Genomic DNA, 144179 nt, shown 5'->3' with positions numbered 1-144179 from the left:
GGCCACCCACTGTTAAGCACCATATGCCCAAGATCCCATTAAATACTTCTTTCACCTTAAAGATGAGGAAACAGAGGCTCAGAAAAGTTACATAGGTTAGTTGAAAAGATATAGAAGGCTTTACTTAGGGCTGCGTTCTCCTGCATGAGTATATGAGTGTGTGTGTGTGTGTGTGTGTGTGTGAGAGAGAGAGAGAGAGAGAGAGAGACAAAACACAGAAGTGAACCACCAGAGAATAGGAGTTGGCTAAAGGATGACTTGTTCTGAAGTTAAATTGCCTAGAAAACTACTGTTTTTACCCAGTGTTTTTTTTTGTTTTGTTTTGTGTTTTTAATTGCTTTTGCATTGTTGGTAGAAGCTACTCAAGTTCAGAGTAGTAGTGGTCTTAAACCTTCATTTGTCTTTATTAATACTTACACGTGTGTTCCTTTGGGGGTAGGCTGTGTGAAGGACAGAGCTGCTGAGCCGCCACACCCGGAAGGCCGAAGTCCTTACAAATCACTCTCTTCTCTCTGGCTCCCCCACTGATTAAAATCTAGTCCAGAATCACACACATCTGCCAGACCCCAGAATACTTAACCACCAAGGTGACCTCCCAGTAGAATTTACAGGGGCAATAATAACTGCTTTTAAATCTTACATTATTTACAAATCGTGCAGTTTATAAAGAAATTTCTGACCTGTGATCTTATTTAAGTGTGACCCAACTTGTCAAGAAACAACACTCTTATTTTAATGGGATGGACTTAAAGATACCTTAACGCAACACAGATACCCCAGACCTCACCAACCTGAAATGTTACTTTTATTTTTCCTGACCAAAGCATGGAGCTTAAGCGTCCACCAGCCTGCTTGCTGGAAATGCAACCTCTATTTCAAGAATGTTCCCTCTGTATATCTTGGGGGTACTTTCCAAGGCCCCTCACAAGGCTTTCCGTTGCAGTCATCACATAGAGTCACGTAGAGTCTGCTCAATAATTCTCTGCTTTATCTCTCCCAGGTAGCTCCCTCCAAGCCAGTGGGAAAAGACCTCACCATTATCACCGCCCATCTTGCAAGGGCCAAGGTCTACACGAAGGCTACTATATGTAGGCACTTTTTCCAAATTCCCACTACTAGAGCACTGCTGTAAGAAAAACCTCCAAGAACTTCAGTTCAGGGTCTCAGCATGAGTTTTAAGGACTTGGGCTGGAATCTCACCCCTTGGCTTGCCTGGAAGCTTGTCGATTATCTCATAAAAATGCAATTCTATAGATTTCTGGTGCTCAAACTCTTTTAACCAGAGGAGCTCAAACCCATCCAAAGGGCCAGATGGCGGACTGTCTTTGAGTGGAAATGAAATTAACCCTCTGGAAACGGATTCTGAGATGGAGAGTTGTTTACTGGAGGCTGCGTGGTGAAAGTTCTTGAAAGTGCAGTGTTGAACTTCACCTGAGTCCTGGGTTCCCAGGAGGCAATGGCAGTAATGAACCTGACCACTACAGCCACCACTGTTTTTTGTTCTGACAATAGGTAATTGCCAAGGACCACCTCTGCCTGGCCGATTTGTACATACGCAGATAAAGCTACCTCTACACTTCCACTCAGCCTCTATATAAAGCAAGTGACTCCTTCGTCTCCTGCTTTTATAAAACTCCAGTCCTTTTCATTGTCATTAATGAATATTCTACCTATTGAAATAGCCAGAATAAAGGCATCTCCTTAACTGCCATGTATATTCTTTTCTTTTTGTGTGTTTGTGGGATTCCATTTATATGAAATACCCGCAACAAGCAAATCCACAGAGACCTAAAGAGGAGTGAGTAGTTACCTGGGGCTGGGGAGGGGGCTGGAAAATGACTATAATGGGGCCAGGGATTCTTTCTGGAGTGATGGAATGTTCTGGAATTAGATGGCGGGGATGGCTGCACAACGAATGTACTTCATGGCACGGAGTTGTAAACCTTAAAATAGTTAAAATGGTTAAGGTTTAGGCTACGTGCGTGTTGCCACAATAGAAAAAAAGAAATCTGACCACAAGAAGACAAAGAGAACGGCTGGCACTTACAGCTGCTGACCTCGGGCGCCGTGCGTCAGGCCGGGGGCCATGGTCCGAAGCTCGGGCGGTTCGGCAGGCCGGTGCCGTCCAAGCCGCCAACACCCGCCGTGGGACTCGCTCTAAGCTCCCGCTCCGCCATGCGGAAGTTCAACTTGTAGGTCCCGTCATGGGGCTCCTGCTCCCAAGCCTGCGGGTTGTAGGGGCTCGGCGGCGTGGGGCTTTGTGGTAGGCCAGGTCCATGCGGTCGCCCCGTCCCAGCCCTGCGCCGGCCCCGCGCCGCTGCTGGGGCTGCCGGAGGCCGCGGGCGTCGCACACACAGACGGCAGGGCTCAGCTTCAGCTCCACGGCTTTCCGGCAGAAGCGCCCCGCAGCCTCCACGCTTTCGACGTCTCCTTCGGTTCCAGGGGCACAGCTTCGCGCTCCGCGGAAAGCGGAGTTGGTTGCGGGGCTCTGCACGTCCTGCAGCATCTCCTTGCCCGCGGCGGCTGCTTCAGACACTTCCGGAAGAGTCTGCGGGAGCGCGAGGCTCCGGCCTCACGCCGTCAGCCCAGAGGGAGTGTCCAGGCGCGGGACCGCAGCTGCCCAACTCTCCAGGGCACCGCTGGGGGTCCCCGGGGGCAGAGCCGGCTGTGCAGGCACCTCCCGTAGAGACGGCTGGGCCAAGGGCTTCCTGTTACTCACTTTGAGACAGGAAGGGACGACGCCTGCGACTTTTCGAGATCTTTCTGGCGGTTGAAACGGATCCAGCCGCCGGGCTGCGCCTGCGCGCTGCGGTGTGGCTGCCCCGCCCTCCCCGCGCGCCACGACGACGCCTTCATAGAAGGAGCCTCAAGTCCTGTCTCCGATGGGTGGTCGGCCTGGGAGGAGATGGCGGAGGCAGAGCTGAGCAGCGGAGGATGCCGCCCCGCTGCGTGGCTGCAAATGGAGCCTCCGGTGGTTCTGTGAGGGCTCCCGAGTCGGGGTGGCCCTGCCCAGCTGTCCCGAATTCAGGCAAGGCCGCCGAGCCTTCGAGCCTTCGAGCCTTCGTAGCTTTGAATGATCTCTGCATTGATGGGAAGCTAGGAGTTGATCTTCCACTCCCAGACCTCAAGGAGAATGCCTCCCTCCTCAACTTAAAAATCAAAAGCTGCCACGAATATCAGTAAACGCAAAGGCTGCAAACAAATCAGGAGCTAAGACACCAACCGTAGTCATGAACGACCCGAGATAGCAGAGGATCACGCCCTCTGCATACATTTTCGAGCTCCTGAGGAGTGTTTCTCAAGCTGTGGTTCACAGATTTTCCTGGGCTAGTACCTTAATGCATTAAACTTGTGTTGAAAAACAAAACTCAGCTGAGTAATTTGAAGATCTAATTGGCTTTACTCCGCCACTGAAGAACGGGGCAGCATCTCATCTAGCGAGTATAAAGGAGTTCCAAGGAGCTGTACAAAATGGAAGGATTTTATAGACAGATAGGGGTGGGCGAAGGAGAAGGGATTATTAGCAAAAGAAAAAGAAGGAATTGTTTGGGGAAAGGTCACCTTCCCTGAAGGGGGAAGGGCATGGGGGGGGGTGTGTCTTACCTTGTCGATTACTTCACTAGTGCTGATCAGAAATTCCACTCTTGAGAGAGGCTAATATTGCAATTAGGTTAGGTAATAAGTCTTGGCAGGGCTTCCAAAGGCAGCTCGGGTTTTGGGACTTCTGCTCTTTTTAACACTTGATAAGACAGTTTATAGTTTTGTTTCTGAAATGAATTACCAATATACTCATGAATATTAAATGAAAATAAAACTGAAAAATCAAGTGACACCATTTGTTGCTACTTAGTCACTGTCCGGCCCAAGTTTCTCCATTCTTTCCAAGGAGAGGTTTTTCTTACTGAATTGTGTGTGCATTTGTACCAGCTTGGGCTCAAGAGAGAAACATTGTCAGTAACTCTTTTGTCATCGTGAGCCCAATTCTTTGTACCTCTTTTTTCCTTCTTCCCAGAAGCATTTACTGAGCTCTGTTCTGCGTCAGGTATTACTCTATCCCCTGTGGAAGAGACAGAATTTTTTGTCTCTTTCTACCCTTGATTACTGCCACCATAGGGCATGAATTTGCTAGGGCAATGTCAGGGGTGAAGAAGCAGCAAAACACAGTACACAGTTAACTGAGAATTTGGTCCTAGGGAAGACAACTTTGTGCAAACTGCTCTTTCTAAATTCCGCAAATCTGTAACCTAGAAGCATTGCTGTATTAGGTTGGTAGCTCAGTGGAGATACAGGGTGTTTTGTTCTCCTGTTTTGCATTTTGTTCTATAGTAGGAGAAAAGGAGCATGTTTAAATGCTGATGAGAAGGCATAAAGAATCCAGTAGACTAGATTGAAGATAGAGGAGATAGGATCATTTACCTAAAGAGGGGTAAGAAATTGGATTTGCCTCATACTCCAGGAAGAGTAGCTCTTCAACTGTGACTGGAGAAGGGTGAGGTTAAGAGCACGAGGCCAGCAAGTTAAAGACATCTGGACTGATGCAGGGTTATGGTTTTTCTAGATACACAGGACATTGAAGAATCAAAGGAGTTCAAGGATTCGGTCAGTGACTAATTGAGGAGATAGATCTAGCATGGAGGTTAAAAAATAGAAGAGGGGGTAAAAACCAAAGAAAGCTGGGAGAAAACAGAAGGGTCTGACATTGGGAGATATCAAATAGGTTTTACTGTTTAAGATTTTATTTATTTATTTGAGAGAAATAGAGAGAGAGAGAGAGAGAGAGAGAGCGCGCATGGGCCTAAGTGTGGGAGGTGGGGCAGAGGGAGAGGAAGAAGCAGAATCCCCACTGAACAGGGAGCCCAATGCCGACTTGATCCCAGAATCCTGGGATCATGACCTGAGCCAAAGGCGGACACTTAACCCACTGAGCCACCTAGACACCCTCAAATAGGTTTTGGAAAGCAAGTGTTGAAGGAAAAAGAGAGGAAAAAAACAACTGTAGCCAGAGCTAGAACTTGCTATATGCCCGCCATCATTCTAACCAATCAATTCAAAAATAACCCCAAGAGGCATATTCTATTACTTTCCATGTTTTGTATAAGAGGAAAGTGAGGCAGTAAGTGGTTAACTCACGTGTACAAGGTCCCATACCTCAGAAGCGGTACAGCTCTGGTCGTTCTGGTTTTTTGTTTTGGTCTGTGCTGTCTTCTGCTTCCCACCCAGAGATGAGAGTTTGACTTTGTGATTTCAAGTTGCCTTTTGGGTCATGATGAGCTCTAGAATGTGGTCTAGGGTGTGGCCTAGTAATGTGCTACGGAACTAGAACAGATATTGGACCTAGACTCTGGCGGCCCTTCTGCCCTTTCCTCCTGCTAAGCAGACGGGACTGCAGCATCTCCAGGACCTTCTGCTCATCAGGTCGTAATTGCAGCCTCACTGGCCTCTGTGACCAGCTGGGCTGTCACTGGGTATCCAACAGAGAGGGTGACTATGAAGCCAACCCAAGAGGAACAGCAATGAGGAAGTTCCAATGGAAAGATCCATCCATATTCAAAATCTCAGGGAGCATGCCAAAATACACAGATAAAGAAAGGACAGCTCTGACCTAAGCCACATTTGCAAAATCTTCACTGTGCGTTTTCTTTTGCTAGGTGTTCCCTGTGATTCCAGCGGAATGTTTGGCATTGCTCCAAGAATGTCAGTTTGGGGCACACAAGTAAAGCAGCCCTGCATTACAGCTGCATCATTAGTGGAAGCCTAGAAAGTCTTAGCCACCCCAGCAAATGTATAGTGCCCTGGGTTCAAAGCCCCAGACTTGCAATACAGCTTATTTGAGTTAGAAGGTTTCTTTACTATCTGTTTTATCTTCAGAGCCCTAGTGCTAAGAAAACTAAGTACACAGTATCTCCTCATCTGCAGAAGCTGTTAAAGGAATGCCTTAGAGCTTTCTAGCATTTCATTACGGTAGCATGGGGGTATGAAAAGAAATTGCAGTTTGCATCGCAGTTATGCCTCCTACTAACTGTAACCCTGCCCGTGTTCCTTAAGCCTCTGGAGCCTCACTTTTCTTATCTGTGAGATGGAGATAGTAACCATGTAAATGAGATCATCCCGGAGGAGTGCTTAATTGAACCTGGCTCATAGCAGCACCACATCCAAGGTGGTGATGGTCGGTGGTAGTTGTTAAGCATATATGCGAGGGATGGATGGATGAATTTTTGAAAAATCTCAGCAACAGCCTTAAGAGATAGATATTTTTATTCTATCGTTCTCTACATTTTCATGGAGGAACTGAGGCTCAGAGAGATTACTTACAAGGTCACCCTTAGCAAATGACAGAATCGTGATTTGAACCCAAGTCTATCTAATTCTAAAGCAACAGCTCTTTCAGGTTTAGCATTCATTCTGCAAATAAAATAAACTCTGGCCTCAGCTCTCTGAACATCAGGTTACCCAATCATCTACTTCCTTCGGAAGGGGTGAGGAATGGGTCCTCCTCACCCTCACTGCGGCCATAACTGGACCTACAACCCCCATATATCAACCGAGGCAGGAGGTAGGAACATGCAAGGGAATTTGGCAGTGATTACCCCTGTCATAAGTCATATCTACCATTTTATGATTCAGCATTTCTCTCTGCATGATTCTTCTAAAGAGTATAAATAATTCACACTAAATTATAGTTACTAGAAGGATATTTTAAGCCTAAAGTTGAAATTTATACAATTAGTGTCTAAAACCACCTTGAAGGGAGAAAAGCAAACATTTTGACTATCCAAATAACACTTTATAAGGCTTTTAGGTAGCTTATTTAACATTCCTTAAATTAATAGTGATTTCTACATGAAAGTGAAATATGTATAATTTTTACATTAAAATGAAATATTATAAAATATAATTAAGAGGCTTATCAGCATTCTCACATTTTTGGGGTGGAATGCAAAGGTATGAATTCAGAAGCTTATTAAACTGGATGACTGATTGCTCTATCTGTTTCTTAATTATGAAATATTTATACCCTTGATGTCATAGACCATGCAGTATTTATGCCAGATGTGCAATGAAATCTATATTCAATATTTGGGCAACTTGACAGGGGAAAGAACCCATCCCCTAAATTGATTCTAAAATTATCTTCAATTTAAGGCATTATCTCAGAATTGCACATAAAGCTCTAAATTCAAGAGAAAGTAAGATTATTTTTACTTGAATTACCATAGAATTTGCTTCAGGTCTTTAGTCACTTTGCCAATAGAGATAGCCCGAGTTTTATTAAGCACTTCTCCATCTGAATGATAATGTTGCTATAGACCCTTTCCCATCCCTACCCCCACATGCTTATTTTTAGAAAGAAATCCACGTGTCTTTAAACATTAAAATACAACTGACTCTTTCATCACCAAGGCCAGGTCTGGAGGTCTTCCAAGAGAGAACAGATTATAAAACATGTGAAAAGGCAGCTTTCTGTAAGGATCTTTGTTTCCTTTTAAGCATATAGGTGAAAATCAAGTGAAGTCCTAAGGCAGAGAGTTCTCAAAATATATCCTGCATAGAATTATCCGCAAATTCCTTGACTCAACCTCCAGGTGCTAAGTCAGGGAGTAGGTGCAGGTTGGGGCCAGGGAATCTGCATTTTAATGAGCACCTTCCAGTGTTTCTGATGTAAATCATCCCAGTATTTCACTTAGTACAATTTTCCCTAAGGATTCTTCCCCTGACACTCAGGGATTATATATTTATATGACCCACAGACCATGTATAAAAGAGTTCGGGTACTGGAGCAGATGGCCTGGGCTTGACTGTAGATTCTGCCATTTACTGGCTCTGTGGCTTTGGGCAAGTCACTTCATCTCTCAGAGCCTGTTGTCTCATCTCTAAACAGAGACTATTCATCGTCATGTATTTCCCAGAGTTCTTAGGAAAATCAAATTAGATAATGGCCATGTGTGACAAAGATGATATTACGGGTTCACTAAATGAGCTTGTCCTAGCCTCCTGGCTGCAGTTACTGGGGCCCTATAGCTGTTTTCTAGCCAGTGGAAGATGACGTAAGTTACTTTGCTCCAGAGGCCTCACCACTACCACCATCTTTTCCTTTTCCCATGTAGATGTCAATTCTCAGAATAATCTTGAGAGCCATGGGTGGAACATGGTTGGTCTTGGACTTGAAAGACTGCTTGGAGCTGAGCCTCCTGTCTACCTGCATTGTACTGAAAGGTGCACAAGAAATGTCCACTGGACATTTTTGAGTCATTTGTTACTGCGGCTCCTCTACTCTGTGAGACGTAGTCATATATAGATTGCAGACATTGAGTCAAAGGACAAGAACTGGAGCAGTGAGAAGGGGGAACTGAGAGGCCAGGCTGGCTTTTTGGAGTAGGCATTGGATCCGAGGAAGACCTTCTGCCTACAGAGGGCCTCTTCGCTACATGTTCACCTACTCCATTAGACCTTTTGCTGACAGTGGATCAGAGAGAGACAATAGGAAGCAGGACGGGTGCACAAAGACATCGGAAGCACTGAAAAGTAGAGACCAGGTATGGGGGCAGAGGTGCCTAGAGGGAGGGTGGCAGCACGGAAGCCTGAAGTCTTCAGAGAGCACATTGGATGTGGGAGTCAGGCGAACGTCCAGGTGTCAGGGAGCACCCAGGCAACGAGTGTCAGGAAGGGCAGCAAAGCAGAGATTAGGTACTTTGTCCTAAGCCAACACATGTGCAGAAGTGAGTGGTCTGTATAAGCTATGGGAATTGGAGAGAACAAGTTCAAAGACTAAGAAGACTGTTCTTCCACACCACTTGAAATTCTAGCCATTCTTCAGAACTCGCTTCAAATGCCACTTCTTTTATTTGACTTTTTATTTTTTTTACCACATTTTAAAATAAAGCCTCCAACTAAATCAGGAGTCCTTAATCTGGAGTCCATAGACCCAAGGAGTGAAAGAATGAACTTCCAAAGGGTTCTTCAATCTTCTGAACTTGAATGCAAATTTATGTGCTCCTATTTTGGGGGACAGATTGCTTACTATGAAAGCTTATGAAGCAAAAACTAAGAATCACTTCACTGGTTTTGTGAACACATGAAATACAGGCGTTTGTTTTAATCCATCTCTTTACCTTCGTGCTGAGCACAAAGTAGGTGCTCAGTAAATGATCACTGAAGGGATACATGTGTCTTCCTCTGGTTCTCCAAGCTGAAATTGCTCTTTTGGTTGTTGTGTTTCCTAAACCACTTCGGTATTATGGGTTCAAGCCCCCCCCCCCCACCGCACTGGGTCTAGAGATGATTTAAAAATCAAATCTTTCAAAAAGATATAGAAGAGGAGTGAGACACACACACTCCATGGTCCAGCCATGGGGTAGAAGGAGATTTGCGAGAAGGACAGTGAATGTTACACTTGTAGCATTCTCCACAGACTGTATTGCATCTAAGTTCGTTGTTTACTTGCTGTTTTTTCCCCACCTATAATCACTTTAAGGGTAAGCAGAGTAAGATTCATCTTTATGTTCTCAAACATTGTCTAAGACAACAAATAACATAATGAAAGATACCATTACATCATTTGATTTTTATAACAATCATGAAACATATGTAGTATCATAGCCCCCATTTTACAGATAGAAAACTAAAGCTTACAAAGGTGAGTGAGTTTATTTAAGGTCATACAAGATAGTGAATTGAGAGTCTAGAGTCAAATTCTTGTCTATCTGATACTAACGCCTTATACCATGTTCTACTTTACTATATTACAATATGCTGCTGTAGCTGTCCCTCAAGATGTTTGGATTGAACTGATTTGAACTGAAATAAATTTTATGGGCATAAAATAGGGACAAACTATGAGACAATCAGAAACTTTCAGTTTGGTCCAATCGTCTCATTTTATAGGTGAAAGAATGGAAATTTAGAGTAAGAGAGTGGCTTGCCCAAAGTCAGGCAGCAAATATGTGGTCAAGCTGAGTATCTTGCCTAGTGATTCGATGCTCTTTCTTCCATTCTGTTCTGTTCCTCCCTTGTTTCCTTTGTTCCTGCTCCTCTGCAGTGAGATCAAAGGGTCAAATCCAGGTAAATTTCTATAAAAAGGTATGGCATGTCTTTGTAGCTTAATTTAGCTCATTAAATATTTTAAGATACCCTTTGACAGCTGGTAATGATCATGGTTCTTGATTAGACAATGCATTCTCATGCATCTAATTTTCTCCATTTTTTCTTTCAGATATTCTTTTTAAAAGGGAAGCAGAAATGTGCCAGATCTTATGATAAATGCAGTCAACTTAATTCATAGTAATTGCAGTCCCTCATTAGTAATAAATTAAATATTGAAAAGACCAGATCATTTCAATGTGTCAAAAAGAGCCTTGTCACTTGGCATGATTTAAGAGGTCAAAGTGTGCATTTTATAATGATCATCTATATCCAGTATTTCTGATTCAACTCACTCAGCCTCTATGACTCATGGGACTTACCCAAGACACTTGTTGAGTTACAAACAGAGCCAAATATGAGGAGCAAAATAGAATCATAATTTGTGTCTAAGAATTGTTAGACAGATATTCAGAATTGATGGACATCATTGAAGTAGGAGCTTCACCAGGAGAAACTGCATTTAATTGTTTCTATATGACTTCAACATATCACTTCATATTAGACAATTTTTAAAAAATCAAATTATTTTGGTACTGATTTTACCAAAAACAATTCCATTAAAAAGCAAAGAAACATCTTCATATCTCAAAATGCCAATTCAAAGTATTAGCTTATTTTTCATTTATTTTTTACCTAAATTCTTGATAATAGTACCATTTTTCTCTCCCTTAACTAAGTTCAGCCAACTGCTAAGCTAGTTCAACCAGTAGTGAAATCAGTCATAAAAGATGAGTTTTGATAAAGAGAAACCAAAAAAACAGTGAATTAGGGATCAAACACATATTGCTTTAGTGTAAACCTCCCTCACATAATAAAAGACTCTGGCTCTCTGTGAGAAACTTACTAAATGCTTTTTTGATAATTTTGTTACCAAATTTAGAAAAGTAGGGAGTACTAAGCAGATTTTTAGCAGAAAAGCTGATAAGCTTAAATATTATAATAGCAACTTTAAATGATGAAGCCATATCATCAAAAGGAAAGGGTATGATAGAAATGCAATATATGTAAAAATGTCCATCCATAAAATTTATTCATTCCACAAGCATTGATTGAGTGCCTTGCCACTGAGTGCAAGCTAACAGGCCCAGTGTTGCATAGGTTGGAGAGTGGACTAAGACAAGAGTCCTGCACTCCAGGACTTCTCACTTAGTAGTGATGCGGTGGTAGTGACAGCAGTGTAGAACTAACTGTAATAAAAGGTGCCTAAGGCAAGAGATAGATGAAACATAGTAGGAGTTCAGGGAAGGACGAGAGCAGTTTTAGCAGGGGAGATATTTGAAATCAACTAGCAAGCATCTAGAGCTAACACTCCGGTGAAAAGCCAGCTTATCTCCTGGACAAACTATTCTTTCTAATGCAGTATGATCATGCTATGCTGGGGGTCTAAATGTAGTATTTACACAAAGAGATCTGGGAAAGATCTCAAAGAGTCACATGTGAGCTAGGCTTAAAGAACAACAGAATGGGGTGCCGGGATGGCTCAGTCAGTTAAGCATCCAGCTCTTGAATTTGGCTCAGGTCATGAGCTCAGAGTTATGAGATGGAGCCCCACGTTCAGCCCTGCGGTGTTCAGCTCTGCTTTGAGCCCTGTGTTGAGCCCCATGATGTGCTCTGTGCAGGTGCTAGGCATGGAGCCTGCTTAAAATTCTCTCAATCTCTTCCTCTGTATCCCACCCCACCCCCCAAGGGAAAAAAAAAAAGAATAGAATAGAAAAATCTCCATGTCAGTGAGGACTTGATCATTAAAGGTCTTAAAGACCATATTAAGGTATTTGAATTTTGTCCTGTGGCCAATGGAGAGCCATCAAAGGATTCTTTAAGAAAGATTTTATTTATTTGTTAGAGAGAGAGAACACGAACACAAGCAGGGGTTGCTGCTGGCAGAGGGAGAAGCAGGCTACCCGCTGAGCAAGAAGTTCCATGCAGGAGTTGATCCCAGGACTCTGGGATCATGACCTGAGCCAATGGGAGATGCTTAACGGACTGAGCCACCCAGGCATCCCCCATCAGAGATTTTAAGCATTGGAGGGATGTGGTCATATTTGCACTCTGGCTACAATGTAGAAACTAGATTGGAGGGGAAGTGAGCAGGTGAGAAGGCAGGAAAATCCATTGAATTGGTTTAAAGACGATGAAGACCTAAGAAGGTAGTGGTGAGGCTGAGGGAAGTAAAAATTATTGGACTATAAAAATGGAACAGAGGGGTGCCTGGGTGGTTCAGTGGGTTAAGTCTCTGTCTTCAGCTCAGGTCATGATCTCAGGGTCCTGGAATGGAGCCCCGCTTCGAGCTTTCTGCTCAGCAGGGAACCTGCTTCCCCCTCTCTCTCTGCCTGCCTCTCTGCCTACTTGTGATCTTTCTTTCTGTCAAACAAATAAATAAAATATTTCAAAAAGTAGAACAGAAATGGTAAATCTTAAAGATACATAGGTAGAATTGATTGAACATGGCAAAGTTACTGGGTTTGAGACTATAGGAAACAAAGAAGAATCAAAACTACCCTTCAGTTTTTACCTTGGCTGACTAGATAGTAAATAATAACATTTTATTAAGATACAGAACACAGAAATGACACATTTCAATGGGAGTGCTGGCAGAAGTGGAAAACTGGGAAAAAGAAAGTAAAAAACTGATCAAACTCCATGAGAGCATGAATCACTTTATTTTTCATCATTGTGGCCCCAGTATCTGCCTCAACAAATACTAGAATGAATGAATGAATAAATGGATGACTGACTGACTGACTGAATGAATGAATGAAGTGAATTATTGCATTTGAAGTACCACTGAAGGTATTTGAATTTGTAGAGTAAAAAGAAAGCTCATTTCACTCATACACCTAATAGTTACTGAGCACCTACTATATACCAGGTAGTTCTGTTTTTGTTTAGTTTTTGTTTCATTTTTGTCTATTTTTTTAAGGTAAAACTGGTAGGATTTACTAGAGTGAAAAAGGAGGCAAAGCAGATTCCAAAGCATTTAGTTGAGACAACTGAGCAACAACAATATCAGTAGTGTGGTATTGCGCGTGTTAAATTTGAAATGCCTATTAGTGCAGAGGTATGGTTGGCAGTTATGCATACAAATCTGTAGTTCAGGTAAGAATTCTGGGCAGGAGATTAAAAACCTGGGAGTCATCAGTATATAGGTGGTATTTATAGCTACAGGACAGGATTGAATTGGACCACCTAGGAAATGAGTATAAATAGAGAAAAACTTAAGTCCAAGACTAATCCTTGAGACATTTCAGTGTTTAGTTGGCAGCAGGATGGGAAAGCCCTAAGCAAAGAGCAAAAGAGATCAGTAAGGTAAGAAAAAAAAATGAGAAATAGTGGTGTCCTAGAATCAGATGAGTTAGTATTTTACAAAGGAGAGGGAAGTCAACTTGTAGACAGACCTGTGGACAGACCATAAAAGGGGAGTCCTGAACATTAATCTTTACATTTGGCTAGTAGGAAATCAGTTGTGACCTTGACAACAGCTGTTCAGTGGAGTAGTGTGGTTTGGGACATAAACATAATTATAGTGAGTTCAAGAGAAAATGGGAAGAGGAAAACTAGAGACAAGAAGTGGGAATTAATATTCCAAAGAATATTGATGTAAAGGGAGGACAGAAATGGGCCACCTGGTCAGAAGGGACGTGGGGGTGCAGATCATATAGGGTCTCATAGGCCAAAATTAGTACTTTGGGTTTACTCTTTGAAGGGGAACCATCATCCTAGAACAGAATGCTGAGGAATCCAAATATTTAGAGGTCTCGGAGAGAAAAAGGAAACCACATAGGAGACTGAGAAGCTGTTAATGAAGTAAGAAGGAAAACCAAGAAAATATTTATGGAGAAGCCAAGACAGGAGAAGGCAGAGTGGTCTACTATGTCAAATGCTGCTTTGCAGGCAAGTAGGATGAAGTCAGTCCATTGGGCTTGGAAAGATGAAAACTGTTGGTTTCCTTCCAGAAGTGTTTCTGTTGCTTTGGTAGAATAGGAGGGGATGATACGATTTTATAGTGGGCTGAGGAAAATCGAGAAGACCCAAGAATCACAGTAATCAGGCACATTGATCTAGGAAAGAGGAGATCTGCTCCAATGACATAGACAGAAGGGGTAAAAGTGTGTGTGTGTGTACCATAAAATGCGTAATAGTTCTTTAAAAAATTGCCACCAGGAATTGCATATTTAAAGAGTTAACACTGGAGGGTGCCTCACTGGTTCAGTGCATTAAGCATCAGACTCCTGTTTTAGCTCAGGTCTGATCTCAGGGTCATAAGATTGAGCCCCACCTCAGCCCAACTCTGTGCTCAGTGGAGAGAGTCTGCTTGGCATTCTCTCTCTCCTTCTCCCATTCCCTCTGCCCCCATCCCAATAAAAAAAAAAATAAATCTTTAAAGACTTAAGAACTGGGCTTTAGAGAACTAAGAATGTTAACCATTAAAGAAGATTTGAATGAATGGCCATATAATTCTAACTCTTGTAAAGGTGTGAATTTATTGGTGATTAAAACCAGGAATGAAGTGACTAAATTTGAAAAGTAAGTGGAATTCAGATTTTAATGACTTCAAAGCTAAAATTAGTGCCTAATTACAATAATTATATCTTCCCCTTTTCCTGGTACAATTATCTCCCCTATCTCTCTTTGGTTTTGAACTCTTCCTGATATTTATTTAAGTCACCCTTTGTCAATGTACTTTTACTATGAGTTTCTTTAGAGTAATCTCTTTTGGAAATACGTAACTACAAATAATACATACTTTAGGAACTAGTGCTGAGGTAGAAATCTTGAAGAGGAAGTAATTCTAACCTGTGTCTCTCCTACGTAAGAATGTTTCTCGGAAATCTTTCAGATAACTATTTGTAAATGTGGAGCTGGCCAGAAGGTAAATTAGTGCTGAAGAATTATAACAGTATACTTGAACTTTGACAGACTAATGTGTTAGGGACTGATCTGTTAAGGAGAGAGTCTTTGTGGACACTGATCAAAGCAACCATCTACAAGGTAGCCAGATAAATCTAGAACATCATGGCTTTCAGTTCTCCCCCTACTCCCCCCAACTCGCCCCACTAAATTTCCTACAGACTCTAGCCCTATTAACATGTTTACTTCTGATTAAAATGTAACTACTGCTTATTGAGCAATTACTCTGACTTAGGTATTGGCTAAGCTAAAATAATGGCTTATGTTTAGTGGAATGCTCACTGGAAGTACTTCAAGTCCATATGATGCTCACAGCAAACCTCTTGGTAAGTACTGTTATCCTTTCATTTTACAAATGAGAAAACAGAGAAGTATGTTGAAATAATTCGCTCAATGTCATACACATAGGTAGCAGAGGAGCCATGATTCAAACACAGGTGATGTGGTTCCAGCATCTGTGCCCTTAACCACCAAGCTCTTGTGCCTTCCTGGGGCTAGCATACCTTACTTCACTTAACATTTGAATCTCCATTTTTACAGAAGAGAAAATTGAGGCTCAGAGCAAAGAATCAATAAGGTGTTCAAAGTAATACAAGTAGAAAACAGAAAGAGTTTCCATGTAAATCCTGTTACTCTTTCCATACTCACACAACACTTGATATATTTAGAGTACTTTTTCTTTAACTCAGTAATTGCCAAAATGAGTTCCATGGTCTATTTCAATGGGCATTGTCAAAAAAAAAAAAAAAAAAACCCAAAACCAAAAAACAAAAGTTCCATTGACGAATACTTTGGAGAATGCTGGGTTAAGACAAGTAAAGAGGTATTTCTACAGGTCTTTTCAATACCTTTGATATGGTAATGTACCTTTTGAAGCTTTGGGGGGCTGGGTTGAGTTAGCAACTTAACCATGTGATTTTTTTTCTCAGAGCATCTTACTAGCAAGTGCACAGACCATAGTCTAACTGCATAACTACATTCCTGAGCACACATATCTCTGATGACCTTAATTAGATTGAAAGGCAATCTGGTTTCTGGTTTCTGTATTCAATTAAGAGACACTGATCTTCATGGCTGAGATGCAGGATGTAGCCTTTTCTCAACAATACCAAATTTACATGCCATTCATTACAGTAAGTTATTTTGAAGATGTCCAATCATGTCCAATCAATATTTGTTGTTTTAGAGAGTGATATTTTCAGATTTGGTCCCAAAGTTCTAGGGCCTACATACTGACAACCGTCTTTGAGGGCGCTGACAACAATTTGTGATAGAATTTTATGGTTTCTGTTTATGTAAAGCGAAGTGAATACAGTGAATACAATTCATTCACTTCTTTCATAAGTGTCTCTGCTGTTGTATGAGTTACTTGAGTATTAACCAAGACAAGAAATAAGAATATTTAAAACAAGAGAGGTAAGAATCTGATAAATCTACTTACTGATTTTCATTACATTACATTTTATCTCCAGTAAAGTGAGACCTAAAATGATGTCTTCTTCAGTGATGACACAGAAGTGATTATAGTGATGAGAAGGTCTCAAGCCAGAGATTATTCCACATCTCTATTATGACGTCAAGTTGTATCCTGGGATAGCACTGACCTTGGAGAATCTATAGGAAAGTACAACCCCCCAGATTATAAATAAATGTAAGAATGTATTCTGTGCCAGAATAGACAAAGCTAAAATGCAAATGCTTTTTTCCCTTAAGGCAGTCATTAGGAATAAAAGCCAATAGTCAGGTCATTGTGACATGTTGCCAAATTTCATAGCTATTTGGGAAGGAAGCAGAACCTCTGTTTCCTTAAAAAGACCAACTGAGGGCACCTGAGTGGCTCAGTAGCTTAAAGCCTCTGCCTTCGGCTCAGGTAATGATCTCAGTGTTCTGGGATCAAGCCCTACATCGGGTTCTCTGCTCTGCGGGGATCCTGCTTCGCCCTCTCTCTCCACCTGCCTCTCTGCCTACTTGTGATCTCTCTGTCAAATAAATAAAATCTTTAAAAAAAAAAGACCAGTTGAGATGGGGTTGAACAAGGTCCATATAAAGTAGATATGTCTTAGGCCTAGAAAGGAAAAGAAGAGAGAATACACACACACACACACACACACACACACACACACACACACACACACAGATGCATGCACGTGTACTAGTTTTAGACGGGTTCTTAAAGCTTGTCACAGAATCAGGTAATCATGGACTACCAGCACTGGAAGAGACTATTAAGCTATCTGACTTACCAATCCCGTCTATAATAGTTTCCACAAGGATTATTAAATATTTGCATGAATGAACTAATGAGATACCCTTTTTCGTTGCTATAGAACTTATACTGGCCATCTGGGAGGGCTTGTATTACAAAACAGAACAGATTTTAGAAATAGAATAGACCAGGTTTAGCTCTGACTCTTCTACTTATAGCTGTATCAGCTAGGATGGGCTAAGTTATGTTACAGTAATAAATAACTCCAAAGCCCCAGTGACAAAAAAGGAATTTATACAACAGAACACCTACAACTTAGACCATAGAATATCTCAACCCTCTCTTGGGTCTTCATGGACAGTGAGAAATATTTATTTCTTACTTATGTTATATATCCAAATCCATATTGGCAGTTTCTCACCAAGTTGAGATTATTAATAGGCCTCATCCTGGACATCATGTTTCTCTTCATGTAGTAGGGACATGTCACACTCATAAAATCAAAGGCTATTACATTACTGGTTAGAAGTCATTTAAAGCAGTGGTCCCTAAGGACAGCAATATTAGATTCATTTGTAAAGTATTTCACAAGGAGACATTCACAAGCACCACTTCTTGGGTTTCCAAGGTTTTGGGTAAAACTCTTGAAACTGGTACATGGACAAGCTTGATAACTTCTCTGTAGAATCCCCTTAGCCTCTCTTCACTCTATATCTTAGGCTCTTTCTAAATATTCACCATGGACCAAACATATAGTTCAGAACAACTGGAGCACTTGTTAAAAATGGTTTCTAGAGCCTTCCCCCAAAATATAGAATCAGAATTTCTGGGAATTAGGCCCAGAAATTTACATTTATAACAAATACCATAGTTGAGTCTGATGTGCAGTTAGATTTGGGAACCTGTGATCCAGTTCAAACTTCTACCTAATGTTTGAACTACCTATAAACCTGCCAAAAATTTTACAGAAAATTCCACCTTGAGCTCAGTGAAGAACTTATACAGTAGAACACTTAAAGATTAATTAAGCCAAAAACATAGGATAAGGATGCATATACATAGCAGCCTTCCCTTGGGTCTTCATGGCCACTAACAGAATCATGAAATCATACATATATTTAGAGTTAAGAAGGGACTTGAGATTCCAATTAGTCAAGATTCCCCAAAGTGTGTTCCAAGGCACATGAGATCTTTAAAAAGGAAATTCCAAGTTAAATTAGACTGGGAAACACAGAACATTCCATCACATGTCAGGAGTTTTAAAATGCACATTAGCACAATAAACACTCTGAGAGATACTGCAGCAAATAAACCTATTTAATAAAATCAACATTTTCCAAAATTATTTGAGCATAGAATCTATTTTTTTTAAATTACCCTTTAGCTTGAAGAATCAGTGTTCTGTGGAACAATTTTTGAAAAATAGTGATGTAGGGCATTATCTGATGCATGAATGTTCTATCCAACTCTCTAGCAGGAACTCACTAAAATCGGAGGCTAATAATTCCATTCTGACATCTCTTATTGTTCACACATGGATCAGCGATTGTCTTCTATCTGTCTTATAACCTTAACTTCAGGCCATATGGTTTATTTCTGGAGACAACATAATACGTAGAACACATGTGAAGTTTACTGTCAGAGGTCCTGGGCTTCAATCTTGGTTCTACCAATTACTAATTAATTGACTTCAGGCACTCTTTAGACTTCTTAAACATGATTTTTTTCATATACAGAATGATACTCATCTCACAAAGCATTGTGAGAATTAAATGAGATAATGCCTGTGAAAAGCTCAGCACAGTGCCTGGAACGTGATAAGCACTCCAATAATAGGATTCCTTTACAGATAAGATCATGCAAAGTGCTTAACTTCAATACTGAGGGAAGGAAATTCTGTCTTGTTCTCACCCCTACGCACCTTGTCCCATATACAAATCTCCTCCTTTCCTTAGTGTTTTCCCTCCAGATTTGCCTGATCTGTACAGATTCGGTCTGAAATTAACATCCCAATAAACATTGTTTTAATAAAAACCATTCCACTGACCTTATTATTCCCTAATGTGTTATTATCAGAACACCAAGAAATGAAATATAATGTGAGCATTTTAATCTCTCAAGAAGACACGATAGATGAAGAAACAATGACATAAAATAAACTTTGTGGGACTTGTGGGAAGGTGCTGGAGGTGCTATTCCAACAAGTGTGTTTTGTGAAAAGACTTCTTGGAAACATTTAGTGGTGATTGCAGTGGGATTACTTACTCATCGACACTGCACGTTTATAATAAAGCCAAGTCAATAGGACATTCCACATACTGAAGCATACGGTTGCCTTACAGTGAAGCAAAGAGTGTGGTAGGGAGACAATTATGGCTGTACCTATATATTAGCAAAGCAAAGATGAAAAATGGTATTATTTAAAAAGCAGTGCTCTAGTTAGAATGGCCAAAATTAACGAGACAGTAAACAATATGTGTTGTTAACAAGACAGTAAACAACATGTGTTGGAGAGGATGTGGAGAAAGGGGAACCTCTTCCATTGTTGGTGGGAATGCAAGCTGGTGCAGCCAATCTGGAAAACAGTGTGGAGATTCCTTAAAAAATTAAATATAGAGCTTCCCTACAACCCTGCAATTGCACTTACTGGGTATTTACACCAAAGATACTGATGTAGTGAAAAGAAGGGCCATCTGTACCCCAGTGTTCATAGCAGCAATGGCCACAATTGCCAAACTGTGGAAAGAACCAAGATGCCCTTCAATAGACGAATGGGTAAGGAAGATGTGGTCCATATATACAGTGGAGTATTATGCCTCCGTCAGAAAGGATGAATACCCAACTTTTATATCAACATGGACAGGACTGGAGGCGATTATGCTGAGTGAAATAAGTCAAGCAGAGAGAGTCAATTATCATATGGTTTCACTTATTTGTGGAGCATAACAAATAGCATGGAGGACATGGGGAGATGGAGAGGAAAAGTGTCTTGGGGGAAATTGGAGGGGGAGACAAACATGAGAGACTGGGGACTCTGAGAAACAAATGGAGGGGTTTGAAGGGGCGGGGGTGGGAGGGTTGGGTGAGCCTGGTGGTGGGTATTATGGAGGGCATGTATTACATGGAGCACTGGATATGATGCATAAACAATGAATTCTGGAACACTGAAAAGAAATAAACAAAAAAGAAGAAAAAAATAAAAATAAAAAGCAGTGCAGCTGCTCCCATTAGAAAAAGAAAAAGAAAGAAAAAAGGGAGGTGTTAAAATTCCAGCTCTGTGATTACCTAGCTCTAATACTATGTGAATAATTTAAATTCTTTGAGACTTGTTTTTCTCCTCTGTAAAATGGGTGAGACAGGAGGGTTTTGTTTTTTTTTTTTTTTAGTTTGACATAAAAATTCTAGAAACTTCCATACAGTAGGATTGATTTAAGGTAATTTTAAAAATGATAATCAGCTTTAAAAACCACTCAATTGTCAAGAATACAAACAGGCAATTAATATATGGAAAGTATAAATAGCTTATAAACATAGGAAAGGATGCTTAGCTTTAATAATAATCAAAGATACGCAAATTAAAACAGTAATAAGGTACTGTTTTTCACATATTGGTATGGTAAATATATGAGACAAAATTAGTAGTTCATAAAGTTTTTGTTGGTGTGGGGAAACACTCTCATATGATGTTGATCTGTAATGCCTAATAAATTTTAAGTGTATATCCACTTAAACCTAGCAATTCCTCTTCTCAAAAATTATCCCAAAGATACATTCACATGTGTGTGCAAATGTAGTATGTGCGAAGAATTTCCCTGCAGTAATGTTTTTAACAGCAAAAATCTGGAAACTACCTCAAAGTTCATCAACAGATGACTGGTTATATAAATTTTGGTTCCAATAATGTTAAGGGCATGAAAAAGAATGGTGGTAGATAAGGAAGCTGTTGATGGTGGAAGATGCTCTATACACATTAGGTGCAAAGAAATAAATAAGGGGTAGACTAACTCCCACTTAATGAATACTTACTGAGTGACTGGAACTGGCCCTTTATTTATTAATTCACTTAGTTTTTACATCAAACACTATGAGGTAGGATCTTGTATTATCCCAATAGTATAGATGAGGAACTGGAGATACACAGAAGGTTGAGTGGCATGGCCATGTTCAAACAGCTGGTATGTGATAGAACCCTGCTGTAAACTTATGCTTTTCTGCCTCTTGCTATGTGGACGCCTCTGTGTTCTTCCACTGGAAGAAAACATTAAAGAAAATATGTACATATGCCTGGATATGACTAAAAAAAGTCCAGGAAAGATATCCAAGAAACTGTTAGCAGCAGTTGACTGTGGGTGGGTGTGGGCGATGAATCTCTGAATAGAAGAGTTGCTCTGGGTCCTAGACATCTCTTTGATTTTGTTTGCTTTGTTTTGTTTTTTGTTTTGTTTTGTTTGGTCTTTTTCTGTTGCCTAAATTACTTTTCATTGATGGATAACTATAAAAGCAACTAGCTTTTTAGAGTAAAATTAAAGAAACTAATACCCTCATTCGATAGATTAGGAGGTTGAGAATGAAAAAGGGGACAGGACTCACTGAGTTCGGGGAGGTAATTAATAGAGGAGTAAGAGCCACAGTTGTCATCTGTTTCTTTCCACTTTCTTAGCCTTCTTATCCCTGACCCTCAGAGAGTCTGTGGGTCAGAGATAAGAGACCTCATTTTCATGGTTAATCTTTTAAAATTTTTATTTTTTTTGAAGATTATTTATTTATTTATTTATTTATTTATTTATTTGAGAGAGACAGAGAGGGAGAAAGAATGAAGGGTGAGAACATGAGCTGGGAAGAAAGGCAGAGGGAGAGGGAGAAACAGGCTCCCCACTGAGCAGGGAGCCTGATGCAGGCCTCAATCCCAGGACCCTGGGGTCATGATCCGAGCTAAAGGCAGACACTTAACCAACTGAGCCACCTAGACATCCCTACTCTCTCTTGATTTTTAAAGATTTATTTATTTGAGCGAGAGAGAATGCATGCGCATGCTCGAGTTGGGGAGGGACAGAGGGAGAGGGAGAGAGAGAACCTCCAGCAGATTTCCCACTGAGTGCTGAGCCCGATGACGTAGGGCTGGATCCCATGACACTGAGATCATGACCTAAGCTGAAACCAAGAGTCAGACACCCAACTGACTGAGCCACCCAGGCGCCCCTCATTGTTAATCTTTATAAATTTTTTAAAATATTGTATATTTTTAAAATTAAACACTTTGTTTAAAATTCCTTTGTAATACTATCAAACTGAGTTCAATAGCACGTTAAAAGGCATTATACACTATGACCAAGTGGGATTTATCCCAAGGATACAAAGATGGCTCAACACATGAAAATTAATTAATGTGATAAACCACATTAACAGGGATGAAAGATAAAAATCACATGATCATCTCAACAGATGTAGAAAAACACCTGATTAAATTTAACAAACTTCCATGACAAAAACTCTCAATGAAGTAGGAATAGAAGGAAATCACTTCAACACAATAAAACCATATATGACAGATCCACAGCTAATATCATATTCAATAGTGAAAAGCTAGAAGTTTTTTGACAAAGCTCAAGAACAAGGAAAGTATGCCCTCTCGTACTATGGCCACTTCCATTCAACATAGTACTGTAAGTCCTAGCCAGAACAACTAAAAAGAAATAAAAGGCATCCAAATAGGAAAGGAAGAAGGAATGGTGTCTCTGTTTGCAGGTCACATGATCTTATTTATAGAAAACCCTAAAGACTCCACCAAAAAACCCTGTTAGAACTAATCAACATATTCAGTAAAGTTGCAGGATACAAAATCAACATACAAAAATCCACATTTCTATATAGTAATGATGAACTATTTGAAAAGGAAATTAGGAAAACAATCCCATCCGTAATAGCATCAAAAGGAATAAAATACTCAGGACTAAATTTAGTCAAGAAGATAAAAAAACTTGTATGCTGGAAATGACAAAACACTGATGAAACAAATTTAAAAAGACACAAGAAGATGGAGAGGTATCTTGTGTTCAATCAGAAGAATTAATATTTTAAAATTGTCCATACTACTGAAAGCAATCTATGAATTTAATGCAATCCCTGTGAAAATCTCAGTGGTATTTTCTACAGAGATAGAAAAACCAATCCTAAAATTCATACAGCACAAAGGACCCCAAATGCCAAAACAATCTCGAGAAAGGAGAACAAAGCTGGAAGCATCACAATTCCTTACTTCAAAATAGATTTCAAAGCTACAACAATTAAAACAGTATCTATCTTTATCCAGTGCCATACTGTTTTAATTGTTGTAGTTTCTAGAATCCTTGGTGCCAGAGCTATATATGTTTTGTAGAGTATCCCAACAGATCAGACTTTTCTACATTTGATATTTTTTTCCATCTTGAACCGCCAGTGCTGATAAAATTGTTTATTTTGCTCAGGCATGGGAACTTGCCAAGAACTTATTAGCCTCTTTGATATGCTGGAATTCCCTTGAACTGGACAGTTTAGTGTACTTAATCACTTGTTTTTTCAGCAGCACTCCTATGGAGAGAGCAAGAAGAAAAAACCAAAAAAACGGATACATCACCAGATGGAGGAAATCATTAGCCACTCTTGACCTTTCAAGTGTTCTATCCTTGTCTTCTAGACCCACATTCAGGGAGATCTCTGTTGGGCAGATGACTGGGGCCAGACTGTATGTGTTCAATAGTGAAACCTTAAAGAAAACTGAAACAAACAAGCAATGTGTCTGAACATATTAGGTCACGAGAAAAGCCTGAAGCATTGTCTAGTGTATTTACATGGAAGTCGAGGTCAGAAGCGCGGAAGGTGAAAGGAATAAAAGTCCAGTTCCATTTTTTGAATGAAAACACAACTCAGGAAAGGTCCTCTTTTAAAATTTTTATTCAACTTTTCTAGGATGATGAGTCCTTTGACTCTGTTTAATTCAATTCATTTATAGTCAGTCTCTTTCCAAATTAATTTTGCTCCTCTTTTCGGACGTTTCCTCTGTGAGGAAAAACTAAATTCAGTGCCCTGTGAAATGTCTCAATTTTTGCTGTGCAAGTGGGTAATGATGTTCAAGGTTGAAAAATGCTATCGGATTTCATCTCTCTACCTGCTCCGAAAAGTCTGCGGCCCTACCCTGGGCTGTTACGTAGGAGATCATCATGACTATAAAATAATTTTGAGTGTTGCCATTAGTGGCAGGAAAGTGTACATCTACAAGGGAGTTAAGAAGGGAGGGAGGACAGGCATGGCTGACCAGAACATGACAAATGATGGGGCACTTTTTCACATTGAAGCAACTCTTTTCACATTGAAGCAAGTCTTTTCAAAGTCACACGATAAGGAATAGAGCAATTATTTCTCCTTCCTCCAACATAGAGAAAGAGAGAGAGAGAAAAAGAGAGGAAGAAAAAGAAAGAATAAATGAAAGAAAGAAAGAGGAAGGAAGGAAGGAAGACCTAGAGTAGGGAATCGTCTGTAGGGAATCGACTCCTCCTAAATCCACTTCCCATGGGACACAATCAACTCTAGGAACGAAGCACCATGGGAAGAATGGTGGGGTAGACAGTGATTTTCCTTAACAAGGATGGTTTGGGTCTTTTTTTTTTTTTTTTTGGCTAGGTTTATTTTGGTACCATAGAGACCAAAATGGAAACTCAGTTTCAAGTTCGAGTGAATAGGCTCCTTCTCTTCACTCCGTTAATATTTCATCCACAGGGTTCTAATTATTGAGACCGAAGTGCAACTGACTAGACCATCCAGCCTGTTGCTTTATTTCTAAGATGAACAGAGCCACACTCCAAGTACAAGCTCTGTTCACAGAAAGGTAGCAGCTCACCAAGACCCTCCTTCCTCAAATGCAGAACAGACACACCCACAAAAGAAAATGAAAACGGACTCTTTCTTACAGAGAAAGAGAAAAAACAGGAAAGGGAGGCAAAGAGAGAAAAGAAACGACACCCTCCCTATCACCTAAAAGCAGCTGCGAGGGCGAACCGGAAAACATAAAGACCTCATGTGGAAATTGCTAGGAGGGTGCAGAGACTTTGCCTGGACCGGCCTAGTTGAGAGCTGTTTTTCCACATCTGCAGTACTCAATTCTTTCATCCCTGAGATGCCTGAAAAGAATTAGAACAACACAAGCCCCAGCAACAAAAGCTCCATTTGAGCTCAGCAGCGTACACCCACCAATACAAGTAGGAGTAACACAACTGCCTGCCCAGCTTTCAAGGTCTCAAAAACAATAAGTCCAGACTCCCTCGAGGGCTTTGCTGAGCTAGAAGAAGCACACACTCTTGCACCTGATTGAGAAAACACCTTGGCTTCAGTCCTTTCTAATTCAGATTGGAGATAAACAGCCAGAAACACAGGCCAGTGCGTGGTGAACAATTCTGTAGTATCACTACAGAGTGAGAGCTTTGCCTAAACAATGCCAGACTTCTGTGTTAAGGGAGACGTTCCTGGAATGAACTGAGCACTGAGATCCTTAAAGGAAGGAGGGGGTCTTGTTCTCCCTCGTCTTTCCAAGCAGAGACCTCAGCACCTGGCCTGCGGGAATTGCTCATTCTTATGTTCGTTTATTGGAGAATTGGGGGGCAAATAATTATGGCATGTGGGGAGAAAAGAAGTAAGTGCAATAAAGACAGGGGAGCCTTTGCAAGAGAGAGAAGGCAAAGAGTAAACAACGCCAGAAGGAACTAGGTATGGGGAAGCGATAGGAGCAGTGATGGCCGCTAAGCAGATAGAGATGACACTCGGGAACCAGCCAGCCCCTTGAGAACACCAGGCTCTCCTGTCCCTCCCTGCCTTTACACAAACTGTGCTCTCAGCTGGGACTTCCCTCTCCATCTATCAAAATTCAATCCATCATCCAAAGGTAAGGCCAAAGGATACCGTCTTTGCTCCCCATGGCTGACACCTGTTCCTGCAGCCCACTGTCTTTGTGTTACAGCAGTGAGGGGGTGGGGTTCTCGTTGGTCGCGTTCACATCCGCCTCCTCTACTAGGCTGTGGTCTCTATGGGGCTGGGGCGTGGTCCAACTATTCTGTACCCCCCAGCACTCAACCCAGAGAAGACAGAGTAGGAACTCCGTGGAAGTGCATGAACTTGAATGTAAAGAAAGCCCTCTATAGAGGATATGCTGCCCTGATGTGGGGGTGGGGTGGGGCCGGAATTTTCTCATACGGGTTCGCTCTAGTTCAAAGCCCGCAGCAAACAGCTGGAAGGCTGAGATTCCCCTATTTGTTCCTCATCCCTGGTGGGCAGCGCCACTGGGCATAAAGCCCCTCGGAAATGCTGGGGGCCTGACATGACTTTCCATGACAGCCCCCCTCCGAGACCCTCCGGGGCTGAGTCCAGGTGCGCACTTTGACCTCCTGCCCTGGAGAGGACCTGGCTGCCGGCCTTGCAGTTTCCATACACCTTTCCTCGGGAATCCTCAAGTCTTCTCTGATCTTTTCTACCTCTTCACCCAGTCTTCTGGTCCCGATTCTCTCATTTCTCAGAGCATCTCCATCTGTGGGTCCCGTGTTCTGTTAGGGCATGGCGTCCCACAGCTGCTCTGACATCTGTCTTGGATGCAGTCCAAGCACTACGGGTACCAGATGATCCTGGGAAGATGGCACTGATGTCTCGCAGCAACACTGGACACGGTCGGTCACCCCCTCCTTCCCAGTCCCCCAGAACCTCCTGGTTTTCCTTCTAGCTGTCTGGTCCCGATTTCTCTCCCTTGCAGGTGCTTTCTCCTCTGACTTACTTCCACAGCAGAGATTCTCACAATTTAAAGTAAAAGAAGAATAGCCCGGAAAGCTTAAAACTGCCCACAGGTATTCTGGTTCAGAAGGGGTGTGAGGGCTTAAGCTTAACAAGCACCTCAGGTGCTTTCGGTACCGCTGATGCCCGGACCGCACTGAAAACGGAAGCTCGCACCAGCTGCAGTCGTCGCTGGGCCTTGTGCTTTCATTCTGTGACCTCCTTCTGTGACCTTCAGGGTCAGTTCTGTCTCTGGCCTAAGCTGCTCATCAGAGCTCCTGTTCTGGACAAGGGCACCCTTTTACCTGACAACTTGAAGGCTTCCAGACATTTCCAACTCCCCCAGAGGTCCTCATCTCGGAGAAACGCATTTTCTTCGACCCAGCTGCTCAGGATAGAGGACTCTGGAATCTTCCCTGGCTTTCCTGTCACCCTTGACTCACATAACCCAGTCCAGGGGTAAGGCCTGTAGAGTTTTCGTTCCCCAGAGTACAGCCTCAAGAAAGCAGCAAGCAGCCGGCTGTCCTAGGTAAACCTAATCATGGCACCTCAGCACTTTATAAACGCTCATTTACTTCCCCAAACACCTGGTAGTCAGAATCCTACCAGGCCTTTCGCAATTTAGCCTGGGGGTTGCCCCTTGGGCCAACCCCCCCCCCCCCCACCCATTTGTTTACTTACTGTCTACAGCTACTTGGGACTACAACCGCAGAGGGACTCCTTATAGCAAAGACCAGGTGGCCCACAAAGCCTCAAGTCTCTGCTCTCTGGCCCTCTGCCCAGTACCCCCCCCCCCCAGTCTCTGCCTGCCTCACCAGCGCCACGTGATGAGCTAATTCCCACATTGGGGTCTCGGCCCCTGTTGCTGCCTCAGTTTCAAATGCTCTGTCCCAACCCCGCTCTTGAACACCTAATTTGAACTCACCCTTTAGGTCTTTCATTTAAATGTCCTTTCCACAGGACAGGTGCCACTAACTCCCTCTGCCCCCAACCTTCTCCCCACTCCAGTACGAACAAGGTCAAATGAATGCAAGCCATTTAGGGGACAGACGTGGGTCTTTAGGAGAGCAGGTTTAAGTCAGTCTGCCAGTTTCAATCAATTCGAGCTACACGAGCTTTACAAGTGATATGACCACGTGATACAGCTGAAGGCTACAGAGAGAGACCTCAGCCCACTGTTTCTCACGGGCCTGAAATGCCACCATTTGTCCGACGAACGTGGTCTCCTCCTCTCCTTCTCAATAGCCTCTCTTAAAATACCCCTGAGAGTATGAACGTACTCATGTACTTGTGAATTAGCTGCAGCGTGAATTTGGTGTTTGAACACAATCAGGTAGAGAGAAAAACATCAAACAGAATTGCAGTTTTTAATGGGAGTGGGATCAAAAAAGGATGTTTGAACAGGGCTGCCCAGGCAGCAGGCAGGGCGAATCGGGCATGTACATGAAGAGAGAGGAGAGGCCAGAGGGTCAATGTGCTTTGTCACATATCAGCAACAAATCAAACGAAATATTTTTATTCCTTCGTCTTTTCTACTTAAACATTAATTAGGCAGAGTTTATTTATACATTTAACACTGTGACTGTTTAGAAATGAAGTATGACTCTAAAATGTAAAACTGCTAATTTTGAATGGATTGTTAACTAGTACCTTTGAGGTTTGAAGGTTTTATTTTTTTTAACCTTCCTGTCCTCCTTTTTTTTTTTTTTAAGAAAACTTTGTCTCTATGGAATGAAATTCAAATAAATATTTCTGAGAGTATTTTTTTTTGTAATTTAGATAATTTGTGATTGCTATTCTTAATATAGTCTGTTGAGGTATATAACCTGAATTAAAATTCTATGGAATAATTTTCAATTCTATCTAATTGAGGGTAAATAATAAAAAAATAGACCCAACTCTAATTAGAGAAGATGATATAACAATAAACTAACCTTTGTATTCCATTTGCCAAGCTTAAGAAATAACCTCAAAATTGAAAATGTAGGACTGAGATAATAAATATAAGCACATCTTATCGTTGCTGGTGTGAGGTTGTTACTAGAGTGCCATCTTCAGTGCAATGTACAAAGGAAGTTGTTTTTTCCTTTGTGAGAAAATTAAACATCAAAGACTATTCTTTTTGGAATGCTGACGCAAAATGAAAACACTAAAAATTAGGAGGCAACTTAAGTCTCTTCCAAAATGATGCTTCATGTCTAACTGCTACTTGAGGCCATTGATTTATTATTCTAATATCCAGTGGATATCATCTATTAGTAATTAAGCTACTATAGATTGAAGACTTGAATGTCTGGGACAAAATAGATTATTTGTCAGTTTTGACTCTCTTGGTCAATGACTTTAGTGTATAAACCAGAGAATCCTAGGATCCTAGAGGTGTCCTCAAAGAAACAACTAGTCCAAGCTTGCATTCAAATACATTTCCTTGAATAACATCCATCCTCCGTGTCAAAACCATTCTCGCTCCGGCTACTTGTACGGATAAAGAAGTCTGTATTTTGAAATCTAGCTCATTCCAGTCATGGACTGCTAGAAAACCTTACGGAGAATGTCCTTCTGCTACATTGGAATGTCTCCCTGCAGCCTTTCCCACAGATCCTTATTCTCCTCTTTGGAACTTCCAAATAGAAAAGTGTAATGGAAATAGCATTATCCTGTGAGTCAGGAGAAACAGGTTGTAGACCAGATTGGTCTTAATATGTTACTTGGCTTTGGGCAAGTCACCTTCCCTCTCTAGCCCTAGTTGCTCTTCCAAAAGAAAAGGAATAGGGATGCAATGATCTGATTTGCAAATTCAAGGAGTATGTATACTCCCGGCTTCCTGCGATGGTTTTTAAACGTTGGGGTGACTATTTATCAACAGGCTCTTGGTTTACCCCTGTTCTGACAACCTTTAAGACGGAATAAAGACCATTTAGTTCTACCGTAAGACCACTCTGTTAGGTCAGCAACTGGCCTTCTTCATTATGCTTATAGTCAAATGAGCTGCTGAAATCAGATACGCGTTTGAGATTAAATAACCCAGTTAGTGCTCACACATTCTACACTGCAGCCGCATCTAAGCAACCAGGATGACTGTGCAGAGAATGGAAATACTGTTCCGGAACTGAGTCCTACTTCCCTCATAACGCACGTATCAAAGCCTACCAAAAAAAAAAAAAAAAGAAAAAAAAAAAAAGAAAAAGAAAAAGCCGACATGTTCAAAGGAAGGTGCTCTACCTTGATGTAATTTTAATAAAATGCCTGCGTTCTGGTTCTCTGAAAAGCCCTCTTTTCCTAAGGACAGGCTAGTTCCCTTCTTAATCCTGATGGTTTTATCCGGTTTCCAATTCACATTTCTGTGTGACTGCCTAGTTACATATAGAAAAAAAAAAAATGCTTTGTGAATTTTCACGGTGAGAATTGATACAGCAGCATTTCAGCAGCTGTGCCAAATCTGAGCAAATGACTATTTTCTGAAATAGTGCAAGGAGAAAATAACAGCCATGTTTATGGCAACACATGGCAAACCTGCCCACATGTCAGGAGTAATGAACTTCTTTAGTTATCGCAGGGGCTCCAGAGTGCAAGCTGATTTCTCGAGTCCCACTCAGGAGTTCAGGTGCTGCCCTCCGAACCCATGGCAAGGAGACCCAAAACACAAGAAACATCTTCCTAAAGTTGGCTTCCTCCCCTGCCCCCCACCCCATAACACACTCCGTCTTTCTTTTTTTTAATGTTTTATTTATTTATTTGACAGAGAGAGATCACAAGTAGGCAGAGAGAGAGAGGAGGAAGCGGGCTCCCTGCCAAGCAGAGAGCCCGATGCGCGGCTTGATCCCAGGACCCTGAGATCATGACCTGAGCCGAAGGCAGAGGCTTAACCCACTGAGCCACCCAGGCGCCCCCACACTCTGTCTTCTTAAAATTATTTTTGTGTCAGCACGACTTTCTTTTAAATCAATCACTTACTGTACTAAATTTTCTATATTTCTGGAAGTTCTAGAAGGAAATGAGCAGATAGAAGTGTGATGATTCTTTCTATAAATAAACGGTGAGTTTCCAGGATGGAATTACTTTCCACTTGGAAGGAGAGCCAGGCATAAAACAACTGGTAGCTGTTGTAGGCTGGAAGATGGCTGGTAAATAAAAACAAAGATGGCCACGTGGGATACGCATTCAGTAGAAATGCTCTCTAGATGTGATAATACTATGGGGCGCCTGGGTGGCTCAGTGGGTTAAAGCCTCTGCCTTTGGCTCAGGCCATGATCTCAGGGTCCTGGGATGGAGCCCCGCATCGGGCTCTCTGCTCAGCAGGGAGCCTGCTTCTCCCTCTCTCTCTGCCTGCCTCTCTGCCTGCTTGTGATCTCTGTCTGTCAAATAAATAAATAACGTCTTTAGATGTGGTAATACTACAATGGTAAATACATGCTTGCACATAGAATTCTAGATTTTTTTCGTGTGTCTTGTCGCTAACAACCTAACAGCAGTGGGGAAAAAAAAAAAAAAGCAAAAAAAGCTCCCTGAGCTAGCCTGTGCCATAGATGATGTTGGCTGTTCATAGCAGCAGAAGAGAAGAATTTCCAGCAGGGAGGACTTGGCAAAGACGACACAGCCCTGCTATGGAACAAGGAGCCCCATGGCAGAGACATGGCATCCCGGGGGTTCTTGCAGGAAATGGCTTTTGAAATGTGCACTTGGTAATTTGTATTGAAATACAATTTCTGAAAACAAACCAAAAGGCTTAGCAGCTTTTTATCATGGGATTAGGAACCCAAATGTTTGTATCGATTTCTTTTGCTCCCTATCCAAATTCATTATATGTACTACGCATGTTTCACTTCCTATTCTTACTAAGCACAAATCCTGCCTATTGTTTTTTTACAGCTAGAGTTCTACCAGGAGGCCCTGACAGTCAGTTTGTGATGTCAGTCGGCCCGGGAAACAATTCCACAGGAGCTGAAAAGGTAACCCGTTGTTTTAATGGACCAGTGAATTCCTTGAAAATGTACAAATTACTAGCGTTGTATTGGTATGTGCTGGGTTTCATACCTATTTACAAGAAATGAAGTGGAGAGGGGGAATAAGAAGAAGGCTGTGATTTGACGTATGTTGCCAAAGTTCTTGTTCAGTAATCAGATTCTGAGTTCTTTCTGATAAATAATAAATAAGCATTTTTTTGATAAATAAGCATTTTCTTTCTCTGCACACTCCTTTGCCCTTATCCTCTCTTTGGTCAATAATTTGTAACCTCCTTGTTCTTCTTTTTAACCTCTGTGTTCTAATAATGTCTAATCAAATCATTACCTTTATTTTGGATCTAGATGTCTCTACATGGTTCTCTAAATAATAGTTGTGATTTGATTACTAGTATATATGAACACAGTGGTCAGGTTTCCATTTAAAGTGAATAAAAAAGCAGGATATTTATCACTGGGGCCCCAGAACCTACTTTGATTTGGAAAATCCAGGTAGTCAAGGCAAAAACATTGTGTTTATATCAACTAAATAATTCTTTTTGTGCATAGTTCACTATTTATGTGTACTCCTGTGTGTGTGTGTGTGTGTGTGTGTGTGTGTGTAGGTAGATCTGGCTTATTGTTCCATTTTTGTTTGGTTTTTCTTTTAGACCTGGCCTATTGTAGAAACTAACAAAACAATTGCATTGGCCAAAACCCAAATAATTCGTATTTGTTCTTGATGTTGAGCTTTACTGATTTCACACTAATAAACACACTAAATGGCTACAAATATGACCTATCAGAAAAGACTTTTATTAGTGAAAACAGCATTAAAATTACTGAATATCAACTCCAGAATTTTACCACAATGGTTCAGTTTACATGAAACAATAATGAAAATATACATTGCAGTTCGTAATCGGGAGAACTGATCTTACTGTGATTTTGAAAAAACTTCCACAAGCAGTAACCATTGCACAACATGACTTCCTCAGGTTGGTAACCAGCAACACAGGACATGACCTAGTATCTGTAAGATGTCAACTGAGAGAAATGTGTTGCTCAGAAACTTTAGAAGATTATTTCCTTCCTAGAGCTAATCTGAAAGTGACGTTTTGTACTTTTTCATTACATACTCCTATATAATTTCTATGAAGACCTTATTCATGAGCTTTTTAAGCTAAACAAGCAATTTCTCATTCCTGACATATTAATAAAATCACTAGACTTTCTATCTAGCCAGTGTCTACAAAAGCAAACTAAGACGGAGCACTGAGTCATTCTTTCCTGGTTCTGGATACTGTAGTCCATGGATCTGGTAATTACTAGAATTGGATGAAAAATCTGAATCTTTTTATTCTCAATAGCAATTATTTGGCTCGAAGCATTATAAGCAGTTGTCTTACAGCCCCATTTCGTTTTCCCTCTGTAGACATAGGAACAACAGGTTAAACGAAATCTCTAAAAAAATTTAAGAAGTCCTGCTCGCGCATATAAGATAGACAACACAGTTTGTCTTCCTGGATTTCCCCTTTTGAAATGCAATCTTATCAACCAGTGGAAACGAACATGAAACAAAATTCAAAATTAGATTAAGGGCAATTTTGTCCAAAGTAAGTTATTTAAAATTCATTTAACCTCCTGTTTGCTTTTAATTTAACAACGGACAGATAACTAGCAAATCCAAAACTGAGGGCTAACAATTATCAGGTGAACTTGATCTTTGTTGCTAGTTATTCCCAGTAAGTGAAGCCACAAACAGGATATTTTAGTTCAGCCCATCTGACCATAGTGACTAATTGAATGAGCACTGGAACTGAAGCCAAGGCTTCATTTGGTTCCACTTGTCTACATAACTGAGTGGCCGGGGCCCAAAGCCCTCTTCTCAGTACTCACGAAGAACTTGGGAAGAGATGTAGAGAGAGGGAAACAGAATATACTGCTCACTTCTTCAGTCTTGCTAGGTATAAACCTAAGACCACGACACTCTTCATTTCTATTTTCCCTCTGTTTCCCTCTCTCTACATCTCTTCCCATAAGGAAACATGCAGAAGCCTTTAAATAGATAGTTAAGATGGAATATTAATATTTGCTTATCTGCAATAAGCAAATCTTAGTCAGATCCCAACTGATTAATGGGAATGGTTTGCCAGTGGAAAGGAGCACGGATGGCAAAGATGTCGGAAAAGAAAGCATCTCTTAACAGAGATTTAGCAATTACGTTTAATACAAACAGTATTCTAAAGCTCTGTATCTTACCCTCAAATCTAGGTGAAAATATCAATTTGGTTACTGCTTTATTTCCTCTGAAAGATAATGGAAAGATAAATATATTTAACAAACTGTGGCTTCAGAAATACCATTGTAGCAAACAATTTTATTAATACTTTCATAAAAATGGCATTTAATAAATGCTAAGACCTTGATGTTATTAAAAGCAAACAAAAGTCATTAAAACAGTTTCTTTCTGTGATTTACACTAACTTTTATAGCATGACTGGATTTTTATCTTATAAATTAACTTCAAATACTAATAATCAAATCAGGGTAAAAACAATACAATGTGTTTTCTTTACTTTATTTCAAAATAGTAATTATAAATACATTCTTAATATATTTTCTCCCCAGCTCTTTGGATGCGACAACAATAACAAAAAAAAAAAAAACTCACTGTGCTCATTTCATACAATGTCAATGTACAAATCATGCAAAAGATATTATAGATTACTATTACTGCCATACATTTCTAGATGTGTTCTGTTATTTCTGCGATACCTGCTGACGTTACTCATGAGGCCATGCCCTGTATAATTTATGCATCCTTATGGCTTAAAGAAAAAAAAATGCTTCCAAAAAGCAACAAAAGAAAGCTGGTCTTAAATGATTTTCTAATTAATATATTTATTCAGTTCATTTTCAGAATGGAAAACTAAATATAGAATATAAATTGCCTTATAGACTTGAATCACTGTATTTTAATAGCTGCTTTCTCATAAAATTACACAAAGATTTACTTTGAAAGAATTGAACCATTTTTATTGATTTCATAAAAAAATAATTTAAAACTTGATTTATATTACACAGACATAATATATTATCTCAACCCCTTCACTAATTTCATACGCTCTAATCTTCTTGCAACCATTCTAACAGAGTCCAAGCACATGATACAATGCCAAGAAGCCCATGATGTGTCAGACCACATTAGAAGTGAGCACTTCTTGGATTTTCTAGATTTGAATCAAATTCCACCAAAGATGCTGCACTGACATGTAGATCACTCCTCAAGGGGTTAAACTAACATCAAGGTTATCATTGAAGCCAACAAAGTGTAGATACAGTATCTTAACTGCTCTTGTACTCAATGCAAAACTTAGGTCTAACTACATCACCATAAAATGTACAAGGAGAACTAATGAGAGACAGGTGCAAAACAGTATACACTGTATCATGTAGGCACAATGACTTCAGTTAAGGAAAATAGATCAGCCTTAACCAAGGATTTGTTACTGTTGTTCACTTACAGTTAAAACCTCCAAATAGCCACACACATTGAAATTCCTTTTTTAAAAAAGTTGAACATTTATACCTTTCGGCAGAAGGGGATGAGATAGCCAATATGCTACAGCAAGTTTGAGATGGTGGCAGGTACTCTTGAAACATCTTCAAAGCATCACCACACTGAATAAAAGGCATCATCCCAATGACCTATTATCCCCAGATCATGGATAGAGCTTTCCGGTTCCTCCCCTAAGTGTCTACTTAAGATTCCTCAATCCATACTTTATTGACAGGATAAACTAAAACACTTTCTTTGAAGCCTTTGCGTCTTTATCCTGTCAGTATGCATTAGGAGCCCTTTAATCCATGGACGCATGGAGGCATGGTAATGGCATATTAAAAGTCCTTAGGAAACTGTAGATGAAAATACGCTGTTGGGCACACGTCTTTGTGTCTTTTCTTTCAAGATCAGAAAGCAAGTATTTATTTGTATATTTTTTAATATTCATATAAAGTTTTCACAGACATTGTCATGAAAATTAAAATTACACATTAAAGTTTTAAGAGCACCAGCACATACATATGGAGACAATTTTTTCTGCTATTTAAAAAAAAAATCTCCAAATTACCTATATGTATGCATATACACCCAAATACACACACACACACACACACACACACACACAGAGGCACACACACACACACATACATGCACACCGTCTAAGAATGCCAAGTTATTTCTTTTTCATCCTGGAACAAACCTATAAAGCCCTGAAATTAGTACTTAATAAAGGGACTACGTTACAACTTTAGCCATAATATCATTTTGGAAGCTGCGCCAAAACATCTGCCACTTGAAGTTCATGAAGAATGTCTATGTTTACCTTCTTGGTTAACTCACTGATTAATACAGTGACTATCAGAAATGGAGCACAAAGAAACATACATAGGTGGGCAGGCCAAGAAGGTAATGTGTTCTAGGATGTCGCTTTGCTAACTGGGAGCTCCTAAAAATCTTCCAATGTCTCCCATTATCAAGTCCTTCCTTTGACCAATTTTGACTTAGAAGTTAACAGCACAAGCAAACACAGTGAACTCATCTGAGACCAATGAAAGCATTTTACAGTGTGGCTTTGGGAGCCGAGATGTTCACTGCTCTACTGGATTATCTGATAGTAGCTGGAATGATGACAGAACAGGATACTGATGCATACGAGATATAACTATTAACCTTACTCATTAATTGTTTTAAATAGTTGTAGTGAAAACTATTTGAATTAAGCTCATAGAATCCTGAAAAGCAAGACAACTGATGGCAAATAACAACTGCCCCAGACACGATACTATAAAACTAAGGAACCTATTTTAAAATGCACGGTTGGTAACAAATCTGAAGATAATATGCTAAGTTCTCAAGAATAGCACAGAACTGGTTTTTATCTTTTTTTTTGTATTTTTGTGTTTTTGTGGTTTTTTTTTCCTTGTTTCGTTTTTAAATTATACCTGATCACAATGTCCAGAATATTTCTGTACACAGAAGCTTCAGTTTCAGTTTGGTATATATTTTTTTCCTGTCTAAATGTATACCTATTGATAAATTCCCTGTGATCAGGAAAACAAGTCAGGCATATTAAATACATATTAAGGAGTACATATTTTCCTATTTAGTATACAAAGTACTTCATAAATATGAATTATGTTACAAAAATAGCTTTGGGTGCGCTCACACGGTAAGCACTTCGCTAATTTTGGACAACCTTTAAGGATTGTGGGTATTTCACGTAACTGAGAACAAACTCTAATGTTAGTTTAATTTGAGCCTTGTGTAATTCTGATAAACATCGTGTATTTCTTCAGATCACCACAAACGCTATGTAACTCACGTTGACTTTTCTCTTTTAGGTTTTATGTATAGACAGGTAATGCTTAAAGTGTTCAAATTTATTTTATAGTTACGTAATGCATGGTATATTTTAAACAAATATTTGCACAATTTTAACATTATAAATCCAGCGGTTTCAAGATGCAGGCCATAAAGTTTACCGATTTACAAATACTATCGAATGTTCTCTCTTTGCATGCTTTTTTTTTTTTAACTTTTCAGATAATCTTTACACAGAGTTGTTACAATGCCACAAATCAAAAGGATTTATTCCAGTTCCACCGACTTGATCTACGTGCAAGATGAAGGACCCAGCTGAGGTACAAACACTGGTACCAGTTTTCTCGAGTTTGCTTTACAAAGCACAAAGAGACGGAGGTTTTGCATCGGGGTACAAAACAGATTTGCCTCTTGAGGTTAAATTCAGCGTATTCTGTATATAAAGCATCCCTTTGGCAATAGAGTTTGCAGTATCCCCACAGGACTCCACAGTATAGGTTTTATGTAGTAAAATCTATTAAGGAAACTCTCTTCTACCGGACACATCTTTGCAGCTACAGTTAATGAGACAGCCTCAGAAACACCTGCCTCTATGCCTATTGATAATATAGTATTTGGAGTTAGAAGTCAACAAAAGGCACTTTCATCATTAAATAAATGTCCTCTGTATGAAGTGAGATTGCATGACCTAGATCTTGTTCAAAGCTGTCTGCTCCTCAAGGACCTGTAGGTAGTCAGGGGAACTCTGGAGTTTGGCCTTCAGTTCAAAGTACTCGCTGCTTTTCCGCTGCTCCACGACGATCTTACTGTGGTTGCCGCCTATCAGGGACTTCTTGTTTTTTTTGTCTTGTTGTTTTTCTGGGTAGCGGATCTCAAAGCCACTGACACCTATGCTATTGTACTCCTTTTTGCTTTCCAGAAAATTCTGAATGAACACGTTGGAATCCCTGCTCGGGAATAGTTCGTCCAGCTCATCGATTGTGCTCAGTCTCTTCCTGCCATCCACGTGTAGTAAATCTTTCTCCTTGTCGGCGACATTTCTCATGACGACTTTCTGTCCTGGAGGATCTGAAAACATGAAGCCGGTTTCTGACTCTTTCAAACCGCAGGTGTGGCTCTTGCTCATCTGCTCGATGGTTTGTGGAATGAAGGCTTCCGTGCTCAGCCCGTCTTTTTTATTGGTCTTGTGGTCATGCTTCCTCAGCTGCAGCTGCATGGAGCCGCACTCGGGATTCCCCAGGCCCTCGTGCTTGACCGTGGGCTTCTTGTTTCGCCGCAGCACAAAAACAAGAAGACAAAAAGCAACGAAGACAGTTAAGATGAGGACCACGAGGATGCTGAGGATGAGAATAGACAGAGGCACCGGGCCACCGGGAGGGCTTCGAATGGGACCCAGCGGGGTGGTGAACGTTATGGCAGGTGCAGGGCTCGTAAACGGCGCCGATGGCTTGTTTAAGAGTTTGGGACACAAGATTTCATTCTTGAGGGACTTCAGCTCGATGTTGGCAAACTGAACCGGAGTCTCGCATTTCAGTTCCTTCACGACAATGCCGTCATTCAACTTCTCCAGCCACAGCTTTAATGCCACCAAGTCACAAGTGCAGTCCCAGGGGTTGCCCTCCAAGTCGATCTGTGTGAGAGACTGCAGCTGATCGAGGACCCCGCTGACGGGTAAGTACATGAACTTGTTGTTCCTCAGGTTCAGTCTAGCGAGGGGTGCTCCCGAGAAAATGTAAACGGGCAGGCTCTTCAGGAGATTGTTGTTTAAGTAGAGCAACTGCAAATTTGGCATCGAGTCAAAGGTGCCCGCCAGGATCTCCTTGATCAAGTTGTATTCCAAATACAGATACTGCAGGTTATGAAGGCCGGAAAATATCTCAGGATAGAGTCTTTCAATCTGATTGCCGTTGAGATACAGCCTGCGTAAATTAGTGAGATTGTGGAATACGTCTCCCTTGATCGCTGTAATCTGATTGCTGCCTAAATGGAGCAAATCCAGTCCTTCAAACTCGGCGAAGTCCGCGGCGTCCACGTCTTTGATGCTGTTGCCATTGACATGCAACTTCTTGGCATTTAAGGGTTTCGGGACCAGTTCAGACATGGACTGTATATTCTTCTCTTGGCAGTTGACGCTAAGTCCCAAATCCGAAGGATGTGTTTTGCAAAAGCAAGGTGCTGGGCAAGGTGTCAGAGGGGGCACCCTCGTTTGGTAGGACACAATCTGGCTGAGATTGCGGTTGGAGAGGGACTTGCCCGCTACGATTCCGGAGATCTTGGACGGATTGGTTGTTTTCGGCGGTTTGGTCACTAATCTGTGTAAGGATGTTTGGGTCGTGTGACCGTTGGGAGTGGTGTAGCCATTCTCCAGCTGAGACGGAGGCAGGATTCGCACATCAAAATCACTGCCTGTGCCCATGGGGCATAATTCTTGTTTGTTGGTTTCTTTCAGAAGCCTTCCATATAAGTCGCTGGGAGTTTCACAGATAGCCTCTCCTATGTAAATGTTATATGGCATGTTCTCCAGCCACGCTTTCAAAGGCAACAAATCACAGCTACAGTTCCAGGGGTTATCTTCCAGTTGCAGTTCAACGACACGGCCTATGTGCTCCAGAACTCCGATATAGGGGAGCTTCTGGATTCTGTTCCCCCGTATATCCAGATGGGTCAAAGATGCGAATCGGAAAATATTATCAGGAAGGAATGAAATCAGATTGTCATTAAGAATGAGAACTTTCAGTTTGTGGAGCTTATTGAAGGCTCCTCGTTCAATATACTTGATTAAATTGTAGTCAGCCTGGAGATACTCCAAGTTCTCTATGCCAAGGAAAGTGTCAGCTCGGAGAATCTTTAATTCATTGTTGTTCAAGTGCAACTGCTTTAATGCACTGAGCCCAAGAAAGGCTCCTCCCTCAATGTTCTGCAGTTTATTATTTCCCAGCTGCAGGGATACTGCGTGTGAAAAATTCAAGAATGTGTTTGGATAGAGGATATTTAAAAAATTGTTTTGGAAATTGAGGTGATAGAAATTAGACCAAGGTGGCTTCAGCTGATTTGGTCTGTAGACCGAAACCTTCTCACAGTTGACATAGAGCACGTTCTCGACTGACACGCAGGAGCACACATTGCAAATTTCCACTGATATGTCAGAATCTGCATTTGTCGAAGAAATCAGGGCTGACAAAAGCAGAAAGAGCCAAAGAAACATCTTCTTGCAATCAGCAAACAACTTTATGCTTCTGAATAAAGAGAAATAATCTAAAAAATAAAAAGAAAACATTTTTTCAATGACCATTACTTGAAAAAGTACTTGCGTTTACATCATGCCACAGTGAACATGGGGCTGCAATGATTAGCTCTGGATTTTCCTGCAAGTATTCTCACTCAGGTGAAAAATGATCACCGGAAATGCTGTCAGTTTCATTTCCATGCCTGTAGTTTATATGCCTTTTACTTGTGCAGAAACACAACAAACAACAGGAGAAAAACGCTTAGTTGTGCTTAAACCTTTACATTCGGAAAATACTTGCTCTACGTGGGCCATCAAACTCCACCCTTGAACACAGACCACAGGAGGCTGAAGAGAGAAGGTGTTAGAGCCCTGGATTCAACGGAGGGTGGCAACGGGAGGGACTGGGTTGCTGTGGAGGGGACAGTCGAAAGATCAAGGTAGAAGGAGCCGAGGGAGGAGTCCTGCCTGAGCTTCAGCCCACAGGTGAGCACGCTGCCACAAACGAGTTCACTCCTGCACATGTCTGCCTTAAAAAACACAGATGACCCAGTGATGGTCTAGAAAAATAACTGATTAGGAAATGGCCAAGTTTTAATTTAAAGTAAATACACAGTACCTAATTTCCTGACAGTCATCTCCCAAATGGGCCCGGGGTGGGGGTGCGGGGCTTTTGTCTCTGGGTCCCTGAAAGCAGGAGAGAAACCTGAAGCCTGAAATCTTGAGTTGCCTAGCATTTGTCCAGACAGCTTTCCCACCCCCCAAGAACCGGGTCTCCTGTCTACTTGGCCCACGTCTTTTCCCTCACATGCCGTTTTGAACCCACGTCTGACGTCTGACTCTTGGCTCAGATGCTCATCTCCTTCACTGTGACCACAGACTAGCGCTGCTGAGGAAGGGGAATCCACACACTACAGTCCTCGAGTGGTTTTATCTGCAGCACCAGATACATTTAGTACAGCAAATGTTTGTCCTAAAATCATCACTTCCCAAACATCTCCTCCCAATATCACCACCCCATGTCTCTGTCTATAAACAAATCACAAATCACCTAGTGGAGTTTAATGCTTAGCAAATTAACCCGTTGTAGCCATTTCCTTCAATAGTGCACGCATGTACAAATATATACAACGTTTCCTGGAAAGGCCTAAAAAGAGAAATAAGCTCTGTGCCTTTTACTGATGTGATTTTAGCCATGTGAGTCTTTTCCTTCTCGAATGCAATTTCAATATGGTTACCACCAGATATTAATTAAATAAATAAATTACCCAGGAACACATGATGAGGGAATGATACAAAGAAGTGTCACACAAAAACTCCTTTGTTTATTTTGCCCACGAGGAATCAGCTAGTGGCAAAACCAACCATGTCGCAAGATACACCATCCTTTAGCCACGACCCAGAAAGATTTGCATTTCAAGTAGTTTGGTTCAGAATACACTGGCACGGCCTAGATGCTCCTTGCTGCCATGTAGACATGCATTCCCCCTGTTCACCATGATAGTTTGATTGGCAGTGCAAAAAGAAGTCATAAATTCTTAAGTATGACCTCATCCAAGACAACTTTCATTGTAAAATCAAAATTTCACATGATCATTTTGCCTTCCTATAGATGTGGTTTCCAGTAGCTATTCTGGTTCGGTTGAATCATTTCTTGTTACTACCCCCCAGCCAAAAATCAACCAAACGAGAAAGAAATGTAAAGAAAACAAAAAACCGAAATAACCTGAATTCAGTACAAAAACACAAGGAGGATCATCAGCAGATCTGAAATTGCATAAGGAGCTGCCCTCCTCCTCGTAATTTCTACTTTAAATAGCAAGGGGGAAAAAAGCCACAAGGACGAGCTAGGAAGTTCCCAAATGCATCTCCTGTGAAACAGAGAAAGCCGCAGGCAGCTGGAGTGTCAAGCGAGGGAGAGGGGGAGTCGATCTCCAAGGAAGAGGGACCAAAAGGGCAAGAGACCATGGAGTGGTGGGGAGAGGAGGAAGGAGCGCTGGAAGGGAGCTAGGAAGAGGGGAAGGGGGCACTGAATGCAAGCGGAAGAAACCTCTCATTCACAGGATACCACTTGAACGTGCACATATTGAAATCGGGGGGAAAAAAGGAAAATAAGAAAAAGAAAACCCACAAAGTAGGAGTTGGATACCAAAAGCCATCTCTCGCGCTGGCCGAGAGCGGCGCGTCTGCCGAGAGCGCCCGTCTCCCCATCTACCTCCCCGTCTCTGGGTCTCTGTGCCCTGCGAGCCACTCGGCACCCACAGCCGGCCGGGAGCGCGCAAACCCCGCTGGGCTTACCGCGTATCGGGCATCCACCGGAGTGCGGTTCCTGGCGCTCGGCGCCGGAGCGGGCCTGCGGGCAACAGACGCCTGCGGGGGGCGGGCCGAGGTGGCTCCCCTGGAGCTGGCAAGAGAAACCTCCGCCCGCCCGCCCGCCTAGGCGGGGGCGGGGGGCTCCGCCGAGAGACGCGGTCACTGCCGCCCCCTGTGCGCCACCTCGGGCCCGGCGGCAACGCGGCCGGAGGGGCTGCCGGCGGTGGCGCGTACCGCAATGTTTTGCCGCATCCCGGTGCCCGGAACCGGCGCGCAGCCCCCCTCCCGGGTCCCGGGCCCAAGCGGCGGCCTCGTGGGTCGGGCGGCAGAGGCGGGGACCGCTCGGGATGTCGCGGGGGCCCTCAGCTCCGCTGCGCACACATCTCTCCGCGCGCTCCCGTCCCACAAGGGGCAGCTATTGGAGTTTCCTTCGGCCTCTCTAGACCCGGGCGTGCGGTGGCTGAGGGGTCAAAGACAGCCGGCTCAGGCCACGAGGCCGAGGGCCACTGGGACGTCTCTGGCCCGCTTGTCACGGACAGAGTGAGCCGGTGGCTCGGCGGCCGAGAGCGGCGGTCCAGGCACCCCCCTACGCCCTCCCAGCCGCCCCCCGCCCCCACTGGCCAGCCACAGAGTGCTGCTCTCACCAAGCCAGAAATCAGCTCAACATTTGGGCATCTTGCAAAGTCGCGCTGCCAACACTTGCCCGGCTCTGCGGGGCTTTTAGAGTTAGCCACCGGCTTCTCTCGCGTTCCCCGTGTTGCTGGTGCCAGCAATCTCCCACCGGCTCGGGGGCCACTGCCCTGAGCCCCGGATCCACGTCCGCCTAGAGTGCTTGCGAGTGGGGCGCAGAAAACAAAGCCAGCGCAGCAGCGGCCCCGACAGCCCGAGCCGCCCTAGACCAGGACACTTTCCTCGCCACCCCGGCCGCGGAGGCAGCGATGTTAAGGACACCGGATTCTTTTGGTCCTCAGGGACTTGCGACCGCGCCGTGGGTAGGCACGCAGGGTGGTGGTGGGGTAGCCACGATAGTCGCTTTGGCCACTCGGCCGGCCCCAAACCAACACGACCCAAACTAAAAATAATAATCTACCTGCCCCCCTTTCACGCGCGCGCGCACAGGGACACACACACACACACACACACACACACACACACACACACACACTGGTGCTGCCGAACCAAGCGGGGAAGAGGCAGCGAGTGTCGGTGCAGCTCGCGCAGCCCCGCTGGAAATTCACCCACCTCCGGAGCCCAGCAGCTCTCGCAGGGCCCGCCGCGCCGGGATCCGCTCTGCAGTTTCCACGATGGTCTCTGCGTGATCCGGGACCGAGCTGCGCCGCGCCGGCTCGCCCGTCAAACCCACCAAGCAGTCCTCGCAGGCAAGCAGGCGGGCAGCGGCGCGCGCGCGCGCACCCGGCCAGACACCGCGCGCGCACCCAGCCCCTCGCACACGGGCTGCACCTTTACATACACGCGCTGAATCCCCGCCCCCGCCCCCCCTCCACCCCGCACACAAGCAGCCTCCCTCCCGAAACTCAGGAACCTCGACCCCCGCACATTGCTGAGGCCCCCTGTCCCCCATCCAGACACCTCCACTTGATTCCTCTTCTGCCCACACGCCAAGAAAGCGCACTTTCCTCCAGGCATCCGCCCCCTCTTTATGCCTAAAACACCCCCTAGGGAGGAGCGACCCCTTTCCTCACGCCTAGAGACCCCAGTCTCCAAACGCTAAAGCGCCAACCTCCATCCTCCTCACCACATCCACGCACACTCGACTCCTTTCTCCTCCTTCAGTCCCCTAAGAAGGAAGGCACACACACACACACACACACACACACACACACACACACACACCCGGGGCGTTCCTTTGAGAGAGCAACCAAGAACCCCGGCAAAGCCAAAGAAACGTCGGAGGTGGGGGAGGGGGGCCAAGGGAGGTAGATAGGGTCGTCGAATCTCCGCGGGATTGAATAATTCCAGGACCGAGGGGGGTGAGTCAACAACAATGACATTCAAAGGCAACAATCGCACTTGGGCTTTGTATAGCGGGTACAGTACCTTCGGCTAATTGTCACCCCGCAGATCAGAGGGCTCCGGGGATACTTCTTCGGCAGCGGGCGATCCTGGATGGAGCCTTCTTGGGACCAGTTTCCTGGGATCCAGTAGTATCCTCACTCTCCCTACCTGTGTGCGCGTGAGGGGCTGGGGGCTTTAAGGCAAAAGTGTGAAGCTTTAGCTCAGAGTGAGACTTATTTAGTGGGTTTAGGAGGAGACGGGTTAATTCTCCGCACCTTAGAACTCTGCGTGCCTTCGGTGAGGAGCGGGTTAAGCAGGACGTTTAAAGAGCTGGGGGTGGGGAGCGAGGGATAGAGATAGAGGAAAGAGAGGTGTGGGACTGGGAGAGATGCCGCACTTGCGACCAAAAGAAGAAAAAAAAAAAAATCTGCTTTGGCTACTGAGCATGCCCAGTTCCCAGCTCGAGCCCTATAAGGGAGGCATTGTGTGCGTTCCACTTCTCCGGGCTTTGGTGGTGACCGGGGAGGGTAGTGGTGAATGAGAGGCTTTAGGGAAGGGGGACAAGGTTTGGAGCTTTGGGGCTGGGAGGGAAGAGACCTAAGGGATACCTTGGGGAATCAGAAAGGAGAGGACGGAAGCGACTAAGAAAAGTCACATCGGTAGCCCCCTCACTCTCCTGTCTATACCAAAGAGGCTTTAGCAATACAACCTCCAATACCCAGAGGCTACAAATCCAGCGTGTGAATTGTCTAGGCCCTTTTCTTCTACCCATTTGCTAGTGCTCCCACGAGAGAGTAGGAATATCCCGGGGAAAGGTTAATGTTCAAACGAATTTCGTGCAGTCTGGGAATTTAGTTAATAGGCTTGGCAAGAAAGCAAATGTACCTGTGGGGCGGGGGACTTTGGCTGTCCTGTCTGTGTTTCCAATACCTGGCTTTCCTAATGGGGAAGGGCTAAATGGTCTCTTTACTCCCCTCCCCCGAACCTTGCTGTTTGTGTAGGTGCTTGGCTAAGAAAAACAACTCTCTCTCTTTACTTTGGGTCTGTGGGGATAACTGGCTTTAGGTAAATAGAGCCAAGTTAGAAATGGTGAGTATTTTCCTAGCCCCTTCTTTTGCACATTTCAGGTAATACTGCAGGGCCCACGGCTTCAGGACCTATGTTCTGCCTAATCCACTTATGCAAATTCCAGTGGCTCTAGCCACTGATAGGGTATACTCAGTACCCCCGAAATGCTTTTACTTAAAAATGAAAAACTCTTTAAACTAAAACTAGCAATAGCTTTGAAACCAAAATTTGGCTGTCTGCCTGAACTCCTACAGTTAAACATTTACCATAATTGGTTGGTGTTTAAAGGCCTCAAATCTAGGCAAAAAAAAACCCGATGAGCAAAGGATTGATTACATTATTTGTGGAGAGTGTCCTATCTTGTATATTATCTGTGGTATCTATTTATATATAAGTTCAAATTTTTTCATTTTTGTCATTTCATGAGGCTGCCTTCAGGTTACATTCATGCAAATGTTTGCTGGGCACAGCATGTATATAGAGATGCATGTACAATATATAAATGAATATTTAAATAGATATGTGTATATAGGCGTATTTTCTTATGACCTTGGTAAATAAATTGCATCTTTCATAAAGAATCTTTTCTCTACCCCCACTCTTTACTGTCCTTAAAAATTTCATCTTCTTCTCTTTTAAAAACCTAGAGGCAGAAATTGAGTGGGCAGCAATGGTAAATTTTGCTGTATTCCATGTGAAATCCGTTACGAAATAGCATGACTTAAAGAAACACTAAAGAATCCATCCATAACAACATAGGCACAAGTGCAGCAACTTTTAGTAGGGTGAAATTTGTTTCCTCCATAGGTCACAGCTGCAGTATGGTGAAAAGCCCCTCTACTTTTGTACCTTTGAACAAAACAGATCCTGCTAATTAAGAACTCACATTTGCATTATATTGTATAATGCAATTTGAAAGTGGTAATGGATACCAAAACAAGTTGGCATTTATTCTAAATGCAAAGGATACAGGAAGCTACAATATATTTGATCAGGAGAGAGGAATTGTTTGTCCTTTACTATAAATGTTAACAAGATTCAATAGGGTGAGCAAAAAAAATTTTACCTGAAAATATAATGCACATTCCAAGCACTGTGATAGCTGAAAAGGCCAGATTTGGACAGTAAATATCAGATGATTTAAATGCCTACCTTTATTCAACTTTAGAAACTGTTCTGAGAGTTGACTGTAATTTGACTGTAATAACTGTGAAATGTTCTTTTTCATATGGGTATGGAGACAGAAGTCTGAAAACAAGTACAGCTAGAACATCAATAAACTACGATTAATAGTAGTGCTAAAAACTTATTGGTGAATAATATCCAAGTCTTTAAAATGAATGCTTTCATGTAAAATATTTTGCTGTTTAAAAATGATAAAATGGATACTCCTAAAAATAGCATAGAAGTAACAGCTTCCATGCCTTCTGCTTCTTTTGCTTTCATATTTAAAAACCCAATCCTTTAGTCCTGCAGTCTCTTTTCTGGCTCCTAGAATGACATGTGATGTCCATGTAGAACAATAGTAAACTAAAGGAAATTGCTAGCTTAAAGAAGGGAAGTAAATATATAAGTAAATGAAAGTGTTAAGAAAACTCCAGCACTGTTTGTGGCAATGGAAAGAAACACAAAGCTGATGTTCTTCCTAAAATATATGAATGCAAATATCATGAGACAGATTTGCAATAGCCTCTGTTCTTCTACAACTGGAACCATAGGACTACACCGATTTGTTGTGTCTCCCACTTTCAGGGCAAATAAACAACTGCACAGGAATTTCACGAAGCTCCTGGATATCCTTCATTCCAAAGGCAGTTTTAGTGGATCAAATGCTACCATTCACAAGGGAGTAAAACACCAACAAAACTTGGCCCTTGTCGGTGGTCTTGCCTTCTCATATTCCTCATTGATCCTGCCTTGTCTTGCTGCTGGATTTTATTATTATTATTATCATTATTATCATTATTACTTTCTTAAGTAATCTCTACACCTGGTGTGGGGCTCAAACTCAGGACCCTGAGATTGAGATCAGGAGTCACGTGCTCCACCAACTGAGCCAGCGGGGCACCCTCTGTCTTGTGGCTGTTTAAAATCAAATTAGCCTTAATTTTGGTAACCAGGTATCACACACAGATCTTTCAGTGTATCTTAATTTTGAAAATCTATTTATACTGTGGCATTTAAAGAAATTACAAATCTGGCATCTCTCGAATTGGAATAGAAGGAAATTCTGAGGATGTTAACATATCTTCTGGGAAGAGACATTTCTAAGATCAAATAAATTTAGAAGACCCTTGCTTCCATAAAGCTGGACAGTTTTTTAAACTTTGGGATTTCTCAGCAAACTCAATGATATTAAAAATGAATTCTCACTTACAAGGGGAAAGGATATAGCATGTAATGTCTCCCAAACTTATTTGACTATCGAAGCCTTTTTTGTTTTAATCACGTAACTTTGAGAAATCTTGTACTAGTTGCAAATTTCGTGGAAATCAGGAGCTGAAGGGTGGCTTTCAGACTATAATCTAACCCATACCATCCCAAGGGACCTTCCATTTTTTCCAGGGTACTTCCCCTGCAGAATATAAATTGTCAGCTATTAATGTATTGAAATCTGAGTACTCCAGGCATTGGCTGATTTTCCACAAATTATTTCTCTGTGATTAGTAAAGAAGAATATCTAGTTTCAAAGGATCTTTGTAATTTTGGCTCCTAATGAGTACTCGTTCATACAGCTCACTCATCCCACCTATATTGTCTAGAATAACATTTTTCTAAGCCACAGATGCTGATATAATAACGTGTGTTCTGTTTACCCGTTTCCTTTCTGAGCATTCTCTAACTTGAAAAAAATATCATCTTTCTCACTCACTGCCAAAGAGCCCGGAAACAAGCTCCACTGCCCTCAGACAACTCAAAGATAATAAAGATCGTGAAATAAAAAATAGGAAGTTAATAGCCAAACAATCTATGGTGAGAATTACTCCCATGGGCTGTACAAGTTCCAAAACACCAACCAAAGCTTTGTCAGTAAGACAGAAAGTTGATGAGAATTCTTCCATTTTTACCATGCTCTATTCTATCTAGGGAACCAGAGTACTATTCCCAGCCAGCAAAACAGGTTTTTTATTTTTTCTTAATTTTGCAAAAATATTGAGGGTCTCTTTGACCAATGCTTTTTATAAAAGTATGATTTTGCCTGGGTGGCTCAGTGGGTTAAAAATCCCTATGAGGGGGGCGCCTGGGTGGCTCAGGGGGTTAAAGCCTCTGCCTTCAGTTCAGGTCATGATCCCAGGACCCTGGGATCAAGCCTCGTATGGGGCTCTCTGCTCGGCAGGGAGCCTGCTCTCCCCTGACCCCGCCTGCCTCTCTGCCTACTTTGTGATCTCTCTCTCTGTCAAATAAGTAAATAAAATCTTAAAAAGAGAAAGAAATTTAAATTTAAAACTTTCCTTAAAATCGATTTTCTGTATCCCAATTTCTGTATCAAAAATAAAATTTATCTCTTTCTGAAGCTCTTAGGGTGAGTCAGAGGAAAGCAGAACATCTGTGTGAACCAGTGTCATGTATCTGTGATTGACTACCTTCTTTTTCAGTTCTGAATGGGAGCTTCTATCTCTCTGATCTGACTCAAACTGAGTGATGTCTACCCACATAAGGTCTTCATGAGAAAAACTGTCCCCAGTCTCATGCCAAGGGATCACAGTATAGAAGAAAATGGCATCACAGAGAATGCCTGCTGTATCTGCTGTATGTGTACAGCATTGTTGTTAATCATAGAGTTCCAGGGTTTAAAGGGACATTAAAATTCTTATGGTTTAACCACTCCCAGTCAAAGCTGAAATTTCCATCAGATGGACACTCAAAGCTTGAACAGTCAGCGATGGGGAGTTCCCTGAGGGTACATGCTCCAGTGAGCCACCTAGAGAATTTATTATGGGCGTTCTGCAATCTTTACTGGTTTGTAAATGTGAGCAAAACATAAAATGAGACATATGAGGATTTTAAAGGATACACAAAATTTGGAACCAGATGGACTTGGGGTGAAATTCTTGCTTGACTATTTAATAGTTCTATGATTTAGGGCAGTTAACTTTTCTCAGCATTCATTGTCTCCTCTGTAAAATGGGTATGACAAACTTAATCTCCCTGAGTTTTATGAGGAGCAACCAAGATAAGTTTACAAAACACCTAGAATGGTGTCTTTCTGGCACAGAGTTATTATTTGCTTCTATTCATAAGTAGAAAAAAATTCCTAGATACACAAAAAACAAAGAATGCTAATTGTATATGCATTTTCTACCTGAATATAAGGACGATATACTCTGAGTATAAGGAGAGAAAAGGGTGATGGGATTATTTGCTTGTTTTGCTTATTTTTAATTGTTTCAAAACCTAGAAACCATTATGTTAAAATAAAAACATGGGTGTTTACACTTCTTGGTATCTTTTAGTTATTTTTGTATTTTCATCAATTAATAGTTCTTTTAGCCATTAACTTCAACAACAACCTCTGTAAAGCTGAGCATCACAAACACCACCATTATTTTTTTTTAAAGATTTATTTATTTATTTATTTGACAGATAGAAATCACAAGTAGGCAGAGAGGCAGGCACTGGGGCGCTGAGCAGAGAGTCTGATGCGGGGGTTCGATCCCAGGACCCTGGGATCATGACCTGAGCCGAAGGCAGAGGCTTTAACCCACTGAGCCACCCAGGGGCCCCCATCATTATTTTTTAAGAGAATTCCTCCAGTCTTGCTTCCGGTCTAGAATCTCATCTTCTGTGCTCCAGAGCCACAAGAAGCAGGAAATATCATTTCAATGAAGGTCTTCGTCATGGCCTTGCAGGGAATATTAAAAATATGTTTTCCTAAATCCTGTTACTGAATATCTTTTTGGGAAAACAGAGAAGGAGACAAAAAATGGGGAAAAGGAGGCACAGTGTATATAGTTTTGATTTGTAGCATTATTTTTACCATGTGTGCAAAACAAGTTCAAGTGACTTAGGGGTACTAATTTTATCATTTTCTCCCTAGAAAACATGTATTTTTAGAAACTTAATGACATAAAGAACTAGCATTCTTCTGTACATAAGATGATTTTGTCATGAGCATAGCATGTGTCATTTTAGAGAAAAGAAAGTCAGAATTGACAAGATGTGATACAATTATATCTAAGATCATCATCAGAGGCTCAATCATCCAATAACTGTTCAGACAGATATGATGACTACAGGCATGTGTCTGAGTTGCTGTTAATTGGCTTTTCGTAGAATACTCACTGTTGGAAATGTTGAACTCTAACTTAGACTATCTGGATTCTGTTTGTATTTCCCCATAGCAAAAATATTCTGATGTAAAAAACTGTTCAAGGTATGACCTCTAACCAAACTATTTTTCACAGAGTAAAAGTTGTTGGGCCTTGTACTTCTTATAGCTGAAGCTATTCAATAAAATTTCATTTTTATTATCTTTATGGATGAAAGAATATCCAGAAAACCAAAACTATAGGATCCAAGTACTCAGGGCAATGAGAAAAAAATTACAAATGGACCATATAATGATGACTCCTCTCATTTCTCTGCCTGTTTCAAGAGATGTGAGTTTCCTGAACCTTGAAGGGAGAAGAGCCTCATTGATAGCCACTCTTACTTCTCCTTGAGAGTCTGTCCTGTAAGACAAGTGGCAGGGTGTGCCTGTGGTGGGGCAATGGACTTGGGATCAGTTGTCTTCCTCATCTTCCACTGTTACCCCTCCATGTACTTAAAGATGGTTTCTGTTCAAAAGGGTAGGAAATGCCATTCTTCAGTTTAAAATTTGGTGAATGGTCAGACCTGTGCTGGACAGTTGGCCAGTGATGTTTTGCAAACCCAAAGACCTGTGACATAGGTTGAATGTCTCTAAGCACTAACATTTCAACTTGAAATGAAATCTATTGACAAAAGCGTCTATTTTGTTAGTATTTGCAAAAAGTTGTGGGATTTTATAGAAGAGAAATTGCTAAATGGTGGTATGTCTTGCAACAAAAGAAGTTGAATTTGGTAAACATACTGGAAACTATAAGGAAATAATTTCATATATTAATTTCATAGTAAAGAAGGACTAGAAAGAACTGGTGATTAAGTGGATTTTAGCTCAAAAGGTAAATATTTTTTGCTCTCTCTTCTGGCTCATTATTAAATATTATTATGTAAGATATCGCCAATTCATTAGAGATTCTGCTTTTATCATTTATTAAGACTAGTGGCAAGAACAGATTGGCCTAGAGGGGAAGAAAGGATGAAGGAGAAACTAACTTGGCCATGCATATGATATATAAATTACACATAGTTCAAATCATTACCCACTTCAAGTAATTACTTTCTTTTTAAGCATGCGTTTTCCCTTCTTTCCTACTGATTGTAAAACATTTGTTCTCAGAACTTTTCTGGAAAAAGGCAAGCTTAATCCTCCGAGTTCCTAGAGAGCTACATTGCCTCTTAGGCCACATAGACATAAACTCTCCAAACTTAAAACACACCAATACCACTTCCTCTTCTCATCCCCATCCCAACTGTTGGTTTGGTGGCTTCACATTGAAAGAGTCAAAATGTATACTGAAAATAATTGAACATACTTCACTCTTTTAGGAATAGAAAAAAAAAAAAACACCTTTCCTTTCAGATTCCAAGAACTCGATGAATTCAAGAACATTGGAAGTTGAGTTAAGATACCCTGCAAATAATCTACTCAACCAGAACATTCAGTTCATTTTATATCTTTATTGAATACCTATTCCACATCAAGGCTCTGAGTCCCAAGGTGAAAGGCACTGCCTCTGTCCTCTGAGATCTCTTCCTTTAGTGATAAAGCAGATGAGACCATGTTGAAATAAATAATATTCTATAATGTATCAAATGGAAGTGCCCTTGAACCACCGAATGCTCATTTTTGAACTTCACCAAATTTCTCACTTTCATTACCACTGTGAAATCCTATAGTCGAAGGCAGTTGTGGCAGGCTTCAATGGCACATATTCAAGGGAATTAAGAAAATCAGAACATTGCCTTCCATCAAATGGCAAGGTCAACAATTTGTATGTCCTTCTGGAGATGACATAGTCCAAAACTTTGGTATTCCTCCAGAATATAGAGTCAGAATTTACGGTGTGCCAGACATATTTGGAGAGGACATTAACAGGAAATGTTCTATAAAATAAGAAATTAAATCATGTAGAAGGGCCAGAAATTTGAACAACCAAGATAACCAAAAGAAACAAAATGAAAGAAGACACCAACACAATTAAGAATCTTTACAAATTTGGTGTCCAAACTATGAAAGCTACAAGAAGCTCATGATGTTTAGCTTCTCAAGTGGAACTGAGCACAACCTTACATACTGATTATGAAACAATAACCAAAAAAACCCCAACCTCTTCTCAGGAAATAAGAGCTATTAATCAATAATATCTTAAATATAAGCATGTTTGGTTCCACACTGCTACTTTTTTTTTAAACCAATATACACAAATTGCCACAACATTTAAATGGGTCATTTGAAAAAAATATTTCAAGAAAGAGAAGATTCTTACTAAAATTGTTTTGCCAGGACTGAGAAGTGGGTTCCTTTATATTTTTTGACTGTTTTAGTACATCAAAACAGACTGTAAATTTACTTCTTAGAGGTGGTTAGCCTTTGGACTCCTATTGCAATCTGACGTGATGACTTCTAATTGTTGTTTATGGATGTCAAGAGACTTTACACCTTTTTTTTTTTTTCGTTTGGTTTGCTCTGATTCTCTTTTTTACGTGGTATTTAATTTGTGCATTTGCCCGGTCCACCACCAATAAACAATTCTCAAGGGAATGTTGCATTTGAATTTGAGCAGATCCCATTAGAATTTTGGTAATCAGGATTTGCCATTACTCTTATCATTTCCAACGCTTTTCTGCATAAACAACCCCCTGCCTCACCCCTACTTGCTCTCTCTTCCAAAAAGGAAGAAAGATAGAAGGAATGCCAGAAAAGCAGCCGTTGGCATCTTACACTGAAGTCCTGTTTTGCTATTCAATCTACTTGTGATTGAATTTTTTTTACAAAATTATTTGGGAAGAAAAAAACATTTTCCCTGCTGTTGCTGTTGTATTATTATTTGACTGATTTTCAGTTTATTAGTCATTCATCTGGATTGGTGCCTGTGTATTTTCCCAAAGGTTTAATATGGAAAATGATTTCTTTGGCCATATTGAATCTTAGCTCAAAATTGTATCTTTTTCGTATCTAAGAAGCTTCACAGATATTTTCTTATTCATGCTCAGGATATTCTTGTAGATTATAATAAAAGATACTATGTTAACATAGGTTATAATATAAGAAACAGACTAAAGCAAACTTAATTAAGGTGGCCTTAGTCAATAAGTTAGGAGCCAGGAAAGAACAGTCCGATGTGCTATGATGTTCTTCTAAGACTCTTGAAGGCAGGTAAGTAGAATATGGTCATCAAGAGGGAACAGAAGGGTATTGGGACGCTGGGAGAAACTGAGCTCTGCTGACATGATCAGCAAATAACCAGGAAGCACCTACATCCCTTCTCTTTCCTCTGAACTTGCAGTCTCTCTCTAGCAGAATTTACCCCACTGACTAAACTTTAAGAGCGTGCTAGCAAGCAAAGGAGTAAGGCGATTTGTGGAGTCCCAGGGCCAGGATCACAGAGCAGTGTACAGAAGGGAGCATTTGGACCACCTGCTCTTTGGTTACTTAGTATCCATAGCCACCCTTTTACCCTCATTACCTTCCATACAACACTCTACGCTTTCTGTCCTTCCTCAAATGAAGATGCTTCTTCCTTTCCTCCAGTGTGAGATTCCAACAGTCCCACTGTCCGTCTCGAACTGCTACTAAGTACTCTTCTAAGTACATGTAAACATGATATATTCTGAAGCCTATCTTGTACTTAACGTCCTTGTATAAAATAACAAGGAGCAAAGAGGAGAAAGGAAAAAAAAATGTGTGTGTGAATATATATGCAAATGTTACTACGCAGTGGATGCGTGTGTTTGTGTGTGTGCACACACACACACACACCAAGCAAGGTTATTATACAGAGCTGGTACAGGATTTTTTCTTTCATGAGGCTGGAAATGACTTAAGTCCTTCCTACAATACCCCTTCTAGGTTTCCTTTGCCTTAAGTCAGTACTCAACTAGTTCTTGTTCTTTTCCTGATACGGCGTCCCAAACCTTCACTCTCGTAAGCTCTGAATGCTTAGTCCTGTCCTTCAACTCTTTTTCAAAGCATTAGTTTTCCACTAACCTTTTCTATTGGTCATGAGAGTCTAACGAGGCAGCAAGGAAGAACCAAGAAGGCTGGTTGAGACATAACGCTTTCCACTTACATTGTGTAGCAGCAATCAAAATTATCCTTGGTAATTAGGATTAATCTTCTGTGAGGGAAAATGTACAGGTGTCAGGCGACTTTCACTGGGATATCGTTCAATAATACTGGTTACTAAACTACAGCTTTTTTTAAAAAAGATTTTATTTATTTATTTGACAGAGAGAGATCACAAGTAGGCAGAGAGACAGGCAGAGAGAGAGGGGAAGCAGGCTCCCTGCAGAGCAGAGAGCCCGATACTGGGCTCGATCCCAGGACCCTGAGAACATCACCTGAGCCAAAGGCAGAGGTTTAATCCACTGAGCCATCCAGGCGCCCCTAAACTGTTTTTGATGATGCCGGTCCTCTAGATCTCTTGGCCTGTTAGGGCCATAGGAGGCAACATGAGCTGTTGCCCTGAAGAGCGACGCAGTGGAAAGACCGGTAGCACACACTGTCCTGGGCACCCGAGTGAAAAACGCGGATAACTCAGGAGATTGATTTTGGTTAGACTTTTCTGATAAAGATTTAATGTCGCTGTACTGATTTCCAAGTCTGCACTCACCTTTCATTTGTAATAGTCTGAAACGAAGACTATGTCTAGTTGATTATAGGACAGCAGGTAGATTTGACAGTTAAATAAAAGATCAATTTAGGGAAACCACACAGGCTTTCCACAAGCTAACTACCTTCGGCTCGAGCAGGCTCTCTGAAACTTCCTCCTTTTTCCTTTACAGAAGCCTCACACATTACCTTGTGTCTCTCTCGTCTTTTTTTATTTCTGCAGCCCAGGACGGTGCTCTGCACTCTAAGACTAGGTGCAGGATAGGATTTTGCAGTTTTTCTCTTTTTTGACCCCTCAAATATTCTTCTTAAAGGGTTTTGCTGTTAATTGCTACGAGAAAGACGATTGAGGCCAACAGAAGTACCACGGTAGGCGGTGCCCTGATGGCTCCGTCTATTGAGCATCTAACTCTTGATTTTGGCTCAGGTCATGATGTCGGGGTCACGGGGGTCAAGCTCCAGGTCAGGCTCCGGACTCAGTGGGGAGTCTGCTTAAGGACTCTCTCTCCCCTGCCTCTGTCCCTCTCCCCGCCCCCCAGCTCTCAAATAAATAAATCCTTAAAACAAATAAAAGCAGAAGTACCACTGCTTCAATTCATTTAACAAATCATTTTGGAACACTCAGCAGTTCATGGAAAGTATATGACGATGGTGATAGAGCTCTCAGATATCTTTCAGTTACGAGAGTGGTTGTCCCTGCTCTATAATTTCCTACTCTCCTGCTAGATTACGATACTCTCAGTGTTTTCTAAAGCAGGAAAATCCCTGCCACCAAATTTGATATTAAAAGATTATTTAAAATCAGAACGGCTTCAGAAACACTGCACCCTATGTCCCTGGATGTCACTGAACTTAGACTCCAGTTCAAAGCAGTGGATTCAGGCTTGCACCATCACTCTACTTGGGAAATTTGGTCATAATTTTGAGCTTGTAGAAACTTCTCTCTCTTCCAGGATCATTTTCATAATCTCTGACTCTGTCCCTCTCTGCCACCTGAAGTTTCCTTTCATGATCTCTAACCCTCCCTGCCTTCATTGCTTTCATCTCTCTGGCGTGTCTCCAAATCCAAGAAGTCTTACTCTCTTCCCTGTTTCTGGTCTCTACACTGAATGAATAATTTTCCTAAAAAACATTAAGGAACCATATTTCAAGACCAGTTCTGTACTCAAGCAAAATGTGATTTTGTTTTTTACTTATTGTTCTAGGTTAATGGACCTTCGTCTGCGGGCTGGATCTTTTTCTGCCTCTCATTCACGATCATGGAACTTGCGTTGTGTCAGGCACTTGTTTTAGGTGGTTTTTATGTGCAGTTCAACCCTATTCTCATAACAGCCCAATGACGAAGATGATTTTATTAGCTCTATTTTATAGAAGAGGGAACTGAGGTCCACAGAGAGTGCGATCACTTGTTCCAGGCCACATGGAGGCTGTGTGAGCCCAAGGTTTGGTGTAGTTGTCTTTTTCCCCCCCAAGGTTTTGCTTCTACCATCATTTTTTTTTTTTTAAGAGAAGGAGACAGGGAGACACACACACACACAGAGCGCTCAGAGGAGGAGTAGAGGGAGAGAACCAGACACTTAACCAACTAAGCCCCCCGAGCACCCCGCTCCTACCATCTTGTAAGCTAACTCACCGCTGCAATATATGGGTTCTTTGTAAGATTTAACTGGGTTCAAGAGCAACAGGAGTCCATAGTTCATGTGGTTGCCACACATGCAAATAGGCTCCTTTCACGAAAACGCAGGGCTTGTAATCAAGAAGGTGATCATTTTGTCGCACGTGAGATGAGAAGCCACTGAAAGGTCTGTAAAACGGGAAGCTAAGCTGTCTTGAGTCATTGAGAGGGCTATCTAATAGAAAAGGTTAAAATTTCTGTACATTTTCAGAGGAGAGGACTATGCAGAGCAAATGCATGTTATAGAATGTCTTTGAACTCACATTAAAGTGGCATCTTAGAATTTTCCACAAGTGGAATGAATGGGCTACTGTGGAAGAATGTTGGTTACCTGTTTCTTGCAGGATTCAAAAGGCTGAGAAGTCACTTTTGGGGAATGTTGAAGAAGAGAACCAGTATTAAATTAGTCACACCCAACGAAATGCTTTGATCTATGGTAAATACTAGCATATAGGCATGCAATGAATGTCACTGTTTATGGCCACTATTTCCAAAAGACAGACTCTGCACCTTACCAGTTCTCATCTTTAGTCACTTACTGCCTGAGCCTTTCCTCTTTGGCTAAACCTGACCACTTCCCTGTTATCTCTCCCACCCCCCGGAATTTTTAGGTATTTGCCTCTGAGGCTCCCTTTGCCTGGAAGCCTTTCCGAGTTCCATCCATGTCTTTGGAAGTCCTGACAAAATGCTTCAACCTGGATCCCAAATGTCATCCCCTCAACAGAGCCTGTAATCGAGTTTTTCAGCCCATCAACCTGTTGTGCTTCCTCCAAACAGTGTAAGTACTTCACTACCTTTTACAGTCTGTTGTGCCCAAATCCTTCCCCCAGCAAATTGTTAAGACTTCTTATGGGACCATTTTCTTAATCCATTTTTGTATTTGCCTCCTCTTATCCCCATTCAGCAGCATGTAGGTTGTATATTCCAGTACCGGGAAACAATCTGCCTGCTTGGTACCTGTCAGTCAAATGGAGCGGAATGGAATTCTAGGTCGTTGTGTTCAAATGTGAAGACAACATGTGGACCTGACTCACACCCTGAGCCTCATTTGGGGTGAGCAGCTAATAGATATGTGGAGACTTTTTTTCTAGAAAACCCATTTCTAAGATACATCCAGAAAGTTCCAGTAAAAGAACTGGAAATTAAAGAAAAACAAGTCAGAGACACTTTTGGCTTTCATACCTGAACTGTTCACACCTATAAGCAAGGGCTTATTTCTCTTCACTTGGATTTTTTTTTGCCAGTGGCCTGTGACCTGCAGGGGGTTTTTCTCTTATTCCCTCTGCCAGCTGGTGAATAATTACAGCTTCCACGCCCCATACTAAATCAAGGTATCTCGCAAAGCTGCCTAAACCACTGATTCCTAGATAACTTCTAATACTTATTAGCAAATTATGGTGATGACGGCATCAGAATTTTAAATGATTTATGTTGTCCCTCAAAATAAATCCCATTGTAATTCACGCAAATTATTGTAGAAGGTTTCTGATGGTAAATTCAAAGTACTTGAATCATCTTTTCTTTAAATAATTTTTAATCAGCCAACATTATACAATCTTGCATGCAATTACAAATGTCATAGATAGTGGTTGAGGAATCTTTATGTTTCAGCATTTTAAAAATCTATTTTTGGCTTAGAGTTTTCTGTTAAATCCTAGTGCTTTTGTGGTGTCATCTATTTCAAGCTTATGATAGGCATCGAGGCAAGACCAGTTGGGAAGATTAGCAAATCTTATAGGTAGGATAGTAGAGTTAAGGCCATGACTTATCACTGTTATTCATCTGTATTTGCTTTCATTTAGGCATATGAAATTACAACTTAATTTAGCAAAGTTTTTTTTTTTTTGCAATAATCAATTCTATCATGAAGCACAAAATGTTCTTTTTTCATATTTGTAACACATCTCATTTCATTCTTTACTCTCCATTTCTATTTTCCTTCATCTAGGCTTTTTTTTTTTTTTTTACATTAAATGTTTTTGGCTACCCCAGCCCATCAAATACCCCTTAAGTTCCCCCACTGTCTTTGAGTTTACCCAGACTGCTTATAGAATAGTCAGCCTTTCACTTTTCCAGCCCCATTCGGCCATAGACCTTCTTTCCATTCTTCAAAATCCACCTAACAATGAAGTTTCCTAAAATGCTACTGAATGATGTTTTCTTTGTCATCGTTTCACTCTGTACATGTCTTGCTTTGATGGTTTGATTCCAGTTTTGTGTTTTTAAGTCTTTTTTTTTGTTGTCTGATTAAGGTTGCTAGTTCCAAGAAGCCATCTGTGTGATTCACTTTGTGTAAGGCCATGCAAAATTTAGCTCCCAATAATTTTTTAAAAAGATTTTATTTATTTATTGGTGGGGGAGGAGCTGGGGAAGAGGGAAAAGCAGATTCCACATTGTGTGTGGAGGCCAATGCAGGGCTTGATTCACAACCCTGAGATCATGACTTGAGCTGGACCCAAGAGTTGGATCCAACCGAGCCATCCAGGTAATTTTTAATGATGAATATTCCCTTTTAAGAAAGGCAACCAGGAGCTATGCTTCATTCAATTTAAATCTATTGGTGGACAGAAAAGGTTTGCTTCATTGTACTGTAAGGGATTTGACTACATTAGTATTTGTCCTGTTATGACCTGTTACTAACAGGTTTCTGAGTTTTCAGAAAAGAAAAGAAGAGCAAAGAAAAATTTCTTTATAGATTTCTTGCATTGTTTGTTCTATGGCTGACCTAATATTAGGAAGCTTGCCCTTTAGTCATATAACCAGATTCTGGACCAAAGGTCTATACAGTCACATTGAAAGGCATGCTATCTTTGAGTAACTCTGCTCAGATGTTAGCTAAAGCTATGTTCGAGGTATATTCCACTATGTACACTAATGTCATGACCACTCATGCTCTTAGTGTCTGGTACAGGTGCACAGGTAACATTCAGGGAATGTTATCAGACAGGTGTGTACTTAGAAAAGACTGCCCACCATACAACCCTTAAATACACTTAGATGTTTAAAATAAACCTAGCGCCTCAGTTTTGGTGTGTTGTCATAATCCACGCCAAGAAGGTAAACAAAGTTTATAAAAAGTTCCTTTTCACGTGTTCTGTTTGAAATCTGCTGGCACCTTCAATTTTGACTATTTAAATACAGCTTCCTCTATCACAGCTGGTTGCCTGTGAATGAGAAATATTTAAATACCCTGCTAAATTTTCTAAATGGAATTTTTAGAAATTCCACATTATGCATCTGCATATGCAATTTCAGCTAAATCATAATACAGCATAGTAGCAATATATTTCTTACTTTGGTAATTACTTTATTAGCTAATTAGTATTAAAACAGATTGCCAGAATACCTAATACGATTTCTTAACTGCTGCTTAGTGTTAAATACCACTAGTAATTCACTGGATTTTTAAATGTTTTGTCATAGTAGTAATAATTGCAAATGCATTGAAGTTAGTTGCCTGTACTCTTACGGTGGTGGTGGTATGTGCCTCCCAACCTTTTTGAGAGAAATGAAGGACTGCAATATTTACCCCCCTTAACAAGTTACCTGGGATGAATTTGATGAGCCTAAGATAGCTAGGAAATTCTCCAGTAAGATCAGTGTGTCAGATAGTATAAAGAGGCCACGTTATTTTATTTTATTATTTGTTATCTTTGTATACCTCCTATCACCTAGGGCGGTTCATTGCACATAACAGGTAGTCAAAAATAAGGTTTTCTGAATGAGTGAATGGGTCTCTAGAAGTCCAAGATCTGTCCAGGCAGGGGTGGGCACACAGATGCTAAGTGCTTATTTACCTTTTTATCTATCCCCTTAGGAAATATGAACTTTTGGGTGGTCTGCATACATTTCTATCTAAGCCAGAGATCAAGTCGGCTGTGTATCAGCATGGACCTTGCCCTTAAAAAGGTGTATTTGGCTAGAGTGACAAAAATACGTATAGAGTGCTTAAAAAATGTAGAGTCCCTGGAGTGACAGACCCGTACATATATATTCATCCTATAAGTTTTGTATATGTATATACTTATAATAAAAATACTCATGTTGGAAATCTTTAACATATAGCTTCAAGAGACAAATTCTGAAAATGTTCACCATCAGCTTTATACTCAGTTCCTTAGTCTTCTCACATCTACATAGATATCACAAGTCTTCTTCCCTGAAAGCTACCAAGTAACCCTTGGTATAGTGCATACAGATCTGGGTTTTTCTTTTTTTTAAAGATTTTATTTATTTATTTGACAGAGAGAGACACACAGAGAGAGGGAACACAAACAGGGAAAGTGGGAGAGGGAGAAGCAGGCTCCCACCAAAGCCCACACGTGGGGCTCCATCCCAGGACCCAGAGATCATGACCTGAGCCAAAGGCAGATGCTTAATGACTGAGCCACCCAGGAACCCCCAGATCTGGGTTTTAATCTTGACCCCTCCTTTTATTTGCTGTGTGGCCCAGACACATAACTACACATAACCTCTTTGGCATTCAAGAGCTTCCCACATGATGTAGGATAATAATACCATCCATACCCCAGGCTTATGGGGAGAATTAAGTGAAGTCATATATGTAGAGCACCTCCCACATTACTGTTTCCTCATGCTAGTTTCCTTGCACCTGCTTACCACCAAATGTCTACACGTGCAGCTGTGAGAGTCTCTTATTCAAGCCCATAAGTCTTTATTGCAGGAGCATTTTTTTGTTTGCCAAAATCATCTTTAAAATCTATTTATATGCTTAAAAACCCAATGCAATTCTGTTGCTCAGAATCTCTCTCTCTCTCTTTTAAACTTAAATCAAAAAATTTTTAGGGGCACCTGGGTAGTTCAGTTGGTGAAACAACTGCCTTTGGCTCAGGTCATGATCCCAGGGTCCTGGGATTGAGCTCCGCATTTGGGCTCCCTGCTCAGTGGGGAGTCCGCTTCTCCTTCTCCTGCTCTCCTGCTTGTGCTCTCTCTCTCGCTCAAATGAATAAATAAAATCTTTAAAAAAATTTTTTAAAAGTAAAAATTGTGTCTATTTCAAGTGTACAACATGATGATTTGATATCTATATACACAGTGAAATGATTATTACAGCCAAGCTAATTAGCATATTATCTCCTCACATAGTTGCCATTATTGTGTGTGTGTGTGTGTTGAGATCACCTGAAATCTACTTTCTTTGTAAATTTCCAGTATTCAGTATTCAATACAGTGTTACTACCTATAGTGACCTTGTAACCCATTAGATCTCCAGACTGTTTCATCCTCCATAACTGCAGCTTTGTACCCTTTGGTCAGCATCTCCCTATTTTCCGCACCTCTCCACCCCTGGTAACCACCATTCTACTCTCTGCTATGTATTTGACTTTTTTTTTTTTATAGAGAATCTGTTTATTGTTAATTAGTGTGCTATTTTCCAGCTAGTGATCTTATCACCCAACAATAAGCACTATCACAATTTATTTACTTTTGTAAATACATCATAACATTTATGTCGGTCTATTTTATTAAGCTGTTCAACTATAACAGAACAACTGAGGGACACTCCACTGAGGTCAATTTTCAGATAATATGGTAAGATATCATTTCCACCTTTCGTGGGTTGGTCTCATAAGCCACAATAAATGGAACTTGCAGTCTTTTGATCACATTTGGAAGTCATTACATTGCTGTGTTCGGTAGATGCATCCTCTCAGGTAACCTCAGGTCATTCATCAAGGAACATAACAGAGGAATAAGACGGTCAGCCTTTGGATCCTGCTGTAGGCAGACATAGCAGACTTGACTGAGTCATGAGAAAGGGGCCAAGCTCACTCAGTTCAGGGGACCATACATTTGAAGGCTGTGCTGTGTAGTACAGTGACTCTCTCAGATATTATATTTGGTGGGGCCTACTCTGTGACACTCTCAGAGGGGGGAGAGTGTCCAGTCCCTTACAGCGGAAACCAGACTGATAAGGCATAATCCCCATGAAGGGAGCTTTAGCAGGTTAGTGATTGGTTAGTTAATGGAAGATTCACTATTGCCTAGAGGCATTGAAGATAATGTACAAGGCCAGCCAGGGGAGAAAGAAAGGGTTGGTTAATCAGAATAAAAGGCACAAATAGAAAATTTAATGGGACAGTGCTTCTTGGGTGTAAAGGCACTGTAGGGAATTCCCATGGCTATAAATAGGTATGAATGATGTATAAATGGTATGAATGATGGGTGCTGGAGATCTGTTGAGAATGAGAGGCAAATCCGCTCTGATCAGAGAAGAGTGGAAGTGAGGAATGTGAGTAAAGAAGTTGAATCACGGCCTAAAGTAACCAGCATCCTTTGACAGGATGAACCAGGAGGTTAAGAAAACACTGCTACACATTAAAACCTATAGCTTTTTATGTCATGTTATTCTGGGCCCTTTGCAGGAATAGAAAAAGAAATCCTCAAATTCACATGGAATCTCAAGGGACCTTGAATCGACAAACAATCTTGAAGAAGAAGAATAAAGTTGGAGACCTTACACTTCCCGATTTTAAAACACACTACAAAGTGGCAGTAATCTAAGCAGTGTGGTAGTAACGTTGGTCAGTGGAACAGAACAAAAAACCTAAAAATAAGCTCTCACATATATAACCAAATTAGCTTTGACAAGGGTATTAAGAAGACACAAATTGGAAAAGAACAGTCTCCTTAACCTCACACCATGTACAAAAATTAACTCAAAATGAATTAAAGAGCTAAACATATGACCTAAAACTGTGATACTCCTAGAAGACAACAGAGGGGGAAATCTTCATGACTTTGGTGTTGGCAATAGTTTCTTGGTTTCCTGTGATACCAAGAGCATAACAGATAAATGTTATTTGTTATGAAACAGATAAATGGGAGGGCCCCTGGGTGGCTCAGTTGGTTAAGTGGCAGACCCTTGATTTCCTTTTTAATTTCTTTTCAGCGTAACAGAATTCATTGTTTGTGCACCACACCCAGTGCTCCATGCAATCCGTGCCCTCCCTAATACCCACCACCTGGTACCCCGACCTCCCACCCCCCACCCCTTCAAAATCCTCAGGTTGTTTTTCAGAGTCCATAGTCTTTCATGGTTCATCTCCCCTTCCAATTTCTCTCAACTCCCTTCTCCTCTCCATCTCCCTATTAGACCCTTGATTTTTGGCCCAGGTCATGATCTCTGGGTCCTGGGATCAAGCTCTGTCCAGTGGGGAGTCTGCTTGAGATTCTCTCTCTCCCTCTCCCACTCCCCCTGCTCTCTCTCTCTTTAAAAATAAATCTTTTCAAAGAAGACAAATGAGAGTCCATCAGACTTAAAAAGTTCTGCACATTAAAGGAAACAACAGAGTAAAAAAGTAATCTTCAGGATGAGAGAAAAGAATGTATCTGGTAGGTGGTTAATATCCAGAATATATAAAGAACTCCCGAAATTCAATAACAAAACCAAGTAACCTGATTTTAAAACTGGGCAAAGGACCAAACTATACATTTCCCCAAAGAAAACATATAAATGATAAACAAGCATATGAAAATAGTTAATATTTTATATTAAATATATCAAATTCATACTTATTAAAAAAAGGCAAATCAGGGGAGCCTGGGTGGCTCAGTGGGTTAAGCCTCTGCCTTTGGCTCAGGTCATGATCTCAGGATCCTGGGATCGAGTCCCGAATAGGGCTCTCTGCTCAGCAGGGAGCCTGCTTCCTCCTCTCTCTCTCTTTCTGCCTGCCTCTCTGCCTACTGGTGATCTCTGTCAAATAAATAAATAAATAAATAAATCTTTTAAAAAAAATGCAAATCAAAACCACAGTGAGATATTACCTCACACTCATTAGGATGGCCACTATGGAAAAAACAGAAAATAACTAGTGTTGGCAAGGATGTGGAGAAAACGTAAAATTGCGCATTGCTGGTGGGAATGCAAAACAGTGCAGTGACGATGGAGACTAGTATGAGGGTTCTGTAAAAAATTAAAAATAGAATTACCATGTGATTCAGTGATCCCACATCTGGATATATATCCACAGTACTGAAATCAAGATTTCAAGTAGACATTTGTATGCCCATTTTACTGCAGCATTATTCACAATATCCAAGAGGTAGAAGACAATGTCCATTGTCTGGTGAATGGATAAAGAAAATGTGGTATATCCATAAAATGGAAAATTATTCAGCCTTTAAAAAGGAAGGAAATCCTGTCATACGCTACAACATGGATGAAACTTGAGGACATTTTGATGAGTGAAATAAACCAGTTGCAAAAAGACAATTACTATATCATTCCACTTATATTATGTTTCCAGAGTAGTCAAAACCATGGAAACAGAAAGTAGAATGGTTGGATGTCAGGGGCAGGGAGAAGAAAAAATGAGGAATTGTTGTTTGACGGGTTCATTGTTCCAAGCTCCTGTGGCCACAGATAGGACCAAAGTGAACAAAATTGATCCTGAAACCTTAAAAAGAAGGGCTTGCATATGTGACTTAGGTGAACCAGGTGGTTTAACACTTTCTAAAGGTCACACAACCATTGGCTGGGAGCTGGAAGCCAGACCTGATTGTCAATCCAAAGGGCTTTCCTCAACCCAGCTTACCCTCTGCTAGCACAGCCCCTGGTACACAAGGACTGCTCTAGTACAAGTTCTGGAAGAAATGAATGCCTCCCACATTACCAAATCACTTCTCTCCTTTGTTCGTTGATAGAAAAGTAAATATTTTCCTCATGCTTCTCGATATGGACCAGACCAAGTGATTCTGCCTGTAAATAATTTGACTGCTGTGTAATAAATGCACATGACATAATGGCACTGAAATATTTCAAAATACAAAACAATTCTGGAAAGAGGTTAAAAAAAAAACAACAACTAAAATGGAACATCATCATTAAATGTCTCCATCTGATACAGCCTTCGCTGAATATCTAAGTTAGAACCCATAAGATTTCCTACTGCGGTGTGCCTTGCCCCCAAATATGTGTTTGCTACTGATTTAGAAACACATTCAAAGTGATAATTTTGGAACCTTTAGCTTTCCACAAAGTATTTTCAAAAATCTATTATGTTACATATTTCTTTCAGCCACCAGGTGGCATGTGCTTTGCTGCTGAAATATACAATAAAAATGTATAATAAAAATGTATCCTGAAGAGAGAAATTATATCAAGTCTTACACAGCTAACAAAAAAATAATGATAGTGGACTTTATCATGAATTCAATCAACAAAAACCTCCATGCTAATAGATTTGACAGTTATGAGTACCTCATATAAAGACCTTAGGAACTTTAGGGTAGACATTTATTCTAGCAAAGAGCTCACAAATAAAATTTATAACTGATTTAAAATAGTTGAGCACAATTATTTAAAAGGATACTTTCTTAGCTTAAGGCATTAATTTCATTAGTGACCTGGTCTTGTAAGATGGAAGCAAAAAAAAAAATTTTATTATCTCAATTGTATTATAATTTGGAGCCCTGCTTATCAATGATAAAACCACACACTAGTACCTAAGTATCAGGCCGAATTAAAAAAAAAAAAAAAGTAAAGCTATGCTTCATGTGAAGAAACCTGCCAAATATGAAGGAAAAAACAGGAGGTAATTATTCCTTTTATTTTGTAAAAAGTCATTCTGCAAAAGCATTCACAGCAACATCGCTTAAAAGAGTGAATTCTTGAATTTAACTTTTTTAAAAAAGATTTTATTTATTTGATAGAGAGCGATCACAAGTAGGCAGAGAGGCAGGCAGTGGGGGGGGGGGCAGAAAGCAGACTCCCCACCAAGCAGAGAGCCCGATGCCGGACTTGATCCCAAGACCCTGAGATCCTGACCTGAGCTGAAGGCAGAGGCTTAACCTACTGAGCCACCCAGGTGCCCTTGAATTTAACTTTTTATCTGCCATCCCCAAGAAGGGAAAGAGGTCAGCCAGGTGCTTATGAAGTTGGACCAGCCCTATGGGGCTGGAGGAGTCTTTGGGAATGTAGCAAGCTAAAATCAACCATTTTTCCTCCTCTCCATAGTTTAGTTTGCTTTCCACCTCCAATCCCAAATCCAAGTAGCTAACCCTTTTTTGTATGCACCATTCAGGAGAGCCATCTGACAAGGCACAAAGCAGAGGAAATGGTTTTCTTAGTTTTGCTTTCCAAAAACTTACACTCCTAGGGAATGCATATGACTACTGACATAGAAAAAAAAGATACATGAGGGAAAAATAGCATTGTATGAGCAAGGGAGCTGAGGAAACGGGTTTTTCTCAGAGGCTAAAATAGATCTCCACGGGTAGAGAGGACTGAGGAATTTGCGGCTCTGAGTGAAGAGTGTCAACACTTCGCTTCCCAGGTAGAGCCCTGGGGAGGTGCCAGACTCCAGACAATGAATGGTTGTGTGGCATGTTTAGACACACGGAGCCCCAGAGATTTGTCACAGAGATTTGTCTACCTCAAAGGAGCAGGGATACGGTAGAAAGGGTCCTGTGTGTTAAGGACAAACAGTCCTTTTCCATGATGTAACCTATTTTTTAAAGGGGGAAACAGTTGTGTCAATCGATGTCCATGGAACTTACTATAATTGAGTCTGAGAAATGCCCGGATAGAGACTAGCACAAGGTATTGCCAAAGCCTGTGAAGGCACATGGAGAGCTATGTAACACCCCCAGACAGAAATAAGCCTCACCTAGATAGGCTTTAGAGAATATAGCTGTCAGTACTTGTGGGTGCGTGTCTTTTTGTGATGGTGGGGTAACTGACAGAGCTTTGTGCTCTTTGGTACCAGATTCTTGGACGTAACCAATAGGGTTTCCTCAACCCAGATATCCATAACAATGCTCAAGGGGTTCTTGACCCTGAGGCTTCATGAGAATGACAAGAATGCTTGTTGAGACTGTACCCATACTCTGGAATTAGCAATCTCACGTCTACATAACTATCTATAATAAACCCTGCAGAGGACTGCAGAGGGCTGCAGAGGGCTCAGATCTTGGTTTCCACTATGGTGAAGAGTTGAGTTTGCACCCTCCCTAAATCGATTCTTCGGTCCCATGAACCCTGGTTTGTGTTGAAATATCCATCTCTTATTTGGGCCATCTTTTTTTCTTTTTTTAAAAGATTTTATTTATTTTTTGACACAGAGAGAGAGAGACAGTGAGACAGGGAACACAAGCAGGGGGAGTGGGAGAGGGAGAAGCAGGCTTCCTGCCAGTCAGGGAGCCTGATGTGGGGCTCTATCTCAGGTCCCTGGGATCACGACCTAAGCCAAAGGCAGACACTTAACAACTGAGCCATCCAGGCGCCCCTTCCTTGGGCCATCTTAATTCTTAATCCTGGAGAGTTTTAAATCATTGCTCCCCAGCACCAGGGATGACGTGTCTCTAACCTGAGTACCTCAGGATTGGTGGCTCTTTTCTCTGAAAACTGTAATAGTAGAAAGAGTTGTCTAACATTTGCCGAGAATGAACTATGTGTGAGAGTGTCTTCTAGGCATTATACATGTACAATTTAGTTTACTATTCACCACACACTATGTGTGGCTCTCTTACACAAAGAGTCTCCTCGAATTTCAACTGAAACTGAAAATAGATCCGTGATTTTGTTGTCATGACATTTCATAGTCAACACCAGTAAAATCTCCCACAAGCAAGCATTAGTTTAGGACTTGACTGTGCACTCAATTCACGCTTAATGTCATCGGGATGATACTGGGATTAGCCATTCCTGGTGGTGTTAGAGAAGGTTTCGTAAATAAAGTCACGCTGGAACTTTGGCTTGAAGGGTGACTAGCAATTTGATGGGAGGGGTGGGGATGAGAATAGCCCACTGGAGGGAGCGACATGTAGAAATAAAGGTTTCTATTCATCATTACTTATACAGGGGCTCTCAAAGAGTGGTAAAAATAAAGTTTCTCTGTGGAAGAAAAAGGCTATAAAAGAAAGCCAAATGCTAGAGCTGGTGACGGAAATGTAAAGTCATGTTCCTTAGTCCAAAAATAGAAATTGTGAGCAAAATAATTAATGGTATGTGGAATTTAGCAGCCATTTGAACTCATGGCATAAATAGGTCCACTAAATCCTCAATATGGGAACAAGTAAAAGTAATTCAAAGAACTACTCATCATGCACTCCAGTAACAATTTAGTGAAATTTGAAAAAATGGTATTTAACTTACGGTTTGATGTTTTAGTTATTCTTTACTGCATGTTAAAAGGAAAATTATTTATAATAATGGCCTATGAAGTTGCAATATTGTAAGTCTTAGACCTGATTTCTCAAACATGTAAAGGGTCTATTATAATCCAATTTTGTGTCCCACTGTGTCTCACAGGATATTAACTTCAAGTTATTTTCCCAGCTTTTACATCATCCTCAGATGTATCCTTTATGATAAGTGCTTAATATTATGTTATAGCAATATAATTCTTGCAACATACTGAAATCTTTGGCTGAGCACTGAAGTTGTTTACAGTTGTTTTTTTTGGGGGGGGGAATAAATACGATGACTGTAGACATTTTAATAACACAAATTTATACCTTGTTGTTTTGATTAGTCACTTAGAATAAAATTTCTAGTTGTGGAATTTTTGGGCAAAAGGTAGATAAGTACTTTATGTCTCTTGAAAGGCGTCACACATTCTCCACTAAGAGAATGCTGCATTCATAGCATGAAAGTCATAAATGAACACTGGGATTTATTATTACATTTATCATTACTTCTTTATTATATAAAATGGGGTCCCATCTTGTTAAATTTTGCATTTCTTTAACTCAAGCCAGTTGGACTTGTATTTCCTGTGTATTTACTATTTGGATTCTTGTGAGAACTGACACTTCAGGTCTGTTGATCATTTGTTGCCTGGAATTTTGGTGTCATTTACCTAATTTTATTCATTCATATGGCTCTCATCTAGGGAGCTACCACAATTATCCATTACACTTGGCATTCACAGATGTGGTTTTAACGGGTATCTGTTCTCCGCTGGTTATTTTACCCATTAAGCAAGTCATTTCTGAAATTGAAAAGTACGTAGAAGGGTGGGAACAAGCAGCGTGTAGACTTTTAAAAAATGCCATGTTAAGGAAGTTATTAAGTGATGACCAATAATCGCTGACCTTTTACGATTCAGAAAAACAAAGGAATATTATGGCAACAATGCAAATAATTATGACATTACTATGCAACTGTGACGGACTACTGTAGAGTTGAATATTCGGATTCAGTTTCCATAAATGTTCATGTATTCGATTACCTAGTTGAAGCTTAGCTCAAATGAAGATTTGTTTGGACAATTTCAAAGCATGCTTTGTGTTTTAGAATCACGTGGGTATAACTGAAAGCGTGGTGTTGGCTGTAAATATTTCATGAACGGACTTTTCTAGGCTATTTTGGCACTTGTGCTTGGATGGGATCGGTTAAGATTTCAAATAATGTTGGGGCGCCTGGGTGGCTCCAAGGGTTAAGCCTCTGCCTTCGGCTTGGGTCATGATCTCACAGTCCTGGGATCGAGCCCCGCATCGGGCTCTCTGGTCAGCGAGGTGCCTGCTTCCCCCTCTCTCTCTGTCTGCCTCTCTGCCTACTTGTAATCTCCGTCTGTCAAATAAATAAATAAAATCTTTAAAAAAAATTTCAAATAATGTTAATATTCATGGGTCTTGTAGGCTGACTTCAGGTTATTTTATAAAATGCATAAGAATTGGGGATTCTTTTATATATAATATCCTGTACTACTACGAATAGGAATAATATGTTGGAGGCATTGGGTCCGGATTATGTTAACTAAAAAACTAGAATGCTGTAGAAAATGTGTGCTCTAATTATAAGCAAATAAGTTAAGATGCTTACAGATAATATTCAGTGTGATGAACATTCTTTGTGCTCTTCTGAGCATTGTACATGTATTAATTCTTTTAATGCTCATCATGATTACTACAAAGTAGTGTAAGGGAGGGCAAATGATTTTCCTTCTACCCTTCTGAGTTATTGGCTCAGATTCCCTGTAATGAAAGACAGATTAACAGAGAAAAACAAACAGAAGTTTACTAACATGTACACCTCAGGTATACAGGGCAGATACCCAGGAAAAATGAGTCGCTCAGAGGGATGACTTAGAATTCAGGATCAATACCACCTTAATAGGGAAAGGGGAAGAGGGGACAGAGACCTTTCACAGGAGGGTAAATATGACAACTGAGTTCCTTTTGGGGGACCTTGTCCTTAGGCAGGTAAGGGAAGGTCAGAGAAAGCTTCTCCCTGCATTTACTGTTCCAGAGTGCCTGTAGCCCCAAGTAATCACTGTGTCAAAGTGGCAGATTTTGGGGTGGCGTGTTCCGCTCCCCTTCAGTAGGTATTGTTAAAATTCTGTTTTATAGGTGAAGAAACAGGCACAGAAGGTTATTAGAAATGTACTTAGATGGTAGGGACACTCACCTATTTTCCATTTTTCTATATTTTCAAATTTTCTATTATAAACATGCATTCCTTTTATACCGGTAAAAATAGAGTCTTTCATGCTGACTGGGACACACGTTCAGCTTCACACCCGCTTGTATAGAAGACAAGTGGGCATCTGAGTGGTCACTATCCTTCTATTCAGTTTTACCCACAGGGCACAAAGACAGAACAGCCAACATCAGAAAAAGCTGTCCCTTTCCTTTGTGAAATAATAAAGAATAAAAAAGATGTAAGACATGATTGATCTCACAAGAGGAGTGTGCAAACAAACAGCCTCCTGGTGAAACCAACAAGAAAATTGTGGTTAGGTGGAGTTTTCCTTGGAGAAGAAGAAAACAATAGTTTGCTGCAAACTCTAGCTGAAAATATAGGATGTCACAAGGATTTTTTTTAGACCTTTTGATGATGTCAACTGCAGTGAAAATACGCCCCCTTCCATTCTCACAAACATGAAGGCTTTGAATTCAAAGGCTTTCTTACAACACAGTTAAATGTAGCAAAGGAAAAATGGTCACCTAAAAAGGCACCCAGATAATGTGATAAAAAGCAGTTAAATTCCATTCCTCTTGACAAGCATTTATTGAGTGCATAACTTATAAAAATAAATAGGTGCCCCTGGGTGGCTCAGTGGCTTAAGCATCTGACTCTTGGTTTCAGCTCAGGTCATGATCTTGGGGTCAGGGGATCAAGCTCAGGACAGAGTCTGCTCGTGATTCCCTCTCCCCCTCCTCCTCTGCTTCCCCACTTCTCATGCTCTCTCTCTCTTTCTCTCTGAATACAATCTCAGGGAAAAAAAGATAAATAAAACATGCTTCTTGGTTCATCACAGGTTTTCACCTAGTGGGTATGCAGGCATGAAAGCAGTTCATTCCAGTACAACGGGGTAGTATAAAAGATGCTTTCCAAGAGGTGCTGTATTTGTGACACGGAGGGATAAATAAAGACCCTCCAGGCCCTGGAGTTGCTACTCGGTACAAGGACTGCCTATACGTGCCAGGCATGTGCCTAGCCTGTAAATTTTGTAAAGGCAAGGATCGTGACTATTTTGCTCTCCACTGTATAACCAGAACTTTAGCAAACTACCTGGCCTTAAGTGACAGCAAGAGCGGCCTTGTCACCCCCCTCCCCCATCCTGCTGTTTCTGCTAGAACAGGGGGTGGAAAATTATGGACCAAGTCATGCCATGCTTTTGTGTGGCTCACTAGCCGAGAATGGTTTTGACACTGTGAATGATTATATAACGCCCGCGTTTTCTCTCTTAGCTTGGAAAACCTAACATATCTCCTATCTGGCCCTTCACAGATAGGAGATATGTTAGGTTTTCCAAACTAAGAGAGAAAAAGTTTGCCTAACAACCCGCCCCCACTCCTTTTTTTGGCCACATGTTCGTCTCTATTGTTTCCATGGACACCTGACTTTTATCTCCTGCCTTTCTCATGCAACTTTCATAGAAACTGCTGTAGTCTGTCCAGTTTAATTCTGATTTTTTCAACTTGTCTTTGAGACTTAGACTTCCCATTTTAGCACTTACGATTTTCTTTCATTTTACACACACACACACACACACACACACACACACACACTAAGAAAGGTATTTTTTAAGTTAATTGACTTAGAATATATCACCTATATTCCTAGGTCCTATTGAGATGTTATATATTGCAGGATATGGATGTGATTTGAATGGATGTTTTACTAGTTTTAATTTAAATTGACAAAAGGAAAATGCGCTCATCGATTTAAAAAACTCAAGCACTTCACAAGTAGAGCTAGCAGTTCAAGTGTCCTTTGACTGTCCTGGATTCCCAACACTCCCAACATCCTCTCTTCCTCAGAGAGGAAGCTTTTTTTTTTTTTTTTTTTTTAACCAACCAGGCATACCCTGCACATTTTTAATACATTTACACGCACAAATATGCACACAAAGAGTGTTTTGTCTCTTATTATGAGTAAATGATATAAAAAGTCATAGTGCATATAGATTTTCAGCATGTTTTCCCCCCATGAACTTTTCTACATACTAACATCTCATCCTATTTAATTTTCCCCAGAATTAAACAGTATGCATGTACTTTAATTTGTTAACTGATCTTTAAGAATGAATAATCATGTCATTTAGAGCACTATAGTCATTCATGTGGATTTTTTCATTTTCCCTCCATTCACTGGCCACTTATTTTATCTTTATCCATGTCCCCTTTTATCCCTTAAATCATATAGGAACTCCAGGTAGAAGACTTCCTAAAATAGCATCAGTTTTCTTGGAATGGAGTGCCTCATATATGTGTAAAATGAAGGCTCATTTTCTCGCAAGAATATCTTTAAGATGTCTTAGACCTGCATGTAACGTGTCGATCATTTCTCGAATCCTTTTCTGCACCTGTTGGTCATCCTTTCTGTTTTCCCGAATTAAGTAAACCGTGAATAGGAGCAGAAGTAAATTCAAACACTGCTTTTAGGCTGTCCACACGATGGAAACAGCCAGAAGGAAACGCAGAACATGTCAGCGTGTGGCTCAGACGACAGTCTCTCGAGTGCAGTGGAGGAGGGCATGACCAGGGGCTGTGCCTTAAATTCTGCTCTGGGGAATCAGGGAAGGCTTCAGGGAGAAGGTTCTAACTTAGCTGAACCTTCGAGAAGAGTTTTCCATGTGGGCAAGTGGAAGGAGGTATTTGAGAGTGGGGAGAGAGTGTTTCTAAAGGCACGGAAGAATGACAATGTAGGTAGGGTGTGTTCAGGCAAGTTCAAGGAGTTCAGGGTTCCGAGGCCAAGTTGGTAAGGGCTGAATTTCACGCAGCGACAGATCATGGAGTGAAGACTTGATCTTGAGAGTGATGGGGAACCTTCACAGAAGGACTTTAAGCAAAGGCTTGAAAAGATGACATCTGGGTTTTAGAACAGGGGTCAAAAAACCTTTTTCTGTAAAGGACCAGGGGATAAATATTTTAGGCTTTGGGGACCATATATGGTCTTTGCTGCGTATTCTTTTTTTTTCTTTTTTGTTTCTCTTCCGTTTCCTCTTCTTCCCTCTCCTGTACTGCTTCTCCTCCTTCCGTTGCAACCCTTTTCAAGAGGTAAAAACCATTCTTACCTCAAGAACCATATAAAAGCAGGCCAAGTGCTGGCTTTTGACCTTGGGGCCTAGCTTGAGGACCTCCATTTTAGGAGAGTGGCTTGAGGTAGGGGCGCCTGGGTGACGCATTTAAGTTTAGCATCTGCCTTCAGCTCAGGTGTAGTCCTGAGGTCCTGGGATGGAGCCCCATCTTGGGCCCCCTGCAACCCTCCCCTCTCATGCTCTCTCTCTCTCTCTCTCTCATTCCCTCTGTCTCTCAAATGAATAAATAAAATCTTTAAAAAAAAGATTCAGAAGACAGTGGTTTGAAAGTTTGAAGTCGTTGCAGACATTGTTAAGTTTTTGTCTCCTTAGAATGTTGGGGGTGGGTGTGGCAGAGTGGGGACCTGTGTGGCTGTGGCTCTGACTGGCAGCGTTTTTCCCTCTGAACCCCGGCCAGGGCTGTGGGTTAGGGCGCTGCACCCCTCTTCTGAGGTAGGCATTGCTGATACGTCTGCGGGTCCGCTCCACGGTCAATGATGCAGAGACAGTCTGAGACCCCACGGACTGGTTCAAAGAGCGCAGCTGGCAAATGAGGCTGGAGGCTTGCAGGAATTCCACGAGGGATTCTCGAAGCTTTTTATCTAAAACCCATGGCCTCCGTGTGGCGGAGTTGGAACCAGTTCAAAGGGCAGATGCAGAGCAGACACTTATGGGAGCAAATCACCGAATGCCCCATTCACTAGAATCCCATATGAAACCATGCTTAAGAAACACTTTTGAAAAAAGAACTCTGTCATCTTGTGACTTAAAACTGATTTCATTCTCTGTATCACGAGAGGTGTTCCGACCAACACGAAGGACAGTAACTCAGGTGCAGCTGAATGTCCACACCATGCCAGGCTTACTGTGAAGCAGGCCTTCTTCTCGTCATGCCCATTTTACAGATGAAGACCCTGAAGCCGAGAGTCACGGACTGATTTGTTCAAGATGGTCTCCCTGGGATTTCAGTCTGGACACTCCGCAGCCTGTTGCCTCGAAAACACCACGCAGACTACTGAGGCTGAAGGAACAGAATGGAACCAGGGAACGGAAGAGCAATACCGCCGTGGCCTGAATTCACCTGCTACAGACGAGCTCACCACGTGTGTGCTTCCAAATCTTTCCTCGGCAAGATGTCTTAAGATACCATTTTCATTTTCACCGTAATTTGCGAGCCGACTTAAAGCTAAAATGTGCATAGAAAGTTTGCCCGCTGCCTTTACCCTCGGGAAACAAATATCTTTTAAAGTTCAATTGCCACATTAAACATTTACCATTTACCTTTCGTACTTCCTCCTCCAAACAGAGATTTCCCTACCAGTCTTTTGCTCTGAATTCTGAGTTTATATGTGGGATTCATTGCATTAACAATTTCTGAGATACTCAAGAGCTCAGAAACCATGGCAAATTCTCGGAGGGGAAAAACATTCAAGTTTATAAATTTGGGTATTAAGCAAATTAGACCCTATTATGACAAAGAGACCTTTGGTTTTCATGCATGATGTGATAGAAAAAAGATAACAGAAGAATGTCATTCAATGTTAATCTGCACATTTCATTTTTATCCTAATTGTGTGCAAATGAAAAGGGTCTCTGAACATTCAAAAGGGCTTTTCACTACTCATTAACCGCATATAAATGCATGGGCAGTGGTTTGCCCCCAGAAAATTGCCTTGAAGGTGACTTGAATGTATAGCTTCTGGTTAAAGGGCAGACCTTTCCTCCTGGCCTCATCAGTTCTTTGGCTCTCAGTAGTTAGAATTGCTAATAATTGTGGAATTTATTACCAGCTCTGATGGGGTTTGGGGCAGAGTCTGTGTGCCAGGGTCAAAGTAAAAAGAATACTGCTGATGTGATTCGATGTGCGGCCTCAAACCACATGCAAATGGTTACAGCCCTAGCTCTTCAGAGATCTGATTCTAGAGAGCTCAGATTCATTCCCACACATCTACCTGTTGCCCCAGCTACATCAAATTACCCGAAGGCCCTCAAATGTTTCAACTCTTTGTTCTGTCTCCGTTCATTGCATAGCTTCCCTCCCTCAGATCTTTGCAGTTTTAAAAAATCTGTGTTGAGATTTAAAAATAAATCATAAGAAAATAAGAAAACAAAAATAAATTACATATAAGATACATGGAAAGAGTATTCTTTCTGTGATAGATTTAAACAACATAGAGCCACTTGTGAAAGAGCCTCTTTTTCACTGCTACACCGTCTCATGCATAAATTGAGACTTTTTGTGCTTTTATTGTAATATACTGTGCATTTAGAAAAATGCATAAATATTATATAGATGTGATCTATTGTTTCTCTTTATGGTCTAATTTCCTGTTTGCACTCTTAAATATATAGTTCAAGTTTTGCCGGCTTTTGCACTTTATTTAAATGGAGTAGTGTATAACGTATCTTACTTTTTTCACCCTCTGTTTGGTTTCTGAAATGATTCATTAACTTTGATGTGTGGCTGCAGTGTATGTAGTATTCTACTCTGTGCACATGGGAATGGTGGGGAGGGAAGAGATGGGAAGGGAAGAAATAAGGATACAATTAATTTTGGAGTATTTATTTTCTCCCCACAGCCTTGCAACACTCCCATTAATTCTAACAATTTATCTGTAGATTCATTAGGATTCTCTAAACGCAAAAATGTAACAAATTTGCTCCTTTTTCTACATTCCTCATCAGATCCTTCGTTTTGATCGCTTTTTGCATTGGCTAGAACACCCCGTACAGTGTTGAATATAGGGAGAGATTTTATAGATTTTATAGAAGAGAAATTGCTAAATGGGGGTATGTCTTGCAACAAAAGAAGTTGAATTTGGTAAACATAATGGAAACTATAAGGAAATAATTTCATATATTAATTTCATACTAATGAAGGACTAGAAAGAACTGGTGATTAAGTGGGTTTTAGCTCAAAAGGTAAATATATTTTGCTCTCTCTTCCTTGTCTTAATCCTGTTCTTGCAGAGGAAACAGTTCAACTTTTCACTAACAAGTATATGTTCACTTTGGTTGTTTGAGGTCTCTGTGTCAGACTAAGGGGATTTTCTTATATTCGTAATTTACTGTGAAGTTTATTATTCTTTTTAAAACCATAAATGGAAGCTAAGTTTTATCAAATGTTATTTTTTTTACTGAAAGAAATGTTATTTTTTTCTACTAAAGATCATAAGTTCATTTTTTATCTGTTCATGTGTTAATATGTACATTTACTTATGTGAATTTGAGATATAGAGCAACCTTGCATTTCTGTGATAAATGCAACTTAGATGTGATGTATTAGCCTTTGTAGATACTGTTTTACTCACTTTGTTAATGTTTTGCTTATGATTTTTACATTATGCTAATGAGTGAAATGAACAAGATTTTTTTTCTTTCTCCTCTCCTTATTAAGATTTGGTATCTATTATACATTAGTCCCATAAAAAAGAGTTAGGATGTACTCCCTTTACTATTTTCCAGAAGAGTTTGAGGAAAATTGGAATTATTTTTTTTCCTTACTATTTGGTAGACAGTGAATTCAGTATTTTTGATTATTTAAGAAATATTTTCTAAGCCCATATATTTTTATGTTTTTCTAAGACTTTTTCATCTTATCTACTTTTCAAAAAGATATTGGCATAGAATTAATCAAAATATTGCTTTACCCAATCAGGCAAATTGAAATAAAAACCACACTGAGATACCACCTTACACCAGTTAGAATGGCCAAAATTAACAAGGCAAGAAACAACAAATGTTGGAGAGGATGTGGAGAAAGGGGAGCACTCTTACCCTGTTGATGGGAATGCAAGTTGGTACAGCCACTTGGAAAACAGTGTGGAGGTTCCTGAAGACATTAAAAATAGAGCTACCATATATACAGTGAAATATTACTCAGCCATTAGAAAGGCTGAATACCCAAATTTTGTATCAACATGGATGGGACTAGAGGAGATTATGCTGAGGGAAAGAAGTCAAGCAGAGAGAGTCAATTATCATATGGTTTCACTTACTTGTGGAGCATAAGAAATAGCATGGAGGACATTAGGAGAAGGAAGGGAAAAATGAAGGGGGAGAAATTAGAGGGGGAGATGAACCATGAGAGACTGTGGACTCTGGGAAACAAACTGAGGGTTTTAGAGGGGAGAGGAGTGGGGGGATGGGTTGGCCTTGTGATGGGTTTTAAAAGGGCACATATTACATGGAGCACTGGGTGTTTTACATAAATAATGACTCTTGGAATACTACAAAAAAAAAAGAATCTTCTTTTTATTATTCATTGTCAGCAATTTGAAAAATAATGCTTTATCTATAGAATCTGTCCCCTTTTCATTCCTGACATTATTACTGACTTCTTTAACAAATCTCTCCAGAGATCTGTTAATTTTATTGTTTGTTTTCTAAAAACAAACTTGATTGTTGATCCTTTCTTTTTTTAATTTCACTTATTTTGGCTCTTAACTTTCTTCTTCTTCTTATATTTTTTACCTTTACTTTCTTCGAGTTCGTTTTGCTGCTCTTTTTCTTACAAACTGGTTCCCAAAGTAGCTGTACCATGTTCCATGCTCACCAGCAGTGTGCAAGGAGGCCAATTTCTCCACATCCTCACCAATTCTTATTCTTATCTGTATTTTTAGAAAGACTTATTTATTTATTTTAGGAAGAGAGGGTGCTTGAGTGGGGGGAGGGGCAGTGGGACAGGGAGAAAGAAAGGGAGAGCAGCAGATTCCCTGCTGAGCATGGAGCCTGACTTGGGGTTGGATCTCATGACTCTGAGATCATGACCTGAGCAAAATCAAGAGTCAGATGTTTAACTGATGGAGCCACCCAGGTGCCCCTGTATTTTTTATTGTAGCTATGCTAGTAGCTACAAAGTGGTATGATATTCTGGTTTTGATTTGCATTTTCCTGATGACAATTTACATTGAACTTTTTTTTTTCATTGAACCTTTTTCATGTTCTTATTGGTCATTTATATATCATCTCTGGAGAAATACCAATTTAAATTCTTTGCCAAGTTTTAAAAATTGAACTATTTTTCTTTTTATTATTGAGTTGTCAGAATTTTTTAATTATTCTAGAAACTAGTCTCATAGAAGACACCTGATTTACCAATTTTTTTCTCCCGTTCTTTTTTTTTTTTTTTTCTGCTTTCTTGATTTGTCCTTTAAAGCACAAAATCTTTAAATTTTGATGAAGTCCCATTCAAGTATTTGTTTTCTGGTTACTTGTATTTTAGTTGTCAAGGAACTCTTGCCTAACCCCAGGTCCCATATATTTACAACTATGTTATCTTCTAAAATTTTTATAGTTTTGGCTACTACCTAGATCTTGATTCATTTTATGTTAACTTTGTATATGGAGAGAGGTAGGGGTCCAAAATAATCTTTTGTTCCATTAAAGCCATTACAAAAGTCTGCACAGATTTAAAGGGAGAGAACACAGCCTCAGTCTCTCAATGGCAGAGCATCAGCTTCACATTGGAAGAAGGGCATGCAGGATGTGATAAATCTTCAGTGCGGCCATCTTTGTGGAATACAGTTTGTTCTAACTGGAGTCACTGAATAATCTGGGAACTGATTCATGAGTTGCAACTGTAATCAAAATCAAACATATGTTCATTCTTTTGAGGAGAGGGTCTATAGTTTTGACCAGAGCCATAATAGTATCCATTTACTGAAAAGTCAAAAAATGTAAAATTTAAAAGCTTTAAAATCGAAGTGACTGATAATTCTATGTCATCTCTTGGAAGGGTGGGGATTCTATACTAAGGGAATTCAAATATTAATTTATAAGAATAAAGGGCTTCAAGTGGATTTTTAGGACCCAACTGTGTGAAGATAGCTACTAAGCAGAGCAGGTGAGGCCCTTGTTCTCTCCCCTCATAGCACCAAATAGGTACATCAATACCAGTATATGACATTCATATTTCATGGCCCAACTTTTGCCTAATTCACACTCTGACACATTCTACTCTTAAGTCTCTAAACTATCACATATCAAATTTTGAATTGTTATAAAACAGCCAAGAAATGAATACTGTACTATATATTTTGAGCTATTGCATAGCAGGGCTTCCAGCCAGACATCAGTTCAATTTGAGCAATGTTGCAGGTCCCAGTGAACATCAGGGTTTATTGTGTCATTATTTGAATGTTTTACATTTATTCTATTTTGTCCTTATTAGCTAATAAAATGAGAGGAAAATAGAGAATCAAATATACTGATGCGTAGCTCTCATAAACTTAATGTAAGTGAGAGAAAAGAAAACATGGTAGCCTCTCAAAGCTGTAAATCTTTAACTTCAATCAAACTTCAACCCAATAAATGTGTATTCAAATATGAAGGGAAAAGAAACAAATTAGAATACATGAAATAATACAGATGCATAGCAATGGTGTTTTTGTGAAGTCTGGACTCAGTGGGATATAAACATGAAATGGATTTATTGTTTTTTCTCCCGTCATTGCCTTTAACCACTATCTATTGAATCTCTCTTTCCTGTCCTTTAATAAAGTCTTGGACAGATTCCATAAGTATCGGTCACTTTTGGTTATTAAAAGTCAGCACAGTTTACAGTTTCAATATCAACCTCAGTTTAACTTGCATTTTTCTTCCCTTCCCCTTTGGCATAGGCTTAAACTGGGCCCCTGATAATTTAGGGATCACAAGACAGGGTCTGAAAGAGGTACTTCTCTCCTCATTCTTCAAGATCTAACTCTGCCAGTGTGTTGAGGTGAACAGGAAGTGGGAGAAAATGGACACATGACCAAATCTCTCTACTTCCTGGCTGTGATTGTATTCCTTTTTTTTGGTCATTGCTGCTTCTCTGTTATCTCCTCCTGGCCTCCTATGTTTTAGTTTTCCAAGAGTTCAGTAGATTTGTGATTGATTGATTGATTGATTGATTTTTAAGTAATCTCTCTCGAACTCACGACCCCAAGATCAAAAGTCACATGCTCTTCCAACTGAGCCAGCCAGGTGACCCTGGATTTATTTACATAGTTCTGTAGTGTGGATGATGAGGAAGTGGTTCTCAACCTGTGTGGTACTGTGCTTTCCTACCACCCAAGAAGTCTTTAAAAATGTGTGAAGGCATATTGGTTGTTAGGATAACTGAGACAACATTTGGTGTCCAGGGGCCAGGGTATTAAATGTAATACACAAGGAGATCAGAGTCAAGAGCAATGAGTGCAATGCATGAACAGTCCCTGGAGAATAGTGATACCTCAATGCCAATATCCTCCCCTCTTTAAGAAATACTGTTGAAATACTAAAATACTTTTTTATTCAATAGCAAATAACCACTAACCTGACATCTCCCCTGACTCACCCTCTGCCCCACTCGTGGACCTCTGCAGTGGCCAGCTCAGCCCCCAGCCCCATATCCTCCAAGATCTAGTGACTATAGGGATAATGTCTGGCACAGCAGGGTCCCAGAGGGACCCTGATTCTCCACCAGGGCCTGAGTCCATCCTGGATGATGGATGGTGGATGGATGGATGGTTGGATGTATGGTTGGATGATGCCTACACATGAGCCCAGTCATCCTTGCAACAAGTGTTCTTGACTTTGGTTCCTTTGCTTTCCCTTTTCTAGTCCTCTTAAACATTCTGGGAAGCTACAGGAGAGGAAACATTTTTGAGATGGTGGTTGGAGGTACCAGGACAAGACATGCTACCTCTTGATAAGTTTAGTGAGCCCTTGCATAGGTGTCTGGCCATGACCGTTGGCAGATATCTTAAGAAGACAGGGTACTTACTGCCTCTGTCCTCAGCTCTAATCTCCAGGTTGTCTTTCTGGGGTAATAAGAAAAGTCTCACTCAATATCCTATAAGATCATAATAAAAAATCTAGTTTCAATGTGAGAGGTAATTAGGAACTTTTAACAATTTTTAATTAGCTCTCTGGGAATAGTGCCCAGTTTTCACAATTCTACTTTAGTACATATTCCCTTCCCTTCCCCTCCCCCTGGGAATGCATTATGAACAAATACTGGTGACTAAATATAGAGAAAATAGGTCTGATAAGTTCAAATTCATAAAATGTTTGCTTATTAGACTCTGGGGTCTTTGTTACTCTGTGGAATAGTGAAGTGATACCAGACTTGATGTCAATATATTGGTTCAAATTGTGCTTCTGTCACTAATGGCCTAAAGGAGATGGAAGTATCAAGGATGAACCTTAGGCTTTTGACTATGCAAATGTATAGCTTGTGATGTCATTTACTGAGAAGGGGTTGCTAGAGGGGCAGGTTAGAGGAAGAAGATCACGAGTTTAGTTTGGGGCATGCTGAATTTGAAATACCTTTGAGGGTCCCAAGTAGAGATATTCAGGAAACAGATGGAAACCTCTCAGAGTCCAGAAGAAATATCTGAGCTAGAGTTATACCTGTGGGTATTAGCTGTGTATGGATCATAATTGAAGCCAAAGGAGTAGAATGAATGATCTGAGAAGAATGTAGAGTCAAAGATAGGAGGGTCTAGGACTGGGAATGAGGAATTGCAGCATTTAGTGTTTAGGCAGAAGAAAATCAATCAATGCAAGAGCAGCAAGGGATATGAGGAAGCTCCAGGAGATGAGGAAGGCTAGCTTGTTTCTTATTTTTACATACTTTTCTTTAACCACATGTGTTGATACATTATCTGACATCCTTATCTATCTTACTGCCTAAACTTAATACCAACCAGCAAGCTTGTCCTCTGTTTCAGATGGATATTGGTGCACTCACTGCTGTCCTTTTCATCTGCATTTTTCTTACTTGAAAACTCTGTATTTGTTCCTCTGGAATGTCAAAAAGACATTTTCTAAAGCATTTGGTACAATTGGCTTGCTGAGAGAAAAAAAGGATGGTTGCAAATGGCTGAAACTGCATCTTTTACCCTATTCAACAGAAGGCGTTGTTGCTATTATTTTCTTATTACTTAAATTCTGCAGTTGTTGTATACTTTCTCAGCAAGATGGTCTAACCTTGAGCACACTCTTGCATTCATTTTATAGGGATGGCAATTTGCATTTTCTTTTATTTAATTTAATGAACTGTGGCACTGTGTAAAGTTAAAGAATGTTAGTATTTATGATCAAAGGAGGAAAGTCGAAAGCACCATCTTCATTTGTCCAGTTTGTTGTAGATTTGTAGATCTGTGTGTGTGTGTGTGCGCGTATGTGTGTATTCTCCCTTGACCCTCTTTAAGTAAGAAAGTCATATTATTGCTGGGAGTAACCGATTGGTTTCTTCTCTAAGCTTTCCTCTTCCCCTACCTTCCCCTTCCTCTTCGTCCTTACCATGCAGACACAACCCCCACACATGCACACACACACACACACACACACACACACACACACTCACACACACACACACACTCACACACACACACGCACACACACACGGCTTTACTTTTTGAAAAAAAAAAGTTTTCATAGACTTTGTTTGTTTGGAAAATTAAAATTAACACAAAGGTAAAACTAGAATGCCTAATAAATAGACTATCACTAAACGACAAGTCACTAGTATCGTTTGTGATGAATTATCTTAATTCTATTCCTCAGTAATATTCTATAATTCATAGCAGCCTTTTCTGATTCCATACATGGAATTTGATGGCCATAGAGCCAATTGAACAACTTGTTAACTTTTACTTCTTTTTTATTTTAAGTTCATTGCAACTTAATTTAGCCCTGCAAAAACACATGCTGAAACACTGCCAGAGAGTGGCTAGCTAAATACCATGGAGGTTAGCATTGTATAAGCAGTCAGACCCAGAGCAAGACTGTCGGTCAGTTTAAGCCTAAATTTAGCATGTTAATAAGGGTGATAACCTAAAGCCAACAACTGAAAGATTGGTCTGCTCCCCCATAGGGCAAAAAAACGTTCCTGTTCAGAGTATTAGGCAAGAACATGACAGTCAAATTGTAAAATAAAAACTTTGATGAATATTGGCAATATGGTCCTTTACACAAGGACCTAGTCAGTTACTACTTAGTAGGTGAAGATACCGATAATGGTCTTCTCAAACCCAATCAAGTGCATTCTAGGAGAACACATTTTAATTAACCTATACCATAAATTTGTGTTTATGTGGCCTGAGTGGGAATGTGGGAGTGTGGAGGAGGACATTAAGGAAGAAAACAATCCATTACTTTTACCAGGAATATTATATTCTAACTGCAAGAGGGTCAGGGAAGAAGGGTTATTAGGTAGAGCTCTGTGCTTCCAAGCCAACAAACCAACAATAAAACAAAACAAAACTTCAGACAAATCTAAGTTCCATAAGGAAATTATTGATAGTGGATGATTCTAAATATCAAAGGAAGGCAATTTATACCCTTGCTTTCTTCTAAGAGTTCTATAGTTTTACTTTCTTTACTTAGGTCTTTGATCCATTTTGAATTAATTTTTGTATAGCGTATGAAATGGGGTCCAACTTCATTCTTTTGTGTATGGATATATAGTAGTTTCAGTACCATATGTTTAAAAGACTACTCTTTCCACAGTGAATAATCTTGGCACCCTTGTCAAAAATCTTTAGAGACAGAATGTAAATTACTGGTTGTCAGATGTTGGGGAGAAAGAGTTTGGAGGAATGGGGAGTGGCTGTGAAAGGATGTTTTTTTTGGGGGGGTAGACAGTGATGATGGTTGCACAATTCTGTGAATATAAAAATAGTATGGCTTTAAGAGGTGAATTGTACAGTATGAAAATTATCTCAATAAAGCTGTTAACAATTTTACAAAATATTAATTTGTTAAAAAAAATCAAAGGAAGGAGGGGGAGGTCTGTGGGGAGATGGGCTAATTGGGTTAGGGTTAGGAAGGGACTTGTGATGAGCACTGGGTGTTATATCTAAGTGATGAATCACTAAATTCTGTTCTTGAAACCAATACTACACTATATGCTAACTAACTTTAATTTAAATAAAAAAGAAAAAAATCAGAGGGAGACTTGATCAGTCTGGAAGTATAGAACCAAGGCAGTTCCAGGGATGAGCTAGCAAGAAGTAATGGGCAATTTCTTAAGGATCTTGTTTTAAGAGTCAACAGTTTTTTAGTATCAACAGATTTTTAAAAAAAATCTTGTATCATTCAGTACAGAATTCAAATTTTCAGGAGAAACTGTCAGATTGGTCTAGCATGAGCTTCATGCCTACCTAGTGAGAGTAGAGGCAGTGGGTGGGTGCCCTGGTTGTTTGTACTAAACAGACTACATGTAATAATAATAATAATAGTAATAATAATAATAATAATGATGATGATGATAGTGAAACCTAGCATACAGGCTAATTTAGTCTGTCCCAGTCACTATGCTAAGTGCTTTACTTATTTAATCTTTAAAATCACCCTGTTAAGTGACTATTAGTATCATATACCCTTTATATTAGAAATGAGAACAGAGGATCATCAAGGTTAAGAAAATTGCCCAAGGTCACAGCTAGTAAATGAAAGAACTGTGATTCAGACCCTGGCAGTCTTATTCTAAAAGAATAATCACTACGCTTTTAATCACTATGCTACAGAATCTCTCTTTAAAAATGGATTTTTCAAATATTTGTAACTTTTTGCATTCTCTCTCTTATTATCCTGGGGTTAGTGTGTTTACCAAAGGAAAAATGTTATCAGGAGAGACAAGCAACAGTGAGCTGGCAAGAACAACACAAGACCACCAGAGGGAAAAAAAATAATTAGTAATTATTAAGCCCATGCTGTATGCTAGGCATTTTCACATATCATCCATCCTATTATGTTATCAGTGTGCCCTACAGATCCATTCATCACTCTTCTCTATCTGGTACCCCAGGCATCTGCTCTTCAGTCCCTTGGCCTCTGGCTTCTGTTGGGTTCAGTGAATAAGAGATCAGAGCAGGAGAGGAGTGAAAGGGCAGGTGATTTACTCTCCTGGCTTCCTCCCATATGGTCACCAAGAACTGGTGGTCTCCACCAATTACAGCTTTCAGCTCTTCTCAGGTAGCCTTCTCCTACCCTCAATGACAGAAATTTCTTTTGGTTTCTATAACTCCTCCTTCTCTTTGATGCTTCAGGCCTAAGAGTGATAATGGTTACCCACCATTGTTAGAAACCCCTGCTGGTTCCCCTTAACTCTGCCCACACCTTGTACATTATCTGTTTATTAAACCTCTCCAATCACTCCTTTTGAGAGTGAATCATAGAAGGACTCTGAATGATAACACAGGAATTCTGTAAGGTCAATAAAATTATATTGGTTTTGATATTGAAGAATTGGATCTTGACCAAGATTCTAATCAGCAAGTGACAGAGCCAGAGATTGAACCAAATTATGTTTTTAAAACTTTCAAGCATTGGCTCTTCTTTTAGTCAAGGCTGGGTACATAAGCTTCAGCCTGTTAGTTATATCCACAGGAAAACTAGAAATCTGACTGAAGAGGGGATGTATTTCAAAATGGATTTAAACTAGCATGACTCATTTCAAAATTCAATCAAATCTCCCTTCAAATGTACTATAGCTATAGCAAAGGGTTTCAGGTGGGGTATGATGGTTAAGAATATGAAATCTGAAGTCACTATCAGACTCTCCATCTGTTATCACTGTGTGACTTTGGATAAGTTACTTGGATTCTTTTTGCCTCAGTTTCCTCAATAGTAAAATTAGATTAGTAATGGTGCCAGCTTCATAGAATCATGGAAAGGATGAAACGAGCTAATATATGTAAAGTCTTTAAAATACTGTATGACTCATGGAAAGAGGTCAATAAATGTAGCTATTATTATTATTGGCTTCAGTGTAGCCACTTCTGTTGCTTCAAAACTTATGGAGCTGATTCTCAAGACAAGAATCCTTCTACTTTCTAGAGATCAGAAACAAAATGAGCAGCTTCTTTCCTGGTTTCTTTATTTAATATGTTAAAAGGAAAGTAACCATTATGAGCAACTAGTTATATTAGTTCTTTGGGCCTTTTGGGGTTCTTACTGTGTTAGGTAGGTTAGTGTTTTAGGTAGGTAGAGATGGTTCCATGGTAAAGATAGCTTCACCTGACCTCTGCTTATCTCTGTGAATATAGAGCTTCTCTTTATTTTTTATTTTTTAAGTGGATTCCACACTGGACATAGACTCCAACACAGGGCCCAAACTCATGGCCCTGAGATGAAGACCTGAGCTTAAATCAAGAGCCAGAAGCTTAACCAACTGAGCCACCTTGGTGCCCAATAGAGCTTTTTTTTTTTAATAATTTTTAAAAAATATTTTATTTATTTATTTGACAGACAGAGATCACAAGTAGGCAGAGAGAGAGAGAGAGAGAGAGAGAGAGAGAGAGAGAGGAGGAAGCAGGCTACCGCTGAGCAGAGAGCCCAATGTGGGGCTCATTCCCAGGACCCCGGGACCATGACCTGAGCCAAAGCCAGAGGCTTAACCCACTGAGCCACCCAGGCACCCCAGAGCTTCTTTTTACACCATGTATTTGTCTGGTTGTATTTTCTTACCTAGTCCCCCTGGTGACCAGAAGCACTTCAATATTTTTTGCCAGGGGAGAATCCCAATGGCTACACTGGAATCAAACTTTTCCCTTGGTTCCATCAGCACCTGGTTGAGTTGTCACTGGTTTCCGATGACAGAAATTGGAAAAGGTACTAGATAGGGAGTTGTGAAATCTGGGTTCTAACTGAACTGTTTCAATATGTGACCCATGACTTTGGCCAAGTTGGCAACCTTCTTTGACATAAGTATCTCATCTGTCAAAAGAAGAAGTTGGGTCACCTGATGGATAAAGTCTTTTTCTCTTCTGAAATATCATGGCATTACTGAGGGAATCACAGCAGTTTATTAAAGTGGCTGCCTTCTCTTTGCCTCATGTGTGAGCTCAATGGCAAGGCAGAACAAGCACGGGCTGAGGCAACAAATAAAAATGGATGCCTAGAGGTGCCTGGGTGGCTCAGTGGGTTAAGCCTTTGCCTTTGACTCAGGTCATGATCTCAGGGTCCTGGGATTGAGCCCCGCATCAAGCTCTCTGCTCAGCAGGGAGCCTGCTTCCCCCCTCTCTCTGTCTGCCTCTCTGCCTACTTGAGATCTCTCTGTCAAATAAATAAATAAAATCTTTAAAAAAAGTGGAAGCCTAGTGTAGCTTTAGCACTTACTCCCTATATGAGCATTGAAAAGTTATTTAATATTGAATAACCTCAATTTCCTCATTTTAAAGGTAAGATATACTTCAAAGCATTGTTATAAGATGATTCATGTCAATTTTCTAGTAAACCATATGATAGCTGTACTAAAAGTCAAGCAACTTACCATTTCATTGAGGAGATTAAGAAAGATCGCATAAGGGAATTACTAGGGCATGGGAATTTGTGATTGTCTTTTCAAACCACAAATCAGGAGATACGATATGAGAAAATATTTTTTCATATTTGTGTTTATGGGAAAATTCATATGACTACATAAAAATTAGATTCTATTGTGCATTTACAGAATTCTCTGAATTAAAATAATTGAAATTGTATGACATTAAAAGAGAGTACTGTGAAATTTCTGTGCCCATACATGTAAACTAAATGCCATGCATGACATGTACAAATGTGTATACATGACAGGGATTCAGAGATGAATGAGGTCATGAACATTTACCTTGTACTTCATTGATACTGTGGCTCTAACTGACCATTCTGTCAGCTCTGATAACTGCTCCTAGAATGGTTCTACAAGAGTCAATGGCACCACTTACAAAGCTGTTGTGAATCTCTGAAACACAATACAGGATATTCTTTCAAACTCCTTCTGTCTGCTCTAAATCCCATAAAACTTTGTTCCTTTACATCCCAACTCTTTAATTTTCTCATTCAGATTCCCTTCTTACTTCTTTTTAAAAAAATTCTTAGGTTTATTGAGGTATAGTTTAGCTACATGAAATTCAGCTCATTTTAGTGTATATAGTTGGATAAGTCTTGACAAATGGTAATCACAATTGTGATAGAGAATATATCCACCACCAGCGGCACGTCCTCCTCCACTCCCAATTCTATCATGTTCTTTTGAAGTCAATTTCTATCCTTTCTCCTGCTGGACCCTGGCAAGCATGGATCTATTTTCTATCAACTATTGTTTTTTCTTTTCTAGAATTTCATATACGTGAAATAATATGTTATGTAGTCCTTTGTGTTTGGCTTCTTTAACTTAGCATAATGGTTTCAAGATTCATCCATGTTCTTGAGTACATAAGTGTGTATTATTTCAATGTTGAATATTTTCCCATTGAACGAGTATGCCATATTTTGCTAATCCTTTCCCCAGTCGATGGACATCTTGATTGCCTCTAGTTCTCCTTCCTCCTGGGGCAGATGGCTTGTGTTTGGGATGAGAGAAGAGTCTAGGGAGGTAGGTAGAGTTTCTTGCCAATCCTGCAGTGGCAGCCCGTCACCAGCTTTATGTCTGCAGTTTAACAAAGCTCTCCGTGCCTCTAGTCTCTCTAGTGCACAGCCAGGGGAGCCCTAGGAAAAGAACTTGCAATGGAGTGCAGATTCCTGTCTTGTCTGGGTCTTTCAAGCATTATAAATTAATCACTAGCCCAAAGTAGACCTTTAAGAATTCATTAAAATTTCAGTTCTTTCTTCTTACCTGCTTTTTATTGGCTACTTCTTCCTGTCGTGCTCTCCTAGAGATAAAAAGATCTGTGTATCCTGTCTCTTTTTAAAGGGGCTTGTCACTCTGAACTTTGGTTCAGCAGGTTGTTTTGTGACCTCAGAGATCTGAACAAGAATAGCTGTTGGTTTGTAGATGAGCTGCCTTTTATGGAAGCTGAACTTCTTTGGACTTGGGGTTTTTTAATTTGGTCACTCAGTCTACACTATTTACCTTGGAACAGACCATGCTGCCTTGTAAGTCACTGTTATGGTGACTGTAATGCTGGGCAAAAGGCACTTTACACAGAGGTTAAGCCCTTGAAATACTGCCGGCTCCCTCCCCTAACACAACGTGCCAACTCTGGGAAGGAGGTGAGAAACCTGGAGGAGGTAGGGCTTAATCTGCACCTTGAAAAAAGCAGAGGCTTAACAAGAGGAGATGCTGCGTGAGTACAAATGTATGTTCTTTCCAGCTCTTTTCCCTCTTTATGCCTGAAGTGAGTCAGTTAACATTGATCCAACCATGTGTCAACCTCTTTAGGGCACTTCTATCTGACTGAGCTACTTTGCTCTCCAAAAGATCATGATCCTTCTCCATTCCATGACTTGGCCTTCATCCAGAAGAACTGGCTGTGTAACAATTCCCATGAGGTAACGTGCATGTGTCCAAAAGTAAATGTTGCCAGAGAACTGCCCTTTGGCAAAGCCTCAGCTTATATAAATCATAGATTTGTAACCTGCCAAATGTTAGCCTGCTTCAGCAATGAGCTTGAAAAGATGGTGTTCCAATACAATTTCCAGTCTCTGATTTCTACTAACATAAGAACCTTTTCCACCTTAAATAATTCCTTTTCCTCTCCCAACTGACCTGATGACTGATGATTCTATAGTTATAAAGTCTGTTCTGTTGCCTTCTATTAATACAGAGATATGTCTACAAGAACTGACTCTAAGGCCTTATCAAATGATAATAGCTCACTGTGAATGAGTATATTTTGACCCTTCCTGAAATTCAGGTGAGAGAAGAGGTACAGGAGAGAACATGTGCTTACTGGTATTCTATTTGGGTGAAGTATGGGCAGGTATCATGGACACAGAATAAGGAAAAAAGAATAGAAACTAGAAGCTAAAGTCATTGAAGATGATCTTCTTAAGTTTGATCATACGCCCAACAAAGTTGGCAGTGAATTACTCTGAGGAAGAAATGTCCTAAGTAGACAAATATCTTAACAAGGGAAATAATGATCCACTCTTTACCTTTTTGAGGGTCAAAAGGTTGCTATTTACCCCCACTGGTTTAAAAATAACTCAAGAATAGAACTGCATGTGGGACACTGCTCAGATAGATGCATTCTGCTCTCCATTTCTCAATTTCCCCATCTAAGAAGTGAGAGCACTGTTTGATTAAGGACGCTTCCATATTTATTTTCATGTTTTTAACTTGTGGCGATAATATTTCATGGTGATGTAAAAGTTATTACTGTGAATAAATAAGATGAAACAGACATTTTAGGCTGTTTTCCTGGCTTTGTGTGAGACAGAAAACCATGTATCAGAGGCATTGATTTGGCGTGTCAGTGCCTTTCTTTCATTGATTGTTGATCCTATTCCAAGCAAAATTCATTTTAAAAAATTGAAGCAGTAGTCTTGGAAATGAAATGACAGTGATTTGTAATCCTTTATGAAGAAGATGGAGTTCATTTTCAGACCTGGTGTCTCATGCCTATTTTGGCACAGGCTGCAAGGCACTGTGAAGAAAAACTCCTAGCCTGGGTAAGGAAACATCTCATATCTTTTTGCATCCAACCTCCTGCCAACAGTAAGAAATACACTGATGTATAGAGATACAATCCTGCACTTTTTATAATAATTTTTAATTATGAAGTCTTGGTAAGCAGGTATTTCCAGACCCAGCTTGAGGGGGTGGGGTCAAAAGAGGGACGGAAAGAGGAAGGGCGAGGAGGAGGAAGAGAAGAAGAAAAGAGAGACATATCCTATTGACTCTCTTTACTCACATGATTGATATGGGGAATTTATTTGGTGCAAAGTTTACTATAAAATCAATATTGCATCTTCCAATTTTGGAGAGCCATCTGTCAAAAGCTTTGCTTGGGACATTACAGACTTTATCCCACTTACTCTTCAAAACAACTAAATGAATTAGTCACTGTTATACTCACATGTTAAATAAGTTATCCAAAGTACAAATAGGTAAGTGAATGAACCATGATTTGAAAATTTGATCAGATCAAATCTTGATCTGATTTCAAGGCACTAATCTAGATACTGCTGTGAAAGGTTTTTTACACATATAATTAAAGCCCTCAATAAAGCGACCTTAAAAAATAGGATGATTAAGGGCCCCTGGGTGGCTCACTGGGTTGGGGCCTCAGCCTTCAGTTCAAATACTGGTTCCAGGGTCCTGGGATGGAGTCCCGCATCGGGCTCTCTGCTCGGCAAGGAGCCTGCTTCCCTCTCTCTCTCTGCCTGCCTCTCTGCCTACTTGTGATCTCTGTCTGTCAAATAAATAAATAATCTTTTAAAAAATATGAAGATTAAGTGGGCGAGCCCCTTAAAAGCAGTGAGTTTCTCTGGCTCGTAACAGAAGTGCAGAGAGATTTGAAGCTTAGTGCTCACAGTGATGCTGTGGTAGGGCCTGGAACTGCCAGAAACCTCTGGGAGATTTAGAATAACCCCCCAGCTAACAACCAGGAAATGGGGCCTTGGGTCTTAAAACTGTAACAAACTGATGTAAAATAAACCACATCTGAGCAGAAGTTTCAATGTAATTGTATGGTTCAGATACAGCTAATGGTTCATGCTCTTCCCCTTCGGCACAAAAATGGGAATGCCTGACACAGGGGGTGCTCTTTTAGTCAGGATCCCAGAATCGGACAATACATGGAACTGAGTCAAGCAGAAGTAAGAAAATGAAGCAGAGTCACAGCAGCCATAGCTGCCCTGTAACCACCAACATCAAATGCAACTCAAAAATTGCACATTTTTTGTAAGCTACTGAGTTTGGGGGGCTGTTATGCAGCAAAGCTGAGGACCTGTACAATATACAGTATTTTTTATCCTGATTTTTAAATTTAATATTTTGTGATATATTAGTTATCTACTGCCAAATGACAATATCACCACAAACTTCGTGGTTAACTTAAGACAACACATAGTTATCAGTTTCTGTGGATCAGGAATTTGGTCACAACTTAACTGGATCTTCTGTTTCAGAGTCTTGTAAAGTTGCAGTCAAGATGTTGGCCAGCCTGTGGGTTCATCTTAGGCTCATGTGGGGAAGAATGCGCCTTCCCGCTGAAGTGGCCATTGGTAGCATTCCCCTCCTTGCCGGCTGCTACGCTGAGGGTCAGAATTTCTCACTGGCCATCTGTTGGAACATCTTTTACTTCCTTGCCATGTGGTTCTCTCCATAGGGAAATCTCAAAATATGCCAGCTTGCTTCTTCAGAACCAGGAAGGGAGAGAGTGTCTCACAGCAAGTCTGATGTGATATCCCCTCACCTATGCTGTATTATTGGATAGACGAAAGTCATAGGTTCTGCCCATACTCAAGGGGAGGGGTTTATACAAAGGTGTTAACCTCAGGAGAAAGAAATCAAGGAGGGCTACCTTAGAGTCTGTCCATCATAGACAGAACTTCTTATGTTACTAAATGTTCTTCAAAAATATAATTTTTAATGTTTGCCTAATATGTCATAGAAATAGATAATAATTTAATTCATCACGATGTAATAAATGTTCCATCATGTCCAAACTGGCTTTTAAGGCTTCTTTCATTAAATACTAAATTCTTTTATATACAAAGGCATATTTCAAGAATGCTTATTTTTCTATTATTCTGTTGCTGATTCTCAAGCCAAAGCCACTAATTTTAATTATTCTACCTTTAGGATATGTCTTAAAATATATTAAAATTTGCCTTTAACTTAAGGGTTGGGTAATACAGTTATCTATTTTGTTTTCCACAATCAATAAATCCATGGAATATCTTCTTTAGAGCGCCATCAGGGGAGGGGCAGAGGGAGAGAGAGAGAAGCAGACTCTCTGCCGAGCAGGGCGCCTGATGTGGGACTCAATCCCAGGACCTGAGCTAAAGGCACATGCTTAACCTAGTGAGCCACCCAGGGGTCCTATCCAGGCAATATCTTATCCTACTGATCTTAATACATAGCTCTATCTGAAATAATTCAAGAAAAATCAGTAAAGTGATTCTAGGTAGATTTTTTGGGTAATCATCTCAAAGCATATTTACAATTTAATTTTTATGAACCATACTGACATTTTATTAAGTGGAATCACACACAAGTTCTCTAGAGACGGTCTATATAATTAGGGAAAAAAGAGATAGTTCAGAGCAAAAGTTCTTTCAATATTTTGTCCACTGGTGAGCATCTTAACTCTATTTAGGTATTCATGAAATAAGTGAAGCAGAGATAAACATATGCAGGAATGGTAAATATGAGGAAGCCAGGAAGCAGTTATGTAGTAAGCATTGGTATGCAAATTGTTTATGCTCATTTTCATTACATATGCATAAATAGATACACCTACATTTAGTTTTAATGATATTATTTGGGTATCTTTAAAATACATAAGATTATATACATTTTGAAAAATCTAAAAGCAAGAAAGGACAGAGAAGTCTTTTGTCTATTTCTAGATTGGCCCACCCGGTTATCTACTAGCTAATGAGCAAATGTACCATATAACTCAATCCTTCCCTTATGCTAACATATTCAAAAGAATATGCAAATTATGTAACAATAGTAAAGTCATCACAGTTCTCAGGGAAAATAATTTCCATTTCCACCAGGAGGTTTACATAGATAAATGAGCATAATAAATAGAAGTGAGGTCCTTGATGCTTGACCAACTCCTGCCACTTCTAATGCCTTCTCAGTCATAAATTCACAAATTGGAGTGATAAATAGTTTCTTATTATTTGGATGATTTACATTTCACTGTTTATCTAGGGAAAGGTAAATGTCCATACATTTCTACTTCATGCCCTCATTGAACTTCCCTGAACTCTTCTTGTGTACTCAGATTTGGAAACCAAAATATACTTTTCACTTCTGTACAAAAGCAGAATTTGCATAATTTGTGTTCTCTCTACCCTGTGGAAAGGTCTATAAAAAAGACCGTGATGGTAATTAAAGAGGATTTCTGTGAATTCCTTCTGCATAGGTACTGCAGCTGACCTGAATCAGCCAGAGAGGTAGGCCTCAGAGAATGCCGTGATGGGGACTCTCTGAACTGACAAGAGTTAGGACATTTCTACTGCTTGGCAGCCAAACTGAAGAGTGCTCCTCCTCGAGGGATACTGTACATTTATTTTCAAATATAGAGTTTGCATGGAGGAAGAACCTGATAAAAATAGAGAGATTAACATTTGTTGAAAAAATGATATGCCAGGAACTATGTTAATCACTAAATAGTGTTTCATTTAATTATCACAGCAACATGATGAGCTAGGCACTATGATAATTAGAATGCCCATTCAATTTATTTTTCATATGAGAACATGTTGGAGAATAAAATGACGGCTATTAATAATTAAACTCAGACAACAAGCATAACATGGAACCTTTCTAGGAAAACTGTAAATATGGTCACTCTTTCATAAACCCTATACTACAAATAAGGAAACTGAAATTCAGAAAGATTAAGTAATATCCCCAATCTCCATGGCTAGATGATGGCAAATCTAGGAGTCCTATGTTCTTGAACTTGACATTCAAGGAGTAAGCAGTTAATTAAGAAGCAGTAATTCCGGAGGCTTTTGCTACAAAATGACAGATTAATAACATTTCTACTTTATTTCCTTCAATAAAACCCTCCAAAAAATAGTAAAAAAGAGTAAAGGACAGAAGAAAAAACTCCATCTTTAATGAAACTAAGAAATGGTCATAAATCTCAAAGCACAACATACGTAGAATTTCTGTCAGAAAAGTAGTGCTCATCAATCCTGTTTGCAAAAATGTACTTAACACAGAAATCCAGAACCCAAACAGTAAGTTAAATAAAGAGAAAAAAAATGGAGAGGCCATGGTATGAAAAGAGTTGGGATCAAATATTGATTCCATTAATATTTGGAATTTAAAATGAAAAATGGTAGGAATTATGGAACAGAAGGCAAATGTGATGAACACTGACAATGTAAAAATTGTAATAGAGGTGTGAGTGAGTAGGAGAATGGGAGGAAGTTTAAGAATGTCTTCGTAAGGGGTGCCTGGGTGGCTCGGTAAGCCTCTGCCTTCGGCTCAGGTCATGATCTCAGGGTCCCAGGATAGAGCCCCACATGGGGCTCTCTGCTCAGCAGGGAGACTGCTTCCCCCCTCTCTCTCTTCCTGCCTCTCTGTCTACTTGTGATCTCTCTCTCTCTCTGTCAAATAAATAAATGAAATGTTAAAAAAAAAAAGAATTCTCCATGGAGAATGTCTCTCCATGGAGAGACACCAAGTCCATGAGTGGATGTCTACTCATATTATTAATTTTAGAAAGTTAAAGAGAAGCATAAAAACAAAGAATATAAACCTTCAACATTACCAAAAGGGGAAAAAATACAAACTGAATTAAACCTAGAACTTCATAACCTTAAAGAGTATGAACAATACTTCCAGAGCACCAGATAGTAATAATGTGAATAAATGGAAAGAAAAATTGCCTGATGATGAATAAGGCAAAGCTAAGACTATCATGGTAACATAGATTTCCAGATGTACTAGCCACCACAACTAGTCAAATGAAAGAAATGAAAAGAAGTGACAAAATTATCCACGTTTGCTAATAATATGGTTATTCATCTGGAAAACCCAAGAAGATAAATTGAAACCCTATTAGAAACAATAAGAGAATTCAGTGAGGTTTTGATTACAAAATCAATAAAATCAATTTCTTTCCTGTATAGAAAGGTAACGAGGTATAAAATAAAACAAAAGGAAAATCTCAGTCCTTTGTAGCTCTATGACCTAAAACATTTAGGCATATTATTCAGCCTTATAAAAGAAAGAGATCCCAATATTTGCAGCTACATAAATGAACCTACAGGCTATTATGCTAAGTGAAAGTAGCCACACACATACAGGAAAAAACTGCATGATCTCACTTATATCTGGAATCTTCAAAAGTCAAATACATTGAAGCAGAGAGTAGAACAGTGGTTATCCAGGGTGGAGAGGTGGGGGAAATTAGGTAGATACTGGTCAAAGGGTACAGAGTTGCAGTTATATAGGATGAGTTAGTCTAGAGATTGGATGTGCAGCATGGTGACTATGGTTAATACTGTATTACATACTGGAAATTTGCTAAAGGAGTAGATTTGTGGTACTCTCATACACAAAATACGGTAACTACGTGAGGAGATGATACGTTAATTAGCTTGGCTATAATAATCATTTCACTGTGTGTGCATATATATATGTATATATTTATCAAGTCATCAGTGTTGTACACCTTAAATATATAAATTTTTATTGAAAATAAAATTTAGGGGCACCTGGGTGACTCAGTTAGTTAAGCATCTGCCTTAGCTCAGGTCATGATTGCGGGGTCCTGGGATCAAGCCCCAGGTTGAGCTCCTCGCTAAGCAGGAAGCCTGTTTCTCCCTCTCCCTCTGCCTGCCACTCCCCCTGCTTGTACTTTCTCCATCTCTGTCAAATAAAATCTTAAAAAAAAGAAAATTTAAAAAAATATAGGCATAAATATCATAAGAAATGCCCAGCACTTATATTAACTTGAAACTATAAAAGTTTACTGAGGTTCTTAAAATTAACTTTTTTTTTAAAAAAAAAGTTTATTTATTAATTTGAGAGAGAGAGAGAGAGAGTGAGAGAGAACATGAGAGGGGAGGTCAGAGGGAGAAGTAGATTCCCCCTGGAGCTGGGAGCCTGATCTGGGACTCGATCCTGGGACTCGATCCTGGGACTCAATCCTGGGACTCCAGAATCATGACCTGAGCTGAAGGCAGTCGCTTAACCAATTGAGCCACCCAGGCGCCCTTAAAATTAGCTTTAAACAAGTACAAACATACATCAAATTGTTGGGTAGGCAGCTTCAACATTCAAAATTATTGATGCTGTTTAAATTAATATGTTATAGGCAATTCTAGCAAAAACTAACATAATTTTAGATACAACTTGACAAAATGATTCTAAAGTTCATCTGGATAAGAAGATAATTAGAACGGCAAGGAATCCTCTGAAAAAGAAGAGAAAAGAAGGGGCGCCAGGGTTACTATGCAACATTGTATAAAGCAACAATAATCATAACTGATTCTGGGACATGAACTGACTGATGAACAGAGGAGAGAGTCCAGCTAGATCCAAACACTTCTGGAATTTAGCGTGTGGTAAAGTAGCATCTTTAATAGCAGAGACAATAGATTATTCAATGTATATGCAATGAAGTATTATTCCATCAGCAAAATGAAAGAAATCTTGCCATCTGTGACAACATAGATGAATCTAGAGGACATTATGCTAAGTGAAATAAGCTAGGCAGAGAGAGACAAATATTGTATGATCTCACTTATATGTGGAATCTAAAAAAAAAAAAAAAAAAAAAAAAAGTTGACCTCATAGAAATAGAGAGGAGATTGGTAGTCGTCAGATGCTAGGGGGTGAGGGAAATGAGATGTTGGTCAAAGGGTACAAACTTCCAGTTATAAGAGGAATAAGTTTTAGGGATGTAATGTACAGCACAGTGACTAGAGTTAACAATACTGTATTGTGTACTTGAAAGTGGCTAAGAGGAAATCTTAAATATTCTCACCACAACAAAAAATTATACAAGATGATTATAATATGAGATGTAATTCAATGACTAATTATATGAGATGAAGGATGTGTTAACTAACTATACTGTGTGAACCATTTCACAATATATTTGTGCATCAAATCATGGCATTCTACATCTCACACCTATGCAGTGTCAAATGTCAATTACATCTCAGTATCTGGAAAAAATAAATGATATTGGGGCACCAGGTTAGCTGTCTTTGTACATAGTTGTAAATTTTATTTCCTACTTCCCTCCTTACTCTGAGGTGTATAGCAGATAGATCAAATATCTAAATGGAAAAAAGCAAAAATAGACCAGATGGAAACATAGGAAAATCTATGTGTACACTTGGAGACAAGACCTTTCCCACATGAAAAAAAAAAAAAATCTGTAAGTGAAAAAAGAAAAGAATGGTAATTTGATTATTTCAGTCTTAAAAATTTCTACGTGACAAAGATATTACAATAGTCTAAAGAAAATGGCATATTTGGAAAAAAAGATTTTATTTTATTTTATTTATTTGAGAGAGAGCCAAACATGAGTGGGGGGAGGGGCAAAGGGAGAGGGAGAAGCTTACTGCCGGCTGAGCTCAAAGCTGGGGTCATGACCTGAGCCAAACGCTTAAGTGACTGAGCCATCCAGGTGCCCAGGAAAGAAAGATGTCTAACATCCAGGCCAGATAAAGACACCGATTTTCTTAATCATTGAAATAGCTCATATACATGAGTAAATAAGAAAGAGATAATCAACCTGATAATAATAACCAACAGGAGGGAATGAAACAGATCACATAAAGAGAAATGTTAACAAATGTATGTGGTCACCGATAATTTAAGCAATACCAAATATTGTTTTTAAACTATCAGATTGGACAAGATAAAAAGTAGTTTTGAGAGGATCCAATAGGAAAGGGCTCACCCTTGAGAAGCAAGCACTCATAGGCTGTTAACAGAGATGCAAATTGAGTATTTTGGAGGACAAATTGGCATTTTTAGAATTTTAAGTGTACATAACTTTTGACTCAGTGATTTGTCCTTTAGGCATTACTATACAGATAAATTTGCACATGTGATCAACTACATATATAAAACTATGTCTGTTGCAACATCCTTGTTAGAAGGGAAAATATGTCAAAATTTTCAATGTCTTATCGCTTATATCGGTAACAAAATACTACATAGCTATTTATAATATTCAGGAAACATATAAGAAAGATGCCTAACATATACTGTGAAGTGAAAGAGAAAAGTTGCAGAAGAGTTGAACTTCCTATCTGTATACATTATTTCTGGACAATTTCCACAAAAAAACTTAGCAGTTATTTCTGGTACTAGGATTAGCATTTCTGCTGGGGAGAAGGAAGTAGACTACTTATGCTATTTTATACATCTTAAGGCAATTTGATTATTTTTCCATCACCATTTCTTTTATAACAAAAGTAGCTTGTATTTTATTAAGTATCTATTGAAGTTCCATTAGTTACAAATCTTATTTGTAGACATTATTGACTGTACCAAGGATGCTTCTGTAGCCAGAGCCTTCATGAAGTAGAAATTCCAATAATATTCAGTGAGAACCTACTCTAGGCTGTTGGTATATACTGAGGAAATATAAAATTGCTCATGGGAAAAAAGAAAACTAGAATTAGGTTTTTTCCTGAACATGTAACTCTATTTTGATCATTTGGGTTACCCTTTGGTAATCCCACTGTTTAAAAAAACAAGAACAAAAAAGACAGAGTCCAGCCTTGAGAATTCCCTGAGCAGATAAAACCAGTTTGCTCGTACACACAAACCTTAATTCAACTTATTCTGTAAGACTGAGTTGGCCTGGGTCATTTCTTGCTTATGCCTCTGGAAATCATAAGCAAAACTTAAACTGTTTCTCAAGGTTAATGTGAGATAACCACTGACTAATTCCCTATCAAAATTCTAATTTAATTTTCTAATATTATAAATTTAATTATAAATTAAATTTCTAATATTATAACCAATCACTGTGAAGAATAAACAGTCACCGCCTTCTCACTATATAAACTGCTTTATAACAACGCACCCCTGAGCGTTATTCCATGTTTTGGCTTGAGTGCTCCTGGTTGGGAAACTGTCTTTTCGGTTTGTACACAAGAAACTTTTACTAAGTACTATTTGAGTGATTCATTCATCTTACTTCTGTGATTTATAAACTTTTTTTTAAAGATTTTATTTATTTATTTGACCGACAGAGATCACAAGTCGGCAGAGAGGCAGGCAGAGAGGAGGAAACAGGCTCCCTGCTGAGCAGAGAGCCTGATGGGGGGCTCGCCATGACCTGAGCCGAAGGCAGAGGCTTTAGCCCATTGAGCCACCCAGGCGCCCCTGATTTATAAACTTTTGACAACAATTTATCTTAGCATTCTAGGCATTCCTAACAAGAACATAATGCATAGTTATTTACAAAAGAGATATCTTAGGTACAAATAATCATGATTAAAACTGCAAGTAAATTAACTATAAGATCCATGAGAAGGCATCTAAGCATTTCTGTTCCAGGATTACACATACAAGGCATATCCTTAAGAAAATAATCATGTCCCTTGATCTATTTTAAAACCTGTAAAATATACTTCCATCACAGCAACAGTGCACTGTAACGGAGAGTCCTATAACTCTAACTGCCAACTGGGCACAGATCATCCAAAATTTCCAAATCCCCCTCCTGGCTTTCTAGAATCTTCAGAATCACGCTCCCTTTACTCTCTTGATCTTCTTCTGATGCCTTTCCATTGCTCCACTGAAGTCCAAAGTCTCCAAGCCTTTCGTGGACTAGTGACTGCCGCGCCTATGCTAGATTCCTTTGCACCCCAGCTCACCCCCCCACACGCCTTATAAAAACAGAGCCGGAGGGCGGAACAGCATAGCACACCGCAGTTAAGAGTACGAACTATGGAATATGGAATCACTTTCTAGTTTCTTGACTTTGGGCAAGTTACTTAACCCATGTGTGCTTCATTTTCCCCACTTCATGGAGTTATTAGGAGAAGTAAATGAATTAAATTAAATTCGAAGAGTAATAGCTCGTTTGTAAAGTGCTTAGAACAATTCCCCTGGCACATAGCAGGCATTATGTAAGAGCCTGTTAAATCAATAAATAAGTGCTACAAGGCTCAGCATAGACATTACTATCACCAGGAAATTTTCCTCACTTTTCCTTCCACAAACTGGGTTAAGTGCCTCTCCTTTTGGTTCCCTCCTCCCTGTGTTCTGGCTTGTCACTGCACTCACTGCACTACACTTTAATTGTCAATTGTTTTTAGGGCTCCCCTACTGAAATGAGGCACAGTGATGATGTTCCTCATTTGGTCAATGCAAGCTTCTTTAAGGCAGGAATTTTGTCTTTCTTTTTTTTTCTGCTGCCAAATCCCCAGTGTATACAACCGCACCCAGTGCAGATGTACATGACCAAAAAAAAAATATATATATATATATATATTGAATGAATTTTATGTGTTTCAACTGCTAGGGCTCTCATTCCAGTGGTAATAAAACTTGTGATAGTAGTAATGACAGTACACTTGCCATGGACTGAGGGCTAAGCATGTGGCAGAAAGTGTTAGGTACTCTATGTACAGAATTTAAATTAATTCTTGTGACAGTCCAGTGATGGAGAGCTGGTATCATCCTGACATTACAAACACCTAGTAAGTCACAGCTTGAAACCCTGGCATTCTGACTCCAGAGTCTGCACTCTTTTTTCTAAAAAATTTTTTATAAACATATAATGTATTATTAGCCCCAGGGGTACAGGTCTGTGAATCGCCAAGTTTACACACTTCACAGCACTCACCATAGCACATACCCTCCCCAATGTCCATAATCCCACCCCCTTCTCCCAAACCCCCTCCCCCCAGCAACCCTCAGTTTGTTTTGTGAGATTAAGAGTCTCTTATGGTTTGTCTCCCTCCTGATCCCATCTTGTTTCATTTATTCTTTTCCTACCCTCTAAGCCCCCCATGTTGCATCTCCATTTCCTCATATCAGGGAGATCATATGATAATTGTCTTTCTCTGATTGACTTCTTCTGCTCAGCATAATACCCTCTAGTTCCATCCACGTCATCGCAAATGGCAAGATTTCATTTCTTTTGATGGCTGCAAAGTACTCCATTGTATATCTATACCACATCTTCTTTATCCATTCATCTGTTGATGGACATCTGGGTTCTTTCCATAGTTTGGCTATTGTGGACATTGCACTATAAACATTCGGGTGCACGTGCCCCTTCAGATCCAGAGTCCACACTCTTAACAAAACTGACAAAATGTTGTTGAAGGCATTCACTCTAGGAAGGAAATGTGCAGTGCCGCATTCTTTCCCCCTTAACCTACTTACCATTTCAGAATGGTCCTGGCGAATGCATTTCTCTTTATGCATTTTTGAGGTTCTGTGCTTTAAGAGCTGTATGCTTCCCAAATCAGTTGATGTTCTGGAATCCTTCCACAAATGTACATTTCACTCTATAGCTTTGTCCTTCTTAAACTGGCATGCATTTTTGCCAACTTTTCAAAGCATCTCTTACAAAAGTGTTTTTTTAAGCTACAGTTATATTGGTAGATTTTGGCTTATTATTTTGTAGAGCACTTTCTGGACCTAAATTATGACAATCAAGACCACATGGTATGCAGTCTACGACTTCATAACTGTATAGTAGCTGAAAATTCTACAGCACATTTATTTGGGGGCAACCAAAATTTCATTATGTAATCCATCTCTTCCCAATCTTCACTATCTTGCTGTCCCTGAGAAGATTTTATTATAGGTTCCTCACTGGCTCACAGGTGCATCACCTTCTAATTTACATGACTTACTGTAAATTTATATGCCCTAGCATATAATTCATTTTACTTCTGGCTTGTTTTTGCTGGAGTCCACACAAGATTGTTTTTCTTTGGAGAGTAAGCCCTTTTCAGATATGCTTACCTGAGCAAAATGCCTAATGACAAAGAAGCTAAGCCAAGCAGCAAAAAAAACACAGAGTTCTAGCCTTTTAATGTTTATCTTTTGTCAAGTTGTATTATGTTGATTAATTTATGAAGCTGAACCCCTTTAAAATTCTTAGACTTTTCAGTGTTAGCACCCTTAGCCACAAAGGCAGGAATTCCAATTTGATAGTTTCTGGAACGTGTCATCATGATTATACTGAGACCAGATGTCTAGCGTCAAATCATGCCACTACACTTGGTTCTTTGAGCTTTTGGTCAGGAAAGCAAAATATAAATCTAACACTTAAATAAATGTCATGTTCAATGTGCCAGAAAACCTCCAAGATCAAATTGGAGAGCAGATGTTGGCAAGAGGTCTTCTACCATCCACACACGGTACTGATATGACTTGATACTGATACCAATGTTCAAAACAAGTCCATGTTGGTCTCCAATAATGCTTTTCATGTGAATCCCTGTGCAAATACGAACAGGACTGAACCTCTTAGAGTATTAGAAAGGCCAACTATAGAGAGTTCTCTAATGTGTAACAGTGTCTACCTTATTTTAGAATAACCAAATACCCTAACTGTCCTTGTCTCTTGTGTCTAACTAGGAGAGACAGAGATATTTGCAAGTGATCAAGAAAAGGGAAGCTTTCATGGAAATCAATTACTACTCACTAATAAAAATGATCCTGAACAAAAGGACAAATAGTCAAAGATTTGTCCTTTTGGTATAGACGTGTAGACTAAATTAGAAGTAGGTTAAGTAGAAACTTCTAAGTATTTCAATAAAACTAAATGTATGCACATATCTATATAGATAAGGCCCAAGTATTCTGAAGATAAAAACTCACAGTGCACAAAATCAATAAAGAACACATTATTTCCTCAAAATTACCTTTCTTCAGACATTGTAAAGCACTGTTAAGTCAGACGTCAGACTCATTAGAGAGATGGCCAGTCTGAATTGATGAAATGCCTTCAGTATTTAGAATTCACTTTATCTATATAAATTTTATTGCTCTAAACTAATTTCAATAATATCAGTAAAGTATAGTCTAATAGAATGCTTAATGAGCTTTATTTTAATTAATAGATAAGGATGATTTGTAACTGACTCATTGTTTGTATTCAAGTTGATTTTGCTAATGTCCTTGGAAGCATTTGTTTCTCTAAGCAGTTTACTAACCTTCAACATTTTTCATTAACATTTTGAATAGTTGTGCCAAACCTTTAATGCACAGATAGCACAAAACGGGAGTTAAGTCCACAATTCTTTAAGTTATCTTAAGATTCGATAATTAAGATTTGAGTGACTTACTGAAAAATTCTTCGGGGGTGCCTGTATGACTTAGTTGGTTAAGCATCTGACTCTTGATTTTGGGTCAGGTCGTGATCTCGGGGTCCTGAGATCAAACCCCTGAGTCAGTGCGGTGTCTGCTTCTCCCCCTCCCCCCTTCTTCCCCTCCCCCTGCTTGTTCACTCTCTCTCTCTCTCATTCTCTCTCAAATAAATAAATAAATCTTTAATAAACTGAGCCACCCAGATGTGCTAATAAATAAATCTTTAAAAAAAGGAAACTTCTTCATAATGCATTGATTACATGCAAGTCAAAACTTCAGAAGTATTGAAAAAAATTAAAAAAAACTAGAAATCTAGCAGAATTCTATTTTACTCTCTCCAGACAGTACCAAAATAATTGGTCGATTAGATCAAATTAGGATCGTTTGTTAAAACAAAACAAAACAAATAGAAACCCCTTAGGTTGTTTAATAGAACTGACTAGTCTTTTTTTTTTTCTTTTTCAAACTGGTTGTTCCCATACCCTCAAAATACCCACATTTATTAGGTTTCTTAAAATAAATATTTATTTGAACCAACAGCTTTTTATTTTTAAGAGGAATAATATGGTTCTCTTGAGAGAGGTGTTTTGAGTGCTGAAATTACGCATCAGTCTTCAAGAAACTACTGAGATCATTCTATGTTAAGGATAAAATTTTTGAGACCTTCTCCCTGCTTACAGGTTGCTAGCAACAGAATGATAATATTACATATACACACATATTATTACATTATATGTATACTTACATAGATACTATATATAGATACATATATGCTTACATATATACACATAGAAACTATTATGGATGTGTGTATATATATATATTGTATATATATATATACTAGGTATATATATACCATATATATATACTATATATACTATATACTATATATATACTATATACTATATATATACTATATATATATATACTAGGTGTATATATATATATATACTAGGTATATATATACTATATATATATACTATATATACTATATACACTATATACCATATATATACTATATACTATATATATCCATAATTGTATATACCATATACTAGGTATATATATACCATATATATATACTATATATATACTAGGTATATATATACTATATATATATACTATATATACTATATAGTATATATACTATATATATATATACACACACATCCATAATAGTTTCTATGTGTATATATGTAAGCATATATGTATCTATATATAGTATCTATGTAAGTATACATATAATGTAATAATATGTGTGTATATGTAATATATATATATATATACACACACACAAAAATGAAACTATGTATGTATAGATAGCTGGATAGATAGATACAGGGTAGGTTTCATTTATTTATTTTCTCTTCATACTTTCAACTAAGCTAACATGGTTTTGAGTGTCTGCTGTGCCTGGTTCTAAAGTTTAAACATGCAGATCATTTTGTTCAGTAACAAATTAACATGGAATATCAGCAATTTGTGATAATAAAAGTCTCTCATTCAGGCAAAGGACTACGCAGGTCAGATGGCTGTCCTTCATATTGTGACTATGCCATTTGGAACAAGTAGTCCCTAAGGTTTCCAAGACAGGGGCACAGTGGATTGGAGTACTGTGCAGGATGTTTTTAACAGGTTAAGTCACTTCTGTTGACATGCTACAGTTCAGAATTGTGTCATAGGGACCCCAGCCTTACTTCAAGGAGGCTAGTGAGTGCTGTTTTCATTTGCACTCAGGAAGGGGAAACTATGATAAACACAGAACAATTTCTCTACCACACTATCTTATTTTAGGTTCTCCTGAATGTAGAGCTGAAGACAGAGATCCAAGTATAGGTAGTTTATTTGGCAGTTAGTTCCAGGACCAGGAGTAAGGGGGAAGAGAGAGGAAGTCAGGTTAGGAGGAAAACCCAATATGCTTCCTAAACCCTAACCCTAACTATCACTGTTGGCAAGAGGGGCTCAATTGTGTTGGGGTCTCCTGGAAAGTGCACTGTATTCCTTTCAGAATTGTCCACCTCACAGAGGCAAGATAACATATTTATTGGTTTTTGTCTCTCACAGGTTAAGTATTGTACTTGGGAATAATAATCTCTCATCTCTTATATGCGGAAAGAATATGCTTATCTCCTTACCACTGGGGAAGGCCTTGGGAAGAAAGCAGAAAGACAACATGGCAAGCTCTTGAGGTAGGATGTTGCTAGCACGAGATGACTCTGGGTTCACATGAAAGTTTCCACTGCCGATGCAGGTGAAATCAGATGTGTTCTGAACGTGTGACATGGAGAATCAGAGGCATCTGCCACATATAAAAGCTATACTTTAACAAAAATAAAGGAAACCACCTTTTCTTCAAAGATGTCCCAGGTAGGACCTATGGTCTGGAATCACCTGGATAATTTTTTTAATACTGCATTTAACTTTCCCATGAGAACCCAGTAGGGGTTGTATCTTTGGACTATGAAATTGAATGGAAAGTAAAATCGGGAGGTGAACATTTGCTCAAGCAATGTAATCACTGTAGACAACTTATCCAGGCGACCCAGCCCAAGTTCCCTCTGCCTTTCCAGAAGTTTCCATGCCAGAATGCTTATTTGTAATTAAAAATGAGGTTGGGGAAGACCTAGTATATATATATATATATATATATACACACACACATCCATAATAGTTTCTATGTGTATATATATAAGCATATATGTATCTATATATAGTATCTATGTAAGTATACATATAATGTAATAATATGTGTGTATATGTAATATATATATATATATATATATATACACACCAAAAAAATGAAACTATGTATGTATAGATAGCTGGATAGATAGATACAGGGTAGGTTTCATTTATTTATTTTCTCTTCATACTTTCAACTAAGCTAACATGGTTTTGAGTGTCTGCTGTGCCTGGTTCTAAAGTTTAAACATGCAGATCATTTTGTTCAGTAACAAATTAACATGGAATATCAGCAATTTGTGATAATAAAAGTCTCTCATTCAGGCAAAGGACTACGCAGGTCAGATGGCTGTCCTTCATATTGTGACTATGCCATTTGGAACAAGTAGTCCCTAAGGTTTCCAAGACAGGGGCACAGTGGATTGGAGTACTGTGCAGGATGTTTTTAACAGGTTAAGTCACTTCTGTTGACATGCTACAGTTCAGAATTGTGTCATAGGGACCCCAGCCTTACTTCAAGGAGGCTAGTGAGTGCTGTTTTCATTTGCACTCAGGAAGGGGAAACTATGATAAACACAGAACAATTTCTCTACCACACTATCTTATTTTAGGTTCTCCTGAATGTAGAGCTGAAGACAGAGATCCAAGTATAGGTAGTTTATTTGGCAGTTAGTTCCAGGACCAGGAGTAAGGGGGAAGAGAGAGGAAGTCAGGTTAGGAGGAAAACCCAATATGCTTCCTAAACCCTAACCCTAACTATCACTGTTGGCAAGAGGGGCTCAATTGTGTTGGGGTCTCCTGGAAAGTGCACTGTATTCCTTTCAGAATTGTCCACCTCACAGAGGCAAGATAACATATTTATTGGTTTTTGTCTCTCACAGGTTAAGTATTGTACTTGGGAATAATAATCTCTCATCTCTTATATGCGGAAAGAATATGCTTATCTCCTTACCACTGGGGAAGGCCTTGGGAAGAAAGCAGAAAGACAACATGGCAAGCTCTTGAGGTAGGATGTTGCTAGCACGAGATGACTCTGGGTTCACATGAAAGTTTCCACTGCCGATGCAGGTGAAATCAGATGTGTTCTGAACGTGTGACATGGAGAATCAGAGGCATCTGCCACATATAAAAGCTATACTTTAACAAAAATAAAGGAAACCACCTTTTCTTCAAAGATGTCCCAGGTAGGACCTATGGTCTGGAATCACCTGGATAATTTTTTTAATACTGCATTTAACTTTCCCATGAGAACCCAGTAGGGGTTGTATCTTTGGACTATGAAATTGAATGGAAAGTAAAATCGGGAGGTGAACATTTGCTCAAGCAATGTAATCACTGTAGACAACTTATCCAGGCGACCCAGCCCAAGTTCCCTCTGCCTTTCCAGAAGTTTCCATGCCAGAATGCTTATTTGTAATTAAAAATGAGGTTGGGGAAGACCTATAGAAATTCCCAACAGTCCTTCTTTTTTATAGGCACCCTATATTTTCCTTCCATATTTTCAGATTTGAAGTTGAGAGGAACAATTAATCATAGAAAAAGGCAAGGTACTCAAATCCAGCAAACATAATGTATGGTTCTCTTTGTGGTTTTAATGAATGCATCCTTAGCGGACCTTTCAAAGTGCATATTCAGGGTGGTTCCGTGATAGTGCAGTCATACTCTCTTTTCTCTCTTCTTGTCATAGATTCTGGTTAGTACATTCTAGTTTGTTTATGGTTGATACTTTCAAAGAAACATGATTTATTGACTCCAGTGAGCCTGCTGAATATTCACATTAGCCTTACTCTATACGTATTTCCATTTAAATGTCTGTAAAGTAAAAGCTACCTCTTCACCATTTTGGCTATAAATTTTTGAAAAAGAAATTTATAAGCTAGTGGTATATTTAAAAAAAACTCTCCTGAATTTTATCTAATTAGAAAACCTCCCAACTTTTGCTCTTTTTCTGTTCTTTAAGGCCTGTATCCTCATCATAGCCCTTGTCATACTGTAATTTTGTTTTCTTATTTGTTTCTTCATTGTACTTGGAGCTCTCTAACCTAATGGCTCTTAGTAGGGTCTTAGTAATATTCGTTCAATGAGCAAATGTTTAAATAATGTATGATTTGAATACCTGGATTGTGTTAATTTCTTATTTAGACTACTATGCTTCTTTTGGGATGCTGGCCATGAATAAATGCATACTGAATCCCAAGAAGGACTGGAGAAGTATAAAGACAGTTAACAAAGCATACAAGTGATATCTGCATGAGAAGATACAAATATAATCCAGCAAACTGTGGACTGAAATTGGACTTTGTGGATGTTCATTTTATAGATGAGGGACTTGTGGACCAAAGGAAATTTATTTCTCAGGGTCATCTAACTATTTAGTGGCAGAATTAGGTTTTCAGTCATAATCCACTATACATTATGAAAGAGAGAAGCTAAAAGGGGCTATGGAAATAATTTAAGGGATGTGGTTCAAAGATAAATGTTATTTAGACTAAGATAGGTTGGGGATTGAGCATTCCTAAGGGGTCAGTGGTGACTCCTATCTCACCAAAAATAGTTAGAAAAGGATGAAGGTATTGAATAGAATAAAGGAGCTGAGAAAGAAGGAGAGAGGAAAAGTGGACCAATCACTGTATTTTTAAGATTCACAATTTAACATTTCCTGAAATAAGGGTATATATTGTAATTGAAAGGATCTATGTAGGTCTTAAGCCTGGCCATTTACTTTTTGACTGAATTATGTCACTCCCTCCTTGACCCCTCCCACCCAACAGAAAGATGATCCATCTATGAAGTTCATATTTCATGTATGAACTGATGAAATTTATATGTGTTTGCGCTGAGATGAAGTCATTCTGTAGCACTGCTTAAGTATTTATTTTTCTGAAAGGGCTCTTTTTATTAAATACTTCTCCATTCTATTATTTCCAGCTAGTGGAAATCCATCATGAGTATTTAAATCTCAAAGATGAGCTAGATTCTAAATCTGCACCTCATGTTTCTCAGCTGAGTCTCTTCTTCAAATTATATATGCATTTTCTGTATCTGTATTCCGATTCATTTTTCACACTTTCACAGTCTGGGATGGGAACCATACATTTGGTAGTTCTTGACCTATTTTTAAATTTCGTCAATTTTTTTCAACTTTTGCCTTTGCCCGGGAGGAACAACCACTTTAGATTGAATGGCATTACAATTATTTTTGTAAACTGAATCCAAATTGGGTCGCAGTACTATTTTTGTGTCTAATCAACTTAAAAGCATTTTTTCCACTATCTCTGCTTTATGGGTTTCTTTCTAGATATGTTTGCTCTTATCCTAAGGACCTTGCTAGCTGTAATTCTGGGATATAGATAACTGTACAGTGTCATGATCAACAACTATTTCGAGCTTGTTCTTGAATAAAATCTTTCAAAACATTTGCTCTCATGTTTCCAGCCCTCTGTGGCCTCAAACTATCATGCTGAAATGGCTTCCAACCATTATAGTTTACTAATGTTAAGTGATTTTACTTTCCACCATCCAAATCACTAGTGTTCCATAAGACTGAAGAGATCATCCAATTTAATATCCTTATATCATGAATAAGAAAACTGATGCCCAAAGAAATTAAACAATTTTTCCAAAATCATACAGCTCAACAGAAGCTTAGCCTAAATTAGAACTCAAGGCTCTTGACTTTTGTCACAAGGCTCTTTCCACCCTACCACAGTATATTTATTTATAGGACTAATGTCTAGTTCATAGGTCTTATTTTAAGTTCCAAAATATTTATAATATTCTGATTATTTTAAACTTGGACTTGAGTTTTTGTGAAAATAAAGATAACATAATCTACTCTTATCCTTATTATTACCATATCAAATTATATCTACTGCCAATATAAGATGTCTGCATTTCTGTGCATAGTAGGAAGCACGTTGACATAGCACTTTAATTTGAATTAATGGTAACACTTAGAAAGGCCAGAGAAAATAGTATAATGTATTTTTATACTTTATAAAGCTGTATAGTTATAGTCATGTTGTCTTATGAATGTTTTGAAAAAGTAATTAAATGGGTGGCTCTGGGTAAGACATTAGAACCATAGAACCAAGGTGACAAAGTCAGTGATGCAGATCCAAAAGCAAACAAACACAACAAACAACAAACAACAAACTCAAAACAAACCCACCAAAACAAAAAACAAACCTAAAAAAACCCCAGCCCACAGTAAAAGTACTTATAATGATATTTGAAGGCATTCAACAACAGGGTAGGGTAAAAAATCTATGGCTATAGAACAGAGAAACCTCATTTTCAAAGAAAATATGTAACCAGCTACAAAAGTGAGAATGGTTACGTAGTATGGGTGCTAAAGAAACCCTCTGTTTCTAAGTGCTTGTGTTCTAAGAGAATGATACATTCTAAAGTAAAGCAAAGCATTAACTCATAGCTCCTGTGTAGTCCAGCTAATACATTTGAAATCTACATGTAATTCTTGAGATGAATGCAAAGGCAAAGTCAATTGAATTGAGTAAAAACTGCTCAGAAAAGCTATGGTAGGAGTGCCCAGGTGGCTCAGTCAGTTAAGCGTTTGGCTCTTGATTTTGGCTCAGGTCATGATCTCAAGGTTGTGAGATTGAGCCCCATGTTGGGCTCAATGCTGGGTGTGGAGCCTCCTTAGGATTCTCTCTCCCTCTCCTTCTGCCCTTCTGCCCCCTGCACCCATACACACCCCCTACTATCTCTCTTAAAAAATGAAAACAAAGAAAGCAATAGTATATTTTTTGACACATTAAGTTGCCATTCTGCCAACAAATTCCAAATTTGCAGTCGGCTTTGAAATCATTAAGGAGTGGTTCTATCATGTGGCAATAAGCGGAGATTTGCACAGAAGAGTTATAGGAAGTCCATACCTCTGATTTTGTTATTTCAATTTGTACATATTCAAAAAGAAGAATTGGAAAAATTATCAATAAAATAAATGATTAGAGCACCCATCCTTCTATTATGTGGATGGGTCATCACAGAAAATACTCCAAGGGGAAGGGAAGCGAAATTTCTGAGATGATTTCTTGAATTGCCCTAGTCATTTTTCATGTGTAAGCACAGTACCTTGCATTTTATATTAAAAAAAACTTTTTTGGCCATTTGTTGATATTACTGATGAATTATGGCTTCTCTTCATGGTCATTACTCAAACCTGAGAGCATATGTTTTAAAGTCAAAGGAAGACAAACTTGTAAACTAAAACAAAATACTTTCAGGAAGGGAATTAGTATTAAAAAGTATAATCAATAGACTGGAATTATCTGGGGAGCTTCTAAAAAAATGCAGATTCCCCGAGCTCACCACAGACCCTCTTGTTTTGGGGTACAGGGTTATGTATTTGTAACCAGCTGCCCAGATGATTCTGATGCACCTAGGCTAGCCAGAACCAGTGATTTTGGGGGAACAGTTAGCTGTTAAGGTCCTCTAGGACATTTCTAATATATTCCATAGTCTGAGATCATGCTTTTTACCTGAATTCTTTTCTGGATCTATTTATAAGTTGTAGGGAGAGAACCATTCCCATTAAAATTCCTGATCAGAGAAGTACCCATCTGGTATTTTCATAGCAGCACAACGGGACAAATGGGTACTTTAAGATCTGTGCAAACTTTTATCTGGTTCTACATCTGAAACTAATATTGTACTGTATATTAACTAGCTGAAATTTAAATAAAAAATTGGGCAATAACCTTCTATCTGGTAGAAGGCCTATTACCCTGAAACTTCTATTTGGAGGATGTTTCAGAAATTGCTGGTTGGGTATAGACTCATTGCTTTCTGTTAGAACTAAATAAATGTATTTTCCCGTTTGTCATAAATGTTACTGCTCACCAAAAAACCCACACTAATATTAATGGAATTTCTGCACAACTAATCTGATACAGTTATTAAGATGACTAAATTAACAAAATTGACATAGTAACTATGCACGGAATATCAATTACTCGGATTTTTAGGTAATCATTACTGAAGAAAGCTACAAATCCTGAAAGCAATCGTGAAGCTCTGTCTGGGGAAGTATCAAATTTTAAATGACAAAAGAGTTATTTTTGTTTTTCACATCCTGATGTGTGATTATCTAACTTGCTTGAATTTGTGGTATATTTGAACCATTTGCTACTTTACCAAAGTAGACGTAAACGTTTTGCAGTGATGTGATGGTGAATGGAAATAACCACATGTCAAGAAGAAAAAATAAATATGATTTGTACCATTTAGCAATTTTTTGTGGCATTTTTAGCTACCGTAGCTAATTTCAAACCACCAAACTGATGTCACTATCTGAAGAGTTGGGAAGAATTGTACACAGTTGGCTCTCACAAACTGGTGTGACCTGGTTTCAGCACACTATTGGCTGTGTGTTTTATCTCTGTAGCTACCAAATGGTAAGGAAGTCATAATTCCATCTTACCTTCTTATTCCATCACACCCAGAATCACTGCTAGAAACTGGAGGAGAAGCAGAGAAGAAACAAGTGTTCCTGCTCTCAAACAGCTCTCAGCCTTTGTGGAGAAAACAGAAAAGGAGAAAGATAATTATTCTGCACTAAGTGCTGGAAAGGGAATGAACACCACATAGGGGCCTCCAATCCTATTTGGGGATTTGGAGAAGGCTTCCCTGAGGTGGTGACATAAATCTGTGGATCACACGTTGATAAGCCTCACGTGGGGTATTTTTTTGGGAGCAGGAGAAGAGCTGAGTCTGGAGAGGTAGCCGGAGGAACTTGAATACCATGATTAGGAGCTTGGACATGACACCTATTTTTAATGGAGGACCATTGAAGGGTTGGAGATTACTGGATCCAGGGCAAAGAATGCTTTGGTGAGATGGGGATGAGCTGAGGGTAGATACAGACACTGGGAAAAATTCAAGGAGCTCATACATTCCTCATGTAGAGAGAGCTGTAAGCAATAGGGCTTTCATAAAGGTATGAGCCTGGCTGTGGATTGTTTTCTGGTTTCCTTTCATGTATTCATAACTAGTTTTTAAGTTTCCAGAGTCAAATGTGAAGGTTTAGAATGTTACAAATTACACAGATGTCTCCAGTCATTTGGTGGTATGGAGGAGCAAACTTTGCCAGTATTTTATTGAATGTTTCCATTTCCACCTGGGGTTTGAGTTCATGTAGCTATATCTCCCACCTGATAACTTAAAACAGATAATAATAAAAGGAAAAGAAATTCCTCTTTCAGTCATTTTTCAATTATAAATACATGAGAAATCAACATGAACATGTAAATGTATTTTAGAATTTATTATATCACTTATTACTATATAGAAATGCTGGATATCTCTAACTTCATCTAACATTGACCAATTATTTACATTAACATAAACAAATTGGTAATTAGCATTATCAATTATTTATGTACCATACATTTATGTCTCGAGTAGTAAAAGAATGTTCATCATCATTAGCCATCAGGGAGATTCTAATCAAAACCACTGAGATACCACCGTATACCGGTTAGAATGGCCAAAATCAACAAGACAGGACAGTGTTGGAGAGGATGTGGAGAAAGGGGAACCGTCTTACACTGCTGGTGAGAATGCAAGTTGGTGCAGCCACTTTGGAAAACAATGTGGAGATTCCTTGAAAAATTAAAAATAGAGCTTTCCTATGACCCTGCAGTTGCACTACTGGGTATTTACCCCAAAGACACTGATGTAGAGAAAAGAAGGGCCATCTATACTCCAATTTTCATAGCAGCAATGGCCACAGTCACCAAACTGTGGAAAGAACCAAGATGCCCTTCAACGGATGAATGGACAAAGAAGATATGGTCCATATATACAATATATATACAATGGAATATTATTCAGCCATCAGAAAGGATGCATACCCGGGCGCCTGGGTGGCTCAGTGGGTTAAGCCGCTGCCTTCGGCTCGGGTCATGATCTCAGGGTCCTGGGATGGAGTCCCGCATCGGGCTCTTGGCTCAGCAGGGAAGCCTGTTTCCTCCTCTCTGTCTCTCTGCCTGCCTCTCTTCCTACTTGTGATCTCTCTCTGTCAAATAAATAAATAAAATCTTTAAAAAAAAAAAGAAAGGATGCATACCCAACTTTTGTTGGACTGGAAGAGATTATGCTGAGTGAAATAAGTCAAGCAGAGAGAGTCAATTATATGGTTTCACTTACTTGTGGAGAATGAGGAATAACATGGAAGATATTGGGAGATGGAGAGGAGAAGGGAGTTGGGGAAAATTAGAGGGGGAGATAAACCATGAGAGACTGTGGACTCTGAGAAACAAACTGTAGGTCTTCGGGGGGGCGGGGTATTGGGTGAGCCTGGTGGTGGGTATTAAGGAGGGCACATATTGCATGGAGCACTGGGTGTGGTGCATAAACAATGAATTCTCGAACACCGAAAAGAAATAATAAAAAAAAGACTAGTCAAAGATCTTGAATACAGATCTTTCTCGGCTTACAGTGTCTCAATAAGTGTACTCTAAGTTAAAAATATGAGGTCAATAATGCATTTAATACATCTAACCTACCAAACATCATAGCTTAGTCTAGCCTACCTTAAATGTGGTCAGAACACATACGTGAGCCCATGGTGGGGCAAAATTATCTAACACAAAGCCTATTTGATAACACAGTGTTTTCTAGCTCATGTAATTGATTGAATATTGTACTGAAAATGAAAAGCAGAAGGGCTGTGTGGGTGCAGAGGGCTTTAAGTGTTTCAGTTGTTGACCCTTGTGACTGTGTGGCTGATTGAAAGCTGCAGTTTGCTGCCACTGCTCAACTTCACAAGACAGGATCAGACTGCATATTGCTAGCCAAAATTGAACCACTGTAATTTGGGGACTATCTGCACTCAGAAATTTTCTAATTATGAAAGAGTAGTTGTGTATTTTAATAAGGGAAATCAATTGCAGTGGTTTATAATAACACATGTATATTATAGAGAAAATGACCTTCGATTTGATTGTTCTCTAGGATTTGTGACATTGTGTTATACTCTTGAATCAACTTCTCATAATGAAGCCCTATATTATCAACACAGGTTATTTCTTAAGTCTAAAACTCAGTAAAATAACATTTTCTTTGGAAAGGATTGGAAGAATTGGATTTATTTATCACAACACATAATGTGCCCACTTTAGAATTAAATATACTGAAAATAATTCACCCAATTTACTGGCATTAACAAATAAGCTATAAAACACTGCTGTGTAAAAAAATATACAGAGGATGGAGACATAGTTGGTGATATGACTAAAATTTTCTTGCTGTTATAGCCTGTGCCCCATATTGCACAAGTGATGTTTTAAATCCAACCTCAAATAATGGTTAAAAGAAGAGAAGGTAGTTAATATGCGTAGGTGAATGTATGCTCTGTCTGTGGTTAGAAGCCTTTATTTAAAATAAAAAAAGTGGGGTGCATGGCTGATACAGTTGGTAAAGCATATGACTCTTGATCTTGGGGTTGTGAGTTTGACCTCTATATTCGGTGTAGAGATTGCTTAAAAAATAAAATATTTGGGAAGCCTGTGTGACTCAGTCGATTAAGCATCTGCCTTTGGCTCAGGTCATGATCCCAGGGTCCTGGAATTGAGTCCCACATCAGGCTCCCTGTTCAGTGGGGAGCTTGCTTCTCCCTCTCTGCCTGCCTCTCTGCCTATTTGTGATCTCTCTCTCTCTCTCTCTCTCTGAAAAATAAATAAATAAATAAAATCTTTTAAAAAATAAAATATTTTCAAAAAATGAAAAAGTGTAATATGCACTATGCTGTAGTAGGAATGTTAAAAATCTCAGTGATGTAACACAAGAAGGCCTTATATTTTTTCTCACTCCACCTCTCCCACACAAATCGACAGTGAGATGGGGGTATGGTAGGTTCACAGATTCATGGATGCTCTACCTTGTGATGCTACCATTTCAGCTGGGGGCTTCTAGAGCACCAATGTCAAGAAAGAGAAAACATGGAGACTTTCACCTAATCTTAACTGTTTCAGAGGGAAGTGACACATAATCATTTCTACTCATATTTCATTGGCTAGACTTAATCACATGCTCCCACCCAGCTGCAAAGGAGAGAGGATCTAGATGTTTGTGAATGCTGTAATACTGACCATAAAGAATAAAGGGCTAATTATTAAATATATGGAATCAGGGCAGGAAAATTTCAAGCATTCCAGTAGAATTTGTCTTTCAGATTCTATGGTCTTTAGCTCCGAGAGTCATGGCTTATATGATTTTGTATCTTTAGTGGCTATGACGATGCCTGACACATAGGCATTCAAAAAATTTTTGAATGCCCGATTTTCCCAGAATCTACGGAAGAGTGAATTTGAGTTGTTTGAATTGGAAGTGATATCTGCACCCAAACAGCAAAAAATTCTCGATTTATTAGGCAGATAAAAAGATATAACCAGTTAATAATAATAAGTCAATTGATACACAACAGTTTGGTGTCAAGTTAATCTACAAGTTCAACATAATAATCTGTTTTTTTTTACTTCCTGGTTTTAACTGTTTCTTTACTGAAGTAGCCAATCAAGAAAAGCTGTCAACATCCCTCTTTCACCTACCATAAATTCCATCTCCCATGCCACTAAGGTAGCTAAACCTCAATCTGTGATGTTTTGGAATCCACAGAAACAGAACTTGAGAGCTGGAAGGCACCTTAGAAAGTATTTGGTCTCAGAATGTTAACTGGTAGAGCACCACTCCCCAATCCTCTGCCCATGGTAGATATTTTGTTATATATTGATATGGGCTTGTAAGTGAGCTCAGGGCCATGCAGATAATTTGCTATATGCACTATGGGCTTATGCTATAAGGTACTGTGCTATAAACTTTACATGAATTGTCTCATGCATTCCACAGTACTCTGTAAGGCAGGTAATATTATTTTCATTTTATAGGTGGGGGAACAGAGGCTTAGACAGTTTACGTATAATGCTAATGGTTACACAGTTGGTGAGTGGGTCCAGGAAATTTTGATTCCAAATCCAGTACTCTCCCTCACTGCTCTTAGTCATTGTGAAATAACGCAGTGACAACAGAGTGCAGTGACACTATTGAACCAGGACACTTAGAATCTTTCTGAACATAGTGACCCAAGAAACCATTTCCAATCCATGCTGATCATCAAGGTAATTGAAACTTATCTTCCTTCTTCATCAACTGCCTTTATTCACATGAGAAACCCGAGGTCCAGAGGGAAGAGACTGTCCAAGGCAACCCTCAGGGAGCTAGCATCATAAGCAGAACTCTGTAATCTGGACCAAGAATCCCAGGCTCATATATGGGGATGTCTATTGAGATCTCTGTTCCAGCAAGGGTGGTAGCTCAGAAATCAGGGTCACTTCAGTCTCATTTGCCAGTGGACGCACCAGAGGGCCCAGTCTCAGGGCATGGAGTATTGGAGCATTTCTAGAAGACCCAGTGGACCCTTCCTCAGTGTTTTTCCATTAAGCATATAGTCAGACAAATTATGTGTGCCAAGGGTAATGCAGAATTTCAGGGAAGGGAAGAATTTCAGTGACTGCTTTCGTTTGATTACCCCCAACGAGGCTAAATCATGTCTGGTGCCTCTGGTCACCGATGAGGCTGACTCATAAAGGAGGAAATCCAGAAAATCACAGAAAGGAAAATGCTACAGAGGAAGAGAGGATAAGAAATAGAAAGCGGGAAAATGGAAAAGAGATCAGATTATAAAATATTTGTTATGCTGAGTAGTAGAAAGGAGCTTAGCAAAAATTCTCATCACTATTGCTGTGAAGTTCAAGCTCAGTCATTTGGGCCCTCAAATTTTTTTTAAAGATTTTATTTATTTATTTGAGAGAGAGGAGGTGAGAAAGAGCATGAGCGAGGAGAAGGTCAGAGGGAGAAGCAGACTCCCCATGGAGCTGGGAGCCCGATGCGGGACTCTATTCTGGGACTCCGGGATCACGACCTGAGCTGAAGGCAGTCGTCCAACCAACTGAGCCACCCAGGCGCCCCTGGGCCCTCAAATTTAACACACAGACAAAATACCTCACTTCAGCATGAAGGCTGTGGCTTCTTCGGTGGCTGTTGGTACAAGATCTTTTTCCTCCCTTAATTCCTCATTTTGTGTGGTCTAGATTTCGCCTTTTCCCACTGAGCCAGTGTCCGGTTGCCTTCGTCATTGGTTTTGGGACTGTGAAGTGTACCAAGGACCCTCAAAGGCAGACTGAATGGCTGCTGTTTACCCTCCTGCTCAGAGATGAGAGCAGGTTTTGGATGAGGAGTTTCAGGTTTGTGGAAGCCCGTGAACATTTTCAAGAAAACTCTTTCAATGTCTAAAACATGAAGGGTTACAACAAATGAGGGCTCTGGATGTCTTCACAGTAACTTTCTGTACAATTCAGTTTCTGTTCATGCAGTGCATACACTGTGCCCTTCACGTTGCTAAGAAAGCACCAAGAAAGGAACCTCATTTTACTGCATCTCATTGTGTTAGCGGAACAGAAATGTTGAATGAAAGAAGGAAATTAGTGAGGGAAATTCTACATTAACCTTAGGAGCATCTGACAGAACATCATATTCTGTGTAATTTAAACACCCGAATAGAGCAAGCAGAGTTTAATTAAAGGAAAACTATGAGCTACAAACTTCAGACAATGATTCTAAAGGATGCTTAACAATATCTACACTTAACTCATTTTGATTATTTCCAAGGCCCCACTATTATTATTCTGAATATCTAACATCACCAAGTTAAGAGAGCTGTAGACGTTAGCCTTGGTCAATGACAGTCCAATGTGCAAGTTTAAAGACTAACATTGGCGACCCATTGTTGGTCGAATATACTGCTCTTGTGTCAGATAGGGGTTTCAGAGGTGTGTGTGTGTGTGTGTGTGTGTGTGTGTATGAATGGAAAGCACAACCTGATATTTTGGTGTTGCCAAGAGAAATCCCACTGATAGTCATAACTTTAATGAATTCACTACCAGTCCCGTGTCTGACCTTCAGCCTCAGTGTCAGATTCTTTCCTGCACTTGCCTGAGGAGACAACTGCCTTTGTATACGCATTACTGCTGTCTTTTATAGGAGCAACTGCATTCCCACTCTCCCTTGCAGCTAGGTGGGAATCTGGCCAATTAAATATGAGTGGAAATGACTATGTCACTTTCTTCTCCAAGGCAGTGAAGATATCTAATGTGCAGGCCAAGGACCAGGAATTAGAGTTACTTGAGGATGACAATTTTATTGTCTCATAGCCCCACTCTCTGAGAACAGTCCTATTTTGTTCACTCATGAGTTTCCTGGGGTGGAGGCTAAGCTTCCCTCTGATAAGTTGTTTGAAAATCACTTGTTTGGCGACTGTTGGTGGAAAAATGAGGCTTAAACTAAAGTGTATGTGGACAGCTTGACTTAGCTAAATTGTAATCATATATATTCTGGAGAGAGGAAGAAAAACATAGAAAATACCTTCTAGATTACACGTAGCGATTAGGTCTGAACTGCAGGAATGGCAGGGATGAAATCATATGACCCTGACTTCTGAGGCTGACCCTTCCAGATTCCTGTCTGTTTATGACTGGTACCTCTACATTCCTGAAAGGACATTTTTTCTCGTTTACTGTCACTGGGACTCCGTGACACTGCCTGCTGACTCTGGTCATTACACTGTTATTTTTGCACACCAGTTTCAATAAACGGATCCATATCTTATGTCCCTGTTTATGTATTTCCGGTTTGTTTCATTTCCCAGAAGTCTCATAAGGCTTAGGGTTACAGATCAGGGTTCCGCGTTGTCCCCACTCAACTCCTCTAGCAGTGCAGTTGCTGCAACTCAGACTCATGGTTCACACTAGTTGCCTACAGAGCCCTAGATGAGCCTCTCTAATGCTGATTGTCTGTTTTGACTAGAGCCTGCTTATAGCTGAGGGCTAGACCGTCTTGGTGCATCTGCATTCCTTAGGGGGAGAGGCCTACGTTTGACCTCTAGACAGAATTAACAACAACAGTAGCCCTGGGGCTCCTGGTGACATTTATTAAGTTCCTGGATAAAAAAATCTTACAAGCTTCTAGAGAAAAGTAATAGGTAAACTAAAGAAGAAAGTGACTCAGATCGTTATAAGATAATCCAATCTGCAACAGTGGAAGCTATGTGAGTAGCATTTTATTTACATATTCATAAGAATAAAGGACTCTGATTTTACAGTGTGATCCTCATATATATCTTTCATATGTGAGAAAGGAAAAAAGACATTTTTGATATGCAAGAGCTTAGAAAACATAACACAATTTTAAGGAACCAATCCAGCTTAGTGAAAAATGAATCAGAAAAAAGACTCAAGTTGGGAGAAGATTAAATAGACAAGGAGCAATAGTGACAATAAAACATAATTAAAACTGAATAATTCTTGCTAATGTAAATGTGAATTATCATGAAAATGTTAAGAGTAGTTTTTGGGCAGAGAAAATAAGTTAACCTGTATAAAATAATAACTTAGAACCCACATTTCAAATCTATGATACCAAAGATAGGAAGTGGGGAGAGAATAAAAATATGCAAAGGCTCTCAACTCAGTGCATTGTGGATACATAGTCATTCTTCAGTTTTTGTACATTAATATATCAATATTCTTTTTAAGTAGGTGTTTTCTAATGTTTAGGATACAGAATTATACAGTATATAAGAATTATGTAGTGCCCCTTTGAACTTGGTAGCAAGTGAAAAAGAATGCAAAACGAAAAAAATGGAGCATTCAGAAAAAGAAAAAATATAACAGAAAGCTAATTAGAAAATTAAAAAATAAAGTTTCAGAAATAAGACCAGACATATTGGTAATTACAATAAGTGTGAATGGGTAGAATTTACCTGCTACAAAAAAAGTTGCGATTAAATGTACTGCTCACAAGGAAAACACCGAAATTAAATTACGTAGAAAGATTAAAAATAAAGAAGTGATTAAATATATATTAGGCAAATGCAAATCTGAAAGTAGGGCAAGCAATATTAATATCAAATACAATGAAATTTTAAGCAAATAGTATTATGCTCGAAACAATATATGAGCAAAACCCATAAGGTAAAATGCTTTAAGAATTTGATGAAAAACACAGTTGCCCTGAAAGACATTAATACAGAATAAATAGGACAGAAACAACATCACTTCTTTAATACTTGAGCAAAGAAAAAAACATTCATAACCTGTTTATGTGTAGGAAGAAATGTTAGACAAAACTTTGGAAAACTTCTATAGAATAGCTGACCTTCATAAATGTCAAGGTCATGTAAGTCAAGTAGAGACTGAGGAACTCTTCCAGACTGGAGGAGGTTGGAAACACAGGACAACTGAGTACGAAGTGTAGTCCTGAACTGGACCTTTTTGTATAAGGACATTATTAGAATAACTGGCAAAATTTGAACCAGGGTATTAAGGTATTAATACCCTTATTAGAGGGTATTAAGCTTACCATGCTATTCATGCAACTCTTCTGAGAATTTGAAATGATTTGATAATAGAAAGATTAAAAAAAGAATAAGTAGAACAAAATCAATAATAATATAAAAGATTTAGATAGGTGTAAATGAAGTTGATTTAATAAATAAGAAGAGAGCCATTTTTCTAAAAACAAGAATATATATTTTCCCCACATGCCTATGGGACTTTTATTTTTTATTTATTTATTTATTTTAATTTGTCAGAGAGAGAGAGAGAGAGAGAGAGAGAGCGAGGGAGCACAGGCAGACAGAGTGGCAGGCAGAGGCAGAGGGAGAAGCAGGCTCCCCGCCAAGCAAGGAGCTGGATGTTGGACTCTATCCCACGATGCTGGGATCATCACCTGAGCTGAAGGCAGCTGCTTAACCAACTGAGCCACCCAGGCATCCCTATTTTTTATTTTATAAATCAAAACTTTTTAAAATTGAAGTATGTAGGACTTCAAAAAAAAGGACTTAAAAAAAAGAATCATGTTGTTCAACTAAGAGAAAACTTGGATTCAAACAAGTCTAAATTTTATAGGCCTTGTTTTCAGACCATAATGCAATATGAACAATAAAAATAAAATGAAAAAAAAAAATCATTTACTAACAATCAAGAGCAAACAAGAAAAACCTGTCTGCACGCACACACATATGTAGGGTGTGTGTGTGTGTGTGTGTTTGTGCATGTGTGGAACTTTATTATTTTGACAACAACAAAAGGACATTTAAAAGCCCTGGGAAACAGCAGAAACAAAGTCTTGTATAAGACAGCCATACTCACAAATGTAAAGTAAATGAAAATGGGGGAAGGATTTCAGTAATTGGTACAGTGTAAAAAAAGAGAATACTTTTGACTTACATGGGAAAACCTTGTCTTTAAATTAATTAATTAATTAATTAATTAAGAGCTGGAGAGGGTGCATGGGAACCAGGGAAGGGGCAGAGGGAAGAGAGAGAGAATCTTAAGCACACTTTGCGTTGAGTGCAGAGCCTGAAGCAGGCCTTGAACTCAGGACCCTGAGATTATGACCTGGGCAGAAATCAAGAGTTGGACACTTAAGTGACTGAGCCACCCAGGTTCCCCACTCTTTTTATTTTTATGTATTTTCAAAGTTACAGAAAAAGTTGCATGAAAATTGAAATTTTATATACTACCTTCAGACTGGCCAATGGTTTACCTTATATTTATTTCTTCTGCTGCTTACTTTGGGTTTAGTTTGATCTTCTTTTTCTAATTCCTGGCAGAACAATTTTTTGAAAATCTCACCTAGGTATTCACATTCAAATTAAAACCAAAGACAAAATCTTTCAGGAAGCCATGGAGGGAGAACAAAACAATTTGCCTATAGCAAAACAAGAATAAGAAACTAATGATGTACTATAAGTGGCTAACTGAACATAATAAATAAATTAACATATTCATGCCATTTTAATACTATTTTTAATGTCTGCGATATATGCCATTTTCATTTTAATTAATCCATTAAGATATATCCTCATTTCACAAAAAATGTGTCCAGAAAGATATGGATAAATTTATTATGTAAATCAGAGGAAACACAAAGACTACATGGGCATCTTTCCACATCATACTCATCATGGCAAAGTAGGTACAATGCAATGCAATTAACACTCTGAAGAAAGTTGTTAAAATCAGCTACAGGTGTCTCTCATGAAAGAATAACCGGTAAGGGAATCGTGTTTCTGGTATAAATGACTAGAGAAATAGGAATAAATAGCATATGAAATAACTGTTTTCAAACAATAGCACAGGAGTTTGACCCCTGAAAGAAAGGAAACAGACAAGTTAAATCCTACTTTCCCGTGAATTTCTACCTGGAGGCAATTTCTAGTCGATTACACAGGAATGGGAAAGCAAGAAATACTTAGAAGCCTTGCGCAGTTGAGGAGACAGATATAGTTGTTCAAGGAAACTGGGGTGGCTGGAACTGTGGAGATACCAGAGATTAAGGAGCTATGCAAGAAAGAGGATAGAAAGGTATTTGGATGAATACTAATCTGAGCATATTTAGGGTGAAATTCTTTGAGAGCCAAGGAAAAACCGACTTCCAGCGAGATACAAGCTGAACAAATTTCAGAGCTTACAAAGCTCCCAAACATTTTAATTCCTACCACTTATAGAGAAGAGACCTCCTTGCAAACCCTGGGTGTGTAGTAGAGGAATGGTCAGCCTTAGTAGTAGAGCTGATCTAGCCTAGAAGAGAGTCCCTTCTAGATCTCTTCTAGCAATTCTTTTTTTTTTTTGTATCAAAAAACAACAGAAATTTATTATCTTATAGTTCTCTGAATCAGAAGTCAGACATATAATCTCACTGGGCTAAAATCAAGATATTGGCTTGGACTCTGTTCCTTTCTGGACGTAGTATTTTAGAGGTCACCTACATTCTTTGTCTCATGCTCCTAGCCCTCCATCTCCAAAACCAGCAATAGGCAAAGTCCTTCTTTTTTTAAATTATTTATTTATTTTCAGTGTAACAGAATCCATTGTTTATGCACCACACCCAATTCTCCATGCAGTCGGTACCCACCACCTGGTTCCCCCAACCTCCCATCCCCCCGCCCCTTCAAAATGCTCAGTTGTTTTTCAGAGTCCATAGTCTCTCATGGTTCACCTCCCCTTCCAATTCCCCTCAACTCCCTTCTCTTAAGAACAAGGCTCGAGGGGCACCTGGGTGGCTCAGTGGGTTAAAGCCTCTGCCTTCAGCTCAGGTCATGATCCCAGAGTCCTGGGATCAAGCGCCATATCAGGCTCTCTGCTCAGCAGGGAGCCTGCTTCCTCCTCCTCCTCCTCCTCCTCCTCCTCTCTCTCTCTCTCTGCCTGCCTCTCTGCCTACTTGTGATCTGTCAAATAAATAAATAATTAAAAAAAAAAAAGAACAAGGCTCGAAAGGATCATGCTTACCTACAAGTAACTTAACTACTTTCCAAAGCAGATTTCAACACTACGTAAAACAAGAAAAAAATCCCTAAATAACTAAAAATGAAATATTATAATGGCTAGCATTCAGTTAAATATTATTAGATATGGGACAAAACAGGAAAATGTGAATCATAATTATAAAAAAATATATAAGAACTATATATAGAGAGAAATACATACATATATTTCTCTATATTATGTATGTATGTATATGTATGTAAATATACATACATATATTTCTCTGTATTCTCTGTATTAGATAAAGTCATATATATATATATATACACACACACACACACACACACACAAACTTATTATATGGGAAACTGTGTAAGGTTATTTGAAGGGAAAAAGTGATAGTTTACAGAAAATTAAATCTTTAGCAAAGAATTTTGAAAAGTGAAACAAGAAAGTATAGCTTATGACCTAAAAACAATCTGCAAAGTTAATTATGAGAAATATACCTAGTGAAGAAGCAGAAGGCCAGTTGGGCAAAATACGGCAGAGAACATAGGAGATCACATGATATCAATGACACACAAAATGGAAGAGTAAGTATCTATCAAACATGAAGATAAATTTCTTTAAAATTTGCTTTACGGGTATGTAAGATATGAATCAGTCCCTTTCATATCTATCATGTGTACATCTGGAAGAAATGCTGGATAACATTTCATTTCATTTATTGCTGAAAATCCATACTATGGAAGAAGAAATTTTAAATTTTCATTTGGTCAGTGATTGTGTTGTAACCCATGACTAAGACTAGAAAAGCTGCATTGGGAGTCTACCTGAAGGAGCAACAGCTCTGTGTGCAGCAAATCACAGTTTATTTAGAAAATAAAGAACTGGCACCTGAATGTTATTCTACAGATTGCTATAATCACAGGAAAACAGTTATACCTCCTGAAGTAGACTTAGTGAAAGTTGTGAAAGTGGTGAAACAATGGATTTGAATGCATGTTTTCTGCATTCTGTGTACGGAAATGGTAAAATAATAACACATATAGTTGAGTATGATTACACTTGAGAAAAAATAAGCACATAGGAGTTTTTCTTCTTTGCCAGAAGACACAGTATTTTGAACAGCCTAAGCCTATGATTTCATGGACAAAACATCATTATGTATAATACTGTGGATAACTTATGAAAATGTCTTAAGTGCAAATGGTTTCCAAAAGGATTGACAAGAATTTGGCTCTTTCCTCAAATCTAAAGGTCTTCCTGAACTCAATGAAGAAAGAAACTGATAACATATCATTAGGCATATTTAAAGCTCACACTTAAATGCTTTACTAGAACACGTAGAATATATTTTGAGAGCCAAATGAAACCAGAGACTAGAATTGGAACCAATTCTCTGACAAGTTGAAATATCCAACATTCCAGCTGTTGAGTGCAATGTGCTTGACAACTTTGAATCTGATGGCACACTGATAATAGTTTTTATTGAGACATGTCTCTATAATTTCTGGGTCTTCATTTTGTCTTAATATCCCAAGCAATCTGAAAGGGCCATGAAATACTTGGTGTAGTCACCAACACCCTATAATTAAGAGTTAGGATTTTCTAACTTTAAGAGTAAGAAAAGAAATTGTCCATCTAGATTTGTCTGTGAATAAGTCAGATATAAATTTCTAGTGAAAGTCACATTTGTAGACTAGAGACTGAGATAGTGTTATTTTATAAAATGGGAATGTATATGATCAGAACTAATTTGTTAAGTGACATTATATATGGCACGCAAAAAGGGACACAAGGGAGGCAAGAATGGCTGTAAAGACAAGGCTGGGGATTTTTCAGTAACAGAGGAGAAACATGACAATTATTTGGGTAAGAATGTTGTACTGGAGATTTAGTTTAATGGGTGAATACAAGCGGTAGGTGCTAAATCTGTGAAACATGATAAAGATAAAGTGAGGAGAGGAATCAAAATAAGGCCTGTGCTTTTGGCTTTTGTAGAACATTTTATCTTCTATTGTGAGTAAGAGCACAGGAAAAAGAACAAGTTTCAGGTGACAGAAAGAACATTCTATTTTATGATGTTGAGTCTAAGGACTATGAAATGTCAGTAGGAAAATGTCCAATAGGAAGTCATTTATATGAACCTGGTATACAGGAGAGAGATTTTGATTGAATATTAACATTTTGAAGTTATCAAAATACCTATGATAATTAAAATGATAAATTCTGATAACCTCATATAGGAAGCATGTAAGTGAAAAAAGTATAGGGCAGATCTATGAGGAACTACACTTTCAAGGGGAAGACAAAGGAAGGATATCAGGAGAGTATGATGTCAAAGAAGTCCAAGGAAGAGAATTTTTCAAGATGGAAGGGTGGGGAATCAACTGACAAAAGTGTGACTGAGAAATGGAGTGGCGTGAGGAATAATAGTATCTATTGCATTTCCTGAAATAAGAGTTCATTTAGCAGCCTTATTTTGAGCAGTACCATTGTAGTGACAGGGTGGAATTCAGACTGGATTTGGTTAAAGAGTGAATGTCAGGAGTATTGAAACAGTGAGTATAGACAACTCTTTAGAAAAGTTTGTACATAAGGATGAGAGAATTAGGGCTGACTCAGGCAGGGAAGTTAAGAGGAAAAATTAAAAAAAAAATAAAGATAGGTAAAAATTAAGAAATGCAATTGTTGAGGGTACCTGTGTTGCTCAGTTGGTTAAGCATCCAACTCTTGATTTTGGTTCAGGTTATGATCTTAGGGTCCTGGGATCAAGCCCCGCATCGAGCTCTGTACTCAGTGAGGAGTGTGCTTGAGGATTCTTTCTCTCCCTCTCCTTTTGCTCACTCTCGCTCATCCTCTCTCTCTCAAATAAATAAATAAATCTTAAAAAAAAAAAGAATATGTAACTGTTGATGGGAACAATTCCATAGAGAAATAAAGGTTGAAAGATAGGAACAGTGAAAAGGTTGGAGAGTATGAAATCCCAAGCACAATGTGGGTGAAATAATTTAGATGAGATGAAGCACACCTCAATTCCAACTGGAAGAAATAAAGAAAAAGTGGGTATGAAAATAGGTAGATTTGTAGTAGGTGAATTCAACTGCTTGGAAATATACAGGAAAGGTTTGGGATATTGGAGGTTTCAGGAGATTGTGAAAGATCTGAGGTAGTCTTGTAGAGAAAAAAGATCAAACTGATGAGAGAAACCTTAGGACTGCTACTTGGGTCCAGTTGAGGCTTGTAACCACTAATTTTAGTGTTACCGTCAGTCAAGTTTTGTTGCTTTTTAAAGTTTGGTGGCAAGAGGAGAGGTGACACTTAAGTTTATCCAAGGTTAAGGTTCTGTCAGATGCATGTGAAGAAAGGGAGATTGGAAGACAGTAGAAGTTATAGGCAATATAAAGTCTATCAGAGAAGAGTTGAGTTGAGAGGAAGAAAGTTGAGAGGTTACTAAGAATTTGAAGTGCCTGTAACTTCAAAGAATAATAGTAGAAAGAATAAATAAATGAGTAAGTTGGAGGTTCTGGTAAAAAAGCTGGAAGGAATTGGGAAATGGAATATTTCTGAATGACAGTCTTGGTGTGTGATTGTACAAGCTGGCTGAAGTAGAGTATAGAAGGAATACATTGTATGTCAAGAAAATGAAAGACCAGAGTGCTGAATAGCTCATCTACATGGACACAGAAGGATGATAACAGCAAGGTTTGAGATAAACAGTAGGCTTGTTGTCCAGGTGTGTTTACCTTGTTGAATAACTGGAGGAGACTTTTGGATACAAGAAATGGGAGAAGATGGTCTAGCCAGAAGGCACAAGTCTTGCAGAAGTAGAACTTAAAAAAAAAAGCTGGAGGAATAATGTTTGAAAGCAGTACTGTAGAGGTAGGAGGACATCGATCTCAATTCTAATATCTGAATGGCAGGAGTTGTGAAAGATTCAGCAGCTTCCACTAGAGCAGAAAGGCAGTGTGCTTACAGCAGAACTGGATTTGCACTGAGGCAGAAATTTGTGTTTACTGAGTAGGGTGTTTAAACTGATGGCTTTAGAAATGAAGCATATTCAGGTCATGACAACACTGAGATTATGAATTAAAGGGAAGGGCTAAAGGGAAAAAAATGTTTCTGTAGAAAAGGAGGTCAAGGGACTGAGAAACTAAATGCTGGGTAGGTTCCAGATAAGAAGAAACCCTTTCCCAGAATGCAGGAAAAATTCTCAGTAGAGAGGAATAGAGTGAACCAAGTCAGTAGATAACAGTGACAAAATGAGGTATATAGTTGGATGTATACCTCAAAGGAGCAGGAGTATCTCACATTATGGGAAGAATAAAGATCTGGTTATAGTAATGGGGAACAAAGATGATGCTGGTCTGATCTTACTCTGAAATAGGTGTGGAAGAGCCTTCACTTGAAACAGGGATATGCCAACTCCAATGGTTTAGTTTTAATTAAGGTTTTTACTTAAGGATTTAGGTTTCAGTTAAGTCTGTTTCAGTTAAGACTGTTAATCAAAGATTCAGGTTTTAGTTAAGTCTGTGGAAGAAATCATGATTAATGAGGTAGTAGATCTAACAGACGATTTGGTGGAATGTTTTGGGATTAATGAGATCTTTCCTTTGAACTCCTAACTATTTATCTAAGTACCTTACTACCGTCTCCATTTGGATATATCAACAAACATATCGGTCTAAACACATCAAAGAATTAACACATGATTTCCCCTCTACATTCCTCCCGCCAAAACAAACAAACAAAAAAAAAACCACAAAAAACAACAAAAAAAACCCTAATCGTAATCCTTCTTGTAGAGTGTTCTGTATCTATCATCATCTTTCAGCTGGACTTCTCCAATGCCCTCTAGTCATCCTTATTCATACTACTCTCCCCTCAATCTTCTCGTAGTCAGTGTGGTAATCTTTAAAACTCAAATGTCTTCAATCTCGTTATTAGGTATTGGTCTGTTCAGGTTGTCGATTTCTTCCTGGTTCAATTTTGGTAGTTTATAGTTTTCCAGGAATGCATCCATTTCATCTAGGTTGCTAAGCTTATTGGTATATAACTGTTGATAATAACTTCTGATGATTGTTTCTACTTCCTTGGTGTTAGTTGTGATCTCTCCCTTTTCATTCATAATTTTATGAATTTGGGCCTTCTCTCTTTTCTTTTGGTTAGTGTGGCCAATGGTTTATTGATCTTATTGATTCTTTCAAAAAACCAGCTTCTAGTTTCATTGATACGTTCTACTGTATCTCTGGTTTCTACCTCATTGATCTCAGCTCTAATCTTGATTTCCCTTCTTATGTGTGGAGTTGGTTTGATTTGTTGTTGATTCTCCAGTTCTTTAGGGTGTAGAGACAGCTCGTGTATCCTGGATTTTTCAATTTTTTTGAGGGAGGCTTGGATGGCTATGTATTTCCCCCTTAGGACCGCCTTTACTGTATCCCATAGGTTTTGGACAGAAGTGTCTTCATTCTCATTGGTTTCTATGAATTGTTTCAGTTCTTCTTTGATCTCCCGGTCGATCCAAGCATTCTTAAGCAAGGTGGTCTTTAGCTTCCAGGTGTTTGAGTTCCTTCTGAACTTTTCCTTGTGATTGAGCTCCAGTTTCAAAGCATTGTTATCTGAGAATATGCAGGGAATAATCTTAGTCTTTTGGTATCGGTTGAGACCTGATTTGTGACCCAGTATGTGGTCTATTCTGAAGAAGGTTCCGTGTGCACTTGAGAAGAATGAGTTTTCTGTTGTTTTAGGGTGGAATGTTCTGTATATATCTATGAGGTCCATCTGGTCCAATGTGTCATTCAATGCTCTTGTTTCTTTATTGATTTTCTGCTTCGATGATCTGTCTATTTCTGAGAGAGGCGTGTTAAGATCTCCTACGATTAGTGTATTCATATCAATATGACTCTTTATCTTGATTAACAGTTTTCTTAAGTAATTGGCTGCTCCCATATTGGGGGCATAGATATTTACAATTGTTATATCATCTTGGTGGATAGTCCCTTTAAGGATTATGTAGTGTCCTTCTGTATCTCTGACTACACTCTTTAGTTTATAATCTAATTTATCTGATATGAGAATCTGTACACCAATGTTTATAGCAGCAATGGCCACGGTGCCAAACTATGGAAAGAACCAAGATGCCCTTCAACGGATGAATGGATAAGGAAGATGTGGTCCATATACACTATGGAGTATTATGCCTCCATCAGAAAGGACGAATACCCAACTTTTGTAGCAACATGGATGGGACTGGAAGAGATTATGCTGAGTGAAATAAGTCAAGCAGAGAGAGTCCATTATCATATGGTTTCACTTATTTATGGAGCATAACAAATATCATGGAGGACAAGGGGTGTTGGAGAGGAGAAGGGAGTTGGGGTAAATTGGAAGGGGAGGTGGATCATGAGAGACTATGGACTCTGAAAACCAATCTGAGGGGTTTGAAGTGGCGGCGGGGTGGGAGGTTGGGGTACCAGGTGTTGGGTATTATAGAGGGCATGGATGCGTGGATCACTGGGTGTGGTGAAAAAATAATGAATACTGTTTTTCTGAAAATAAATAAATTAATTAAAAAAACCAAAACGTTAAAAAAAAAAAAACCCTCAAATGTCTTGCCATAGCTCTTAGGATAGAGGCAAAAATTCTTTAACATGCTATACAGGGGCCTGGATCACTAAGGCCCTCATCTCTAGTGCTTCATTTAGTTTATACTCTGGCTCACTCTGCACCTTAGCCAAATTGACCTTGTTGTGATTCATCGAATACACTATATTCTTCTTACTATATGTAAGTTGGACGTGACCTGTGGTTGTGTCAACCTACAATGTTATCTTATTTCTTCCTTACTTACCCTTTTGCCATGTTAACTAGGTTAGGTCCTTTGGATCTGAGCTTGAGCATCAGAATGGAATTCATTCAGATTCCTTTGTCAAACAGTCTTAGATCCTAAATGTGAAAGAGCAAACAATAAACTTTTTGGAAAAAACATAAGACAATATCTTTGTGGCCTTCATAAAAGACATAGGTGGCATTGCAGATAATTGGGGGGAAATTATGAACTATTCAATTAATGGCCCTGGGATAACTGTGTACCCATTTGGTAAAAGGCGAACGATTATGTGATCTGAAGAGAAACCAGAGTATGTGTGTACCCATTTGGGAAAAAAGTAAAAGTAAACCCCTACTTCACATGATACATATAAAGAAGTTTCAGATGAATTAAAAATATGCTTTATCTTTTAGGGACATAGAAGGCTACTTTTGTGTCAATGAGACAACTCAATAAAAAATGGACAGACTACCTGAATAGGCATTTCACAAAAGAGAATATCTAAATGGTAAGTACATGAAAATAGGTCCAACATTATTGCTTATTACAAAAATGAAAATTAAAGCCACAATGAGCTACTACATACCTACTAGAATGGCTAAAATTAGAATACTTAACAATAACAAGAGTTGGTGAGAGTGTTGAATAGCTGGAAATCATATATTTTTGGTGGGACTTCAAATGGTACAGCCACTTTAGAAAATTGATTGGCAATAGACATACATCTACCCTATGACTTGGTGATTATAATTTTAGTATATACCCAAGACAAATGACTGCATAGTCCCTAAAAGGACATGGACAAGCATATTCATGGTATCATTATTCTTAACAGCCATAAACTGGAAGTAGTCCAAGTGTCTATCAACAGTAGATGTATAAATAGTGTTACATTCATACAATGAAAAACAACAATAAAAAATAATAAATCATTGCAACAAAAGTGGGAGTCACAAAGTCCAGGAAAAAAAAGCCGTACATAAAAGAATAAATATTCTGTAATAGTTATACAAGTAATACTAGTCTATTGTGATGAAATAAGCAAAATTAATCTATGATAAAAGTCAGAATAGTGGTTGCCTTTATAGGATAGGGGAGATGGTACTGACTGGAAAGTTTATCTCTTGATTTTGTTGTTGGTTACATGGTTGTATTAATATGTAAAAATTCATCAAGCTGTACGTTAAGATGTGTTCACTTTATGTTAATTTTTATATCTCTATCAAAAAATTAAGAGAATTTCTAGAATTTCACTAGAATGTAAGATCCATGAACTTAGGGACCTTGTCAGTTTTATTAACAAATGAATGAATGTAAAGAGAATTTGGAGGCTGCATCAAGGGAGAGGATATGATGTGGAGAATGTTTGCTAGGATGGATGGTCTTTAAACTGGTGTTTGGAAACTACAGAGTATAACTGCATTCCTTTGGGGAATGCCAGGCTTTCCCAAGAAATATTGATGCAGTAGTTCTAGGAGTCGGGTCCAAGACTCTGAGGTTTTAACAAGTGCCCACCCCCCAAACTCTAATGTAGGTAGTCCCAGGTTCATACATTGAGAATGATTTTTTTCTGAATGTTTATATTGTGGAAAGAATCAAAAGAAATCACGGAGGAATGACTGCACCCTAAAAAGGAAGGTCAGACTTTGCAATAAACCTTCAGTAGTGACCTACACCATGAACCTTGAGATTAGCACTGGTAGTGGGGAGATCTGGTGGCTGTAGTCAACACTGGCAGAAGGGCAAGCATGAGTATCTGGGGCCACCATGGAAAAGTATGGGCTCTAGGAGATGGTTAGTAAGAAAATATGGGTTTATAGATTGGAACAGGTGTGATGGGGGAAGATCTGGCTGATCCCCCTGAATCGCTGAGTTCTCAAAGCATGCTTTAATACGACTTCAATTCTATTTAAACTTCTTTTTTGCACTTCTCATTTTTTTAAAAGATTTTATTTATTTATTTTACAGAGATCACAAGTAGACAGAGAGGCAGGCAGAGAGAGAGGAGGAAGCAGGCTCCCTGCTGAGCAGAGAGCCCGATGTGGGGCTCGATCCCAGGACCCTGGGATCATGACCTGAGCCGAAGGTAGAGGCTTTAACCCACTGAGCCACCCAGGCGCCCCTGCACTTCTCATTTTTAACTTTGTGTTACTCTTGTTTGTTTACATGGTTAACTTGGCCTCTAAACTGTGAAATTCTTGATGGCAGAGGCAATGTCATATTTTTCTCAGTAGTCTACGCACCTAGTATGGTTTTTCTTTAATGAACAAATGTCTGAATTTCATTGAGGTCAGAATTCAGGGGGAAGTGAGATACTGAACATAAGTTTCAGGGAACACTGTATACACACCGGCACGCATGTGAACATAGGAATGATGGGACAAGATGACGTTGGCAAGCTGGGAGACTCCAGTTTTCGTGGTCAAGCATGCTGACACATGTCATATCAGTGAAAGTCATCTTTGCATAGGTTGATAAGATCTCTTATAAAGATGTGGAATTATGATAGAGGCCACATTTTGGTTTGTTATACTTTGGCATTGAGCATAATAACCATCTCAGGGCAAAATGCTTATTTCCTATGAGTGATTAATTAGGCATTACACAACTGTGTGTTGTCAGCATCAAGTGTTTTCTGTCATCAGATTTCAAAAGAACTTTTTATCTTGTTTCTGCATGGGAATAAGGAAATTCAATAACCATGAATATTTCAAAGTGCTTATAATTAAAACTTCATGTGCTTGGCACAAAAACATGTTTCAAAGATTGAGCCAATTGTTTGCTGATTCTGCTGTCAGTCTGCACCCGTGCATGCTAACAGCTGGCTAGTAAACACTGCATGGCATTGCTTCTCAGCCACCATGGAAGGAATGAAATCTCTCTCTCTTTTTTTGGATAACATCATTAATAATCAAAACAGAGTCAAATGCTCATGTGGTATTTTCTGTTAAGCTTTCCATCTGGGGTAAAATAAGCTCACCGAAAGGTGGAGATAGACAAACTTTTACCACATTGAACCACTGAAGTAGAATAGAACCTTCCAGGGTTAAAGAGGAATGTAGTGGTCTTATTCCTTTCTAGCTGAACATAAGGGAGGGCCAAGCTGTACAGAGTCCTTAGAAATGGGGTGGGTGTCCTTGTGCAAGGTTGGGGTAAGATGATGGGAAGCAATTAGTGTTATGCTCAGCCAAAATAATAAATGCCAGGGGTTGTGTACTACAACTCAACAGTGTCAAAGTCAAGGTAAATAGGCCCAAATTGTCTCCAATATGAGGCTTCTGCATTAACAGCAAATTGAGGCCTAGACCCTAACCAGGGCAGAGAGAAGACTAAGACAAGAAATGAGAAAGTAGTACAGATGCAGACAGATCCGTAATATGACCTGGTGGAATGCAAGCATCCACGATGGCTCTTTGTGCCATTGTGAAAGGTCACGTTTGAATCACTTTAAGGAGAGAACTGAGACAGACAGGGACCACCTACCTTCTGCCATGTAATGCAAAGAAAGACTAGATTCAGAGGTAATTATCAAAGTGCCTTGTTAGAAGCTTGCATCCCTACTTAGAGAACCCACTCAGTTGTTCAAAATGTTGACCACAGAGAGTAGGAAAGCTATTGAGCTTCATTTATTTTATAATCAAAATGTTCAAGAAACACAGACCTGAGCTCTTACAATTGTCATTAAGCAGATGGGAAAACTGATGCTTGGGAGGAAGTGAGAGCGATGGGACAGGCCCTTTCCAGGCTTCTCTTTTCCTTGTAAGTCTGCAACTTTGGCTCGGTTTACTGCTTTCTCTGAGTCGGACTCTATGATCTCATTCATTACACCCTTACTGTCAAGTGACCGATGCAAAAGTATTTCTTTCCTATCTCTGCTCTTGGTTTATTACAAAGCTCCATGCCTGGAGAGCAGCTTTCTTTAAATCATTCCTAATAACAGTGATCCAAGGTTCATTCAATTTACAGTGTGATACATAGTTATTTTATTGTTTCTTCTACAATTTATAATTATTTCTTTGGGGAGTGAAGGTTAAAAGTAAAGTGCAATAGTCTATGTAATCTTCTCTAATTCTCAATATAGTAAGATCTAGGTATATGCTGATTTGGGAGGAAATCAATTTTCGTAATTATGCTAAATATTCTTTTGCTTTTGTAAAACCAGTGTCAAGCCTTGACTTCCCAGCCCTATTCAGCTACAGGTACTATTTCATCAAACTACAGGCTTTGTGTCACCTAGGTAATGGGCCAATATTGCAATTTTAAGCCAAATTCACAGACTATTAGGAACCCTATTCACATCAGTGGGTAGAGTTTGGAGCTAGTCTTGCTATTCTGAGCACCCAAATATCTATCTCATCATATACACTGGACATCTGCCTCAGTTCCTTTATAGCTAATTTAGTCCCTCTTTGGAGCCATGCCCCCCCAACCCACTTTCTGCTGATTTGGAGCCCTAATTCTCTACTTAGTCCTTGCCAATCCCTCATCCAGTAGCTAGGTCCTGTCTTCTCTTCCCAGATCCTACCATGGATCCTATGCCAAACAAAACACACTATCCAGCCCTAAGAGTTTCCTTCTATTTGAATGCAGACTATCTGCTGGGGGATCATGTTCTCGTGTCCTCCCCACTATATTAAAATCATTGTAAATACCATGATTGGCTCACATTACTCCTGAGTTTACCATATTCACTAAAAGCTACATTCCTCAGAGCCTCGCATTAAAGTTGGATTAATCCCCTTAACCTTGGCACAGATCGTTTATAACAGTTCCTTCTCCTTTCAAGCTATCATGCCAGCAGTTGGAATATGTCTTGGGGGGTTGTATCAGACTTTGATAAGAAAATTCCAATGATTTCAAAGAAAAAAATTGAATCATAGAATCCTGTGTGCAGCAACAGGACAAAGATAGCATTTTTACCAAGGTGAACAGCAAGGACAAATTCAAAGTCTTTCTCTAAATTTCCCAGCTTCAGCCTCAGCCCCATTTAGTTGCTTCCCTAATACATCTAACCTATAAATTTTATCCCACTTACTATATAAGTCTGTAGTGAACTATCCTGGTAAGACGTCAGGCATGTCATCTTTACAAATTGGTAGGATCTATACTGAGTGCTGCCATGTGGTACCTCATGTGCCTGGATGTCTGTCTTGAGTATATAAGTACTCACTTCTTCACAGGCATTCCCCCATTCTTCTTTTATGCTCAGCCTATATGAGTGTTCCTTCATTTTCTTAATTTATACACTGAATCCACAGAAATCTATGTGGAACCCTAGTATACTTCCTCAAAACCCCAATGCTCTACTAATCTCATGTAAGCCCACTTCCTTGAAGAGTTGGATGTAGTTACCTTTATGTCTAAATTCTCAACCAGATGAACCCTCCCACCCCCAGGATGCATGCTGGTCTGATTCACCATCATCACACCTCAGAATGTCTACTTCCATGTCCTATCCAACATATCAGACCTTATTGACTCTCAACACTGATCACTCCCAACTGAGTTAAACACGTTTCCCTGAATATTGTGATTTGGATGCTATAAGTATATAAGTGGCTAGCTCTGGAGCCAAATGCATTTTGTTAGCCCTGTTCTGGTGCTAGCTTCACACCAGCATCATTCAAGTTCAGCTTCCTTTTCTTCCCCACTGGCCTGTCATGTTTCATGCCTGTGATTTTTAATACTTAATCCCCTTTGCCATGATAGGCTAGTCTCTGGGTGTAGCAGAGACACTATCTATGCCATGAAAATCCCTATTCCATATAATCATTAAAGCACTGTGAAAAATTAGTAATTTGCCAGCAAATATATTTTGATTCTGCTTGAACAGTGTTTTAATTTTCTTGCTTTCTCTTTCTCTTTTTGAATGTCATTCAGTAAGGCTTATCTCCCCTTTCACTAAAGGCATCACCACTCTAAACTGTCCTATAAGTGGCCTGCTTTGCTCATTTAGCATATCTGCCTAGACTCTGCATGCATTTGGTTTGTGACAAAACGTAGCTAAAGTTTAAGGGTGAGTAAAGGGCTAAAATAAGCATCTGGGGAAAAAAAAAACAGTTACAAGGGAAAGAGAATCAAACTTCAGTATTCATACATTTTTCAAGTATCTATGATTGAAAATTGGCTTAATGTGATAAAACATGTTGGCAATAACATGTTCAACATTAATTGAATTGGCAAACAATGCATTTGAATTATAAGAATCTGTAACAGAGAAAAAGCCTCCCTCATAAAGCGCAAGAAAAATAAGAATTATAAGAGACAATTTTGGGGGGAATAAAATGATCTGCTTGGAATATGGTAGATAATTCTGTTCAGGAAATATAATTTAAAATACTACCTCAATCTGAACAAATTTAATTTCTGCTAAGAGGAACTGATAGTCAAAAGAAGGGTTTGACAAACTTGGTGGTCATAAATAGTATTGCTTTTATTCTATGGAAAATTTAAGCTATGTGTCTCAGCTGTGGTTAAAAAAATGGGTGCATCTTGTATAACTATATATATAGTATAGTTTTACCTAGGCTCTTCTCTGAGCTAAATCAGGATGTGGGGCATGTTCTACGCTTGATGGGTTTTAGTCCATTGGACAGGAATCTGGCTAAAGTATCATAGTACCAGAATTAAACGGAACTGTGTAGATTAATTGATCAAGACTTTTGGATTCAATAAAACAGGACTACCTGAAGCCAATGTTTGGAGGATTTAGCATAATCCCAAGTTTGAATATTAATCAAGACACAAAATATGAGACCTGCGTCAGCATGACTAAACTGTTTCCTTCAAACTTAACCTAAAATAAAGTAATAAAGCAAGACAGTCATAAAGACAGCACAAAATGAAAGGCAGGTGGGGAGTGAAGTTAGAAAGGGAGGCTGGAGGTGAGAAGTTAGAGGAATGAGGTGAGACAGACAGAGGGATAGAGAGGAGAAGGGAGTTGGGGGGAAATTGGAAGGGCGGGTGAACCATGAGAGACTACGGACTCTGAAAAACAATCTGAGCGGTTTGAAGGGGCAGGGGGCTGGGAGGTCGGGGTACCAAGTGGTGGGTATTGGAGAGGGCACGGATTGCATGGAGCACCGGGTGTGGTGCAAAAATAATGAATACTGTTATGCTGAAAATAAAAAAAAAATTTAAAAAAAAAGAAATGCAAAATGAGGAAGAGAGAGGACTCTAAAAGGAAGAAAATGAAAAATAATTGATATGACATAATGTGATATGACCCAGTTGTTTTAAAAGCCATATATTTTAAGTGGGAATAATATTCAAAATACTTAACCATGAGGAAGGTGTAGAAACTGACCAGTCAGAATGGCATGCTGTATACCCCCCAGTATGTCTCTACCAGTTAACCAGGAATTTTGACCTTAGGCCACATTTCAACTCAGATGTCTTATTGCTTGAAAAGCCCTGGGGAGAATGTGGCTCAGTTGGTTAAGCAGCTGCCTTCAGCTCAGGTCATGATCCCAGCATCCTGGGATCAAGTCCCACATCGGGCTCCTTGCTCGGCGGGTAGCCTCCTTCTCCCTCTGCCTCTGCCTGCCTGTCTGCCTGTGCTCGCTCTCTCCCCCTCTCTCTCTGATAAATAAATAAAATCTTTAAAAAAAAATAATTGGTGACACTACTCTTAAACTAAGAAAAACATGGCACATTATTATTTTTTTAAAGATTTTATTTATTTATTTGACAGAGAGAGATCACAAGTAGGCAGAGAGGCAGGCAGAGAGAGGAGGAAGCAGGTTCCCTGCTGAGCAGAGAGCCCGATGCGGGGCTCGATCCCAGGACCCTGAGATCATGACCTGAGCCGAAGGCAGCGGCTTAACCCACTGAGCCACCCAGGCACCCCAACATGGCATATTATTGATTTGAATGCCAAATTCACAAATATTTCTAGGAATAAAACTTGGGACTTCAAAAGGATATTGAACTTCCTCGTTCACTAAAGACTACATCTTTAGTTCTTCCGGAGAATGTGTTCATTCTTCATAACTTGAAGGGAGTTTGAAAAATATTTCTTAGGTGTCTGGGGAAGGAATTTATTAACCCCACAGTGCTTGGCTCTAACAAGAAAGAGTAGAAGCTTCCTCTTCCCATTTGTGCCTGTGTGATTAGCTATATCCTACAACTGATTGGAACATTTACATAAATCTTGGGAAAGAAAGGGCTTGGAATGCCAGGGAAAAGTGCCTGCCTGAGGAAATTGTGCAATGAGAAAGGAGGATATGGTGGGATTTGTCTTAGGTTGGATTCTCCACTAAGGTAACACAAATAGAGATGTTCATGCAGAACGTTTAATGAGAAGTGTCTCTGGGATCAACATTGGTGGAAGGGAAGAGAAAGAAGCAGGATTGGATACAGGGAGAAGCTGGTCTATGATAGAGTCTCAACAAAGGCCTCAAGCAACACTGTAAGGTGCTTTGAAGCTGGGATGGCCCTTTAGATTTGCTGAGTGAGGGCAGGGGCTAGGCTTTTACACCACTTCAGTGATTATTCACTGGATATGGGCTGCTCCAGAGAAAGCATGAGACTTTGGGCAAGGTGGATCTCTTCAGCAAAGGCAATTTCTGTTGAGAGCTAACAACTGAGGGTGACACTATGGCCAACACTCCCAGCAGCTGTAGGAATAGGTCTTTCAGTTCTGAAAGGGGGAGATCTGGGTGGAACATCGTAATATTCACTGTAGAACGATTCTACCTCTGCTGGAACATTACTCAGCTGTGATTTGCAACAAACGACTCCTCAAAGGTTAACCTTTGATGTAGGCCTTGGGTTGCCTCTGGAACTCTCAAATATCTGATCCTTCATTGTGAAGGAGTCAAGGTCAGAAGTTTAAATCTCATGTTCCTTTTTCTGGAATTTCTAATTTGCATTCATCTAAGAAATTTGTATTGAATATCCAAAAAGTTCCAAGCATTTCTCTAGACACTGAGGATTACAGAAGTAAGCAAGGCAGACATGGTTCTCACCTTTTAGGAATGTACAAAGCATAAAGGGATCAAATTTTCTGATTAAATAGCTAATCCCAGTAATTTGGTAAATATTAGCTATTCTTATCCTTGACGGCTAAACAGGCTAAAACAAGAGAGTTATAAATGGGACACTGCTTAGCTATATTTTGAGGATTTGAGAGACTACAGTTTAATAGGTCATTGATTCAGCAAAAAGACTGAATGGTTAATTGGTAGGGAGGGCCAGTTAACTTGTTCCTCTTTCATAGATTTATTATTTACATGAGTTTGGCTAAGTTACTTGGCTTCTCTATGACTCATTTCCCTCAACTCTGTGTCGTGCAAGTAGGTAGTCTTGCAATGTTAGTCCATATTATGTTAAAACTCAAATTTTATACTTGAAAGAAAATCCTAACTATACATTTCAGCTTTCCATTTCTTTGTAAACAGCACCCCTGAGCCCTCCCTCCCCCATGTCTTCACACCCACATTATGACCTCTTGTCCCAGACTTGGATGGCATGTGTCAGGACCCCAAAGATTTACCTCAAATTAGTATCTGTACTAGCAGGCATGTAGGACAAGAAGGTGAAATCGGGTATTAACCTAGTTGGGGGTGGGAATGCCCTATTGACTCAGTTCAGTTAAACTGAAACTTAGTAGTTTCTGGGCATAAACTTTAAAATTGAATAATTAAAATTCAATCATTTTCTTGTCAGATATATTAAGAAAGGCAGTATAAAACTGAAAGAAATCATAATCAAGCTGTGTGTATACACAGGGCTATTAGGTCATCATTTAAGGCTTAATTAATCAGTCAGTTTTTATTTTTCTATGTACGTGGTTGTTCTGAGTTACTGGGTTGGCCATGACAGTCAAAACCAATATTCAAGTCACAATCCAGCAATTGCTACTTTTTCCCACGTAGTGCACTGGCTATTTTGAAGACAAAGCCTCAGAGGCATTTAATATAAATGAAAAGGAAGTTAAAATTTATAGCAACTGCCATTTTCTGAATGCCTGCAATGCGCCAGGTTCTTTTTTTTTTTTTTGGCCAGGTTCTTGACATGCATCCTCTGTAGTGCTCAGATCAACCCTAAGACAGACCTTATTTGTATCTAGTTTTGATAGATAAGGAACATGAGGCACAGAGAGGGACAGTAATTTCCCTGAGGTCACCACAACTGCGAGATGGTAGACTCAGCACTGACACCCAGGTCTGCCTGACTCTGTGTGCCAAGATTCCTCTCACTAGAAGTCAGTTCTGTGTCACTTGTTACATACCTTAAATCTACAAAGTCTGTTACTAGCTTATCATGTACTCGCTTGTATATGTTGGTGTGTTTTACCTCTGAATATGTTTGTCGCTTGATAGATGAACACATGTGATGCATTAAAACCACCACCACCACAACTGTCACCTCCATCACTCATATTTATTGAGTGCCATCTGTCAGTCTTAGTTCTAACTTTTATACATAAATTATTTAGTCCTCACCACAATACAACCTTCCAAAGGAAGGAATACAAGTATATCCATGTTACAAATGGAATCAATGGGACACAGAGAAGCTAAAGAGTAGCTGCTTTAGGGGTGCCTGGGTGGTTCGGTGGGTT

The 144179-nt window shown here is 39.5% G+C and overlaps 1 protein-coding gene and 1 long non-coding RNA gene across 5 annotated transcripts; one reads left to right on the top strand and one right to left on the bottom strand.

Annotated features, from left to right (window-relative positions):
• Positions 1-36128: 36128 nt before the first annotated feature.
• SLITRK4 (SLIT and NTRK like family member 4) lies at positions 36129-45320 on the bottom strand. 4 transcript variants are annotated; one of them, XM_082716563.1, is made up of 3 exons: positions 45197-45320; positions 44964-45114; positions 36129-40621 (listed from the first exon to the last, which is right to left on the bottom strand). In XM_082716563.1, the coding sequence occupies exon 3, from the start codon at positions 40569-40571 to the stop codon at positions 38055-38057; it is 2517 nt and encodes an 838-aa protein (XP_082572689.1). In that variant the 5' UTR covers positions 40572-40621; positions 44964-45114; positions 45197-45320; the 3' UTR covers positions 36129-38054. The 4 variants fall into 4 exon arrangements, with proteins under 4 accessions (XP_082572689.1, XP_082572688.1, XP_082572690.1 ...); XM_082716562.1 differs by lacking the exons at positions 44964-45114; positions 45197-45320 and adding an exon at positions 44148-44388; XM_082716564.1 differs by lacking the exons at positions 44964-45114; positions 45197-45320 and adding an exon at positions 43550-44130.
• On the top strand, positions 44502-91291 carry LOC309855966. Its single transcript, XR_014307017.1, has 3 exons — positions 44502-44896; positions 58192-58358; positions 91226-91291. It is a non-coding gene; the product is annotated as an uncharacterized lncRNA (long non-coding RNA).
• The last annotated feature ends 52888 nt before the right edge of the window (positions 91292-144179 follow it).

Source organism: Mustela nivalis, assembly GCF_964662115.1.
Source record: "Mustela nivalis genome assembly, chromosome: X".
In the NCBI taxonomy this organism is placed as follows: Eukaryota; Metazoa; Chordata; class Mammalia; order Carnivora; family Mustelidae; genus Mustela; species Mustela nivalis.
The sequence above is the reverse complement of the archived record's forward strand: the minus strand, read 5'-3'. Positions and strand labels throughout refer to the sequence as shown.

Coding starts and splice junctions, on each gene's coding strand:
- SLITRK4 (XM_082716563.1), bottom strand. CDS start 40,571: ATGTTTCTTTGGCTCTTTCTGCTTTTGTCAGCCCTGATTTCTTCGACA.